Source organism: Phacochoerus africanus, chromosome 1 (genome assembly GCF_016906955.1).
Source record: "Phacochoerus africanus isolate WHEZ1 chromosome 1, ROS_Pafr_v1, whole genome shotgun sequence".
Classification (NCBI taxonomy): domain Eukaryota; kingdom Metazoa; phylum Chordata; class Mammalia; order Artiodactyla; family Suidae; genus Phacochoerus; species Phacochoerus africanus.
In genome coordinates, this window is record NC_062544.1 from 217,632,998 (window position 1) to 217,754,893 (window position 121,896).

Below are 121,896 nucleotides of genomic sequence, written 5' to 3' on the forward strand. Positions count from 1 at the left end.
TAGAAGGAAGGAAAATTTAGTTCAAACCAGAAATTACTGAAAACAGAAAGCAAACAATAGAATGATCCACAAAACCAAAACAGAGTCTTTGAAAGGCTAATAAAAAAGACAAACCTCTTACAGTCCTGATCAAAGGAGAAAACAGAGCAAGAAAAATCACAGAAGAATAATATCATTAATGAAGAGGCTGACCTAACTGTAAACCCAATATTGATTTCAAAACACACTGGAGAATAATATCAATGAATATCACCACAGCAATTCTTTTTTTTTGGGGGGGGAGGGTCTTTTTCTCCTTTTTAGGGCCGAACCTGTGGCATATGGAGGTTTCCAGGCTAGGGGTCTAGTCAGAGCTACAGCTGCCGGCCTACACCACAGCCACAGCATCGCCAGATCCCAGCTGAGTCTCTGACCTACACCACAGCTCATGGCAACAATGGATCCTTAACCCGCTGAGCAAGGCCAGGGATCGAACCCGCAACCTCATGGTTCCTGGTTGGATTCGTTTCCACTGTGCCACGACGGGAACTCCACCACAGCAATTCTAAAAGCGTAGCTGAAATGAATTTTTTTTTTTTTTGCCTTTTGTCTTTTTTGGGGCTGCTCCCGAGGGATATGGAGGTTCCCAGGCTAGGGGTCTAATCGTGGGTATAGCCGCCGGCCTACGCCAGAGCCACAGCAATGCCGGATCCTCAACCCACTGAGCAAGGCCAGGGATTGAACCCTCCTCCTCATGGTTCCCAGTCAGACTTGTTAACCACCGAGCCACGACGGGAACTCCTGAAATGAAAAATTTTTGAGAAAAAAAAAAATCAAAATTGTCTAAAGAAGCAACAGACCACCTAGATAAACCAATAATAAAAAATTGAATCTGTGATAAAAAATGGATCCCCCACAGACATAAGACCTAGATTTAAAAAATTAATTAAAATCTTTTTGAGATAATCTTGAATTACACGAAAGTTGCAAAAATAGTAGAGTTCCTGCATCTTCACCCAGCTTCCCCTACTGTTAACACTTGACATCACTCCAGTATAATTATCAAAGCGTAGAATTTAACATTGTTGCAATAACTAAAAAGCTACAGACTTATGGAGAATTGCACTAGTTTTCCCAGGAATCTCTCTCTGTCTTGGGATTCAATCCAGCAGCCCATATTGCATTTGGTAACCATATTTCCTTCCTCTCCATCAGTGGCATTTCCTCAATCTTTTCCTGTTTTTCATGACCTTGATACCTTTGAAAAGTACTGATACATTATTTGGTAAAATGTCCCTCAACTTGAATTTGATTGGTATTTTCTTGATCAGATTGAGCTTATGCATTTTGGGCAAGAATATCCCAGAAGACACGTTGGGTCTTTTTCAGGCTACTGTACACCCAGGGGTATGTGATGTCAATACGTCCTATGAGTGGCGACTTATTCCTTACTGCTGCTGGGACAACTCTGGCTCTTGAGATTGTCTTGATGGCTGCAGGAGGTGGCATTCATCACTTTCCTTTGCTCTGGAAAGAGGGAAATGCTGTGATTGCAGGAATGCCTATCTCCAGGCTCTGCCGGGACCAGAGTTCTTCTTTGTCCCAACCCTCCTTCTGTGTGAGACGTGCACGCCTGAGCCTCAGTTTCTTCTTTAGATCAGGCAGTGACTGTCATGCGCTCTTGAACTTCAGCATCCCCACTGCCCATAAAGACAGCTCTAGTTTCCACTGGGCCTGGCTTGGTGCAGAAGCTGACGCTGACTTGGCTTTTGGGAAGGCATCTTCCTGCGCCCTGCCTTTTTTCTTGGAATGTAGCCATTGCAAAAAATGCCCCATCTTTTTCCCTAATTTTCTTGCTCTAGGAGCCTATTCATTTACAACTTCTGCAGGAGTTGTGTGGTCTTATTTATAGGAACCTGTGTTCTGACCTGGGCTTGTGGGATACTAAAATTATGATATCAGTTACATGAAGTTTAAAATCTGCAAAATGACATTATGCTTGGGGTGAATATATGATTAGTAAAAGCATAAAGACTTACATGGGAACGGGGATAAACATGAAATTCAGGATGATGATGTGGAGAGTGGAGGAATGGAGGCAAGTGGGTCAGGAAGGTACATTGGGCTGTGTGCAAAAGATCTAACTGAGGAACAGACACAGTGATGATCTTCATATTTGTTTAATGCCTTTTTATAGATGTGAAATAAATTATTTTTAAAGGATAAATTTAGAGGCATGTAGTTTATTATATGACTCTACTTTTCTGGAATTTGAAGTTTTTGCAAATTAATAAAATACCGTATTTTATTTATTTATTTATTTATTTTTGGTTTTTTGCCTTTTCTTTCTTTTTCTTTCTTTCTTTTTTTTGGTCTTTTTGTCTTTTTGCCTTTTCTACCGCCACTCCCACAGCCTATGGAGGTTCCCAGGTTAGGGGTCGAATTGGAGCTGTAGCTGCTGGCCTACACCACAGCCACAGCAACTCGGGATCCGAGCTGCGTCTGTAACCTACACCACAGCTCACGGCAACGTCGGATCCTTAACCCACTGAGCAAGGCCAGGGATCGAACCCGCCACCTCATGGTTCCTAGTCGGATTCATTAACCACTGCGCCACGACAGGAACTCCTCTTTTTGCCTTTTCTAAGGCCACACCTGTGGCATATGGAGGTTCCCAGGCTAGGGGTCTAATCAGAGCTATAGCCACCAGCCTACGCTGCAGCCATAGCAACGTGGGATCTGAGCCGCGTCTGCAACCTACCCCAGAGCTCACGGCATCACCAGATCCTTAACCCACTGAGCAAGGCCAGGGATCTAACCCGAAACTGCATGGTTCTTAGTCGGATTTGTTAACCACTGAGCCATGAAGGGAACTCCAAAAAACCATATTTTAATATAAACTCTACATGCACAACTTCCCCTTTCTTGTCACCTGTGTTTTACTGCTCTTACGTATTGAAAGGAAGATGGAATTATTTCAAAAGTAGTGAACCAAGGCCTCCTCTGCTAAGAACCAAAACTTGAAATAAATTAGGTTTGGTTCAGTCTGGAGTATTAATTGGATTTAATTATTTATGAACTAAGTGTCATAAGGGTCCGTGATCCTTAAAAGAACTAATTGCATTTCAAAGGGCATTGAAAACCATATAAATGTAATAAAGTTGCATAGTCTAATTATCAACACAGTACCTGAGAGTCTATGGTGGAAGTGGCCTATTTGACATTCTAGAAATTAGCCCAGAGTTTTGTGTCAGATTTTGTACAGCTGTTTAATACCCACAGAGAAGAAATAAATATTTTACACACACACGTACCCCAACACATATTTCATAAGGATACATGCATACTTAACAACATATATCAGATGTACTGGTGGATAACTATCTGGGGGGAGTGGAGATGAATGGATAAAAATAAAATGATATAAAACTAGAAAGGGGCCCTATATGGACTGATAATAATTTGCTACAAATCAGAGAGTAAGATTAATCCAGCTGTCAGCACTTGAGAATAACTAAAAAACTCAGAACACAAGCCAAAAAAACTTTAAGGACCCTTGACCTTAAGGTGCTTATAAATTAGAGGGAAAGAAAAGATTTTGTAATATCAATGTGATAGCTTGTCAGGTGCTAAGAACCTCTGGATTCTTAGCCAAACGAATAGTATAATAATCTCTCCCTTCATGAGTTTGTTTACCCTAATGCATTAGTAATTTGGTTACCAAACATTTTTTTCCCTAAAAAGGGGAAAAGACTAGCATAGTGTTTGGTGGAAGGTACCTCACGGTATACTTCATTTTTCATGCATTCAAATTTTTGAACTATTTGCATGTGGCTACAAGGGAAAAACCAAGGCACACAGTTTAGAGAGAAGCGATGGGGAGAAAAGTGTGCCGGTGAAGGAGATGGTGGCCCTGGCATGGGTGGGCTGGAGCCCCTCTTCCAAGCTGCAGTGAAAAGCGTGTGAAAGCAAATATCCAAGTGATGCTACGTGTAACATGTAAGGACAGAGGCAGCGTGAACATCTGATCCTACTCACATCACTAAGAGCAGAACACATAAACCAAAATTATTATTCACATTTAATGTGATATGACCCCAGTCCTCTTATGGGAGAATTCGGGGGGTTCTGTGTTAAAATGTAGCTTGTTTTAGACAAGACGAGGCAGGATCAGTATGATAAAGTTCCATTTGTCACTCACTCTGGGTCCCGTATCTCAGGCTGCTCCCTGAGCAGCTCCTCTTCAAAGGGGGCCACAGGGATCTTGGTTCCTTCACCTAGAACACATGGCATCTAAGGGAAGAGAGAGCTGGAGGATCAGTACAGGATGTTTTAAAAGCCAAACTGAAGGTGGCTTCCACTGTTCCCCCTACATTTCACTGGGTAGAAGTCAGTCATAACTGCAAGGAAGGCTGGGAAAAGCAGCCCCCATGCCCCACTCCTTATTCCACCCAGCCGCATCCAAGAAACGCAAAGAGAACGCTGTGCTGCCTCTGCCAGACAACCGGGATCAGGAAAATTATTGAAGAAATCAGAAATTGCTCCGTTTTGATGCTTGTGACAATAGACAGTATGATTCTGAGTTAAGTTGATCTCAACAGCAAATCTCACAATGAAAAAAGCAAAAATCCAGCCTAATTGTCCCGTAGTTGTGCCGAAGCTCAGTAAGATGGCAGAATTTATGGTGCCCCTGATGGGACAGATCTGGCAGTAGTAAATAAAACGGTTATTCCTTAAGGTGCATTACTCTGTATCCCTCAATTTTTTTTTTTTTGAATCCAGCAAAGTAATTTCATTTAGTTGAAAAAATTCAAAATTCAAACATTTACTTGGATGTGAATTTTAAAAAGAAGAAAAGGAACACATTAATTGTATATAGCAGCAAAATTGAAAAAAAAATCACTGCCTGGCCTCCACAAAGCGTGGAGAAAAAAAAAAATAACCAGTATTAGGAATTCAAAAGTGTCCAGGAAACCAAAAGAATGCTTTTCTCAACATAATCAGCAAAAATAAACAGCCCTGTGAATTGGGGAGGTGCCCTCCTAGCCTTCCTCACAACTCACCAGCCTGCAGACAGAAGGCCTTGCCACTGAGCATGGAGGTTCTTAACCCTTTTTGGCATTATGAATCCCTTAGTACTAATACCACTGGTATTAATATCTCTAGTATTATGACTCCTATCTCTCACTTGTACTTACAGAGTTTGCCATATGCCATGTACTGTGCTCTGTACTTACACAAACTCTCTATGCTCAAGCCAACTCAGGAGGGAGAAATCATGATGTCCTTTGTGCAGAAGAAACTTAGGCATGGAGAGCTCCAGGTGACTTGATCAAGGTCGCATAACTAGTTATTTAGCAGCCTAGGGCGAGGACTGTGTGACCCAGCTGTGCCTGCTCCAGAGCTTGCTTAATCTCTTACAGCTCTGACTCACTGGCCCTCCGATAGCACATAATAGTAATTACCGATATTCTCTACTACACAGTGCTCATTATGAATGCTGCTTAACACCCAAAAATTGGAAGAAAATGAAAACCACCTGTCATTCTAGTATCACGAGGCAACAGTTTCTACTTTATTGCTGCATTTCTTTCACATCCTTTGGTCAAAAGAGAGGTGTCAGTCTTTTTTTTTTTTTTTTTTTTTTGCTTTTTAGGGCTGCACCTGCAGCATATGGAGGTTCCCAGGCTAGGGGTCCAATCAGAGCCTCAGCTGCTGGCCTACACCACAGCCACAGCAATGCCAGATCCGAGCCTCATCTGTGACCTACACCACAGCTCATGGCAATGCCGAATCCTTAACCCACTAATCGAGGCTGGGGATCAAACCCTCAACCTCATGGTTCCTAGTCGGAGTCGTTTCTGCAGAGCCATGACAGAAACCCCTTTTTCTTTTTCTTTTTCTTTTAACTGCTTTGTTGAAATATAATTCACATACCACATAATCTACCCATTTCAACCTATGGATTCAATGGTTTTTAGTACCTGCACAGAGGTGCACAATCATTACTACCAACTAATTTTAAATTATTTTTGTCTCTCCAAACAAAGCTCTACATCCATTTCTCCTCCCAGCTCTGGGCAACCACTAAAGTAATTTCTGTCCCTATAGTTTTGCATACTCCAGACATTTCATATAATATGATATCCCTTGTGACTGGCTTCTTTCACCTAACATGATGTTTCCAAAGTTCATCCATACTGTAGCATGTCAGAACTTCATTTCATTGAATACTATTCCATAGTATGTACAGGCCACATTTTGTTTATCTAGTTCATCTGTTGAAGGACATTTGGGTTGTTTGTACTGTTTGGCTATTATGTATAATGCTGCTTTGAAAACCCACATACAGGTTTTTTGGTGTGGACATAGATTTTCATTTCTCCTAAGAATGGAATTTGGGCTTGTAAAATAACTCTACATTTAATTTTTTGAGGAACCTCCAAACTATCTTTCAAAGTGCATCATATTGGATTTCCTGTTGTGGCACAGCAGAAACGAATCCCACTAGGAACCATGAGGTGTCGGCTTCGATCCCCGGCCTCGCTCAGTGGGTTAAGGATCTGGCGTTGCCGTGAGCTGTGGTGTAGGTCACAGATGTGGCTCAGATCTCGCATGGCTGTGGCTGTGGCATAGGCCGGCAGCTACAGCTCCAACTGGACCCCTGGCCTGGGAACCTCCACATGCTGCGGGTGTGGCCCTTAAAAAAAAAAAAAAAAAAAAAGCACACCGTGTTGCATTCCCACTACCATGACTGGGAGTTCCGGTTGCTCCACATCCTCACCAGTGCTTTTGGTTGTCTGTCTTTTGATTACAGTCAACCTTACAGTGTGAGGTATCTCCTTGTGGTTTTGTATTTCCCCAATAGTTAGTAAGCCTGAGGATCTTCTCATAACTTTGGAGAAATGGCTATATAAATCTTTGGTCTTTTTAAAAAAATTGGGTTATTTCTTTTTATTGTTGAGTTATAAGTGTTCCTTATACATTCTAGATATAGGTCTCATCAGATATCTGATTTGAAAATATTTTCTCCTATTCTGTGGTTCCTTTCACTTTTTTTTTTCTTTCTTTTTTTAGGGCCACACCCATGGCATATGGAGGTTCCCAGGCTAGGGGTCAAATTGGAGCTGCAGCTGCTGGCCAACGCCACAGCCACAGCAACGTGGGATCTGAGCTGCGTCTGAAATCTACACTGCAGCTCACAGCAACGCTGGATCCTTAACCCACAGAGTGAAGCCAGGGATCAAACCTGCATTCTTGTGGATCCTAGTTGGGTACGTTAACCGCTGAGCCACGAAGGGAATTCCTCTTTTCACTTTCTTAATGGTATGCTTCAAAGAACAAGTTTTTAATTTTGATGAAGTCCAACTTATTTTTTCTTTTGTTGCTTCTACTTTTGATATCATATATAAGAAGGTCAAGCCTTATTTTTAATAAAAGCATCTGTAAACAAATCAGGATATTAGGTAAAATATTTTGTATCCAGATTTTTTTTCACTTCATATTTTATCACAGGCATCGTCACCTATAATTAACCTAAAAATTTCCCCTAAATTTTACTTTAAGGTTATGCTATTTAGTTTTATCAAGGCTCTTGGAGATATGGCAGGATTGGAGAAGATGCTGGAAATCATTGCAAAAAAAATCCCAAACTAGCAAATCAAATTGTTAATACAAATATTAAATAACATTCATTTTTAAAGTAATATAGTTACATCACAAAAATATAGAAAGTAGAGAAAATTAACAAAAATATGCATTCTCTCATCACCCTAACAGCTTCATCGTTATCATTTTAATGTATTTTTTCTGGTACTTTTTAAGCATATATTTGAAGAACTGCAATCATACAGTATATACAAATTTTCATTCTGCTGTTAAAATTTAACACATCATAAGATTTCTTCCATGTTTCTCTCATCTTCATAATTCTAATTTTTACCAGCTGCAGAATATATCAAATGCATGTACTATAATTTACATAATTACCTTTTATTAGATATTAGCATTTTTTCTGGGACCTCTCCCTCCTCTTTTTTTTCCTATTATGAGTAATGCATAGATGAATGTTTTCTTGCCTATAACTCTTTCCATGCTTGGGATTATTTCCTTAGGATACATTCCTAGAATTGAGATTGCTAAATTAAAAGTTATAATTAATTTTTTTGTGTCTCAATATTATATTGTCAGGTCACCTTCCAAAAGGTTTCAGTCACTTTGAAATGCTACTGGTGATGACTGATGATGATACTGTGGGTACCATTATTTTAAAAATACCTTTTTTTTTTTTTGCTTTTTTAGGGCTGCCCCTGTGGAATATTGGAAGTTCCCAGGCTAGGGGTTGAATCAGTTGCTATAGCTGCCGGCCTACACCACAGCCACAGCAACATGAGATCCCAGCTACATCCGTGACCTACACCACAGTTCATGGCAACGCCAGATCCCTGAGTGAGGCCAGGGATAGAATCCGCATCCTCATGGATACTAGTCCGATTCATTTCCATTGCACCATGACAGGAACTCCTAGAAATATTTTGTTAATTTTAGTTTTTAAAAAAAGCTGCTGATTTTAATTTGCATTTCATTTTATTACTACTTAAGTTAAACATCCTTCATGGGTGAGATCTTCTAGTTTTATTTCAAGTTAATTATTAATGTGAGGAATACAGTCAAGATTGTCATATATTACATATTTAGCTACCTATATCTATAGATATATAAATATGAATATACATTTCAGGGGATCCACTACTTTCAAGTTTTATTTCAATGGTAAATTTATAACATTGTCTAGAGATATAACTCTGATAAATTTCTTCTGTACCTGCTGAATCAGGGTCTGTATATCAGTAAGATTTTTTTCCCCCCAAGCAGAAGGCTAAGAGTGGTGAAAAGACATTAGTTAAAAAAAAAATTCACTTAGATAATGTTACTATGTCTTGATATTGTTCATGTTAAAATTTTATAGCCAAGTTCCCATCATTTTGTAGACATCTTTTAGTATGTAATTATTTTAAATATAGCTTATTATTTTAATTATCTGCAATTTTAAGCACTTTTACATATCAATGTGTATTGGAGTAAAAAGGAACTTTCTATTTTATAATACACTTTCTATTTTTCTCTTCAAAGTAATTTTACATGTAGCAACCAAGCCCCAAGGAGTTCCTTTGGATAAGCTATGAATTTTAAAACCAACCCATTTTTATTTTATTGTGCTACAAAAAATAAATGTTAAAGGATTTTCACTTAGTGTTTCTGTGCCTTCACTAAGTACTTTGCTCTGATTATTCGCACGCTGCTTTCAGTGAACCCTAACAACTTCCATTCGACAATTCTCTTTCTTAGTGAGAAGGTAGATTCACCACATCCTAACTATCATTATTATTCCATTACCCTGGGAATCCTTGGAGACTCCAAGAATTTGTCCGGTTATTTGCAGTTATGGTCAATCATTGCCACGTGGAATTAATGCACAATTCAGTCAAGTCACGAATATCCTGATTCAGATGTCTATCTTGAAAAAAACAGAGTTAAGAAGGCATTGGGGCAATTTTCAAATATATTTTTTCTTCACTGCTTTTTAAAAGAGCCCATCAAAAGTTTAGCAAATGATACCCATTTACTTACCTCTTAACTTTGGGTTTTTTTAGAAATTTAGGAAGCTCTGAGGGTGGACACTTACTTGAATCAAAAATGAAGGCATTTCTCGGTTCCACTGCTCCTCCGTTATATTCATTACTTCCTGCGGTTGGCTCCTTCTTTCCTTCCTTCCTTCCTTTTTTCTTTCTTTTTCTTTCTTTTTTTTTGTCTTTTTGTCTTTTTAGGGCAGCACCCGTGGCATATGGAGGTTCCCAGGCTAGGAGGCTAATCAGAGCTGGAGCCGCCGGCCTACACCACAGCCACAGCAACAAGGGATTCAAGCCACATCTGCGACCTCCTCCACAGCTCACGGCAACACTGGATCCTTGACCCACTGATCGAGGCCAGGGATGGAGCCCACATCCTTATGGATGCTAGTAGGGTTCATTAACCTCTGAGCCACGACGGGAACTCTGGCTCCTTCTTTCCCTGTTACTCCTTTATCTTAATCTAATCCCCTTATGGGTCCCCATATCCTCACTTTATTCCCCCTTTCTGGCTGCCCCTCCTTTTGTCTTGCTCTTTCTTTGAACACCACCAAATATCTAGCTACATCTCTAGTTACCTCATTTTTCATAATTCCTGTTCTTTTTTATATGAATATTTGTTGTGTTAATTTCCCTAGATTATCAAAGTAATTCATACCCATTATAAAAACTGCAAAAAAAAAAACCCCCAAAAAGTAGAAAGAAATGAAAACCACCAGCTTTTCCAAGAGGAAGTCAGGTTTAATACATCACTGTATTTCCTTTGTCTTCTTTTAATTAAAAAAATTTAAATCAGGATCTTATTAGATACATTTTGTATCTAGCTTTTCTCATGTCATACTTCATCATAAGCATTTCACCTCTAATTTATCTAAAATGTGTAATACATCACTGAAAAGAAATTGGAATTATCTAGAAAAGCAAGATGAAGAAAATGAAAATCACCCAGAGATAATCACTTTTAACATTTTGATCTATTCATTTCTGGTCTTCGTTCTTATGCATACTATTACAAAAGCTGGATCATACTCTACATATATTTTGTAAAATAGTGAATTTAGTGTGAAAATTTTCAACATGTCCTCAACAAACGCACTTAGCATGTCTGGCATGTGGGACAATTCAAAGAAGGCAGAAAATCTTCATCCTCATAGGGTTTACATTCTAGTGAAGAAAGACAATAAGCAAACAAATAAGTATAGATATGATATCCGCAGGGGTAGGTGCTACGGAAAAAAAAAAAAGCGAAGCAAGGGGATGGAGACCAATGAAAAGAGAAGGGTCCCCCAAGGAAATGATATTTGAACAGACACCTAAGAAAGAAATAAAAAAATAAACAAAAATTGGACTTCCCATGTGGCTCACAACATAACTACTCGGCGTTGCTTCTACAGTGGCTGTGACTCGACCCTTAGCTCGGGAACTTCCATGTGCCGCAGGTGCGGCCACCTGTTAAAAATAAATAAATAAAAATAAATAAATAAATAAATAAATAAAATATAGTATTATTTTTCTGGATTTTATGTTATTTGTGGTGTATTTCAGCTTAGTAAGTGGTTAACTTGAGGTTTCTCCTTTTTGTTCAATGCCTCTCTACCTTTAGTCCAAATTTTGTATTCTTTTTCTTAAAGAGGGCCCCTAAAATGTAAGCACCAGTGCTCACAAATTGTGGATCTGTTGCTGGCAGATTCTTAAGGGTAGAATTGGGTTGGACATCAACCCTTAGACTCTGTTATACCGGTGGGCGGTCACTGGCTCAGCAGACTGGAAGCCCAAGCTGGCAGTAGACAAGCCCAGAAGCAGATTCACATCACATAACTCGGGGGCCGGTTGAGGATTGGGGCTCCAAGTACCTCTGAAAACAAGAGAAGGGGTTGAATACACTTAAAGCAAAAAGTTGCCTGCCCAGCCTCCACTGCCACTTCATGCAACACCTTGGCTGGTGGAGCTCGGTTTACCCCCAATTCATTCTCTGAGCTAATGCTATCAGCAATTTAACATCTTCAGACACCTCTTTTTCTTCAACACATCAAAGACTCCTGAAAATCCAGTGTCTGCTTGCATTCAGATAAGCCCTTCTATGCCTTCACGTGTTAGTTTATTTCTTGACAGAAGAATTTTGAAACCCAGACCAATTTGTTTCCACGCTGTAGAAAGCGGCAGGTTTGAAAGCAGTCAGATGATGACAGGAATTAAAGGCTGAGTCTACTGAGGTTTTAGCATCCTGTTAGAAGAGACGCTTGCCTGGCAGCTCCCCAACCGAGATGCCATGCCGAGCACTCAGTGATGTGGCTGCATTTGAAACATCAAGTTCTATATGTGCTGCTTATTTTGTGGTCTGGAAAAATAGCATAGCAGTGTTATGACTGTCACTTACCTTGCTGCCTTTGAGCATTAGAGCCAAGATATTTTAGCTTCATAGATCCTGCATTGCAATGATAATGTGGATGGATTTATATACACAGCTCCCTAGGGAATGCTTTTTAGAAACAGTTTTCAGGAGAGTTAAATGCAGCAGTAGATCATAAGCAACTTAATTACTTAATCATAATGAAAATTTACCAACGTTTTGGAGGATAATGTTGTTGGAAAGATGTCTTTTCCATGACTTTTCCATTTTGCCAGCCTTGCTTCCATATATAAGTAAGCACTGCACACTGGTAAAGACTGTGGTACTCAACCCACCATTACTGAACTTTGGCTGGACTTTAGAACAATCTGAAGGTCCTTGGAACATATCAGTGCTAAGTCCCCATCCCCAGAGACGCTGTGCAATTATCTGGGGGTGGGGTTCTCGCTCTGTTCATTTTCAAGCTTCCCAGATGGTTATGTTTAACTAGCCAGGACTGAGACCATTGCACTTGGGAAAAGATGGCCTGAAGTTGGTCTCTCCTTTTCTCAACAAGTTAAGTAGCAGAAAATCCTGGTGATTGCTGGGAATTCAGCCCCTGGGTTTACCGGTTTCCAATGACCACATGCTGGTATCCTTGCCTCCTTTTTCTTCATTAGGAGGTACATAGGGCTTGAGATAGGAGGATATCACCAGAGTAAGAGGTTCAAGAAAGATGTGTGCTCACAGCCTGGAGCCAATTACATAATGTTGATAGATGAGAAAAGAAAGTGAAACGCCACAACTTTTATTTCTGTTTACTTTGCCCAAGAGGATGATCACTGTACTAAAAAGGATAGGATGACCTTTGGTTAGGAAAACTGAGATCCAACACAGTGTAACTGAAAAAAGATGCCAAAACAGCTAGGAAAATTCTATTTTAAAAGTAATTAAAATGGGATTTTGAAAACAAAATAGGAACAGACCAATTTGTAGAATTGGGCAGAAAATATGGCATCTCAAAATATTTTGAAATTTACTACATGGTAAAAGTGACATTTCCATGGGGGAAAAGGTGAATTATTCAAAATGATGTTGAGGCAAATGGCTAGCCACTCTGAAAAACAAAAAGCTGGATTCCTACCTCATTCTATATACCAAAATAAATGAGATGTATTTTAAGATACTAGAAAAATACAAGTAAATATATATATAATCTTGGAGTGCAAGAGAATTTTCTGAACCTGTATCAATATACACACATAACTAGCACATCACATGTTTGTTTACAAATCCAAATGTAACTAGAATAATTGTGTCATGTAATTATAGTTGACCTTTAAATAACTCAGGATTTAGGGGTGCCAATCCTCCACACAGCTGAAAATAGCATATAACTTGTAGTCAGCCCTCTGTAGCCTCGGATCCTCCATACCCATGGTTCTGCATTCAGATTCAGCCAACTGTGGACCAAACTATAGCATTTATTGCTAAAAAATCCATATATAAGTGGGCCCTCAAAGTTAAAATCTGGGTTGTTAGAGTTAACTGTATATTAAAAATAAAATATGCGGAGTTCCTGTTGTGGCACAGTGGAAACAAATCTGGCTGAGAAACATGAGGTTGAGGGTTTGATCCCTGGCCTTGCTCAGTGGGTTAAGGATCTGGCATTGCTGTGAGCTCTGGTGTAGGTCGCAGATGCGGCTCTGATCTGGCGTTGCTGTGGCTGTGGTCTAGGCCAGCAGCTGTAGCTCTGATTCAACCCCTAGCCTGGGAACCTCAATGTGCCATGAGTGCAGCTTTAAAAAAAAAAAAAAAAAAATTCAAAGATCTTTAAAAATGATAACTCCCAGAGCTAGCAAAAGTTGGGGTAAACAGGTTACCTCATAAATTACTGGCAAGAGTCAATTTGACCTCTAGCCTGGGAACTTCCATATGTTACACATATGGCCCTAAAAAAGCAAATAAATAAATAAATAGATAGATAGCAAGAGTATAAATGGGTACTCTGGTGAAGGAAACTTGACAATATATATCACAGGCCTTAAAAGCAAGCATATTCTTTGACCTAGAAAGCCACTTCTGAATATGTATAAAATGTATAAAATAACAAAACCAGAGATGTTCATGCCAGCATTATTTATGATAGAGCATATATAAATGAGTTAATTATTTAATATATATAACGGCATGGATTTGTAAGTAAAGAGTGGTATTTGCATAGGATGAAGTACTACAAAGCAGTGATTCTCAACTGGGGGTAATTTTGCCCTGCCTCGAGGGAACACTTGGCAAAGTCTGGAGACAGTTTTGGTTGTCACGCTCTGCGAGGGAGGGGAGATGCTGCTGACACTTAGGCATAGATGCCAGGGAGTGTGATAAAATGCCTACAATACACAGCAAAGCTCCCTACAAAAAAAACAATTATCTGCTTCAAAATGTCAATAGTGCCAAGAAATACTGTGGAGGAACTCTGTTATATAATCTTTAAATATTATGTTAAGAAAGAATATCTTAGAGTTCCCACTATGACTCAGTGGGTTAATGAGCTGGCTTGTCTCTATGTTGTGTTACCAGTTGGATCCTCAGTCCCCCAGCAGTGGGTTAAGGATCTGGTGCTACCACAGCTGTGGCATAGGCTGCAGATGCAGCTCAGATTTGAGCCCTAGCCCGGAGAACATCCATATGCCATGGGTGCAGCTGAGAGAGGAAAAAACAACAACAACAACAAAAAGAATAGCTTATGATATAGGAAAATAATTAAACATTTTGTAAATTTTTTTTGTCTTTTTACGGCCACACCCGTGGCATATATAAGTTCCCAGGCTAGGGGTGGAATCAGAGATGCAGCTGCCGGCCTACACCACACACAGCAATGCGGGATACAAGCCGCATCTGCAGCCCACACCACAGCTCATGACAACACTGGATCCTTAACCCACTGAGCACGGCCAGGGATTGAACCCGAATCCTCATGAATACTAGTTGGGTTTGTTACCACTGAGCCATGACAGGAACTCCAATTTTGTAAGATTTTTAAAAAGCTATAAAATACTAAGAAATTTCATTGTGTGTGATAAAAAATTGGAAGACGACACATCAAAGTATTCAATAGTCATTGAGTAGCAAGCCTATATATGAGTGATTTAAATTACCTTCTGCACGCTTTTCTGCATTTTAAAGTTTCTCATGATACACGTATTATCTTGAAAATCAGTAAAGAAACATTCAATGAAAATTAACTATCAAGGGTTGGTCTTTTCTGTGAACAGTATGAAAAGTGGTTTTTGTTGACAGAAACCAAGGTATATCTTATAAGACCTAGAATGAGGGATTCATGGCCCTCTCCCTGCTGTGCTGGCCACATCTCACCTGGACTGTTGTGTTCAAAACTGAGCACCATGTTTTATCAGAAAGGTAGAAGTTGTATATTTACACTGTGCCTATTTATGCAGAGAAAAAGTGTGTGTGTGTGTATGTGTGTGTGTGTTTTCCTATTAATTGGTTCAGTGAACGCGGTGATCTCACTCTGACCCAATAAACTGAAAGTTCTCTTTTGGTAACTTGGGGTGACTTTCTAGTAAATGTCCAGTCTTTCGGAGCCCTCCTCCCTCAGGAGGTGTGGGCAAAAGATAACTTCTTCCCCAGACCCTGATAGCAAGGGAGAGGGGAGCTAGGTCCAAACCAAGTCCTACAGATCCTTGTGCCCCCTACTGGTCAAAGCTGCACCTGCAGTGACTGAGAGGCACTAGGTCCAGTTCTGAGATATTGCCACTGCCTGCTCCTGAAACTGGGCTCGTGCACCTTCCTTCCTTTTGTGGTTCTGGGAAGGCGCTCACTCCAGCTGGTGCTGTGGGCCCCTGAGGATAGCTTGGTATTTCACTGCAGTGACACCCTCTGGTAAGTGCATTAGCCAGACTCTCAGCCCACGTCTACATCTCTCTGTGAAGGCACGGGGGAACTCAGTCTTGGCCATACAGGAAGCAGGGCTGCCTTGAGAGAGTTAAACTTCAGGCCCTCTTTGTGAAACTGGGTCATTAAGTTTATATATTTAGCACATACTCTTTTTTTCCATATGTAATTTTTGGGGTGGAGAGGGAAGCATTTTTAATTTTGATGAAATTTCAAAGTTACAAAAAATCACATATGCTCTTTACCTAGATTCACCAGTTATTACATTTTCTCTTTAGCTTTATCTGTGTGTGTTTGCATACATATATATATATATTTGGAATCATTTGAAATGATGTTAAAATTCCAGAAAAAAATTTTTGACATAGATAAGATTATTCTAAAATTTATATAGAAAGGCAAAGGAGCTCCAATAGCTAAAACAATTTTGAAAAAAAAATTATGGGAAAAATCAGTTTACTTGATTTCAAGGCTTACAATATAGACGAAAGTCATTAAGACTGTAGAGTGTTGATGGAAGAACAGACATATAGATCAATGGAACAGAACAAAGGACCCAGAAATAAACCTCTCTAAGGACAACCAACTGATTTTTTACAAAAATGTAAACGCAATGCAGTGGAGGAACAACAGTCTTCAACAAATGGTGCTGGAACAACTGAACATTGATATGAAAAAAAAAAAAAAAAACCTTGACCTGAGTCTCACACCTTATACAAAAATTAACTCAAAATGGGTCAAATAGGAAAATGTAAAACTTTAAGAAAAAAAAAACAAACAGAGAAGACAATCTTTGGGACCTAGTTGAGTTCTTAGATATGACAATAAAAATATGATGCCTGAAAGAAAAAAAAATCAATATGTTGTACTTCATCAAAATTTAAAACGTTTCTCCTGTGAAAGACCCTGTTGAGAAGATGCAAAAACAAGCTATGGACTGAGGGAAAATATTTACAAGCCATGTTATCTGACAAAGGACTAGTACCTAGAATATATACAGAATTGTCAAATCTCAACAGTTACAAGAAAATAATCCAATTAGAAAATGGGCAAAAGACATGAATAGACATTTCACTGAAGAGGGCATACAGATGGCAAATAAGCACCTGAAAAAATATCTAACATCACATCATCAGGGAAAGGGACATTAGGACCAGGATGAGCTATTACCACTCACTAGTTAGAACAGCTAAAACTAAAATAATAACAACAACGGCAACAAAAACAACAGTAACAATACCAAATGTTGGTAAGAATGTAGAGAGGTAGATCTCTCATATATTATTGCTGAGAAAGTAAATGATTCAGTCACTCTGGGAAAATCTGATAGGTGCCTTAAGAGCTAAATACACATTTAACATATGACGCAGCAATCACACTCCTGAGTGTTTATCCCAGGGAAATAAATTTACATCTACAGAAAAAGCAGCTTTATAGTAATGACCCCCAACTGGAAACAACCAAGATACTCCTTAATAGGTGAGGGGTTAAACAAACTGTGGTACAACCATAATATGGCTTATACTGCTTAGCAATAAAAGGAGAGAAACATACGCGACAACACGGATGCTTTCAAGGGCATTATGCTGAGTGGCAAAAGTCAATCTCAAACGCAACAATAGATAAACTGGACTTCATCAAAAATTTTTGTACATCCAAAGGCACTAACAAGGAAGTGAAACTACAACCCACAGAAGGGCAGAAAATATTTGCCGATCATATATGTGGTAAGGTTTAATCTCCAGAATAAAGAACTCCTCCCAGGGGCCGACAAAAAACCCCCAAACAACCCATTTCAAAAAAGAACAGAGGACGTTTCTCCAAAGAAGATATAAAAATGACCAAAAAACACATGAAAAGATGTTCAACATCACTGATCATTAAGGAAATGAAAATCAAAACCACAATGAGATACCACCTCACACCCATTAAGATGTCTATTATTAAAACGTACACACATTTCTCAGTGCCATAGCCACATTTCAAATTTTCTTTTCTTTTTTTTTTGTCTTTTTGCTATTTCTTGGGCCGCTCCCTCGGCATATGCAGGTTCCCAGGCCAGGGGTCGAATTGGAGCTGTAGCCACCGGCCTACGCCAGAGCCACAGCAACGCGGGATCCGAGCCGCGTCTGCAACCTACACCACAGCTCACGGCAACGCCGGATCCTTAACCCACTGAGCAAGGGCAGGGACCGAACCCACAACCTCATGGTTCCTAGTCGGATTTGTTAACCACTGGGCCACAGCGGGAACTCCCACATTTCAAATTTTCAATAGCCATATGTGGCTAATGGCTACTGTATTGGAACAGCCCAGGTCTAAAAGAAAGGATTTGGGGGAGGTATACATTTGGTGGGATCCTAACAGTCATTTGGTTTTCACATGTAGCTTAAGGCTGATTCATTAAGCTAGCCTAAACATAATAATGGTAAACAGTAAGAGCTTACCTGCAGGGAGCTCAGTTCTCACCAGCAATGCCCAGGCACTCTCAAATTGGGAGCCTCTTGGGGGCAGGACTGGCCCCTACTTTGTTCTGTGTGATCTGAGCAAGTCACATAACCTGCTGAGCCACAGGCTTTGCCTCTGATACATAAGAGGGGCTGGTGCTTCCCAGATGAGAGTCCACATCTTCTTACGTTGGTGGAGCAAACCAGTTCCTCAACCCAGAGCATCACCTTCCTGTACCTGGCACAGAACTGTTTCTGGAAGCTAAACACCTCTGGAAAGGCAGGGAATGGTGTGAGGAAGATGAGAAGGATTCGGGCACAGCTCTAAGAGAGTTGGCCAGTTCATGGTGATGGAGAACCACTGGTGGGTGACAGGCATGGGGGTGCAGACTAAGGCAGACCAATGGGGAATGGAAACAGAAGCAGTGACTCGAAGAGGGGAAACTGAAGTGAAGTCTATGCCAAAGCCACACAAATAAAGACCAGGAATCAGTTCTCTCCTAACTCACACACTTTCCTCTTACAGAAGAATCAGCCTGCAAATGCAAGATAGGAGAATAGAGGAGATGACAGCAGGTCCTTGAGTGAGGGTTAGGGAGGCGCATACACTGAAGATCAATGAACAAAGCACTGGAATGAAACTAACCAGGGGCCTTGATCCGACCACAGCCTGCAGAGAGCTCCAGAATTGGGGCATGGAGGTGAGGAGTGGCGGCTCAGGAAGAGTGGAGGAGGGGAGCTCTGTGCACAGAGGCAGCTGCCCAGAGCTGGGATGAACCTGCCCAGGTCATGCCTGAAGTCCTGGCAAGCACCAGACATTCTGACAAAGGCCCCATGATTCACTAATCCTGCAAATAAAGATAAGTGACGAGGATGCCGTTTCCTGATGCTTTCTAGTCCTCACATAGAAGCCAACCCAGACTGTGGAACAGATGGGAAGAAACACATCACAAGTGGGCCCCACTGGTCCTCAGCCAGAAAGTGGCTTTTATCGGGTATTATTTTAAAGACGCAATTAAAAGCAACAATGTTTTTGAAGACACAAATATGTTCCTCCCACAAATTCTCCAAATGGCATTAAGGAAGCCTGTGTCCAGGTTCAATCCCTGGCCTTGCCCAGTGAGTTAAGGATCCAGCATTGCTGAAGCTGCAGTGTAGGTTGCCGTTGAGGCTTGGATCTGGTGTTCCTGTGGCTGTGGCATAGGCCAGCAGCTGCAGCTCTGATTTGAGCCCTAGCCTGGGAAGCTCCATATGCCGCAGGTGCAGCCCTAAGGAGAAAAAAAAAGAAAAGAAAAAAAAAAAGTAAGACTTTGTCCATGTGCATACTCATTCACTCAGGATGAGGCCTGGGGGCATTTAAGTAAGTGGGTGCTTTTTGGAAAAGAATGGCTGACCTGAGGGGGTGGCTTGGGAAGTTGGAACACTGCACCAAACGAGGGCTTGAAAACTTTCCATCTCACTTAAGGGAGCTGAGTGCAGAGACCACTCGTTCCTTATGCAGCTGTGACCCTCCTCTGGGCCGGGGGTGGGGGGGACACCAGCAGGAAGGTGGAGGCTTCAAGGGAGGAGCCGGTCCTGCAAGCCACTCCCAGGCAAGGCCACCAAATGTGCTCTGAACTACCCCAGGGCTAGAACTTACAACTGTCATCAAGACAGGGGAGTGAGGTGGCTCTACTCCCCAGGGAGAAGGGCACAGGGCTGGGATTATAGTCCCACAGGAAATCAGGAAGCAGGACTAATGGGGAAGATGGTCAGAGGAGAGAGACCTAACAGAGATGGGAACGCATGTGAGATTTGGAGGCTCCTCTGGTGGGGCGAGGGGATATGGTTACCAGACCCAGCATCTGCACCCTGAGAACATGCCACCACGTCCCCCACACTTTCCCTTCCAGCCACTGGGCGGAGCAAGCAGCTGCACAAAGACCCCTCCCCAACTCCACTCCAGATGCCCCTCCCAGCCTGGGCCTGGCCACCACACTCACCCCGAAAGGGGTATTTACTTTTCTTTAGGAGCTGGGAGGAAACCGAGAGAGGAAGAGAAGACAGAAGTAGTCCAAGAAAGAGACATGTAAATGCATTCCACGAAAACATACCAAAACAGAAACCGCAATGATCCAGAAAAAGCACGTGGTTCCCATCAGCTTCAGAGTCCCACTTTCCCTGATCACTTACTGTATTTCCCCTCAACATCAGTCATTGTCTTTTTTTGTCTTTTGTCTTTTCAGGGCTGCACCTGTGGCATATGGAGGTTCCCAGGCTAGGGGTCTAATTGGAGCTGTAGCTGCTGGCCTATGCCACAGCCAGAGCAACAGCTGATCCGAGCCGTGTATGCAGCCTACACTACAGGTCATGGCAACACTGGATCCCCAACCCACTGAGCAAGGCCAGGGATCAAACCTGCCAACCTCATGATTCCTAGTTGGATTCGTTTCCACTGTGCCACGATGGGAACTCCAAAATCAGTCATTTTCAAACAGGACATCGTGTGGTCCGACTCCCGTTCTGCTCTCCAGTGACCGACAGGGGCCTCCCTCTCCACCCACCTGCCCCCAGCAGCCTCTTCCTTGCAGACATGACAGCGGAGCGTGGTTCTCTGCCTCCCCACAGAGGGCATGGAAGGATGGAGAACAGCAGGCCCACCTTCCCGCACAGGCTCCGTGGAGATAACCCACACCACCAAACAACTGGTTTAATTTTATTTCAAAAGTGTACAAAACGGCCATTAGCGGCTATAAAAAACTTCGTCTTCAGAACACACGGAAATTCAAAAAGAACAAAACAGGTGTATCGTTCACAGTGTAATGGAAAAGCTTCCTCTGAGGCAGAAATTACAACTCTTCCTTCTTCTTTCCTAGTCTCTCATGGTCTCCCTCCCGGAGCGTCCGAATGAAACTGGTAAATCCCAATTCCTGTAGGGAAGGGGAAGAGAATAGAAGGAACTTGCACCCCATAAGGATGTGCACCGCTGCCCTCACTCCTCTGGACGCAGAGGGCCGGGGGTGGGGTGGGGGCAGCTGGCCACGTGGGAAGGGCCAGGCCCAGAGCCTTGCCTTCTGGGCTGAGTGTTACGGCCGTCTCTGTGCTGTCGGGGAGGCCTCTGCTGTGGCTGTGACTCTGCCCATTAGCACACGGAGCTCAGGGCAGATGAGTTCCCCTGACTCACCGTCCGATCGCTGTCATACTTTTCCGCCAGCTTCCCGTAGTGGTAGTAGTGGAACGTCGGGTAGGCCTTGACGGCCTCCTGCTGGCACAAGTCCTGGTTCTTCTCTTTGATGCAGTCAACGGCAGCGCAGGCAATCTGCAGGGTTGAAGAAAGGGAGGCGCTGTATAGGGGGTCTCCAGTCTGAGAGCTGAGGCCTGGACCCTCTGCACCCAGGCTGCAACTGGAGGCCACACCGGGTGCTTTTTGATTTCCTCCCCCAAAAGTAAGGATACGCTGAACCAAAGTATCCCTGGGCCAGCGCTCCACTGAGTCTGACGGGGCCTGCTTTCAATGCCCCAGGCAGACAGGTAAGGTCAGAGGACTTAGCTTGGAATGCCCTCAGCCTAACCTTTAAAATCAAGAGTATAACGACCGTAGGAGTTCCCATCATGGCTCAGTGGTTGACTAGTAGCCATGAGGATGCAGTTTCAATCCCTGGCCTCACTCAGTGGGTCGGGTATCCTGCAATGTTGTGAGCTGTGGTGTAGGTTGAGGACATGGCTCGGATTTGGTATTGCTGTGGCTGTGGTGCAGGCCGGCAGCTATAGCTCTGATTAGACCCCTAGCCTAGGAACCTCCAAATGCTGCAAGTGCAGCCCTAAAAAGACAAAAAAAAAAAAAAAGTATAATGACCATGAAGGAAATTATGACTTGAAAGCATCTGTAAACAGCATAGCTCTCATAATGCTTTCTGTGAGGTACTGTGGGACTCACTGATTTATCAACTTATATTTCCTGAACATCTGTTGGGGGAGGCAGTGTAGTTCCAAGGTTAAGAATAAGAGCTCTGGGGAGTTCCCGTCATGGCCCAGCGGTAACGAACTGGACTAGTATCCATGACGATACAGGTTTGATTCCTGGCCTTGCTCAGTGGGTTGAGGATCCAGCAATGCTGTGAGTTGTGTTGTAGGTCACAGACTGAGCTCAGAACCCATGTTGCTGTGGCTGTGGTATGGGCTGGCAGCTAGAATCTGATTCACCCTCTAGTTGGGAACTTCCAAATGCCTTGGGTATGGCCCTAAAAAAGCAAAAAAAAAAAAAAAAAGAGCTCTGAAGTCAAGATTGCCACATGCAAGTCTTGGTTTGGCTGCACATTAAGACTAAGGAAAACTACCTAGCTTCTTCGTGTGACAAGGTCCTTATATGTGAAAAGGTGTAATGACAATACCTAGATTATCAGGATGTTATAAAGACTTTGAGATTTCAGGTGAGGTGAAAGGGCACAGGATCCAACACATGGCTAGTGGTCAGTACATGCTAGCTGCTGTTACAGTCACTCCTACCAGCCCCGGACACAAGTTCTGTCCCCAATAGGAGCTCAGTATCTGGGCAGGGAGTGAGATAAGGAGGCAATCCCAAGGCATGACAGGAGGAGCGTGGAGGTAGCCCAGGGTGCCAGGTGGCCTGAGGAATGAATGGTGCAGAGACACTCTGCAAGGTTTGCCACCTGGGCCAATGCTTGACAGAGGAGCAGCAGATTCCAGCCAGGGGAGCACATTTCAGAGACTGGGACAGGCTTCAGCGGGACTAAAGCAAACAGCTTCTGGTCAGAGAAAGGTTTGCAGGAGTTCCCGTCATGGCGCAGCAGTTAAAAAATCTGACTAGGAACCATGAGGTTGTAGGTTCGATCCCTGGTCTTGCTCAGTGGGTTAAGGATCCAGCATTGCCATGAGCTGTGGTGTAGGTCACAGACGTGGCTCAGATCCCTTGAGTTGCTGTGGCTCTGGTGTAGGCCGGCAGCTACAGCTCTGATTCAACTCCTAGCCTGGGAACCTCCATGTGCCCGCGGGAATCGGCCCCAGAAAAGGAAAAAAGACATGAAAAAAAAAAAAAAGCAAGAAAGAGGTTCCCAAATTGGCCATGGGCCTCTTGCCCATTTAACAAATTCTGCATGCTGGGTAGTTTCTCTTTATTTATTGTTCTTTCCCAATAAGAGGGTAAAAGGCAGACAGGTGGAACTTGACTCCTGTTGAGGTCACAAAGCGGGGAAGGAGGGGAGACGGTCAATTCATGGCAACAACAGCTCACAAGCCTCATAGAAGACGGGTGGGCAGTTTCTGATGGAGAGGCACCATCACTGGAAGTCTTGCTAGGGGCCAAGTCTGTTCTAGGTGCTAGGACACTGGTAATCCTGACAAAGTCAGCCATCAAGCGACTGATATTCTCACTGCAGGAAGGCCGCTAACAGACACATAACAAGCGAGATGGCTGTAGGGTCCAGGAGATGCTCTGAAGGATGATCAGAGGGTACTTGGACAAGCCCAGAGACAGAGGAGCTGCTTTTGCCAGGATGGCCAAGGAGGCCTTTCTGAGGAGCTAACATTTGATCTGAGACCTGAAGGATGTGGAGGCAGCCAGCTGCATGAAGGCGTGAGGAAAGAGCACCCAGGTAGGACCTGCCCCAGTGCCAGGACCTGAGAGAGGAATGGCTGTGGTACCTCCGAGCGCAGGAGCCTGCTCAGGAGCCCAGATGGAACTACCATCACCCTGGAGGTTGAAAGCTGCTGGACAGCCGTGACTCACAGAGTTCTGTGGCTGCTGGTATTCACGTGTGGATGGAGCCCCCTTTCCAGGTAGGAGAGCCCTGTAGGCCACCAGCAGTCATGCTTACTGGTCACCTACCTGTGCCAGGTGAGCGGGGGCTACTGTTCCACAGCCGGAGGGCTGACAGGCAGTGAAGAGTGAGGCGTGGCCTGCACTCCTGTTACCAGCTTCTAGTCCTCCCTCACCCATCCTCACGCCCCCCTTCTGCCTCTTCAGCTATGTAACTTTCTAGATGATGAGACCGCTTCAAGCAGAGTTTGCAAACTCGCTCACACAATCTGTATCTGGCTCTCAGTCCTGTTCTATTTGGCCCGCACAGAACTTAAAAAAGAAAAAAAAAAAAAAAATTGGAATAGCTGCCAATCTAGAAAAAGAGCCAGAAGATTTTTATATAAGGTTTGGCTCTCTAGCTTCCCTTTAAAAGCCAAATTTGAGGGCACTTGCCCTGAATTCCCACAGGCAACATGTGGCTGGAGCGGAGGGGTGGCTGTCTCCTTTAGGCAAGTCCACTTGCCACTGCCCGGTCCACAGCAGGTAACCCCTGCAGGCTTCTGAGAACCCCAGCTCACCCTCTAAAGCCCTTCTGGGATTGTTTAGAAACGGGAGGCAGAGGCTCCTGTGGCCGTCCTCAGGGCTCCTTTTCTCAAGGCAGGTGCTGGGGGGCCAACTCAGAGGGCAGCCTGCACAAGGGGCAGCCTCTGCATCCAGCCCGCAGTGAGGGGCCATCGCTCCCCTGCCAGGCTGTGCAAGTGTTTGATGAGCACTGCTTCAGGCTGCTGCTCTCCCTGCATCCGCTTTAAATTATGAATTTAATTTGTATACATGCCCTGGAGCTGTGGGAAATGTAGTGTATGGTTTTATAAATCTACTAAATTAAAAATGTGTACTTATTCTGAATCCCCCTAAAATAGCTGCCAGCCACATATACCAAGTGCTACTTCTGGCTGCAAAGTCTCCTCTGCCCTCAGTTTCTAGAGAAGGGGAGGCAAGCGTGGGCCTCTCTACAGGAAGTGGCTTAGACTCTTTGGAAAGAAGGCAGCAAACAAACCTTTCCTCATCTGTCCCAATGTCACCTGTCTAAACTCCTGCCCCCATTCCACCCACTCTAGATTGGCAGTGACTCACGTACAGCACCGAACACACACTAACTTCTATTTGTTTTCAATGGTAGGTGGCTGTTGGTGCCCTGCGTGTCTTCTCGGCCCAGAACATGCCACTGGCATCTGCAACTCTTAGCCAAAAGGAGCTAGAAGTAAGGCTAGCACTGGATTGTGCCTCCTCAACCTCTGAGGGGGATGACGCTGAGGGTGGGGTGTCCAGGGACTGAGCCTAGTTACCCACCTGCTCTGGTTCCTTTCTCTATCTCTTAGCTCCTTCCTCAGATTGCCTCTCCCAAAACCCCTTCAGGTGAACCCCAGATCTTGAGTCTACTTCTGCGAGACCTCTGCCTATGCATTCGGTTCTGATGCTGCCACGAAGTGGCTGGGTGACTGAGCTAATCACTGAACCTCTCTGAGATCCAATCTCATCTGGAAAATGAAAGAGTACCATACTAGTTGATTAAGCTACCGTGAGGGCAACCTAACATAATGCTTTAAAAGTCTTAGCAGGAGAGGAGTTCTCAGGAAATATCCTTTATCTAGTCAACATTGTGAGAGGTTTCAGGCGTCAAGACTGCGGAGGGTGGGGGATTCAAGGACAAACAAGGACCCTGCCCTCAGGGAGCTCTCCTTCTGATGGAACTCAGGGACAATGCACAACACACACAAGTCAGCCTGAATTACAGTGGCCTCATGAGCAAATCACAGACGGGCTCCTGCTGCCCCAGGGCCCACCCCTGCGATGACCCTGCATCCGGCTAGGAGCTGCGCTGCACAGCTGTCCCCCTAGCCTCTAACCCCAAGCTGGGGACACCTTGAAGTGCAGTGAATGACACGCCCACTTTGCCAGCCCAGGGTGCTGACCCTGCCTGCATCTGCCAGCCTTCTACCTGAGACTTTCGTCCTCCATGGCCTCTTCCAGAATGCCTTCTGTTCCAGCACTAACAGTGTGCAGCCTTTTCTCCCTGCCTCCCAACATGTCAACTGCTAAAGTCCCCAGTAACCTCCTGGGAGGGGGTAGAGGCTCCCCAGTTAAAATATGAGCTGCCTCATGCGGCTTTATTGATTCAGTAAAATAAATCTCTGCAGGAGCTAATATTGACTTTGGCTATGAAAATGGAAGTGAACAACCAACTGCATATTGATTGGGGAAGGAACAAGGACTAGCTTCTGGGTGGAAAAAAAATTGCAATTCTGGCTCAGAGGTGGCAGAATGGGGTGGCGGGAAGAAACTGGGAATCAAGGAGAGCCAGTTCCGGCTGTCAGTGACTCCTAGGGCTCTGTGTCTTGATCCCTCTTGAGAAGGAGAGGGCCGGACTGGCCAGTGGTCCCACATACCGGCCTGTGGTCAGCAGAAGGGCCAGCTTTTAATAATCACAAATTCCTGGGGCTCTGATCTGATAGTTCTAGGATGGTGCCCAGCAATCGTGGCACCAGTATTCCAGGCTGGAGACAGAACGCTTTCCTGCTGCTGCTGAGAGCTGCCTCTAGGAGCCCCAGGCCTGCCAGCTGCCTGGGAAAGAGAAAATAGGTGTGTTCCTGAAAACGACTGCGGGTGATGCCTGGCTTGGAATGAAGGAAGCTGGAGACAGAGGGAAGAACTCTAGGAAAAGGCCAGCCCATTACTGGCCCAAGTTAAGACAATTAAGCAAAGGCATATCAGTGTTTCAGAGAAGGATGAGTCATCATGGAAATGAGAAGAGAAGGTCTGGCCCTGGGCTGCCCACTGTGGGCACAGCCAGCTTGACCTTGTTGGGATTGACCCCTTTGCTGACCTGAGCATGGAAACCTGAGCAGCCAGGGGGGCAGGGAACCCCCATGCCTATCACCTGCCTGTGTGTCCAGAACAGGGGGTGTTCTGGGTAAAGAATGATGGGAGTGACTGCCAGTCTAGAACTGGCCCCAGGGAGTAAAGCATCTCCAAATCAATCAATGCCCAGATGATGGGGGAGCCCTGCGGGTGGGGACTGGCAGCCTGGGCGGTGCTGGACCTCCCAGAGTGGGAGAAGCCACCCTGCTAAGGCCCCCAGTGGCAGAAGTGGGTGGAGTGGTGAGGGAGACAGAAGACAGGAGGGAGGCCCTTCTTGCCATGCCCCTCTCAACGCAGGCAGGCAGAGGAGAAAAATGTTTCTGGTCCTTATAGCCCCTGCTGGTGGTGAAGGGTGCCTCAAGGGCATAGGCGGGGCTTGTGGGTGACATGGGCACTTGGCGAGTTCAGGGGAGGGGCTCAGAGTCTGAGTCCCCACACATGTGCCTGTGCCCTAGTCCAGCTTCCTCTGACTGTCTCTGGACGGCTCTCATCATCCCTTCGCTGCCACTGTGTAGGGCTGATGCAAGGGGACATCTGCATCTGAACCCCGTCTGCCTGGCTGCGCCTGGTTCTGCCCGGGAAAATAAGGCAGCGAGGCAGAGATGAGCGGGACTTGGGTCTGTGTGTATGTGTGAGTGCGATTCTGGGGCCTTTTCACTGGGGAAAGTTCCTACAGTGGAACTCCAGGCTGGAAAGGGTCTTTGAGACCATTTATTTATTTATTTATTTTTTGTCTTTTTGCTATTTATTGGGCCACTCCCACGCATATGAAGGTTCCCAGGCTAGGGGTCGAATCGGAGCTGCAGCCCCCGGCCTACGCCAGAGCCACAGCAACTCGGGGTCCAAGCCGCGTCTGCAACCTACACCTCAGCTCACGGCAATGCCGGATCCTTAACCCACTGAGACAGGGCAGGAACCGAACCCGCAACCTCATGGCTCCTAGTTGGATTCGTTAACCACTGCGCCACGATGGGAACTCCCTTTGAGACCATTTAGACCAGCACCCCAACTTTATTTTTTTTTTAGGGCCACACCTGTGGCATATGGAGGTTCCCAGGCTAGGGGTCGAATCAGAGCTAAAGCTGCCCGCCTACACCACAGCCACAGCAATGCCAGATCCGAGCCGCGTCTGCAACCTACATCACAGCTCACGGCAATGCCAGATCATTAACGCACTGAGTGAGGCCAGGGATGGAACCCGCATCCTCATGGATACTAGTTGGGTTCATTACTGCTGCACCACAACGGGAACTTCAAACACCCTGACTTTAGAAGAGGGGAACTCAAGGTCTAGAGAGTTGATATGATTCCTTCCAGGTCGCATAGTTTAGCAGCGGCCAAGATGCACCAGCCTGAGATCAAGGTCTTCTGTCTGCCAGACTTGCCCTCAGCCTTGGAGTCTGCTCCAGCTTCTAAGTTGCCTTGAGGGCTGTGCCTGTGGCCCCCTCCCCACGCTCTAATTCAGTCCACAGCTCTAGCTTGTTAATTTTATGCTTCATCAGTTGGCAGCTGCAGGAGCCTTTCACTCAGGCGGGAGGAGCCTCTGAACACATGGCCTTGCTCTCCTCCACCTTGGCTGCCTCCAGCTGACTTTTGTTGGATTTTTAAAATTTTCCTTTTAATTATGCAAGTAATGCATGACTACAAATCCTACCGTAGAAAGATTTGAACACTAAAAAAATATAAACGAATGACCTCCTTACCACCCCCTCCTTCAAGGAAGGGCTGTAATGGGTCAGTGTATACCTTTTAGTTAATTCTTCCAGCATAAATGCAGCCTGCACTATCCTGTCTCGTGAAAACAATGTCCTGGTTCCCAGGAATCCCAGGTCTCGACAGAACCTATGAAGGGCACTGGTGGCCAGGCCAAGTTGGGGGCGGGACAAGAGATGAAGCGGGGTGGGGGGGGTATCCTTACCTTTCGGTCATCTTTGAAGACATCAGCAGTGGCAGTAAAGTGTGGAATGACCTTCTTGCAGTGTGGGCACCCTGAATGTGAGGGGAGGAGAGAGTGTTACATACGTGGGGGAGGCTTTGGAGCCAGCCCTGGAGAAGAGCCCCTAGAGAGGCTTTCAAGGAGTTTCCACCCGGCAGACTTGGGCTTTCATCGGCCTCCCACCCCCGGCACACCCCACCATCAGGGCTCATGGATTAACCCCACCGATCAGGCCATTGCCGTGTGTCTGCTGCAGGCACAAGGGCTCTGCAGGGGGCCTGTGTCCGCATCAGGTGCACTCCTGCCGGGGACCTTCCACCCCACAACCTCCTGTCACACCCCCACCCACAAGCCTGGGGTTCGGGGAGAGGGACACTGCAGTCTTGCTCTATAAACTCCTTGGACAGAGGGCTGCCCTCAGGGATGGGAAGAGCCTGATCCAGGGTGTAGAAGGAGCCTGGGCTTAGAAAAGGAGGACGGTGCTCAGGATTCTCTGAGCCTGTTACAAAGCCCTGTGACGACGGCAAATCTCTGCACTTCATGACTCAGAAGGTGGGACTAGGAAAGTAGGGGCCTGGGAGCAGCCACTCTGACCGATCCCCTCTGCTCATGCCTTGCTGCCAACTCCTGCATTCCCGGAGCTGGCGATCCCAGAGCCAGCAGCTAAACCAGGCCTCTGGTCCTCCTGCTGTCCTTCTACCCTCTGCTCTACGATCCACCCAAACCCTGGATCCAGGAACAGGAGATTCGAGGTCAGGCTAAGAGGAGGATGAGACGTCGGGAGCCCCTGCTGGCTTCTCAGGCTCTGGGTTGCCCACCTGGGAACAAGGACCTGTAACTCAGGAGGCCCTGGATAGGACAGCGTGTGTGGGCTGCCCTGAAGCCATCCAGCTCTGATGACAGTGTTCCAGGCATGGGGCCACTTTCTCCTCCTGTCCTGGCAAGGCCGGGGCAGCATCCACTGAGGAGGAGGCCCAGGAAGCTGCCGGTCGCTCTGGTCCAGAACCACTTTCCTGGTCCTTCCCTGAGCGCTGGCCAATCAAAACCTAAGCCCACCTCTCTCAACCGCTCTCTAGACACGGAACACTACTTCCAAGAGAGCAGAACTGCTTTGAGGGAAGAATTTCCCTGACTGAGGCAATTAATTCTGATCAAAACACAGGTGGGAGAGGCCAGATGCCCCACGGGGAGACCTGGCTCCAGCCAACTTCCGACAAACAGCCGGGCCAGGCCTCCCGGCCCTCCCACGGCCGTGGAGAAGCCAAGGCAGAGAACAGAGACAGCTTGTCTCATCTGCTCCCTCTCTTTTTAAAATAAGATAATAATGATTGGCATTTCAAAGAGTTCTGTGAAACCAAATTAAGGCTAAGCTACAACTCTAATCTGAATTTAGCACTCGAACGAGTTCCTGAGATGGGCAGGACCACCCATATGGCCTGGCTGGCAGAGTGGCCAGCTGGCCGCAAAGCAGCATGGACAGTGATGAGGAGGCGGCATAGGGGGATTTTCCCAGCATTCATCACAGGAGAAGAGGAGAGGCCTGGGCTGGTTACAGCAGACACCAGAACTGAGACAAGGCACCTCAGCACAGCCTAACTCATGCAGACGCTAATGACAACTACAAGAATACTTTACTGATTTGACCCAACAGAGGGAAGAATGTCTCAAATTCATGAAAATATCACAGTAAAGGAATGACAGTATATGGCTCTTAAAATGTTCAAAGAACCCAGTGTGCTGGTTGAGACACTCGTGAAAGTATACCCTGAGGCACCCAGAAGGCCCCGGTGAATGGCACATGCATGCCCATAAAGACATCAGGCTGGCCAGAAATAAGCTACCTCCTTTCCCCAAGTCTGGTATCACTGCTAATTTCTCCTTTGTAACCTCTCCGCTTCCTGAAAGCATAAAGGTCACTGGCGACCTAGTGCAAAGTCCTGCTACCATCAGTTTAAAGCATCTAGGTCTCAGATTAATGGTCTTCTGGTGCATCTCATTTTCTCATTATCCAAAAGAAAGAGCATGGCAGATGAATAACTAGAGGGGAGGCTGCTTTAGAAAGGGCATGAAGATGTTTCCCAGGGCGGTCAGGGGGGCAGAAGAGGCATGATTTTTTAATTTGGACTCTTTAAAAAGGCACCACCTCTGTGCAGCAGGAAACCAAAGCAGCCTCCCAGAGAGGGGAAAACGGAACAAAGACCAAGGACAGGACAGAAAATTCCAATTCTAGAGACTCAGCAAGCTGGCCTAAGAAGGGCAGTCACCATGACCGGACCCAGAGCAAAGGGGTGGGGGTGGGGGGTTGGAACAGGAGAGAACAATGAAACAGCAGGAGGAAGAGCTGTGTAGGATCTGGGGAGGTGGGATGTGAGAGACATGAAATGCAGGGGGAGGCGGGATGTGGGGAGGGAGAGAAATGGGGGCTGGCATTTGCTTTTCACTTTATACCTACTTGTATCAGGTGTGTGACCTTTCTGTAGTATTTCGAATCTTTATATATGTGTGTGTGTGTATGTATATATGTATACATTATATACTATATATATTATAAACAAGGCTATATAATTTTTATCATTGAAGAAATTTAGCAGACCTTTTTGTCTTTAGTGAGCTGTCCTTCTCCCCGCCCCTGTCCAGTCTCAGGAGCCCGGAGCAGAATTCAGGACAGGAAAGGGCGGGAAGGGAGGTGGCAGACACCAGGCACCAAGCCCTCTGCCAGAAGCTGAGTTGCTCAGTGATGGGCCCCGTGTGGACTGAGTTATGTCTCATCAGATCAGACCATGAGGCCCTTGAGGGTCTCCCAGGCCTCCTCCTCTCATGTCCTGGGCTCCAAACACCGTTCCAGCACACAGCAGTTATTTGAGGGAGGTCGGTGGCACCCTGGTAGGAGTCCCCACTGAGGTCAGAGGGGAGGGGGGACCATTTCTGGGGAAAACATTTAGTCTGGACTTCGTCATGTGTATCAACTGGCTGGCCGAGGACTCTTCTCTGGCCAGGTTGTCACCGCTGCGGGGAAAGTTCTTACCCTCTGAATCAGGATGGTGACAAAATAAAAGCACCCACCCAGACTACAGGAAGGGCTCTGTCACTAACTTGCTGCCAGGCCTTGGGCAAGTCACACATCTTGTGGGTCTCAATTCTTACCCCTAACTCTGACCAGAAGGAAGCCAACTTCTTAAAGTCCGCTCAGTCTTCCAGGCTTACTCTAAGGAAAGAGAGAAACTCTATATGGAACTGAAAGAGTGCAAGCCCACTTGCAGAAGAAAAGGCCAAACCAGAGAGAAAGGTCAGTTGCCTGAGGGTGGGGTCTGAGGCTGGGGGACAGTGGGGCCAGGAGGCCACCTGCCCAGACAGTGAGGGCACGGAAGAGACTTTACGAATTACTGACACTGGAGGGTTAGGACCAGGTTGAGCTGCCTGCTTCTCCGTGGAGTGCAGCTTTGTTATCCCCACTCTATTAGGCTAAGCTGGAACCTGGAGGCGCGCGGGGGGGGGGGGGGGGGGGGGGGGGGGAGGAGTGAGGACTGTGGGGGAGCGGTAAAGGGTGGAGAGAGAGGCTACAGGAGAGTAAGAAATTCAAGAGCCTATTCTTATGCACCAATGAACAACTTTGAAATGGGAAGACACAAAACCCAAGATCATAAATTCCCTGACTTAAGCTCTGATTAAAACAGGGTGGTGGGGGCAGCGGGATGCTGATCTAACATGACTGTACCTTTACCACAGCGTGAAGCCCATGGCTTCTGAGCCACTTGGGAAGGTCAGGGAAAGGAGGCTGGGCTGGGGGTGCTCAGACGACAAGGGAAGCAGAGGGCTAACGGGGCTGGCTGGATTTCCAGGTGCTGAGTTCCAAGGTTCCAAGATCAAGTCAGTGCCTGGAGGGATGGAGGGAGCCGAGGGGTGGAAGGATGCAGTCAGGTGGGAGGCAAGCAGCCAGGAAGATTCCAGGGACACGAGGAGACTGAATAGTTACAAGGCAGGCCCCTGCCACAGACAGAAGCAGGGGGCTTTCGGACTGATGTGAGGACAGAACCTGACAGAGTTGACGGCTGGCCCTAGATTTTGAAGGACCTCAGCCTGGAATGAAACCAAGAGCTCTGCTCACAGCACAGACAGCCCAGAGTTGCCTGCAGCTGCCCTGGACCCTGGGGGGAGCATCTCGGTTCGATCGGGCCCATCCCTCTGCCTTACCCCTTGGCCAGCGGCCCAGCTACTTACAAGGGGCATAGAACATGACCAAGGTGTGCTTCTTCCTCTTCAGGGTCTCCCGGAAGTTGTCCCCAGACAGATGCAACACGCTGGTCTGCTGCTCTTCCCAGGTGGGGTCTGGGGGTGGAGGGGCCTCGGGGCTGCAGGAATCGGGTTGGAGGGGGCATGGTCATTAGGAGAAGCTCATGCACAGGCAGGTGCTTCCACCGCCCCTCATCCCCAATCACTCAGGAGAGCACTCAAGAAAAAAATCCCTTTGCATCCTTTCTAAAACCGTTTTTTTTTTTTTTTTTTTAATTTTCCGCTGTACAGCACGGGGACCAAGTAATACATACATGTATACATACTTTTTCCTCCCATTGTTGTGTTGCGATGTAAATATCTAGACATAGTTCTCAATGCTAATCAGCAGGATCTCATTGTAAATCCATTCCAAGAGCAATAGTTTGCATCCGTTAACCCCAAACTCCCGATCCCTCCCTCTCCCATCAGGCAGCCACAAGTCTATTTTCCAAGTCCATGATTTTCTTTTCTGAGGAGATGTTCATTTGTGCTGGATATTAGACTCCAGTTATAAGTGATATCATATGGTATTTGTCTTTCTCTTTCTGACTTACTTCACTAAGTATGAGAGTCTCTAGCTCCATCCATGTTGCTGCAAGTGGCATTATGTCATTCTTTTTTATGGCTGAGTAGTATTCCATTGTGTATATGTACCACCTCTTCCGAATCCAATCATCTGTCGATGGACATTTGGGTTGTTCCCATGTCCTGGCTATTGTGAATAGTGCTGCAATGAACATGCGGGTGCATGTGTCTCTTTAAGTAGAGTTTTGTCCAGATAGATGCCCAAGAGTGGGATTGCGGGGTCATATGGAAGTTCTATGTATAGATTTCTAAGGTATCTCCAAACTGTTCTCCATAGTGGCTGTACCAGTTGACATTCCCACCAACAGTGCAGGAGGGTTCCCTTTTCTCCACACCCCCTCCAGTACTTGTTATTTGTGGACTTATCAATGACGGCCATTCTGACTGGTGTGAGGTGGTAACTCATGGTAGTTTTGATTTGCATTTCTCCAATAATCAGGGATGTTGAGCATTTTTTCATGTGCTCGTCGGCCATCTGTATATCTTCCTTAGAGAATGGTCTATTCAGATCTTTTGCCCATTTTTCCATTGTGTGGTTGGCTTTTTTGCTGTTGAGTTGTATAAGTTGCTTGTATATTCTAGAGATTAAGCCCTTGTCCACTGCATTGTTTGAAACTATTTTCTCCCATTCTATAAGTTGTCTTTTTGTCTTCTTTTTGGTTTCCTTAAAACTGAATTTAAAATCTCGCTTTAAAAAGGAACTCATGGACTTGGAGAATAGACTTGTGGCTACCAAGGGGGAGGGGGAAGGGAGTGGGATGGACGAGGAATTTGGAGTTAATAGATGCAAACTATTGCCTTTGAAATGGATAAGCAATGAGATCCTGCTGTATAGCACTGGGAACTATATCTAGTCACTTATGATGGAGCATGATAATGTGAGAAAAAACAATGTACATATGTATGTGTGAACTGGGTCACCTTGCTGTACAGTAGAAAATTGACAGAACACTGTAAACCAGCTATAATGGAAAAAAATAAAAACCATTTAAAAATAAAATAAAATAAAATAAAAATCTCAGTTTAAACATGAAGAAATCTGAACTATCAGCAAAGATTCCCTGTAAGGAGCTTATTAAGAAGCCATCCTATTGAAGTTCCCTTGTAGTCAGCAGGTTATGGATCTGGTGTTGCTGCAACTGTGGTGCTGCAGCCCGGGTTCGATCCCTAGCCCGGGAACTTCCACATGCTGCAGGTGTGGACGACAACAATAACAAAGCCGATTTATGAAGGTGTGGAAGACCTGAGCCCCTTTCCTCTCTAGGTGTGTTCTGCTGTCTCCTGGCCGTGGATAGAAACCCCGGCACTTGGGCTCCCCTCCTGCTCCTTCCTGTCTCCTCTGGGACCCTGAGGCAATCTCCGTTAGCTTCTGCTCCTGAGCCTTTGTCCCGATGGAGAGAGTGTGGGCTAAGGAGTGCGGTTGGTGTGGGGTCAAAGCCGGATAACTGACCAGCTGTGTGACCTCAGCTAAGTTACCAAAACCCTCTGAGCTTCCATTTTCTTTTCTGTTAAACGAGTACAATGATACCAACTTCCTGGGATCCTTATGAAGAGAAGAGACGGTAGGTAAAGCACGTGGTCGGTCCAGCAACTAATAGTCGCTAAGAGCCCAGCTGCTCTAATAAACAACAGGCATTTGATAAGGGTTTATAATTTTTCAGTCTTTCTGTCCACTGGTTCCCTCCACTCTGTGCCACAATAAGGCAGATCTCCAGGGTCTTTTAAAAGTCGCTGCTGCCCTTGTACCCCTTCCTACAACCACACTTCTCTCCCTTCTCTGAGAAGAGTGTCTGGGGGGTGGTCCATACCCAGTGGTTCATACCGCCCCTGCTTTCTCTCCTTCACCCCCCCGGTGGCCCCTGGCTTCTGACAGCTGGGCCTCGGGCTTCACGCCCAGTGGGTGCCGCACCATCCACCCCACGACCACTCTCACCTTCCAGAAGCCCTCCTACTGCGTGCCAGCAGAGACCCTCCCTCGCCTTTCTGACAGCCCTCTTTCTTCTGGCTCCATCTCTGTGCCCCTGCAAATCCTCAAAAGATCTCATCCATCTACGTGGCTTCCATAATCCCCTCGGCTGAGGACAACTCGAGCCCTGACCTCGCATCTAAGCCCCCTACTTTCAGCTACTTCCACCTGGAGGTTCCCCCCCTCCCCTGCTGGCACCCCAATCTCCACAAGACTTAGAACGCGCCCCACTCCTCCATATCTCCCAAATCAGCTTTCCTCTCCAACATCTTCATTTTGGTGAATGGCACCCCTGCTGTTGTGACCAAGACTGGCTTCACCCAGGCTTCTGTCTCCCCTCCTTCTTTGCCCTACAGGTCCCCTGTCCAACACCCTGGCTCTGTGGCTGACACTGCCCACCAACATTCTGTTCTGCCCTATCCCTGAATTGTGCCTCCCAGGCTGGCCTGCTGGTGGGCCCGTCTCCATCCCCCACAGCACGGCCACTGTGCCTAAGCCTGAAAATACCATCAACCTCTTCCGATACCGACTGCTCACCCTGCTGCTGGTGACCTCATCTCTCCATCTCAGGGCATCTGCTGTTTCTGCTCTGCCTGAAGGATCCTGCCAAGCTCCCCCAAGAGTTCCTCTTTTCTTTTCCCGGGCAAGGCCCTTTCACCTCTCTGAATCTAAGTTTCTTTTCTTTTTTTTTTTAATGCCCTTTTTTCGGGCATATGGTGGTTCCCAAGTTAGGGGTCCAATCTGAGCTGTAGCTGCTGGGCTATGCCACAGCCACAGCAACGCAGGATCCAAGCCACATCTGCGACCTATACCACAGCTCATGGCAATGCTGGATTCTTAACCCACTGAGCGAGGCCAGGGATTGAACCTGCATCCTTATGGATGCCAGTTAGCTTCATTAACCACTAAGCCACGATGAGAACTCCTGAATCTATGTTTCTTCATCCAGGAAACTGGAATAAAAACTCTGGCCTTGGTAGGATTTGAGGATGGAATGGGGTCACAGCTACAAAAGCCTTCTGCAAAGGCTGGGAAGGTATTAGCACTTAGGTGGTGGTACTGTCAGTTACAGCTTCACATGAGAGCTGGCATCAATAATAAACACAGCTTCTTTTCTTTGAGTATTTCCACACACCATGAACTGTGGTAAAGCACAATAATCCAATTTAATTCTGCAGACAAGTCTATGGGAAAAGTATTGTCTCCACTTTATGGATGGGAAACTGGGCCTTCACAGAGTCAAGTAAATGGCTTGGGGTCATGATCTGAATGCAGGGCTCTCAGACTCCAAAGTCTACGCTCTTATCCTAGGGCTTTTCAGGAGCTCAGCAGTGGTGACTATGGAAGGAAGGACAGAGACCCTCTGCACTTGCTATTTCTGTCCAGGCTCCTGGGCTGGGGATTAGCAACGATGAGTGCTCTTGATTCCCCTGGCTCTCTAACCACAGTGCAAGCACCAGGGACCTTGCCCAAATCTCCACCTTGTTCAGTTTTCCCCAGTGAACCAGCCCTGGCACCAGAGTGAGGCCAGAAAGACAGGTGTGAATAGCAACCTGACTTCTGCATCAGAAGCCTGAAGAGGGGAGTGCCTCATTGCTCTTAAACCCCTGCTCCTTTCAGGTCCCTAAGATAAAAGCCTGGCTACTCTTAGAATCCTCCCCCAGTGATAAGCAGGAAAAGCGGGAGGGGCTGAGACCTGGACCTCGCCAGCCCACTCACCTCTTGCCAGGGGCTTCTCCTGAACCTGGACGCAACTCTGCTCCCATTCTACCAGCTGGTGTTGCTCAAAGCCCCATGGCTGAGGGTTTCATTCACATCTGAATCAAAGCTTTAGGAACAAGAGCCAGGAATCTACACCTCAACACAGGGCTACACTATGTACATCTAAGTTTGAGGACCAATGTCCAAACAAAATAACTCCACCTGGATGCTGCTATTTTGCCCAGTTCTCTTGTCACCCTGTGACTCTAAAGTCTTGGTTCTCAAGTGGGCATCATTATGCCAAGTACCAGGGGCCCCTACAAAGGCTAGAGTATGTCTTCTCACTTTCTCTCCCCGCCCAGTGCTGAAATGAGGACGTATTCTCAAATATTCAAATTATGTGTGGACATGTGTGTGTTGTGTGTGTGTGTGTGTGTGTGTGTGTGTGTGTGTGTCAGGGGAGGGGGTAGCCAGGAGAAAGCATCTGTGTGGTGGCCCCGTTAGATACCCTCACAGGAAGGGGACATGCTAAGCCCTGCAGGTTTCAAAGCCCTCAGGGGAGGAACTACAAAGCTCCTCAGATTCTCTGCACTTGCAGGCTGCTGTGAGCTGACTTGGGGCCCCCGCCCCAAATTTCTATGTTGAAGTCCTGAGGCCAAGGACCCTAGAATGTGATGGCATTTGGAGTTAGGGTCTTGAGAGAGGTAATTAAGTTAAAATGAAGTCATTAGGGGACCCTAATGCAACCTCACTGGTGTCCTTTTAAAAGAGAAAAGCACAGACACAGAGGGGCGACCATGTGAAAACAAAGAGAGAAGAGGGTGCAGAGAGAGGCCTCAGGAAGGTGACCCTCCTGACACCTCAGACTTGGGATCTCCAGAATTGTGAAGAAATTAACTTCTGCTGTTAAGCCGCCCAGTCTGTGTTACTTATGGTGGCAGCCCCAGCACACTCACCCACAGGCTGAGGGAGCTTTTCAAATCTATTCTTAACCCCAAACCACCGCAGGCTGCCCTGTGGACATGCCTGGAGGCCCAGACCCACACAAGTCGAAGGGAATGGAACTTAGTATAGATGGTAAAACCTGGGGCTAGGACCCTGGGGAAAGGGGTCCCAAATAAAGAAACACACGGCTTCCTAGGGCTGACGAAACTGCGCCCAGAAGGGCTACCTGTGGCGGGGCTGGGTGAGGAGGACCCACAGTCAGCACACCAGAGGTGAGTCCAGGATTGAGAGGCCCAATCCGCCTTGGCTGCCGGGCCCGGAGCCAAAGTCAGCAGCTCCTAAGGTTTGCTTAGTCTCTCAAGGCCACTTCCAGGGGCCGACAGCCAGGGACAAGATGTGCTATCACGCCCATTCGACTTACTTCCGCATCCACTCAACAAAGTTCTTCTTTGTCCTAAGCGCAGGCACTGCATACTTCTCTCCATTCTTAAAATACTTGAGTGTAGGAAACTCGGAGATGTGGAATCTTTCTGCCAGGGCCTTGTGGACTGTGGCATCGACAGCTGCAAGGACACCAGAGCTCTGGGACAGGGGAGAGGCCAACCATGCACGACAGCCTCAGATACAGTGCTGGCAGCAGAGGAGCCCGAGCGCCAGCCCTCAACCCGCCCTGGGCCTGCTGGGACTTCACGGGGGGAAGGGGGGATGTCACAGATCCCGGGAACAACTAGACTGTGGCATGAACGTCATTCTCATTTGTGGGCTAAGATGAAGCCTTTCAATCTGCCCCACCCACGAGGCTGCACAGACTGCGGCTATTCCCAATAGACAGGGTTCCACAGAAAAGAGAGCCATGACCTGGAGGAAAGGTCACCTGGACAGGGGTGGGAACGTGACCCCCACAGTCTCTCTGCACCCCTCTGTCCCTGGTAGGGGTCCCACCTGTCTAAACATGTCCACTCAGGGACAGAGAAGGACTGCAAGCCTCCAGGGACCGGGAGAGCTGCTGCGGAGCTTGCATTTGGAAATCCTTGTAATGATTTATATTATTGACTAGGAGAGACCAGTAGGGGAGGTTAAGGAAAGGGAGCTTACGTCTGCTTCTCCATGGAGGACTTCTGCGGCATTCTCAAACTCTGGCTTCATTTTCTTACAGTGTCCACACCCTGTGGGAACAAATCAGGAGAAACCATTTCTATGGCACAGAGGCTCCAGCGATGTCTGCTGCTTCCATAAGACAGCTGGGTCCTACTCCCAGACCCAGGGGTACCCAGGAGAAAAGAATAGCAGCAGCTCAGAGAAAAGAAATCTTTTGCCTGATTGATCCACTGGGGTGGGTGGGTGGGTGGGGACAGAAGCAAAAAAGAAATTACTGCATTAACAGCACTGGTGATACACATATAGGTCCTGTGTGCCAGGCACTGCTCTGAGGGCTTGATATTCTCAATGACAGTATGAACTACATTATCTCAATTTTACAGGCGAGAAAACTGAGGCACCTAGAAGATGGATTGGCTGCCCAAGGCTGCAGACACAGCCACAGGTCACAGAGCTGGGCTGAAGACCCAAGCAATCTGGCTGGAAGTCATGGTCACCAGCAGCATGGGCTGCCCAGCACCATGCTATCACACCATCATCTTCAGGGCAGAAGGGGGTCTGGGTCTTGAACTGGGAATAAGAATTCAAAAATGAAATGCAAGCATTTGGGGGTGGAAAAAAAAAAATCAAGTTTCAATTGTCCCCAAAAGGGAGGAGGTATGATATGACAGGCATAGAGATCTGACTTGTCATTTCCAAATGAATGGTATTTTCTTGGGATAAAGACTGCTTGGGAGTTCCTGTTGTGGCGCAGCGGAAACGAATCCGACTAGGAACCACGAGGTTGCGGGTTCGATCCCTGGCCTCGCTCAGCAGGTCAAGGATCCATCATTGCCGTGAGCCATGGTGTAGGTCGCAGACACGGCTTGGATCTGGTGTTGCTGTACCTGTGGTGTAGGCCAGTAGCTACAGTTCCGATTCAACCCCAGCCTGGGAACCTCCATATGCCACAGGTGCAGTCCTAAAAAGACAAAAAAAAAAAAACAACAAAAAAGCTGCTTTGCCCTCCTCTTCTTACAACCATTTGAAAGCAGTAATATGTTATGAACAATAACATGTGATACGTTAAAAAGGAAACAAGCACTTCTATGTAGGTAATGACAGGACATTAGTAAAGTGCTTTCATTTTAGTAGATACAGTACTTTTTGGCATCTATACTGAAGGGGCTGTGAAGTAAGTAGGACCAGATTAGCTCAGGCTGGAGACAGCTCTAAAGGGAAACCTGGCTGGGGGGAGGAGGGGCACATAAAAAAGAGGTTAAGAGGATGGCAGGGACATTCCACCATCTCATGGGCTGTGCTACTGCTTGGGAGCTTAGAGCACCACAACACTACTACTGATGACCGGGATAAGGAAAGGCAAGAAAGGAAGACATGCGGAGACCAAGCAACATGCTACTAAAAAAATCAACAGATCAATGAAGATATCAAAGAGGATATCAGAAAATACTTCAAGACAAATGACAGTGGAAACACAACTTGCCAAAATCTACGGGATGCAGCAAAAGCAGTTCTAAGAGGTAAGTTTATAGTGATACAGGTCTACTTTAAGAAAGAAGAAAAATCTCAAATAAACAACCTAATCTACCATCTAAAAGAATTAGAAAAAGAAAAACAGGCAAAGTCCAAAGTCACTGGTCTTTAAAAGATAAATATAATGATAAATCTTTAGCCAGGCTCATCAAGAAAATAAGAGGACCCTAATAAATAAGAAATGAAAGAAAGATGAGAAATAACAACTGCTGGGGTTCCCATCCTGGTGCAACCCCTAGCCTCGGAACCTCCATATGCCATAGGCCGTGGGTGTGACCCTAAAAAGCAAAAAAAAAAAAAGATAACAAATGCTATCACATCTATACATATGTAAATAAAAAATCCTAAGAGAATACTATAGTTATAAACCAACAAACTGGACAACCCAGAAGAAATGGACAAATTTTTAGAAATATTCAAACTTCCAAGACTGAATTAAGAAGAAACAGGCATTCTGGCAGATCAATCACTAGTAGTAAAATTGAATTTTCTAAAAAAAAAAAAAAAAACTTCCAGCAAACAAAAGTCCAGGATCAGGAATTACTTAGTGGCCTCATGGTTAAGGACTTGGTGTTGTCACTGCTGTGGCTCAGCTGTGGCCTGGGAACTTCTAGATGTCCCAGGCATGGTCAAAAAACAAAACAAAACAAAACAAAAAAACAGACATCTTTTTTTTTTTTTCTAATTTGCCTTTTTAGGGTCGTACCCATGGCACATGGAGATTCTCAGGCTAAGGTTCGAATCAGAGCTACAGCTAACGGCCTATGCCACAGCCACTGCAATGCGGGATCTGAGCGGTGTCTGTGACCTACACCATAGCTCACAGCAATGCTGGATCCTTAACCCAATGAGCAAGGCTAGGGATCAAAACTGTGTCCTCATGGATACCAGTCGGGTTCATTAACCACTGAGCCACAATGGGAACTCAAAGACGTTTTTACAGGGGAATTCTACCAAACATATAAAGAAGACCTAATACCTACCCTTCTGAAACTATTCCAAAAAACCAAAGAGAATGGAACGCTCCCAACTTCTATGAAGCCACCATTACCCTGATACCAAACCACCACTACAAAAAAAGAAAATTACAGAGCAATATCTCTGATTAATATAGCTGTAAACATCCTCTACAAAGTATTAGAGCAAACCAAATTCAACCACATATAAAAAGAATCATATACCATGATCAAATGGGATTTATTTCAGAGATGCAAGGATGGTTTAATATCCAAAAATCAATCAACATGATAAAACTTATTAACAAAAAGAATAAAAATCACATGATCATCTCAACAGATGCAGAAAATACATTTCACAAAACTCAACATTCATTATAAAAATTCTCATCAAAGTTTGTGTAAAGGCCATTTATGACAAACTCACAGCCAACCTCATACTCAATGGTGAAATGCTGAAAGCCTTTCCTCTAAAATCAGGAACAAGATAAAGATACCCCATCTCACCACTTCTATTTAACACAGGATTGGAAGTCCCAGCAAGAGCAATCAAACAAGAAAAAGAAATAACAGGTATCCATTTGGAAAGGAAGTAAAACTGTTAGGACTTGCAGACAACATGATACTATATATAGAAAACCCTAGAGTCTCAACCAAAAAACTATTAGAATAAATGAATTCAGTAAAGTTGCAGGATATAAGGTGAAATACATGGAAATCTGTTGTTTTCTGTACACTAATAATGAAATATCAGAAAGAGAAAGCAAGAAAACCATCCTGCTTAAAAAAAAGAAAAAATCAAAAAGCCCCAGGTGGCTCAGCAGGTTAAGGATTTGGCATTGTCACTACCATGGCTCTGGTTACAGGTGTGGTAGGGTTCAATCCCCAGCCTGGAAATTTCCACATGCTGCAGGCATGGCCAAAAAAAAAAAAAAAAAAATTAATTAATGAAGGAGGTGAAAGGCTTATATTCTGAAAACATTGATGAAGGAATTAAAGTTGAGACAAAAAAACTGGAAAGATATCCCATATTTATGGACTGGAAGAATATTGTTAAAATGGCCATACTACTCAAAGCAATATACAGACTTAATTTAATCCCTATCAAAATATCCATGACATTTTTCATAGAACTAGAATAATTGCAAAATTTACATGGAATTTTATGCCAAAGCAATCTTGAGAACAAAGAACAAAGCTGGAGGTATTACCCTCCTTGACTTCAGACTTTACTACAAAGCTATACAGTCAAAACAGCACGGTACTGGCACAAAAACAGACATACAGATCTATGGAATAGAATAGAGAGCCCAGAAATAAACCCATGCACCTATGGCCAATTACTCTATGATACAGGAGGCAAAAATATACAATGAAGAAAAGGCAGTCTCTTCAAGTGGTGCTGTGAAACTGAATAGCTAAATGTAAAAGACTGAAATTAAAACATTTTCTCATACCATATACAAAAAATAAACTCAGAATGGACTCAAGACCTAAAGGTAATACCTGAGACCATAAAACTGCTAGAAGAGAACATATGCAAAACACTGACATAAATTGTAGCAAAATTTGTTTGGATCTATCTCCCAAGACAAAAGAAACAAAAGTAAAATAAAATAAAAAAAAAGGGACCTAATTGAACTCAAAAACATTTGTACAGCAAAGGAAACCACTGACAAAACAAAAAGACAACCTACTGAGTGGGATACAATATTTGCAAATAATATGACTGATAAGGGGCTAATATCCAAAATATACCAACAGCTCATACAACTCAGAAGCAAAAAAATAAAGAACCTGATTTTAAAATGGGCATAAGACCTGCATAGATGTTTTTCCCAAAGAAGATACACAGTCAACAGACACATGAAAACGTACTTAACAACACTAATCATCAGAGAAATGCAAGTCAAAACCACAATGAGCTATCACCTCACATCTATCAGAATGGCCCCCAAAAGTCTACAAATGACAAAATGTTGATGAGGATGTGGAGAAAAGGGAACCCTGTTACAGTGTTTTTGGGAATGTAAATTGATGGAGCCACCATTGAAAACGGTATGAAGGTCCCTCAAAAAACTAAAAATAGAACTACCATATGACCCAGAAATTCCACTCCTAGGTATATATTAAAAACAAAAAAACAAAACAATACACTAATTAGAAAGGATACATGCACCTCAATGCTCACTGCTGCATTATTTACAATTGCCAAGATATGGAAGCAACCTAAGTGTCCATCAACAGATGAATGGATAAAGATGTAGTACATATATACAATGGTATATTATTCAGCCATAGAAAATAATAACATTGTGCCATTTGTAACAATGTAGATGGACCTAGAGGGTAGTACGCTTAGTGAAACGAGCCAGAGAAAAATACTCTATGTCATCCCTTATATATGGAATCTAAAATATAAAACAAGTGAATTTATATAACAAAACAGAAACAGACTCCCATATATAGTGCACAAACCAGTGGTTACCAGTGGGGAGAAGGAAGGGGGGAGGGGCAAGATAGGGGTATGGGATGAAGAGATACAAACTACTATGAATAAAATAAATGAGCAACAAGGATATAACACAGGGAAATGTATCTATTGTTTTGTAATAGCTTTAAAGGGAGTATAATCTAGACAAATATGAATCACTGTGTTATATACCTGAAACTAATATAATACTATATAAAGCATAAATCAACTATATTTCAACTAACAAAGAATTGGACAAAAATTAAAAAGGAAAGACAGAGAGACACACAGTAATATCACTAAAAAAAGACCTTCCACACTATCGAGAAACCAGAGAGACATGGAAATAGCTTTCCTGCCTCCATCTGAGCACTTGCCTGGGACAAAAGTTCGTTTCCTTCAAGGTCATTCGTACAGAGCTCAGTTTCAGTTGCCACTGAGACACAAATAAGTCCATTCCATCCCTGCCTATTCCCAGCAACCTCAGTCCATGCTCATCTTGTTCCTCTCAGGGAGAGGGCCCCACAGTGGCTACCTAACAACCCTACCACCACCATTGATAACAGAAAATCTAAGAGTTTGAGTTCTAGGCAAGTGCTGTCAAGCCCTCCTCTGGACAGTGCTCTGGGGGAGCCAGGAGATGACTGGGGGGAGGAAACTCACTGACAGAATCCAGCCCAAGGAGTGGCTACAGTTCTCAGCTGCACCAACATGTTGGTCCTTCTCAAATGGGCCCAAGGACACCTATGGGCTTGTGGTCAGACTAGAACCCACCTGAAACCCTCATGAACTGTATGGGCATCAAGGTCATCAAGATATTGAAACAAAAGAATACTCTTTTCCAGAAATGAACATTTAGCACTATCACAACTCATTTGCACTTTCCCAACTGAGTTACAAAAGGGTTTTTGTTTTGTTTTGGTAAATTTTTTGTTTGTAACTGAAAACGTGATTTCCTTACAGAAACAGCCTTATCCACAGATTCTGTGCAGACTCTTAAGAACGACCACAAAATTCCATGTAACAGGATGTACTTGGAGCATTTAGAGCACATAGTGCTATTTATTTCACAGAGCTGTGCCCCAGATGGAAAGCACGCAGCCCAGAGTCAGCTTGGGACCCCCAGCAAGCCTATCCCTGCAGGCAGTAGCTGCTCACAACAGCAAAAGGGAGAGTATTCTCCTCAGCTCAGGGGGCACTCTGGGCCTTTTGGGGTCACCGACATTCTTGAGAATAATTTTTCTTTTTATGGCCACACCCGTGGCATATGAAAGTTCCCGGACTAGGGGTTGATTCAGAGCTACAGCTGTTGACCTATACCACAGCCAGAACAAATCGGATCCAAGCCACAGCTGCAGCCTATGCCACAGCTTGTGACAATGCTGGATCCTTAACCCACCGAGTAAGGCCAGGAATTGAACCCACATCCTCACGGACATTATGTCGGGTTCTTAACCCACTGAACCACAGCAGGAACTCCCATTCTTGAGAATTTTATGAAAGCTTCTCCCATACTAATGCATATCTACTCTACAGTTATGAATAACTTCAGCGGGATCCTATCCCCTGCCTAGCTCACAGACCCCTGACTGAGGCCAAGGCAGTCACTTTCCTGCAGAGGGAGGGGATAGAAGAACAAGGAGTTGTCCTCACAGGTGTCTATGCTCAGATATCCTTCCACACGAATCCACGTCAGGATAAATCAGATATTCTAGGGGAGATCCTACTGACTTACCATGAAACATACGAACTTTGTTTTTCATTCTCACTAAAATAAAAGGAATAAATCACTTTTCAGGGCTTAAAGACAGAAGACTCTAGGAGTTCCTGTCATTGCTCAGTGGAAATGAATCTGACTAGTATCCATGAGGATGCAGGTTTGATCCCTGGCCTTACTCAGTGGGTTAAGGATCCGGTGTTGCCGTGAGCTGTGGTGTAGGTTGCAGATGCGGCTTGGATCCTACGTTACTGTGGCTGTGGTGTAGGCCAGTGGCTGTAGCTCCGATTCAACCCCTAGCCTGAGAAGCTCCATATGCTGCTGGTGTGGCCCTAAAAAGACAAAAAAACAAACAGACAGAAGACTCTATAATTCTTAGGAAACCCCCAGGCCTGCCTCCAGTCTGAAAACAGCTCCCTGCATCTGACTCGAGGTGACCATCCATTCCCCCTGCCCCCTACCTCCCCCATTCCCAGGCTGGGCGGGGGGGCGGGGGGGGGCCTCTTCCTGCATGAAGAGACACCAAGGAAAGGAAGCTCAGAGGATCTCCTGCTGCTGATGAGTCTGCCACCCAAGAGTTCAGTCTGCCCTGGAGAGGCGGAAGTGACTGGTCTGAGTCAGAGCCACTCAGCCCAGCAGAGCACAGGGGAGGACACCTGGGCAGGCCTCAGGAGACATGGGCTCAAGGCTCCAAGTGACCTCCAGAGCGGGCAGGAGAGGCAGGAAGGGGCTGCTCCCCTGACCACCCTCTCCTCCCTCAGGATAGGAATGGTGCTGTCAGGCCAGGGCCGTGGGGGCCCAAGGTCAAGGTGGGCGGTGGGACGGTGGGGAGAGAAGGCAAAGACAAAGCTGCCTGTAGAAAACCACTACTTCTTCCCAGAATGTCCCAGGCAATGTGGCATGACCTCTGAAGATGAGAGTTCACCCTCGTACTTTTGTTAGGTTCGGCCCTTTGATGCCACTGCCTGCTGGGGAAGCAAAGAGACTCCCTATTGCCTGCCAAAGCTTCTATCAGTGGCAGGCTGGAGATAGACTCAGACAGAGAATTGCCTCACCGGGAAGAAGAGCTGTAATCGACCTGTGATGCCTGCCCACAACACAGAAGGGGCAGCTGCAGGAGATGACAGAAGGCACCAGATTCCTTAGCTTGTACTCCTGGTTCCCTCCTGAACTTGCAGCCCCAGCTCCCAGGTCTCCCAGGGAATAATAAAAGTGCTCTCTCTCCGCAGTGGCCTGCCTGAGCAGCCCCATGAGACACAGGACAGAGATCATCTGAAATGATGGCTCTGGGAGATAAAGTGATAAATCAGGGGTCCCAAGGCCACCATTAAACGAGATGGGATTAGAAGGTGGACCTTCTGTCCTCCAGCACCCAGCTCACTTCATCACAGCCCCTGCCCTGATGGACAAGGCCTCTCTACACGGAATGTCCACCTGGGCAGCGGCCCCTGCTTTGAGCCTCCAGTTCACTGGAACCCACCAAACTACCTATTTCTCGTATACTCACAGAAGATGTCTTCTTCATATATTTCTATGGCATTTCATTTTAGAGTGCCTTGTGATTGTTATATTGCTATCTTCTGATATTGAGGGGTGGCCAGGGCATCTTTCTATATCATAAATCATATTAAATTCCCTTGGTCAAAACTTTCTGATGGCTCCCATCACAGAGGCTCAAAACCCAAACTCCCTCCCACAGCCACAAGCCCCACAGCATCGGACCTTCCTACCTGCCAACCTCAGCTTAGGGCACCTCCCTTCCATCTCTACGCTGCAGCTTGTGGCCTCTTCCTGCTCTCCTATTGCACCAAGTTCATTTCTACCCTCAGGACTCACAAAATGCTATTGCCTGGAACATGACCTCCCCCAGGTCTCTGCACGGCTGACCACTTCACATCATGCAGGCTCCAGATCAAATTTCGCTTCTACAGAGAAATTCCCTGACACTTAACCCAAAGGAGCCTCAACCCATCACACTCACTTCCAATAGCCTGTTTCCCACCTGTACTCCAAATAGCTGGAATAACCTTAGTTGAACCTCCCAATCCCCCAACTGGGATGGAGGTTCCGTATGGCTTAGCGGTTGATCTCAATTACTAGCACAGCCCTGGTACCGGGGATGGCGCCCCATGCACTTTGCCAGTGAATGACTCTCAAGGCTGCACCACTGAGGTCTCCCCAAGCTTGAGGTGAACCAAATTCCTTGGGGACAAATGTCCAGCCAAATGGTTGCCATTTTGACTAAACACCTCTACTTAGTAAAATTAGCAGCTGAGCCACTTCCCAGGCACACACCACCTCACTTCCCCACCACCACTTACACACCTCCCCTGCTCCTTAGTAGGTCTGGAAAACATCTTCAGCCATCTCCAACATCTCTCGATGTTGTTCTGAAGTTTCCCACACATTCCTGAGGGTTCTCCTGATGTCGTTAAGTTTTAACTATCAGTGCCAATTCCCTCTGCACCCTGAAGGAGATGCTAAGGCCAGGCAAGAAACTTCTGTAACTAGTTTATGATGAGGTGACTGGTCGGGCCCCAAGGAGGAGAGAGGTCTGGCCGAGCAAACATCTTCCTCGGAAACTGTCCCTTGACCCTAGCCTCCTGGCCTGGTGTTCGGGCTGTGCTGGCCATGTGGGCTGCGGAAGAGCCAGAGGAGGACGGTTGGAAGCAGAAGCAAGACTCCAGCTCACTGCGTTTTACTGTCTTGATTGTGATTTGATGGGCCATTAAGTTTATTGCCAAACTTCCTTGTTGGGTTTTTATCAGCTGTGTAAATGCACTTACACTGATTTTCATGACCTGGCACAGAGGCTGCCCGTCAGCTCCTGGACCACACTCTTTGCTTGGCCTCCTGTCAACCCCAAGCCTCCAGATTCCTCTGGATTCCATTAACTTCAGTTACACCTATAATTTTATTACAGGCCAGCTCTGAAGACTTTCCTGGCTCCTGGAACCAGAATTTTCTGGGACCAGATTACTCTGGAAAGCTCCCAAGTACCCGGGACTCTTCCCGCTGCCTTGCCTGGACCTTGGCTTGGGGCACGCCAGGGTGGTGGGCTCCTAAAGATGCTAGCAGATGATGCTTTCACACTGTGACGGCCCCCCAGAGACCTCTGGGCTCTTCGGAGGCCTCGAGCTGTATACACACCAAAGCTGACAGACTCTCACAGACACCCTATGGCAGACATGCACTGATGAAAGCCTCCATCTATCACACAGCCCTCTTCTTGTGCAGAGAGAAATCTGGGATTTTTTCCCCCCTTCTGTTACATTGGTGTAAAATGTAGATAACAAGCTTTAAAGATTTTTCTTCCAGGCTTCTATTCTAAGTAAATAATCTGACATGTGGACAAATATTTATGCATGAAAATGCTCTCTACAGCATGATTTATAAGGGGGAAATACAGTAAACTATTTGAACCTTCAACCTTATGGTGCTGCTTAGGTAATTTATGGTGCCATTATATAATGGAATATTGTGTGACCACAAAAAGCATATAAAAATAAGCATTTTTAATAACGTAAGAAAAATACTTACAGGATGATGTTTAGAAAAATGTAAAGAAAAAAGCACAGAAATAAGAACTCAATGAATAAAATGAAACCCCTTCCTCCCACCTGGTTCAACAAACAAATGTAAAATCCAGATAAATTAAAAAATGAGGAGTTTCCATTGTGGCTCAGAGGTAACGAACCCAACTACTATGCATGAGGACATGGGTTCGATCCCCAGCCTTGCTCAGTGGGCTAAGGATCCTGCATTACAGTGAGCTGTGGTGTGGGTCACAGATGCGGCTCAGATCCCATGTTGCTGCAGCTGTGGTGTAGGCTGGCAGCTGCAGCTCCTATTCGACTCCTAGCCTGGGAACCTCCCTAAAAAGACCAAAAAAAACCCCCAAAAACCAAAAAACACACACACACACAAGAAAAAACCAGAAATAAGAAAAACAAAAACATTACCATACAGTACAGGACACTATTTTTATATCCTAAGGGTGTACTTCCCAAGCATCCTAGAGGTTAGGATGGGAAAAGCAGGCTTGCAGAGGGCTCAGTGGTGAGGCTGTGGCCTCTGGGACCTGGGTTTTAATCCTGGCTCTGCTTTTTTAGCTATGCGACCTTTGACATGTTTCTTGACCTCTTGGGGCCTCCCTTTCCTAACCTGTAAAATGGGGATCATCATATCTACTTCACAGGATTTGCTGTGAAGATTAAATGAGTAAACATATGGAAAGTGCTTAGAACAATGTCTGATCCACAGTAAGTACTCAAGAAACATTCTAGCTATTATCTGACTACAGAAATGTAGTGCTTTTGTACAATGAAAGGCAGCACAGAGAAAGTTAAAGCAAGTAACAGAGAACACCTGGAACCCAGAAAATAGATGACAATTAATATCCACGAGTATGGAGCTCTAGGTCAAATAGAAAAAGACAACCTGGTAGGAAAATGGGCAAAGGGTGTGAACATTTGGTTCACAGGAGAAATATGGAAGGCTGATTACCACACAAAGGGGTGCTCACTTCCCTGGAGGCCAGGGAGCTGCAGACAAGTTGCCCCTTTGCCTTGATTAACAGGAATAGAAATGGTTGACAGCATCCATGGCTGGAGAGGATGCAGGCTCTGCCATGCACTACAGGGGTGTCGTGACCTTTCTGGAGGGAAGTGGACAGCATCCATCAAGGTACAAGCACACTGACCCCAGGGTCCAGCAGCTTCCCCTCCAGGAGTCAGTCATTAGCTTTTAGACATATTTCCCGATACATATGTTTACAAATGTTCACTGCACTGTTGGATCAAAGACTAGAGAGAGATGTCTGTAACAGGAGGATGGTTTAAAATCCATGGTATAATCCCACTCCTGGGCATCTATCCAGAGAAAATCATGACTGGAAAAGACACATGTACTCCAATGTTCACTACGGCACTATTTGCAATAGCCAAGACATCAAACGATCTAAATGTCCATGGACAGAGGAAGGGATAAAGAAGATGTGGTACATATACACAATGGAATATTACTCAGCCATCAAAAGGAACGAAATAATGGCATTTTTAGCAACATGGATGGACTTAGAAATTATCATGCTAAGTGAAGTCTGTCAGACAATGAGACACCAACATCAAATGCTATCACTGACATATGGAATCTGAAAAAAAAAACACAAAGAACTTCTTTGCAGAACAGATACTGACTCACAGACTTTGAAAAAACTTGTGGTTGCCAAAGGAGATAGTTTGGGGGGGATGGGGGGATGTGCTGGGGGTGTGGGATGGAAATCCAATAAAACTGGATTGGGATGTTCAATGTACAACTATAAATGTAATAAATTCATTGAGTAATAAAAAAATAAATCAAATCCATGGTATAGGTAAATTATAAAATACTATTTGTTAGTTTAAAAGAGTGAAGTAGATTTACCTGCTAACATCTATATTTATACAAAAACTTCTTTACCAAAAGATCTACTTACTGGTAAGTGGAAAAAAAATGCAAATCATGGAAAAGGGATAGGAAATGATTCTATTTATGTAAAAGACAAAACCCCCAAACGCTGTTGTTCAGTAAAAGCACAGAAGGAGGAGAAAGCTAACCAACTGTCAGCAGCTGGGAAAGGGAGACAGGGTAGGAAGGGGACTTTCACTATTTACACTATGTCCTTATGTATCCCTTGAGCCCTGAACCACCAATAATAAGAATGCTGTTAATATTTTTCTTAAATTATCTGTGCAATTAAAAAATAAAAGTGATAGCATGAAGCAGTTTTCATGGTAAAACGGTTACACAAATCCACACAGGTGTTAGGGAAAAAAGTCAATTTAACTCTATGTTAATTTAGAAATTAAAAGTTAAAAACAAAAGGGAAAAGTAACTAGAAAGAATGAGGCCAAAATGTGGAAAGCGGTTGCCTCTGAATATTGGGGTTATAGGTCATTTTTTTCCTTAATCATTTGTATCTCTCTGTACCTTCCAGATTTTCTACAGGGACCACAAATGACTTGGGAATAAGACAAGAGATGAAGTAAGAAGCACAAGGGTCTGACAGGGATCTGCTGCAGAATCCAGAGAGGCAGCCCAGCTCCTGGAGGGCAGGCCGAGCTGTGTGGCCTCCAAGCACACGCCCGCTGCTGGTGAGCTGTGGCAAAGAGAACACCTCATCCCGGGTGGCCCGTTGCCCAGGAGAGGTGCCTGACCATCAAGGCCCTGGGAAAGGGCGGCAGGCGGGGCTCTGGTTCCCCAGCAGCTTCTACTCAGGCCCTGAATGGGGGAGGGAGGCTGCTCCTTAGGCCACCTATCCTGGGAGCCTCATTTTGTCCCTTTTACGTCCCTGTGCAAGTAACACTCAGGAGCATCATTACTGCATCATGTCCTTTCCTGGCCCAACACAGAGCTGCAGGGACATGGAGAGGGCACAGCAGGTAGATGTCACTGCAGCAATATAGACAGTGACAAGAGATGACAAGTGACAATGTACACTGACTTTTCTCATTCCGAATGCTGCAGAGAGAAACAAAAGGCACCAGAGAGCAGAGGCTGCCAGTGTCCTCTGGCCTCACTCTCCTTGGACACCACCTTGTGCTCTGTGGCTTCAGGGGGCCAGGCCTGAAGCTGCGGCCTTCCCCACCCATGCCAGGCCCTGCACCGAGCGCCAGGTGGATGGTGAAGTGGCCCATGCTCTGACCTCACACCATGGGGGTGCACATGCCCCTCTTGGAGCCCACTACTCGCACCACACCATCCTCCCAGGAGGCCTGGGATCCTGGACAGCAGGGTCTGGGGGTGTGCTGCTTGCAAATCCCCTAGCGACCTGACCGGGGCCTGGTCTGGCTCTCGCATATGTGGGGAGCCTTGAACCATGCTGGGCTGAGCTGATTTTCAATAACTTAGACACGGGGAAGACAGGTTGCAGAAGAATCTCTGTGGGATTTCTAAGGGGCTCCAGCTGGGAGGGAAAGGAGGGAAGAGGCGGAGGTGAGATTTAAGTAGCAGGAAAGCTGGGAATGAGTATAAAGAACAGGGACCAAAGGAGGTGCTTGATAATATGCACCAACCAATGGTCCGGGGGGCCTTTCCTGCCAAGAACCCAGGAGTGCGGCTCCACAGGCACCCAGGACGGTTCCAGGGCAGGGGGACTCGGAAAGAAACTAACACTAACACTGAGCACTTCCTCTGTACAGAAGCAACACTGCAAAGAGAGACCATGGCTCTTTCCAGGAGTCTGTGTCAGGAATAAGGTTCGTTTTCTTCTCTATATTTTCCTATATTATCCCTGTATAAAACACACATGCACTCCTTTTTAATTAGCCAAAAGTCATAAAGATAAATTCAGCTTTTTAATTTGAACCCCACTATTTCAGTCTGTGGGGATGTTTTACAATTGTAATGCAATTATTCAATATTTTAACTAGCTTCCTTTTTCCAATTCGAACCCTTGCAGATTTGAAAGTATGCCGTGCTTTTTATGGTTTCAACAAAACTGCTGATTAAAAACAAGTACCAGCCTCTGGAAGGACCAGGCCAGACTCATAGCTATGAGCACCAAGGGTTCCCCTCAGGGTGGCCCCACCTCATCCAGTTCTCCCCATCGCACTCAGGAAATCAGCAAGGCACTTTTTTTTTTTTTTTTTTTTGTCTTTCTGCCTTTTCTAGGGCCGCTCCCACCACATATGGAGGTTCCCAGGCTAGGGGTCTAATCGGAGCTATAGCCGCCAGCCTACACCACAGCCACAGCCACAGCAACTCGGGATCCAAGCCGCGTCTGTGACCTACACCACAGCTCATGGCAATGCCAGATCCTTAACCCACTGAGCAAGGCCAGGGATTGAACCTGCAACCTCATGGTTCCTAGTCGGATTCGTTAACCACTGCGCCACGACAGGAACTCCAGCAAGTCACTTTTAATAAAAGAAAGACACTAATCCATCAACCTAGCAATCCTATCCCGAGAAACAAAGCGTGTACATCCAGCAATCCTTAGCAGAATCTATGGTCTTCTGCATTGATAGATCCCAGCTTGTTTTCCTAAGTCTCCAAAATGGTTGTTTGTTTCTTCCTTCCTCTTTAAATTATAGTTTACACTATTGTGCCAATTCCTGCTGTACAGCAAAGTGACCCAGTCACACATATATACACATTCCCTTTCTTACATTATCTTCCATCATGGTCTATCCCAAGAGACTGGATATAGTTCCCTGTGCTGTACAGTAGGACCTCATTGCTTATCCAGTCTCAAGTGTAATAGTTTGCATCTACTATCTCCAAACTCCCAGAAAAATGGTCTGGTCTTTTTTTTAACTGAATTTTTTTTTTTTTTCTTTTTTCAGTCATATCTGTGGCATATGGAAGTTCCTGAGCTAGGGGTCAAATCAGAGCTACAGCTGCCGGCCTACACCTCAGCAACACCGGATCTGAGCCGCATCCTTGACCTACAGCATAGCTCATGGCAACACTGGATCCTTAACCCACTGAGAGAGGCCAGGGATCAAACCCACATCTTCATGGAGACTATGCTGGGTTCTTAACCTGCTGAGCCACAATGGGAACTTCTAAAACGGTCTGTTTCTTAACAGACCCTTGCCAGTCTGGGATTGGCAACTGTGATTTCCAGATTTCACTTTTTTTTTTTTTGTCTTTTTCCTATTTCTTTGGGCCGCTCCTGCGGCATATGGAGGTTCCCAGGCTAGGGGTCGAATTGGAGCTGGAGCCACTGGCCTACGCCAGAGCCAGAGCAACGCGGGATCCGAGCCGCGTCTGTGACCTACACCACAGCTCACGGCAACGCTGGATCCTTAACCCACTGAGCAAGGGCAGGGATCAAACCCGCAACCTCATGGTTCCTAGTCGGATTCGTTAACCACTACGCCACGACGGGAACCCCCAGATTTCACTTTTTATTCATTTGGAAAACCTGAGGCAGCACTGGCAGTCTCTGGCCTTTTCTCTGGGTCCCTCAAGTACCGCAAAAGTGCTTTCCTGATCAGTGTGGGTTCTTGGGAGCCCTCCAGCATGAGATGCCCAGCTGGGCAGCTAAGAGGGCTCTGCTGTCAGTTCACCCCTCCCAGGCTCCCAGTCCTCTTTGAACTATGTGCATTCTAAAGCCCATACTCCTAACTAAGGAGGACTGTGTAGAGAGATTATTTAATACAAAGCCACAACCATCAGATGGAAACTTTAACAGGCAGTTTCTCAGGGAGCTGCACCTCGGGCTTTTGCCCTGATCCCTCTCGCTCTGCCAGTGCAGCAGTATAAATACACACACACACACACACACACACACACACACACACGCACGGAGGGGGCTGTCAGACTCCTCTTCAGAGAATGCAGAGTCCCTAATAGGCAGCCACCCCCAATAGAAGCCTCAGACGTTTCCATTTGCTAAGTCTGAGATCAAACCCCCTGTCTGCATTGGGGTGGCATTCATAATACTCATTAACAAGGACTAATGGAGAAAACAAAAGCTGCCATCTGGTTTCTAGCTCTCATTCTCTAATTAAGCTCTCAACAACTTCATTTGTTCATTTTCTCATTCTCTAAGCCCTTACTCTCTGCCCACCGGTGACTTGGATCAGGGATGGAGGAACGAGGAGAGCGAGATGGTTCCGGTCCAGGAGCAAGGAGGGGGCAGGGAAGAACTCTAGAGCCAGGCTCCAGGGCACAGACCCTGCAAATGTCAGCTCCTACAACAGATGGCTCACAATCTAAGACCACAGGAAAGTACACAGACAAAAAAAAGTCCAGTTTGCCACTAGTGTTCTATAAAGAAAAGGCTTAACAAACAATTATTACACAATTCCAGTCGACTAGGTTCATGTTGTTAGGGTTCATCAAAGGGGATACATACTCTTCATGCTGGGATGCCTAAACTACAAGCACTGCTCACACCACTCCGTGCTCCTCCAGGAGCTGGTGGGCTCTCTCGATGCAGCCAGAAGCACCAACACATGGAGGTAAAGTCAAGTCCCAGGGGGTGGGAGGGAAGTGGGGGGGACTGAAAACAGTCACCAGGATCTGCCTCTACTGCTGGGGCAGCAACACAGGCAGGGCGATTTCAGCTCTAGATGCAGCCCGACTGCTGCAAGACTTGCTTCTGTCAGCAACCCTGAGGCTGGCCGGGAGAGCTCATCTCAGCAGGCAGTCACCACGGCCAGGGATGGACACCCTCACTGACTGAGGCCCTCGCAGGGCTGGGGCCAACGTGCTCCTAGGGCCCTCTCTGTCATTGCCCTTAATAAGGTAGCTCTCGAAACTTAGTTTTTTGGGTCACTTTCCTAGAAATTCAGAAGGAGAAAAGCCACAGGGAATACTTTTCCTTTGGATTCTCTTAAAAATTTGGAACTTAAAAGAAAGAAGGACTTGGGGAAATCCCCAGTAGGGATCTGTTTATGGACAGTTCCTAACTTATAACCAAACCCCTGTGATACTGCAGGGGAGGGCAAGGGCGGGCAGGCCAGGGGTCGGCCGTACAGGACCCACAGAGCAGAGCCATTTCTCTGTGTGACAGGCTCCTGGTCTGAAAAATGGGGCTAATCATATTTGCTTTGCAGCACTGTGGGTAAAATAAAAAGAGATGACCCCGTGAGCAGTCACTTTGTCCCCATAAAGTAATATGTAACAGACAATATAAGGACCTTTATGACTCAGACGAGGAATAAAATATTCTCATCACTGAAGATGCCTCTATGGACTGGGTGACAATGACACTGATCCATATAGTTATTTCTTGCTTTTTTCCTCTTCTACAATCTCTCATCCACCATCACTGGGCCAAAGAGCTAGCGAGAAGCTATAGGAGAAGAGCACCCCACCCACATGCATCCTGTCCCAAGGTGCTGGGGACCTGCTTTCTTCACCCACTGGGATGGGCCTGCCTTTCCCAGGAGCTGCTCTCAGGAACTCTTTGCCCTGGGGCTGTCATTGCTTTGCTCACCTTTCCAGAAGCAGCCTTCTCCCTCTTTGAAACAAATTGCAATCAATTTTCCATTCTCCATGGGAATGGGGAGGGCGCTAGCCTAGAAAAAATCCTGAGCTACAGGGCTTCCAGCCAATACTGCAAACACGCTTTACAGCACTCACATATTTGCCTTCCTTGACCCACTACAGCCACTTTAGGCTGTGGGAGACACCAGGTTAAGCAGAATGAAGGCATGCTACATGCTGTGGGGTCTGAGGTTCCAGCACCAGCCTCACTGTGCCTTCTCAGCTGCTGGGTATGACACAGGCCCTCTCAGGGCCTCAGCTTCCCCATCTGTAAGTTGAGGAGTGATTGCTGCTGTTCTAGGTAGTATCTAAGGGCCTTTCCAGTCCCAATTCCTCCAATTCTGGGAAATCTATTTACATTTCCCGACTCATGTTGACTTGGAGGACGAGAATTGGTCCTCCAGGCTGAGGTGGGGGACACATGGGGCCTGACCAGGACTTTTGTGTTGTTCCCATGGTGATACGGGGCAGTGGCACCGTGAGGGCGGGGCTGCGCCGGGCACAGAGGAGGCGGCGCTAAGCAGTGCCCAGGACTCTATCCCAGAGCGGTGCCCGCCCTGTGCCGCGGAAGGGGAGGTTGTGGCAGGGCAGGGAGCAAGGTCCCACTCACATGGGGCGTGGAACATGACGAGCACAGAGGAGTGTTCCTTCACAAACTGGTCAAAGTCTTCATCGGTCAGGTGATAAACGGAGCCGCCCTCATCTGCCCAGGGAGTCTCGGGGACCTGGGGCTGTGGCGGCTGCGGACTGGAAGACCAAAAACAGGCAGAGCTCAGAGCAAGGCCCAGGGCCTGCGCAGCCCTCACCCCCACTGGCTTGCACTCCTGCTTCAGGGGCTCACCACGACCCCCCATGGAGGAGCAGAGGGGGAGGGTCGGCCCTGCTCACCTCCTCTGTCCCCCTAGAGCCCAGAGGTGCTCAGCTGATATCCCATGGCAAACAGTGGCTTTCAGCTCCTAAGCAGATGGAGAAACCTCACCTCCTTCCAGGAACCTGGGGGTTCCTTAGTGTCTCAAGTGCTTTCAAACTTTCAATCAACAGGCAAGAAGAAAGAGCAAAGAGTGAACTTTGGCAAAGCTAACTGTTGTGCTGAGTTAGCTCCCCCACAGGGCTGGGTGGGGAGGGGGTGGGAGCAGGGAAAGGGGACAAGAGGGGAGAGGTGGTAGGCGAGGAGGAAAGAGAGAGCAGGTGTTTGAGAAAGACCAAATCTGGCCCAGGAAGGGGCGACGGAGGGGGGTTTGGGGAGCTCACTAACCAGCAGGGATAAGGAAGAGCGGGGGCCCAGGGAACAAGGTTGGGGGTACCCAACTAGGACAGCATCCAGGTGACATCACAAACCCTTCCTGGAGACCAGGAACAAAGTCATCTAGTTCTCAGGCATTCCCGTTGTGGCTCATCAATAACAAAGCCAACTAGTAACCACGAGGACGTGGGTTCAATCTCTGGCCTCACTCAGTGGGTTAAGGATCCAGCATTGCCATGAGCTGTGGTGTAGGTCACAGACGCAGCTTGAATCCAGCGTTGCTGTGGCTGTGGTGTAGGCCAGAGGCTACAGGTCCGATTCAAACCCTAGGACTCTGGGAACCTCCATATGCCCTGGATGCAGCCCTAAAAAGACCAAAAAAAAAAAAAAATTATCTAGTTCTCCAGAGGCAGAGTGTTGGAGCAGAGAGGGTTGGGCTTGGAAGCCAGTGCATATCCCTACTCCAGTACTGAGAGCTGCAAAACCTCAGGCCAGTGCCTAGCCTCCCTGGAGCCTGCCTCCACCTGGGACAACAATGTGCTAACATCAGTGTCACCAACTGTTATGACAGGGGAGGCAGCTGCCCCCTCTTGCTCTGAAGTTAAGGACAAGACTGCTGGTGACACAGGCCCCCTGATGCTTTACTGCCATGAACACCTTTGCCAGAGCACCTTAATTGCTGCTTTGGAAAAAACTTTTAGGATGACAAATGTCAAAAGACAACCATTGTTTCCTGCCTTTGAGAGCCTACAGCAGAAAAAAGTGTGAAGTTCTAACAGCCACGGTTGAGAATTCATGACAGCGATGCGGCCCACACAGTGGAATCCACCGCCCTCCCAGGTCGCCAGCACAATGAAACCTGCCACCCCTACCCCACGGCAGAGCCTGGATCTGACATCACCTTCGGAAGCCCTCTCTGGAGCTACTGACAAAGCCTCACTGGTGGCCTCAGCCACCCTGGTCTCAAGCAACGAGAAGTGGCAGGGAGAGGGTGAACCATTCTCAGCCCATGCACGTCCAAGGTCAGTTGGGGCTGGGAGCAAAATCAAGCTTCAGAACGAGTCACCAGCCAGACAACAGGCCCAGATCAACACCAGGAAACCTAGATTCCCATGCCTGGACTCAAACACCTATCCCTGCAAGCACCACCAATTCTACTTCAAGGAATTGATCTTTCCAGTACACCTGGACACAGGCAAAATCATGTACATTCCAAAGTATTCACTGCAGGTGATTTGACTCAGCAAAGACGAGAACTCAGTGTCTGTTGGTAGGTGAACTGCTTAGGTAAACCGCTGTCCATCCACGCAAGGGAGGGCTGAGCGGGCTCAAGAAGGACAAGGAGGCTCCCTGTGGTGTGTCTAAGTGTAGACTGCTGGGTTGTACCCAACAGGCTGTATTGTGCTAACTTCTGCATAAAATAAAGATTAAAAAATACTTATTCACATTGGCTTATATCCATACAAGGAAGGTAATTAAAGTTTGTTACCTCTGGGGGTAGGAGGGAGAAAAGGATGGAGGAAAGAGGTAAAAGCAAGACTTCAGTATATAATTTTTAACTATCTTTTAAAAAATTATTTTAATTATGTGAATGGAATCTGGCCTAAAATTAACCTAAGTTTTAAAAATCCAGCAAGAGTATACACACAGGATGGAGAAGCCACAGCTTAGCAGCAGGACAGTCATATGAACGTACCAGGAAACTTCTAGTTAAACATGGAGGAGGACACACTCCATTTCCACCAAAATAACAGTCTAGAGTTTAAAAAAAAAAAAAAGTATGAACCCGCAGGAGCAAAAAAAGAACAGGAAAGATGATGATGGCGAAGAGAGAAAAAGAGGTCAGTGCAATTTTAGAAGCTAGAAAACTGACTTAGCAAAAAACTTCTGCCTTTCTTAAAGGGTATCTTGGAAACCTGAGGTACTGGGTGCTGAAGTGGGAAGGTGTGCAAGAATCACCCCCATGTGCAAAGGCCCCGGAGGACCAGGAGGAAGCCCTTAAGGCAGGGTTGGCCTGGGGCTGAAAACGGAAGGCCCTCAGATCCTGTCCATCTCTCCAGCAGCCAGGGGGGCGCCCCTCTCCCACCCACGGGATAATAGGAAGCTTACTTTCTAGAGGGGCGTGCAGAGCTGGGCAAAACAGTAAGAGGGCACTACTACTAAATTGTGCTTTTTTCCCTTCTTTTTAGAGCCGCACCTACGGCATATGGAGGTTCCCAGGCTAAGGGTCGTATCAAAGCTACAGCTGCCAGCCTACACCACAGCCACAGCAACGCGGGGATCCAAGTCACATCACATCTTCAATCAACACCAATGCTCATGACGATGCCGGATCCTTTAACCCACTGAACAAGGCCAGGGATCGAACCTGCATCCTCATGTATTCTAGTCAGATTCTTAACCCGCTGAGCCACGGTGGGAACTCTGAAATTGTGCTTTGTCTCTCTCCTTAAAGACTGGGGCTGTCTCTCATCTCTCTACCTCCTGCGCCTAACACAAAGCAGATACCCAATGAACACTTTTTAAATCAATAGGGAATGAGAGAGAATGGTTAAAGGAACTGGAGGTGTCCAATCTGGAGAAGAGGAGCTGTGGGAAACACAATAGTTGTCTCCAAACACTTCAGACTGCATTGGGAAAAGAAATTTTATGGCTCCATAAAGAAGAACCAACATCAAGCAGAAGCTCCAGAGAAAGAAACATCAGCTCAATAGAAGCAAGAACCTTTTATCTACAGCAGATGAAAGGAAGAGAGCCAGACCGGGAATCAGAAGACCTGGCTTTGAGTCCTGTTTCCTCCACTTCCCAGCTCTAGGGGCTTAGGCAGCCGACTTTACTTAAAATATCCACAAGACAGAGTATTTTGTAGGCCTTTCTTCATCAGCCTTGAAGGTACAGCTAGACAGATAATGGATATGAGATATTTTGTAAATGTATATCATCCACATGTTCCTAGGTATATTCATAGGGATCGAGTGACTACATCTGTCCTAGAGGTAATGCAACAATGAAAAAACTGCTGGGGGCAGGCTCACTGACTTTCACATTCCCTTCCAATCCTGCGACTCTGATTTCCCAGGCCCTCCAGGACTGGGAAGTTCACACAAAGTAGGTCCTTGCCTGAGGCAGGTGCATGTGCCACAGATGAGAAGATGCAACTCTAAGCATGACAAGTCAAGAACACTTTGTGTTTGTTTTCAGTTTGCTTCCGGTTAGTATAAAAATAGCACAGAAATGCATAGCCAGGTCAAAATGGATTGCCACTTCTATACACTCTAGCTGCCGAGCCCAACGCAGCAGCATGAAATCTGCAGAGACAGCGGCCTGAGGAATGCAGAGTTGCCAGGAGCACAAAAGGGCACAACCGCCAGGATCACTACATCTATCCCAGTGCCCTGGGGCGTTTTGACACCAGGGACACCCTGCTGGCCCACTTGCCAGAGCCACGTGTCAGAGGGCAGGATCTAACCTCTCCTTTCCCCAGTTTTGAAAAGTCATCTGGAGAACCAGCAAGGCTGGATTCACCCTTGTCCTTTCACACGCAGCCTCCATAAGCCATGAGAAGCCAACAGAGAGGCCCAGGGAAGAAGCACAGGCAGCAGGAAAGGGGGGATCACTGACACCCACCCACCATGATTTGGGGGAACCTGGTAAAGACTTCAAACACCTGGCCCTGGGAAAAGACACACACAGAGCTGGGTATATGTTAAGAGGGAATCTAGAAAGGGAGTTGCCAAAACTTTACAACACATCATCCTTGGATAGTTGGGGAAGGGAGATGCCTGTCCCTTGGTAAGTACTTAAGTTTTTCAGTAATAATAGAGCTCACTGAAAGTCAGAGAAGACTTAAAAAATTAAGCTAGCTGGCGGCAGAGAGACACTGCTAGATCTCAATGTGGTGTGAGAGGAGGCAGCTCACCGGTGGCCCTTTGACAAGTCCCCTCGCTGCCCTCACTGTGCTAGGGGAGTGGGCTGCAGTCATGCCTTTGGAGGAGCTGCCCCTGTGTGCAGACCCCTGACCCAGAGACCACAGGTGGTTGGGGGCTCGGGAGGTGCAGCCCAGGGGGACCTAAGTGCTGCCTTCCCTTTCCCAGAGGAGGTAACCCACCAACTCAGCCTGGAGCTGGAGACCTAGGGTGAATCAAAAGCTGCTAACAAGGGCTTCTTCCCACAGAGGGTGGAGGAAAGAAGGTGGAGGTGGGAAGTGGGGAGGTGCCAGCCCAGGACAGGGATCTGGAGGCAGCCCTGGAGTGGGAGGGGGTATGCAGGACAGAGTCTGGTGGAGGAGAGGGGTGGGGGATGGAGAGGCTGGCTCCACTGGGGAGATAATAACCTGTCTCAGAAACTCCACCGACCTGCTCGCCGGGTCTAGGGTTAGCAAGCAATTTGAACACTTTCTAAAAAAATATAATAAACCTTATTCTTCTGAGAAGATATGAGTGTATTCTGAAACCAGAAAAGGTTAGAGAGGGGGGCGGGAAGCAGACAGATTTTATGCTTTGGTGACAAATGAGATTGCCATTTGTTGACACCTTCTCTCAAAGCAGAGCGAGATATGTCTGGCTAGAGAGGAGAGGACGTGCTCATTATCAAATGAAAGAGGAAAACAGGAGTGTGAAGGTTCGGGTTAAGACAACGAGTGCAGGATAATGCGGAGCTGCCTTCCTGGACCAGGGCTAGAAATGAGTTAACAGATGGAGACAGAGATGCGAAAATGCTTCCAAGAAATAAAAGATGCCATGCAAACATGGTCCTGTGTTGTGTTTTATCTCCTGGGCACCCATGGACAGAAGATTGAGAGTTTTAGCCTTTACAATCGAACAGTTTGTTTCTTGCGGGTTTGGGGGTTTTGTTTTTCCTTTTCCGGGGGAGGGTACAAAATTTATCTCCTGTTCTCATTCTGAAACGATAGATTTTCAACCTTCATGTCTTTGAAGAACTAATTCTTTAATCCTGTGCCCCTGTGGTAATGATGGCAATACATATCCATGGGGCCAGCACCTGGGGGCACGGCAGGGGCTCCGGTCAGAACTAGGGGGTTTGCTGCCTGGGGCCAGCCCTGAACCAGCTGCTCGTCAGCTGCGGAAGCGTGGGCGAGCTGCTTCATCACTTGGCTCAGTTATCTCATTCATGAAATAAGGGAAATAATGTCTTCCTTAAAGGCCTCTTCTGGAGATTCTCGAGAATCCACAATAAAGTACTTAGAGCAGGTCAGCCACAAAGTGGAGTCCCCAAAATGCCAGCTGCTATTATTCTAAGGACTGTGCATAAATAACCACACACGGGCAGTGACAAGCAAGTGCCGGACTGGTGACAGGCAGAGCCCAGGGCAGCTGAGTGCTCTGGGCATGAGTGCTTCCGGCCATGGAGCAGGGGTGCGGGAGACAGACTGCCTGTCCTACGCACATGTGAGGGTCACCCCAAAGTCACTCTCCTAGCATGGTGGGGGCTCCAGGTGCAGGTGGTTTGGGTTCTAAGGATCTAATCACATTGGAAAACAGGATCACAGGTTGCCACGAGGCAGGGTCTGCGGGGAGGCCTGGTGAACAGCAAAGCACTCTGCAAATCTGAAGTATTTGGACACTTCTTAGCTTCACAACACCTAATACGGCTGGTTATGTTTGAAATAAGCGTTTGGCTGACAGCTCTATTTTCAAAGAGACCCGCAGTGGAACCTCCCTCAAACCTGATATCCTGGGTGAGAAACACTTCTATCCGTAGGTAGAGAGTAAAGGGAAAAAAATCTACCTGAAATACAGTCATCACGGCCAGTCACACAAAATCCTCCTGACCCCCACATCCTATACTCACAGACCCCCTCGCCCCTGCTACCTAGAAGACACCCACTGTGAGGGAAGCACAGGGGTCCCTTCCTTCCTCCTTCTCCTCCCCACCCCCAGCCAGAGCCCTGTGACCAGGACCAGCCTGGGGCCCAGCAGACGCCCCTCCCTCTGGACACCCCGCCCCCGCCCAGGCAAACACCAACTTACTTCTTCAGCCACTCCACGATGTCCTCGGCTGTGGACCCATAGCTGTCGTACTGGAACAGAAACCGTCCTTTCCTGTGAAAGGTGGGGAGACGACCTGGGCTCAGCCAGGGAGGCAGACGCCATCGTGGAGGGCAGCGAGCAGCCGTGGGGGTGCGGGGGACTTACTCAAAATAGCAGATGGTTGGGTAGCCACGTACACCGTACTCCTCCTTGATGTTTTCAAATTCCGAGGAGTAGACGTTCATCCCGGCCAGCACCTAGGCGCGAAGGCAGAGCAGACCTGTCACCCTCCTCCCGCAGACACCCTCACCTCGTCCACGTGCTGCCTGCCCAGCTGTCCCACCAGATAGGGTGACTGGGACGAAGCCTTGCAGACGGACGCGCAGCCCAGGGCAGCGGGGAAGCAAGGCAAGCCGAGCCAGCCAGGAGTGAGGCCAGCACTCTGGAAGAGGCAGGCATTGGGCCCAAGGGTGCCCCCTGCACGGGCGTTCCCTCCCACCTGCCCTGCGGGAAGAACCATCCCGGAGCAAAACATCGCTCTCTGAGAGTTGCGGAACCCTGGCCTTGATACCAAGTTCAACTGGGTCCTAGAGTCAGGCCACTGCCTCCCACGTCCATACTATGCCTTTCCTCTGCCCTAGCAACTAAGGTCATACTCTTTTCCCAGGTTATGGAATCGCCAGTCAGCCACTCCATGGCATCCTCAGCTACCTTCCCGGATCGCTCAGTCTGCCCTCCGGCTTCACAGGCAACATTCTGAGACCTCTAAGCTTTGTGTGTGTCCAAGGAGAGCGTGTGGTTCTCATGACCATCTACCTGCCTAAGTGTCCTTCTTCCGGGCCCCATCAGGCCTCCTGCTGGTGACCATCACCTCTGAAATCTGAGCATGTTCTGGTTGCAGGGGTCCACAGATGAAGGGGAGAGGAGAACTTTAGTAGCTGAGTACTATGACAAGGCTAAGTACTAAGGACAACCCAGAATGAGTCCCCTAGAACTCCTTTCCTGAAGCAGGAACTTTTTTTCTCTGGGGCAGGATCAGGTGCCCAGAAAGAGGACTTTGACTCTGTTGTCAGAAGAGAACACGGTGTGGCCAGATGCAGGAAGACTGTTCCACAAAGTGGGGGGTGGGGGGGGGGGGGAGCCAGGAGAGGGAGCTCAAAAGTGCCAGCAGCAGTTACAGAAGCTGGGAGAAGAGACCAGGAAGCGGAATTTTGCTGAACAATACATAAGGTGGCACAGGGAGAGAAAAGAGGAACTAGAAGTCTCGGTGGGCAATGAACTTGACTCAGAAGATGGCTTTGGAATTCCCATCACAGCTCAGTGGTTAACGAATCTGACTAGAAACCACAAAGTTGCGAGTTCAATCCCTGGCCTTGCTCAGTGGGTTAAGGATCTGGCATTGCCATGAGCTGTGGTGTAGGTCACAGACACAGCTCGGATCCCGTGTTGGTGTGGCTGTGGTGTAGGCCAGTGGCTACAGCTCCGATTCAACCCCTAGCCTGGGAACCTCCATATGCCACAGGTATGGCCCTAGAAAAGTCAAAAAGACAAAAAAAAAAAAAAAAGATGGATTCCACTTGGTAGTCACATAACCTTGGGCAGATCACTCACCTTCCCCAAGGTTCCTTGTGTGGAAGATACGGGTGATGAGACTATCACAAGGCTCTTAATAGACAACCCCTGTCAGAGGTTCTAGCATAAAACTGGTGATCAAATTCTTTATTTCCTACAAAATCCTGGCTGATGGGAGCCAGCTGTGCCTCTGGCCAATCCATCCCTAGGGGCATCTAGACTGTCTCTTCAACCTGTTTAAGTACCCAGCACAGTGCCTGGCATACACAGGGCCTGGCAGGCACACAATAAATGCTTGCTAAATCCGATTTTTTTTTTTCCCTCCCGGCCCATTCTGGATGCTACTAGGAATAGAGGGAAAATAAGCCTGAGACAAAACCTACTAGAAGCCTTGGAACCTTCTACAAGCCCTTCTGCTCATTTCCCCAGACTGATTCAGCAGCCTGTTCCAGTAATAATTGTCTACTTGAAAGTTCTTTTTTTATGTCTAATTGATCTCCCCAGTGTCAGTGCACATTCACTACAAGATTAATCTTCCACATCCTCCTCTTTCATTACATCACTTCCGTGCGTAAAACCTTTCAATTCCACTGAATGCAGGCTAAAGCCTAACTGCACACTCAAAGACCATATGGTCCCTATCTCATTGTTGAATTCTTCTTGCCTACAAAACCCTTAATTGTACACCTGCTAGGGTCTAGATTTTTTATTCTCCTAGGAATGAGATGGTCTGAGATTTTGACACAGGGAGGAAGCTGCACCATTTACTGTCTGAGGCCCCTTGCAGGGGAACATCCACAGTAGCTAGGAGCTTGGGCTCGGGGGTCCAGATGCTAGACTTGGCGCCTAACTCCCCTATCAGCAGCTGCTTTCCTTGAACAAGTCGCAGTTGCCTCTGTGCCTCAGTTTCCCCATCTGCAGCCCCCTCCTCTGGTTGCTGTGATTAAATGAGGTAGTACAAGTATCTACAATCCTCAAAACGTGTTGGTCATTTTCACTAATGCCACCAAGAGGCTCTGCAAACCTGCTCACATTCCCAGAACCCACGCTGTGCTCTCCCGGCCCGCATCTTACAGTCCCCATTGCTCAAGATGCCCACGTGCCCTCTCTTTGCTACCACCCAACACTCATCCATCCTTTAAGGCAAATCAAACCCCACCCTCCCTCGGCAGCCTTTCCAAACCACCTTTGCTTATGATGAACTCTGGGTCCTCTGAGTTTCTGTAGCTCTTTTCACTACTTTGGGGGCATTTACTAGTTAATGAGATTAACTATTTTTTGAACAACTACTTACAAACACTTTCTGGAGTATGTGAATCTGAATGAGACAAAACTAGTCTCCACCTAAGGAGGGGTCAGGGCCACAGTGCCTGCCACTGAGCCGTGTGTGCCTGAGACTGGTGAGCTGGCCTGGCACAAGCTTCCTCATGTGCAGCCCGTGCTGTGATGGGAACCATCACGGAAACGCCACAAGCAGGAGTGTGTGAGCTGGCGGTCCCCAAGGGAACGACTTCCACAGACATTCTAGGAAGAGAAAACGGAAGCAAGACAAAGCAGGATGCAGTTCAAAAAGTGGGGACCATTTTGGGTAGACTGCAGGGCACAGAGGAAGGAGCAGGGACAGAAGGCTGAGCGAGGTCAGAGGTGGCTATGGACCAGGCTTTAATGCCTAAGAACCAGGACTTCATTCGAGAGGTGCCGGAGAGCTTTGGGGGGTTCCCAGCTGCATTTGGTGAATTACAGTGGCCAGGTGGTAAGGTGCAAGTTGTGGGTTAGGGAGACAGGTGTGCACTCTTTGGCAACCACCCCCTGGAGAGCAGGGGAACAATGGAGGATGACGGCCTGGCAAAAAGGCACACTGGCAGAGCAGCCCATGGTGCTCAGGAGGCGTCATGAAGGAAAATGGGCCGTCTGCCAGACAGAGAGACAGTGAATTTCATTTTAGACATCCTGCATTTGAGACCCAGGGAGAAAAATGCAGACCAAGATGTCAAACAAGAAGTCTGACACGTGGCAATGGAGCTCAGAGACGCAGGCTCCGTGGAGCTGCTTTCTGTTGAAGCTACAGATGTAGATAAAAACCACTAAGGGATGGACCATGCGGGACTAGGAGAGCACAGTGCTCTCCTTGCTCCAAAGTGTTAATAAGAAAAGAACTGGAAAGTAGAGCCTTGGGTGCGCCCCCTTTAGTAAGTGGAAGGAGCAGTGAGCACAGAGCAGGGGGAGCGGGTGGAGTGTCAACCATCTGTATCTGTGAAGCATCTGCAGGTTACAGAGCTGTCTCCATGCACCAGCCTGTTCACTCTTCCAACAACTCAGGAGGTGGGCCGGCTTTGGCGTTCTCGCCTCCGTTTTATGGGGGCGGGAAACGGAGGCTCCACGGTTATTTGCTCAAGATCTGCCAGGTGGATAGTGACAGCCAGCGCTGGAGTCTGATCTGTACAAATCTGTCACCAAGACTGACCCATTCCACTGTTCACACCCAGATGGCCCATCATGGCCAAGGTTAATAAAAGACACAGTGTGGATGTCGGTAACTGGCAAGGCTGGGAAGGAGAGGCAGACGGGGAGGGGCTGGTCCTGACCGCTGCTCTTCGGGAGCAGCGGCAGCTGATGATGAGGATGTCAATGAGCAGGAGTAGATGGGCCAGATGCCGATGATTCACCAGACATCAGTGATAGCAAAAAAAAAAAAAAAAGAGGGAGATCTGAGCTTGGAAAATGGCAAAAGTCGTGCATCCCTGACCCAGCCTGGCTGCCGTCTGAATGACATCACCAGGTTGGACACCTCCCAAGAAATCTGCAGAGGAGAAAGGTTTCTGACCCCTGCCATGGACACGGCCGCCAGAAAGGACTCAAAGATGACAGAGATGAAGAGGAGTGAATCCTCCCTCATTTCAGCAGTAGGGAGGGAGTGAGCTTTTGATTTCTGGAGACTAGCAGCCCATCTCTGCCCTGTGTGTGAGGACAGAAAGGAACCTACACCTCTGGCTGCCCTACTCCTGGGGAGCTGTGGTTGCACCCTGAGCCCTGGCCACCAGAAGTAGGTGGTGTGCATGGTGGCCAGGTCACGGAGCTGGGAAAGGGTGAGAACTTTTCCAAAGTGTTTTCCTAAGAAAGTAAGAGAAAAACAGAACAAAACAAACCCCAAGTGGGAAAATACAGAAGCAAGGAGGCGCTCTCTCTTTTTTCTTTTTTGTCTTTTTAAGGCTATACCTATGACTTATGGAGGTTCCCAGGCTAGGGAGCAAAATCGGAGCTACAGCTGCTGGCCTACGCCACAGCCATAGCCAACACTTGATCCCTAACCTACTGAGCGAGGCCAGGGATCGAACCCACATCCTCATGGATACTAGTTGGATTCGTTTCTGCAGAGCCACAATGGGAACTCCAAGGAGGAGTTCTCTTGTGGTGCAGTGGGTTAAGGATCCAGTGTTGTCACTGCAGTGGTCTGAATCACAGCTGTGGCGTAGGTTCGATCGCTGGCCCAGGAACTTCCAAATGCTGCAGGTGTGCCCCCCGCCCCGCCCCACCCCACCCCCAAAAAAGAAAAAAGAAAATACAGACACAAAGAAGTAGATGAGTTCACATAACACAGATGCCTTAGGCCAAGGTAACTAACACCCAGCCAAAGCTGGGCTTGATGGCCAAGATCTCTGGGTACCTGGACAATTCCACTGACTTTTCTAAAACGTTGTCTAGGGAACCAGGAGGGTCACCTCTTATGTTTCTTGACCTGGGCTTAGGCAGGAAAAGCAGGCACTGGGTTTTCTGTTTTTTTGGAAGCAGGTGCCCTTAACAAGTAACCTTCAGGGCTAACCTTGCCAAGGGGCCTTGTGCGAACCCGGGGCCAGGGAAGAAGGTCCTTGTCCCACAAATGTCCTTCCTACTTTGCTCTGTCCTTAGTAACTAAAGCTCTGGATCCCTTTAAAAAGGGAAGCATGGTTTTTACTGACAACATAGAGCTTAAAATAAAGCATACCCAGGTGGTGTGGGAAGCCACACACTCATGCATTCACACGTCAGCATGTGTTGGGTACCTACTCTGAGCCTGGCCCATGCTCTGCGCTGAAGAAACGGACATGAATCAAACAAAGCCGCTGTGCTCAAGTTGCTCACATCTCAGTGAGACGCTCTGATCATAGTTAGTATAAACTGGGGGACAAAGTCACCCAGAACAAAGGCAAAGACGAGCAGACACGACCACGCACGGCAGGATCAGCCTCTGGAGGAATGCGGAATTTGGCAGGTGGAGGCGGCATTGGCCGAGAATCTTCCAGAAGGTGATGTAACCTGCTTTGATGGGCTGGCCAGCTGTCACCTGATAGGGGCTGAGACTCCTTCTGCCATTGCACCACAGTGTTTGGATGGTGAGCTGAGTACTTATCTAAGTGTATGCTGGTGCAGTTGGAGAACTCTGGGTAATTAAATCTTTTCTCCGGGTGAAATAATCTTAAAACATGGTATCTACTGAGGCCCCAAAATGTGAAGTGAAACTTCCCCAGAGTGAGGTATGTGTGCCCCACGGCCAAACGTCTCTAGGCAAGTTTGCTAAAAATTCATTAGTGAGAAAGAAGCAGGACCCTGGTGTTGCCCCAGAAAAGAGGTCAGAAGAGAGAAAGCACCTGGTTCTTTGCAACCCAATCCTGGCACCGGCTGGCAGGGCTGTCGCCATGCTTGGGTGCTGCCATTTCTTAAATTCAGCTTGAACCCATCACCAACTTAATCTGATGCATAAAGATCATGATGCAATTTGAAGATCTCAGGACTCTCTTAGTGGGACTTTGGCCAGCCCCACTGGCATGGCTCCTCCCGATGACTTTCATGAAAGGCATATGATTTTTCCACACTCTCTAGAGGAGCAAGCAGTTATTTTTCTGGTGCCACCAAAAAGAAAAAGCAAAAAACAAAACAAAAAACCAAACACCCACAACCAAACAAAACCCGCCAAACCCCTGTGGTTCAGGGTTTTAAGTGCAAACATGGACAGACCTATGGCACAGAAGAGCCTGGCAGGGCAGGGGAGACACAGGACCAGGACCAGGACCAGAACAATCAGTGACCAATGTTCAGCCCTGATGAGGTCTGACTGCCTGGCCTCCCCTCCTCCCACGGAGCATCCTCAGTGCTCTACTCTGAAGGCCCGCTTCCTCAGTGGCTTCCCTTCCCCTCCTGTCTCCTAAAAGTGGGCATCCCTGAGACAGCCTTGTCTCCCGTCCGGCCCCGCGCATGCTCTCCTTCAGAGAACCTGTGTGCTCAGGTCTCTGGCTCCCCACCTGGACCCCTCTCTTTTGCTGGGGTTCCAATGTTCCTCCTGCCCTACTGAGCCCTGCCAGCCTGGCAGGAGGCTGCCTCATGGACCTGTTTGGGCTTTGGGCTCACCACCGGAGTCACCGTGCCCCTTTTTCTGCCACTGGGCTCCTCGACATTGGAAGCCTCACCTGCCGTAGAGCCCAGCCCCCTCACTCTGGAGCCCTGATGGTCTGTGGCGGGCCCCTAGTCTTCCGGCAGCACCATGTGCGCTTCTTGCTGGCTCCCTAGCTATTCCATCAGGGGCCTTTGACAGGTGCCAAATACTCCAGGTCCCAGCAATTCTGGGGAGTTCTCAACATCTGAGGACAGGTCTCCGAATCACAAGCCAGGGGCAGCAGGGGTAACATTAATAGAATAAGTCCTTCTCATGATTTCAAAACCTGCCTTCTCCCCAGCCTGTGCACCCCTCCTCTGCCATCTCCCCAAGTGAGAGGGGGAAGTCCAGAGTCAGCAGCTAGCCCCGCCTGGCTCATGGCGCCTCACTTACAAACTGGCCTCGCAGCTGAGTTGCAGCCTTCTGGAAATGCGGCATTATCCTCTTGCACACGCTGCACCCTAGTCACCGGCAGGAGAAAAACCAAAGGGTTACAATGCGCCCTGTGCTCCACCCTCTCTTCCCTCAGGCTGACTCTGCCAGCCAGCATTTATCCCGCCTCCAGAGGCAGGAGCGCCCCAGGCTCTGGGAACACAGCAGCGGAGGCAGAGGCCCTCGCCCCCACGACCCCCAAGAGCTTACAATCTCCACCGCAGGAAAGACCCAGCCCAGCAGTCACTCCATAAACGTGAGACTGACAAGCAAACCTGATGCAGCTGGGGGAGGGCAAAGCACTGGATAATTGAGAGCTGATGATGAGTTCCCCAGGAATTCAGGGAGCCCGAGCAGGTGCCAGGAAAGCACACCCTTCAGGCACAGTGAAAAGCCTGCCCTCGCTGCCCAGCCAGGGGCTGCAGAAGAACCTGAGTCAAACGCTCTTAGGAGAAAAAATGTGCAACCAAAAATACAGTGGTTTTGGGGACTTCATGGCTCTTTTCCTTCATTAGCAAGGATAATCACGCTATGACGAGAAGCAGCCGAGCCGGCCAGGATCAGACCCTGGTCCTCATCCTCCCCTGACAGGCTGGACAGCCCCGCACAGGCCACCTCCTCTCTCTGGGCTGCTGCCCCTTCCTGGGGTTTGGGCCAGATGACCTCAGGCCCCTTCCAGCTCGGAGGCCAGGGCTGATGTCTTTGGCTCAAGCTTCTCTGGGGTCCTGAGGTCCACAACGGTCACACTCCTGCCCTGGCAAAGCCCCCAAGCCTGGGGGGTTCAGGGCCAAGATAACCAGCCTCCAAACACCCACTACTACTTTAGAGAGACTGAGTTCAACCCACCCCTCCCCTTCCACCAGAACAAGCCACACATAAGCACTGTCCCCACAGGAGACACAGGCACCCGTCCTCAGACAGGAGGAATTCTGACATGCAAGGCCCTTACACTGTCTGACAGCCGCTATGCTGCAAATCAGGCTTTGAGAGGCTTCTGAAGGCCACGGACATCAACGCTGCCTGGAACCTTGCATCAGGCTGGATGTCACCTCAATACGGCAGAGTGGGGCCAGGGCCACGCAGCCGCAGGCTGACAAGCTCTAATCCACGTTTAGCTAATGCTTTGGAGCACAGATCAGAGAGGTGCTCTCACCCACTGGGCCAGATACAGACACTGGAGAGCCGAGCAGGTCAAGACTCCCCACGGCCCACCTGAACCACCCAGCACCAAGTCAACTGGACAAGATGTGATGTAGGATTTTGACATCAACTCTCAACATGCCCACAGCCCCCTCCTCGACATCCCTGCCTGCCAGACAGATGGACACACACACACACAAGCACATTAAGCCTGGACTTCAGTTGATGCCACGAGTTCGTTCTCAGACTTGGGGTGTCTGTGAGGTCAGCCTGCAGCATGATCCCATAGCTCTGCTCTCAGGGGACAAGAGGCACTTCTCCCGGGTAGCTGCCCACAGCATGATCCCCACAAGCACTGGGAAAGAAAGACTATGATACCTGACAGGGGCTTTGTTCCCACTGCAGGAATTTGGGGAGGAAAGTGGAAACAGAGACAGTGATGCCAATTCCCGGGATGCCCAAGCTCCACGAAGTGGATGCCGCACGGTAGGGATGGGAGGCTGCGGGGCAGAGACAGAGGAAGGAGCTCGGCTGTGTTGAGAACGAGACCCAGGTCTGCATCACCCCTTGGCCACCTCTGCCTGTGTGACCTGGGCTGGTGATATGAGCACTTTGAGCCTCAGCTTTCCCATCTGTGAGGTGGAGGCAGCACCTGCCCTGCAGGCTGAGGGCCAGAGCCAACACCTGAGAGGCCGGGCAGAACCAGGCACCAGCGGGGAAGCCTCTGTCAACCCAAGGCCTGAGAGTCTGCCTCCCAGGCCATGGTGGGGAAACACCTGCATGGGGACGGGGATGTCAGAGGGGAAGATGAGGGGGGCACACCTGAATCCCCTCACCTACTTTCAGGCAGTGGCTTGATGAGATGGGGGAGTCTGACACCCACTGGGTCACAGGCAGCAGTCAGCTCATCACCTGTCCTTGCAGGTGTGGCCTCTCTCCTCCAGCTCTGCCTGTCGTCTCATTAATATAGTCAATAAACATTTCCTGAGTCATTTGAACGTCCTGGGGACTCAGATTTCTTGTCACAACTAAAGGCTCCCACTGCCTTTGGGATCATTCACCCCCATGGTAATCAAAGGATCAGAGTCCTGAAAGCCTCCCAGTTAGGGAACTGGTGTTTCCCAGGAATAAGCTGAATTATAAGGACATGAGGGCTTGAATGGACTAATATAATAAAAGCACAAGTTTGATTCATTAAAAACAACAACTCAGTCTGGGGATACCTGGGAGCCAGGAGGCCATCCAATCTGACCCCTTAGAGGTGTAGACTTAACAGCTCCCAGTTTTCTCTTTCCCTCCCCTCTACTGCTCTGTGACACCTACAAGGAACCTAGCTTCTCCCGTCCCAGCTTTCTAGCCTATAAAGATGATAATCCTGCTCACGGCTCTATGATGACTAGAATGGCAGCCTAGGGAGTCAGGGGCGGGGAGGATGTGTGTGACACACACACTCAGGTGCACACTGCTAGGGAACCTCTCTCTGTAAGTGATTACCCAGTGTCATCACACTGAAACCTGCAAGGTTATACCATGATCCTGCCTTGTGACATGTACTGTGTACCGACATCCACCCCGTCTTAGTCTCATTCAACCACTATGTTGAGACCTGAAGGTTCTGAGATAAACCAAAGGAGGCCTGTCCTCAGGGGGGTGTGCAACAGGACGATTCCTGAAGCAATTCACAGCTGGGCAGGTACTATGACCTCTCCAAGGAGAAATAAAAAAGGGTGAAACCAAACAGTGACCTTTAATGGAGAGAATGAGCTGGGTTAAGGTGCAGACTGCCTGGGCAGAGCCAGCTCTAACAGGAAGTGGGACACCAGGGCCTCTTTCCATAGGCAGACACACCCCTGAGGCAGTGAGGTGCTGGGGGGAGGTGGGGGGGGCAGGGGTCACGAGCAATCAACACAGGCTGGGGAGAGGCTGCTGTCACAGTGAACAAGCCACAGGCCCCACTTTGGCAGAACCTCCAGAATCCCAGAGAAGGGCAACCAGCTTAGGGAGGCATGGTCACCAGGGTTGAGAAGGAAGGGGACTTTATTGGGAGAACTCAGAAAAGGGGGATTAGGAGTTCCCGTCATGGCTCAGCAGTAACAATGACTACTATCCGTGAGGACATGGGCTCCATCCCTGACCTCTCTCAGTGGGTTAAGGATCTGGCACTGCCATGGGCTGTGGTGTAGGTCACAGACATGGTTCGGATCTGGCGTTGCTGTGGCTGTTGTGTAGGCTGGCAGCTATAGCTCTAATTGGATCTCTAGTCTGGGAACTTCCATATGCCAAGGGTGCGGCCCTAAAAAGATGAAAAAAAAAGAAAAGGGGGATTGGAAGAAAGCTTTCAAGAATAAATAGTACCCTGGGGACACAGCCTGTGCTACCCCCTCAAGCCACAGACACACCTGGGCACACCCACCTTCCATCACACACAGCCCCTCTCACTCTGGCCTTTGATCCTCTGGCTTCCTGAAGGCTCTCGTGTTTTATTTTGTTTGGTTGGTTCCTTTTTTTTTTTTAGGGCCACACCCTGTGGCATATGGAGGTTCCTAGGCTAGGGGTGGAATCGGAGCTGCAGCTGCCGGCCTACATCACAGCCACAGAAATGTGGGATCCCTGACTCACTGAGCAAGGTCAGGGATTGAACCCACATCCTGATGGATACCAGTTGGATTCGTTTCTGTTGTGCCACAATGGGAACTCCTCCTAAAGGCACATGCAGTTCACAGAGATACAGCTCTAAGGGCCATTCACAGGCTCTAATTCGAGGTTTTTCAATCTGTGGCTGGGGACCAGTTAAACTTCAGGGGTGGCTCAGACAGGGGAATATCTGTGGCTTTGAGGACATACTAACAACTACTCAGCTCCACAGCTGCAGCTTGAAAGCAGCCACAGACATCATGTAAATGAATAGATGTGGCTGTGTTCCAACAAAAATTAATTTACCAAAAAAAAAAAAAAAAAAAAGGGCAGCGAGCCCAACAGGCCATGATTTGCTGACCCTTTATTAGAGGGTGAGGAAATAGTAGGAAAAACCAATTAATTTTTAAATAAAACAGAATAAAAAAGAAAGTATCAGTGTGCATTGCATCCAGCAGAGTGGATGGCAAGTAGTAAGGGTAAACGTGGTTTTATGAAACTTTCAGCTTCGTTATATATAGTGTATGTACACTTACAGTACAGGGTTGCAATGTAAAATATGTCTAATATTACAACATGCAGCCAAAAAATTTGAAAGCCACTGCTCTGATTCAAGCCCTTCCTGCTTTTACAGAAATGGAAAAGGAGGCACAGAGTGGCAAAGGACTCGCCCAAGGTCACCCAGCTTGCTGGTGGCACAGCTGGAACCAGAACCCGGGTCTTCTGGTTGTCATCTTAGTGATCCTTCTGGTGTTCCTACAGCCCCTTGCCTCCTACGGAGACGGAACCCCCATACTGGGCCCTTTCTCCCAGGTCCTGATGCCCTCAACTCTCCCAGTAAAGAGGCACACAGGAGCCAGAGGTGGGTGAGCAGCTGCCCTGAGGCTCCAGGCTCACAGGAGGCAGAGGGCGGGTAGGGTGGAGGTGCCTGGAGCAGAGACCCATGTTGCCACTGGGTGATGAGAGCAGTAGGACATGATGCCAGTGAGAGAAAAACAGACGTGGACGGTGGGAGGGGCAGAGCCAGATGCAGAGAGGCGCAGGCAGAGAGATGGAGTGAGTACCATGTTGGGTATTCTGAGTGAGAAACCCGGGGCTACTTCCCAGTCGCCCTGGTGACCCCAGCAACCCCACCCAGTCTAAATGTCTCACTCAAGCCCGAGGAAGAAAGTCACTCACAGGAAGCATAAAACATCATGAGGATCGGCTTCTCTTCCTTCTTCAGGAGCCGTCTGAAGTCCTGAGATACAGAGAACACAGCAGGTTACAGATCACGCACAACATCCCTGGGGACCCACTGGAGGGAGGACAAGGCGGGCACTTAGGAAATCCCATGGTCTGACTTGGGGGCTGGGGGCGCAGTGCAGAGTCCTGGCCCAGCAGGAGCTGAAAGACCTTCAGAGACCATCTATTCTAGCCATGTTGCAGGTTACAGATGGGGAAACAGAGGGGACAAATGGCGACGTGGTGGGATGAAGCAAGCAGGCCTAGGCCACCAGCCTCACTTTGAGCTCCAGCTGAACAGTTAAAGGACTGGGAGGAGCTGTGTCCCATGAGGCTGTCTCATGGGATCTTGGCACGGTCCTGCTGTGGTGGGTGCTTGTTTTCAAGGAAGCCCGACCCGACCAGATGGGGATCTGCTCGTCCCCTAACAAGGGGTTAACCCATCCCCCAGGAATCTTCCCTGGACCAGCCTCTCCATCATCCAGGGCCCCAGGAGAACATGCTGTACCCGGGAGCATAAGGATGAGATGAACCCCGGCCCCAGGAGGCTACAGACAAATGGAGCATGTGTACCTGTAAACCCTGAGAACAGCACCTGGCTTGTGATCAGGCAATGTATAATTATTTGTTAAATGAATACAATAAATGCAAAAAGACAAATGGTCACAGCAGTGCTAATGGAGGGAGAGACTTCATGCAAAGCAGGGGAGGAGACTTTTCTTCCAACCAGAGTCAATGATGTTCAGGAAAAAGCAGATCCATCAAGGACTGTGGAGCAGCACCATGACAGAGCATATTTTGATTAAAATAAGCTCCTCTAACCAGTTTCCATGGAAGAAAATTAGAGGTTTTCCTTTTTTTGAATAATAAGGAAAATAAGAGGACATTTCAAAAATGCAGCTCTCTGGCAGCAACAAGGCATTAGGTAAACAGATGATGGTACCTCCTGCACAATGGAACACTACTGCACTGTTAAGACCGGTGAAGAAGAATATTTAATGTCACAATAAGAAGTGTGTGTTACATTAAGTGCGGGAGGGGGGCAAGTTAAGAAAACAGCATATAAAATATAATGACACTTTTGTGAGTAAAAATATTTATGTGTGCATTATGTTGAAAGCCTGAAAAGCTACAGAAAATACTGGCAGTGGGTATCTCTCAGTGGGAGGAATGGGATGATATATACTTTTTTATAGTTAAGCTGTGTTTTCTAAGTTTTCAACAATGAATATATATTACTTATAATTTTTTGGTCATATGAAAAAAGATTACGGGAGTTCCCATTGTGGTGCAGCGGAAATGAATCAGACTAGTAACCATGAGATTGCGAGTTTGATCCCTGGCCTCACTCAGTGGGTTAAGGATCTGGCGTTGCCGTGAGCTGTGGTGTAGGCTGCAGACATGGCTTGGATCCTGTGCTGTGGCCAGCAGCTGCAGCTCTGCTTCGACCCCTTGCCTGGGAACCTCCGAAGGCATGAGTGTGGCCCTAAAAAGCAAAAAGATTTCTAGTTACAAAAGAGCAATTTTTAGGAGTTTCAGGACATGAAGGTTTTAGGGGAGGGAGGTGTTAGGCAATCGCCTTCCAGAGAGGCTGAAAACATGTTATTATTACAAAATCTATCCTGGAGAAACAATCGGTTTAGGTTGTTTGTCTTTTGATGGCTCTAGCACTGGTGCCCGCATTGCCTGACACCTGCCCCTCATCCTCTCCCCAAGAAGCCTTTTCAAATGGCTTCATCATCTAGCTGATGACACTGGCATGTCTATCCCAGTGATATTGATGCCCAGCCCCTTAATTCGAAAGGCTCACTTAAACAGGCCATGATCCCTCTGCCAGAAAGTATAAATGGCATCATTTTCTTCTGATCTAACAAGCATTAAGAGTCAATAATTTTAATGAGAAGGGAGAGGAGGCAGAGGAAGATAAAAGGCACATTTTTTTTTGTTATCAAGATAAAAACAAACCAAAAAAAAGAGAGAAAAGAACATTTTCCTTCCATTTACAAAAAAGCACTGCCTGCCTCACAGACCACTTGAAATGTGACAGAGTTCCTGCCCACCCCAATGTGGAGGGACAGACAAGGCACACATCTGCATGTGATACAAACACAGGCGCCCACGGACAAAAGTGCATAATCCGTCAGGCAGGACAGGCTTCTAAACAAGGAGGGTCAAGGTTGTCCAAAGGCTGGACATCAGAAACACACTTCCACCCCCACCCCCCTGCCCTAGCCGGATCCAGAAACTGAAGTAAATCACCTGTGCCAAGTTAATACAGTGACTCAGAATTGTAGAGACCTGACCAATGTTTCTGGAAATCTGACCCAAACCTCTCAGGTTATTCTTAAAACAAAAACCAAAAACCCACTTTAAAAAAAAAAAAAAAAGAAGAAGAAGAAAAAAAAAGGGAGTTCCTATTGTTGCATGGCGGAAACATAATCCAACTAGTATCCATGAGGACTCGTGTTCAATCCCTGGCCTTGCTCAGTGGGTCAAGGAAAAAGCAAAAAAAAAAAAAAAAAAACAAAAAACAAACCAAAAAAAACCCCCAAAAACCCTCAAAGGCAATCCTAGCAACAATCAGATAACATAATAAGGAGAAAACAGTTAAAATCGATATTCCTATAAAGAAAGTCTAAACCTGTTAAAATACATGATATAAGGCGGTGAAGAGCAGAGGAAGAGCTTGAGCAGCCTATAATCTCCTGCCGGTTCCGTCCTGGAACTGGGAAGGGGTATCAAATGTTAGGGCCCCGGCCCAGGTCCCCTGGCAGTCCCAGAGTACCCCCACTTCTCAGTTCCCTAAGCATCTCTCCTGGGAGACCCTGGCTAGGGGGAGGCTCCCAGAGCCCAGGAATTGATAAGGGAAAATTACCTTTTCACTGTCAATGTGGACAACATCTTTGGCTCCAGGATCTTCCTCCCACAGTGGGGGTCCTTTTGGATCCTTCAAAAAGGCCACTATGGACTGAGGAAAAGAAGAGAGAAGGGAAAACTCATTTTAGCCTGGAAGAGAGGGAGGTGGGAGAATCGGGAACCTGCCCCATTTCTTACCTGGAGACCCACGTCCCTGGAACCAGGTGTATGTAACCTAAGGGCCAACATTTGGGGACGTGCCATCTCATCACCCACTGACAGCACTGCTAAGGACTCTAAAAATACACCCCACCAGGAATTTCCAGCCACATGACACCTAACGCTGGCCTGCTGATCCATACCTACTGTGCTTCTTAATGAACAAGAGAGAGAAAGCCTGAGATAGTTGGTTTATTCAAAAAAGAGGCACATGCTTCTAGTAAATCTTATCTGCTCCTCAAAGTCTCTCTGCTTGATTTGAATAAAGGTCTCCAGTCCCATGCAAAGCAGATGCCTCCGGTTCACAGGTAGCCACTAAAACCATCAAATAGCACAAGCTACTAATCACCCTTGCTTGGTATTTCAAGAGCTAAACTGGTTGGGAAGTGCATAAATCCTGATCATCCTCTGTGGGGCACAGGGGCGAGGCCCCCAGGGCAGGGTGCTCATCAACGTGGCCCCCTGGTCCCTGGACTTCTCTCCTTGAAGACCTCCTTCTAGATGGACAAAGACCCTGGGATAAAGGGCTCAACTAGCCTTTGTCATGTGGACTAGTGACTTAACCTCTGCTGCTTCGGGTAGGACACACACAGGGCGGGAACAGGGAGCACGTCCCTCCGCCCCACCCCACTTCACTGGGCCAGGACAAATGAGCATTCCTTTTCCTCTCGGCCACCTGGGAAATGGTGCTCAAAGTCTCTGGAAGCCAGAAAGCGACACCAGAAACCAGCTGGAGCCTCCATCTCTCCAACCCTGGGAGGGAGCTGCTGGCCTCCATGTCAACAGACAGAGTCCACAGTATCCGCCAACTGGATGCAAGATTCTGCTACTTCTGCCCACTCTGACCGAGCTCCAGTGAGCAGATGATGAACTGGGTGTGCCAGGGGAGGGAGGAAGGTCTGCGGCGAGAAAGGAAACACCCTCTTAGCGAGGTTGCGCATTCAGCCCACCCACGGGTCACACACAGAGGACCTCAGAGAGGCTTGCTATTTCTAGAAATTCCTGTTTGGAAAGAGCTACTATGGGAGAGTGGGCGACAGCCAGGACTGTGCAGGATTTCATTCAGGTAATGCTCCCTGTTGGTACAAACAGAGCTGTGAAATGCCTGCTGGCAAGAGAAGAGGGCCGTTTCCACCAGGCAAAGGCAGACTGGCCTTTTCTTAGCCCCGTGCCAAAGCTTCCCTGTGACAATACAAGCTGAAGCAGAACCAGCAGGGCTGTCCAGAAAGCCACTCACCCCCAGCCACAGAGGCACTGGCGGACCAGCCACATGAGAAAGCTGCTTATGGGTGCCCACCTGCCTGCTGTTTCAGGACACATGGCCGTGCAGGGATCCTCAATTTAGGGTGCACAGTGGACCCCAGGAGTCTGGGCAGCCCCAGACTCATAGGGCTCACTCCCTCCACTGCCTACACAAGAACTGTTTGGGAGCAGGCCCATGGCTTTCAGGAGATTCTCAGTGGGAACAGGAACTCAAAATAGGTAATTACCGCTCTTGGGGCTCCTGTCCCAACCCAGCACGAGCCCAGTTAAAGGGTTAGCACCCCCACCCCTGCCTTGGCATCAAGGAAAAAGGACGGGTGGGAATGGAAAAAGGGAGGAAATCACCTCTTTGAACGAAACAATTGAAACCTTCATGAGAGCAATCTTTTGCTTTGCAGATGACAATTGCTCCTAGTTGAAGCTGGATAATCCAGCCATTGGTTCTTTCTCTCCACATCAGTCTAACTACTGACTGTGGGTGGGAGGGTCTGCAGGAGGAGCGCCTGGGACCTGCCCTCAGCCGTCCCTGGGGTGCACGGACTCCCAGGGAAATGGCCCAACAACCTGCAGCTGGGTCTTCATGGCTGGGATGCCACAGCCACAGGCTTTGGGAGAAGGTCACAGGGGGCCGTCTGAATTTTGCCTTCTGGCCACCTGTGGTCCTCACCACTCATGCACAGTAAGGATTCTGCCGGCGAGTCCGCTGACAAGCAAAACGCCGCTCATACAGGAAGACCCTCTCTTTAGAGTTTCCTGCTCTTAATCCTCACTTATGTGGCCTCTGGACTCCAGGGCCTCCGCCCTAGTCCCTCTCACCAGGTCCCCACTGAGCCATACAGGGTGACAGCCACAACAGCCAGACCCTGAGCCTGAGACCATGCGCCCACCCTGCCCAGGGGCTCCTCTCTTTCTGGAGATAGAGGATCAGGAAAAACATGACAAGAAAATCAAGTGGTGATCAAGAGAGGCTTTGGTCTCAGCCGCTCCCCCAAGAAGCAGGAGCCATGAGGCAGTCATGGGGACCTCGGCCTCCGCCCTCCACCCGGAGACCCCAGGGACTCTCCTTGTCCTTTATAGCCCCTTGGGCTTGGGGGACCCTGGGACCAAGGACGCCTTCTCTCCACCCAAGACCCTGATCCTGCACGATGCTCAACCCACTTCTCCAGCTTGTTGATGCATAAATTACAGGAAGGTTGGGAGCGAGCAGATGCCCCTCACTTGGTCTCTGTAAGGAGACGGACAGAGGCGAGGACTCGGCCTCCCCCACCCAGGTGAGCTCAGACCACCTGGGCTCCTTTTGTGCTACTACGCTTCTAAGCAGCTGCTCTGCCCTGCTCCACAAGCCCAGGACAGACTCCTCCAAGGGCCAGCTAACTCTAAACCGAACACAACCTCCAAACAGAAACCAAAAAGCCTTGCTACCTCTTTCCATCAGCATCTTCCCCCACCCCATCCAGCTAAGTCTTCTTCCTGGGGAGCATGTGTTCCCTTCAACGACTTCAGCTGATGACTTAACACAGCGTAAGGGGGGTTAAGTAACTCTAGTTGGTAGAATTTTCTCTAAGCATCTAAGTGGGTGTTAAGATGATGAGTCATCACGCTGAGTCTGTATAAGGCAAAAGCTGTGGCAACTTAAAAAAGAACAAGTGTTAGCGGAGAAACAAGAAATGACCAGGGAGATAAGGGGGGAGAAAGGCAGAGGGAGAGTGATACTGACAGCTGCACAGACAGATGGACAGACAGGAAAGAATGGAAGGAAACAGATGGAAAGAGAGAGACACAGAGAGAGGAGCGCACGGTCCAACACAGTCTGGGAAGCAGGAGTCAGAGAGGGTGGGCTCAGCATGTGCTGAGTACAGCAGAGACACATGGCTGCGGCCAGGGAGGAGTGATGGACCAGAGGCAGAAGGAGGCTGATTTGAGGAAGGGGATGCGCCTGTTGAAGGAGGAGAATCCAAAGGCAGCGGAAAGACTCAAGGCTGGGGGTGGAGGGGGTGGGGGCTGCTTTGTGATAACAGGATGGCACCTTCAGGTCACAGGATCTCCATGCTGATTTTCACCGATGCTTTTCCATCTCCTGAACTGGATTTGTAGCAGGGAGCATCTATCTCAGTGATCTTGGCATCTCATCCATAACGAGCTGCATCAGCCCCAGAGGTGTTGCCCTGCCTGGGTCCTGCATGCTGTGCTAACCTGGGCACCGCCAGCCCCCTCCGGCCTGTGGGAGACCCTGTGAAGGCTCTGAAGCCACACTGAAGGGAGCTCAAACCTTGGCGGTTGCAGGGATAGGGTGATGCCACGTGCCTCACTGGACAGCTGCCCTCAGAGGCACAATCTGTCTACAAGGCGGGTTATCCCCACTGGTTTAACAGTGACAACTTTTCCAGACGTTCTGCTGATCTGTGCTCTAGAGAAGAGACTCCCGCCCCAGGTCATCTGGAAGGGCACCTCTACTCTCTGCCCTTCCTCCTGTGCTAAGAACGAGGAGGCAAATTTACCTTAAATGTCACAGCTCGGTTATATTCAGTATGAAATGCACCATCCCTGTCAAATGAGGAGAAAAAGGTGTTAACTTTAGGAATGGTTGTGAAGACACTTACCTTTAGTTTCCTGCAGCATTTAATAAGATTCAGCTATTGAACACAGTTCAAGATTTTTTTTTAAGCAATAATTGTAAACACTGGGGGGAAAAAATCATTCTGAAATAAAATTAATCTCACTAAAAATCGCTGTTCGCAGAGAATACCAATGAAAGCTTTCAGCATTTGCTTGGAAATTAGAAATGCCCACGTGTACTTACTGGTAATGGAATAATTCAACCTTTTTGTCCTTTGCGCTCAGGTCAACTTTCATCTTCTTACACAATTTCCTACTCTCTGCGTCCCTGAAAGACACAAATGTGGGGACCACCTGGTACCTGCAGACCTCACAAAGGTGGCGACAGGGTAAAATCTGCTGGTGGCCAAAGAATAAAGTGGGTATCTTAGAATTCTCAATACAGGAGAGGTCGTCACTATACACGGGTTCTCAGAAAACTGGAGGAAGGAGAGAAACCACGAGGTTATGGACTGATCTGGGAAGAGGGGCAAGTAGGTGGGAAGGTTGTATCACTACCTGGAAGGAGTAACGGGATGGGTCCAGACTAGGGGAAAAAAAAAAAAAACCGAAAGCTTAGGGGGCGCATGGCCCATTCTAAGAAGAAAAACAAACTCAGGACAGTGGTTCCTAGTCCTGGCTGCTCTTTAGAATCACCTGAGGAAGTTTTTTTTTTTAAAAAAATACTGATTCCCTGGCCCACCCCAGATCATGACTCCAGAAGCTCTGCCTGCGGCCCCGGCAAGTTTTCATTTTTTAAACCTCTGATGTGTGTCACATGCCACCAGGGTGGGAGGGAATGTCCTACGATATTGCAGAGGTTATGAAATCTGACCGGGAAGTGACAAAAGCCAAGGGAGAAAGGGAAGGGTTCAGAGACGCGCTAGCGCCTGCACTGTCAGACCCCCGCAACTCTTCTAATGAGAAACGTATGCCGGATGCCCTTCTCTGCTTACCAAGTGCTCACGCACGCCCTCCTCTAATCCTGGCTCCCTTTCCGTTAGACCAGGGACCTCAGAACGTGGGCTCTCGACCAGCAGCAGCAGCACAAGCCCAGCAGCAGCACAACCCGGGATCCTGTGACAAGTGCAAAGTCTCAGCCCCATCCCAGACCTAGTCAATCAAAATTCCTAGCGGGTTCTCGAGTCAACTGTGTTTTAAGGAGCCATCAGGGTGATTCTGAGGCCTGCCACTGTCCTGGGCTCTTCCTCCTTCCCCTGACCTCTCTCCCACTATCACGAGGTTCAGCTTTCCAGCCCCCTCGGAGACCTTACCTGCTCTCACCCGCTCAGCCAAGTCTGCCCAACAGCCAGCCGGGGCAGCCCGCTACTTCACCCGCAGGGCCCTGCTCTGTACTCCACAGCCCTCCCGCCACATCCCAACAGACTCAGTGATGGCATCTCGGTCCCCCGATCCCCACCGGTCCCCACTGACTACCCCTCATGGGAAGCCTTGCTCTGCCAGGTAAGACAGCCACCTGACGGAAGCACCATCAACTCCCACCTGTTTCCCTACCTCGCCACCTTCCACAGCCATCAGCCTCACACGGCTGTGCACCCGCCCCAAAGCAGATGGACTCATTAAACCATTCAGCTCAACTCCAAAAGCCACACTCCTCAATGGACAAGCAAAATGATGGGACCTCATTTTAAGTGTAAAGATGCAATTTGCAATTCAAGAAGCATATCTCTCAGGACTGGTATATGTGGGCGGGAAGGGGGAGTGTCGGGTGTTTTCAGGCTCCCCCCCAACCCCAGGCCTAGAGCTTTCCCTCCTCATGTAGTCCTACAGATGACAGCCATCAGAGCAGCCACTGCAGCTTCCACCTCATGGCCTAGCCAACAGGGGACTCGAGAATTGCAGGATGAACTCAGGCAGGAAAAGGGTAGTGACATGGCCCTGGCTGGCCCCCCAAAGTGGGAAGGGCCTTCTAAGATAAGGAGACCAGAGAGCTGGGATAAGCTGGGGTGCAAAGGGGATCCAGAAGGGCCAAGGGCATGCATCAGGAGGCACTGGAAAGGCAGCCCACATGCCAGGTGGATCAACGCTTACCCTAAAGCCCTGTGGGGATGCCAGGCACCCCTACTGATGACGGCCACTGCAGTTTGGGTCTTCCCTGTCCCGCAGGTGCTCTGTGGTGAAGTCACACTGACAGGCAGCAGGTCTGTGTGACAACTGTGTCTGAGGTGCCCTTTCCCTGCCCCAGGAGAGACGGGAGGGCTCAACTGGGACGTTTACAACCATTCCCTTGGCACTCTGCCTGTCGGCTTGGTTCTGCTGTGAGCAACTACTGCCATGACCACCTCCTGTCCACCCAAATGTGACAACATATAGCAGCTGGGACAGGAGCCAGCTCCGGGTGCCCGCGGCCTCCCTTGCCCATGCTGACATCCAGCGGGCATGCCCAAACGGCAAGGAAGCCCCATGCTGGCTCTCTCCTCCCTCGAGCCTGGCTGGCAGCCTCCTCCTGTGACTTCGCAAAGCAGAGAGGAGTGCACACGGCCCAGGCATTGCAACCCCAATTCCTTCCCCCCGCCGGCTTGCAGGGAGCCCACTCCTTGGGAAAGCCTCACTGTCCTGGTGAGCTCAGGCCAGACTTAGGACCAACACCGGGCTGGGTGGAGCAGGGAGGGCCAGGTGCCTCCCCAAGGGCCAGGCATGCCCAGCCCTGCCCACAGCCTCTGGCTCCACAGCAGTTCATCTCCCTCCCTGCCACAGGATTCCCTGTGGCAGATTCTGTCAACCCTCTTCTGTCCTCAGTCCTTAGGTTATGGGACATCCGGGAGGATTTTCTCCTCTTCCCCGCCCCCACCCCTGCTCCCACATGCATATGAATGCTGCACAAATTCTCAGAGGGGTCAGCGGGGAGCCGGCTTCTTGTCCTCTCTGAGCACCTGTGACACAGACCTCAGAGCCTCAGCCACCCTCCTCCTGCACAGCCACATGCCCTGCCCCAATTTCTCTCCACACCTGACCACCATGTCCACTGACTATTGCCCCCATTCGAAAGGTTTGCTCCACCAAGGTGAGGGCTTTGTTTGGTTCACAGCTGGTTCCCCAGGGTTACAATGGCTGCTGGCACATAGCAGCCACTCTATAAATAGCCTGGCGAGTGAGTGAGTGAGTGATGCTGGCTTGTTGCGCTGGGACAAGGCGCTCACTGCTGGCTCTCTGGGCTCTGCCTACTGAGCTCCAGGAACCCTGCCAGGGGACAATTCCTCACGGTGCTCTCAGATCAGCCCCACCTCCCTCCTATGATTCTGCCCTTCAGAGTGTGTGTGTGTGTGTGTGTGTGTGTGTGCACACGTGTGAGTGTGCGTGTGTATGTGCACTCATACCCACTAATTGTGCAGTATAGATGATAAAAGCCCAAAGAGTTCAAGAAGGGGGGAGAAATTACCCAAGCTCAGGGACTTAAAAGGATCCAGGTTGATAGATGAAGCACAATTAATTGATCTACTGGCTCCCTCCCCTCCCTGGCCAGGGACGGGGGCCCTGGGGTGAAGGAGACCAAGGCAGAGAGCAGGGAAATGAGCTGCTTTGCTGGGATGAAGTGAGGGGCAGCCAGAGAGTGGACTGGCCAGGGAGACGCCCTCACTTGTCACTCCCCTGACCGTCCTGCGGGAACCAGCCTTCTCTGCTGGGGAGGCTGGAGCCCCCCTGCCCTCTGCCCATCACCTGCTGCATTCCCCCCACCCTAGCTCTCCTCTACAAAGAATGTGGAAGAAGATCGGTGCAGCCTGGACACACCTCCCTCCCCACACTGGCCCAGACAGACCCGTACACTGGGCGTTTTCATGTGACTTTGTTGTGGGTGGCTGGCTAGCAGTGCGGAGCAGCTGCAGGTACGTGGTGCTGTGTTTACTAGATCTTCACGTTCTGCGACGATCACTCCAAGGACTGGCAACCCACACTGCCGGCAGTCAGACCCAGGGATGGAAGGGGGGAGGGGTGGTGAGAGCGAGAAGAAAGAGAAGAAATAAGGTGCTGAAGGCTCAGGAAGGGGAGGTGCATGATTTTCCAAGCAGCCCAAGTGGCAAACCCTCCCTGGAGTCACTGCTAGCTGGATCGACTGATGGCTCCTAGATCTGGCGCTGTCACTAGCCAGCCTGTGACCTCTGGCGGGGCCCTGGTTTCTGCAGCTGTAAAATGCAGGAGTTGTCTACATGAGCTGGGTGGAGCTTTCTATTCCCCTAGAGGGTCATGTATTGCTAACACATCAAGGCAGGCTGCATTTGCAGGGGTGCTGTGTCTCTCCCAGAATTGGGGCTGGCTCCCTGACAGATGAACCAGGAGCCAGAAGCCCGGACGGGTGGTAGAGAATCACAAAGATCTGAACCTCGTCTTCTCTCTCTTAGCCCACCAGCCAGATCCAGCTCAGCCCGGCAGCCTCCTGCAGTGCGTGGAAAGCAGATGACTCTGAGGGCCAGAGGCAAGGCCCCCAACCTGTCTTGGCCACTGTGTGCCCTTGGCTATCCCAGCCTTCCTAAGGTCCATTTCCCCATCAAGGAAGGGAACATCTTTCTTCCACCTGCCGGGTCTAACACAGGGAGTCTGAGCAAAAGGACCTATGACCCAAGAGAAGGTAGGAGAGAAAAGGTGAGACGTGCCCCCGTTACAGAGACGCAAAGAAAACGCAAGATGAGGCACAAGAAACACCATCAGAGTGACTGCGAGGTGCCAGATACTGAGGACTATATGCAAGGATGTGGCTGAGGACAGAGGCAAGAGCCAGAGAACAGGCCTGATGTAGCGGGGCCTTCACCATGGCCGGGCCTTGTCGGCGGGTCACTATCCCTGCTGAGGAAGGGACTCCCAAGACACGGATCCTCCCAGGGGTGGCTGTTCCCCTTGGCGCCAACCTCAAGAAGGCACATGATCAAGTATGAATTACGCAGCACAATTCACAGACGTGATGGGACTACGAGAAAGAGGAGTGTGCCTTTTGTGCTCCACCTGTCTCCCCAGCCCCGCAGTTCTGGGGGGAACACGGTACCCTCCTTCAAGTGCACGGCAGCATGCCACAAGGTGTCTGAAGCTGTTATAGGCTTCAAGTCCCCTTCAAGGAGATTAAACTCCAAAGGTCTGGCTGTGTCTCTTTGTAATGCCCCTTCCCCCACCTTGAGCAACCTGGGGGCTCACTCCCTACTAGGGAAGAAATGTCACGCATTCCTCAGCCCGCCTCTATATAATCTGTTCCCCATGCAAATAAGGTATCCAGCACGGGGATACAAAGGCGACTGTAAAGTGGGGCAGGCCCTCTTTTTACACGCGTGTGGGAGCTCTCTCTCTGACAACGTACTTTCACTTTAATAAATTTGTAAAAACACCCACCACTTCAATGACTTGCTAGAGTGGGGCGGGGACTGAGGAAACTGCAATTCTATCATTCTGGAACAAATTCTAACAAAGCCGTGTCACAATGTACTTGCTCTGGAAGCCTACCTTATCCCAAGGTAAGTAACTTCAACATGTTTACGTGTAGGAGTTCCCAGTGTGGCACAACAGAATCAGTGGCGTCTTGGGAGCACTGGGACGCAGGTTCGATTCCCGCCCCTGCACAGTGGGTGAAGGATCCAGCATTGCGGCAGCTCAGTCGCAACTGCGGCTGGGATCTGATCTCTGGCCCGGGAACTCCACATGCCTCAGGGTGGCCAAAAAGAAAAAATTTTTTAAATGCTTACATATAAAGGAGCAAGTGCTGGGAGGTCCTGTTGTCATGGCTCAGTGGTAACAAACCCAACTAGTATCCATGAGGACGATCCCTGGCCTTGCCCAGTGGTTTAAGGATCCGGCATTGCTGTGAGCTGTGGTGTAGGATGGAGGCCAGTCGGATCCCGTGTTGCAGCTCTGATTCGACCCCTTGCTTGGGAACCTCCATCTGCGGCAGGTGTGGCCCTAAAAGTAAATAAATAAATAAGTAAATAAAAGAGCAAATACGAAGTTCAGGTAATTTGCGGAAGAAGACACAGGCTTCAAAATGCATTATGCTTGCCCAGCAGGCCTCACATCTTGGGTCTGCAAGTAGCACTGCTCCAGGAGAAAGAGAGAAGATGGGAGAATGAGGGGGAAGAGGGAAAACGTGGTTGGGTAATGACCCTAAACCCTCAGGAAAAGAAAGCAGTGAGGGCCCCATAGGGCAGTCTCAGCCCAGTGAGATTCAGCCTCCAATTAGCATACCAGGCCCAGCTCCTGCCTGCTGGCTGCCACCCCGCCGCCCAGACAGCAGCCCTCCACGCCAAAGCCGAGCCGATGCCAGGCTGCAGGGCCCGCAGGGAATACCAACTCCCTCACACACAACCCACTTAAGAGCAGGACAACTACCACCAGCCAACCTGAGCGTGGGTGCTGAGGTCTGAGCCAGGAGGTAGAGTGAGGGGAAGGGAGAGCTGACAGGGCCCGGGACAGAAGCCAGACACCCTACAGACACGGCCCAGCAACAAGCTACAGTCCTGGACCTGGGAGAAAACCTGTGGGGGCGGGGGGGACCCTGCAGGCACACAGGCAGGGGTAGGGAGGAAAAGGCCAGAAAAGCAAGTAAAAGAGAAGAATATCCACACAGAGGGGAGAGGAGGAAAAAGACCGAAAGAATGGGGTAGGCATGGGCCCAAGAAGGGAAGAGGCAACAGAAACTACCAAGGGAGGCATTCTCATCATGGCTCAGAGGTAACAAAGCTGACTAGGATTCACAAGGATGTGGGTTGGATCCCTGGCCTTGTTCAGTGGGTCAGGGATCTGGCGCTGCTGGGAGCTGTGGTAGGTCACAGATGCGGCTTTGATCCCACGTTGCTGTGGCTGTGGCTGTGACTGTGGCCGGCAGCTGTGGCTCTGGTTCAACCACTAGCCAGGCAACTTCCATATGCTGTGGGTGTGGCCCTGAAAAGACAAAAAAAAAAAAGCAAAAAGCAAAACAAAACAAAAAAACTATCAAGGGAGCAGGAACAAAGCAGGAGAGAAGCTAACAATGCGGGATGGGAGCGATTTAAGAGGCAAACACCCAGGATGGGAAGAGAAACACAAAGAGGGCAAGACACACCCTCCAACGGGTGTACCTTGCACACACACTGCACGCTGAGCCTGGTAGCTTTCAGGATGTCAGGCTGTGTAGGGATGAGAGCAACTTGCAAGACTCAACTCCATGTTTCACACGAGAGTAAAGCCCAGAGAGGCAACAACTTACCATAGGTTCCACAGCTATTTGCTGTCAGAGCCTAAACTCAAAGCCAGGCCTCCTGACCTATAGGTTTAAAGGGCAATGCAAAGCACCCTGTCACTGGGCTGATGCTCACACCCGAGACTTTCTTTAGGGGTGTCCTCATAACGTTTGAGGGATCCTTACCCAAGAAAAAGCCCCTGAGGACAAATGTACCATCCCCCCCCCACCGCTGCCTGCCCCCCAGCCTCTTGCTGGAATGCCCTGAACAATATGGCGCAGATGAAAACGTGCAAGAGCAGAATGGGGTCTCACATTTAAATTCTATTCCAGAAAGAACCTTCATTTACCTGATCCTCACCACAGACCCAGAAAGAAGGCAAAAGTGTATTATTGTTCCATTTTACAGATGTGGAAAGATTCAGGGTACCCAACTGATCCAGGGTCATGGGGCTTGTAGTCAGCAAAGCTGACCCCTCAACCCGGGCCTGTTACTTCACACACCCGTCAAGACACCTCACACCAGAGCACTGACTTCTCTCCCTCCGATGCCCCTGGTTCCCTCACTCCCTCTTAAGGGGGGAAAGAGAGGGGCCATCACCCCACCCCAAGCCCTAGCATCCCTATTCCTGCCTCCACGCCTTCACTGACAGGGCAGGAAGCAGAGGTGGGGAACTTAGCAGAGCCCATGTGAGGCAGGTGGGCTCTGACCACCTGCTGTTCCCCTACTTGCTCCCCTGCAGACAGTGCTCGCAGGAGGGCTTCTGACCATTCCTCTGTCCATCCCAGGGCATCTCATTCAGACTCATAAGGGTGGACTGAGAGCATTTAGGATGACACTGAGAGCTGTCATCACAGGGTCCCGAGCAACATAGTGAGTTTCCCGAATGACGACGGGACTATTCAGAAGTCTCAGAGCAGGAGTGGCTGAGAAGGGCAGAACCAGCTCACGTCCTTGGGGATCTCCTAGTGTCACAGTGACTGTCACCCAGGGTGGCCTGCATGGACCAGAGCCCCAAGTTCCACCCTTCTCCTGTTCTGGGAAGATTCAGCTGCACCCTGACTCTGATTTCAAACTCGGACTCAGATATTCCGGCTTCCGATATGATTCATTAGAGCTCCATAATCCAGTACTTACCTAAACTTGAAAACACTATTTAATATTTCAGTTGATTCTTCCTCATAGAGGCATAAATTGAGTAGCAATTATGTGAACAGTCAATCCTTTTGTCTTAAGGTTACCTCTTTTAAGCTCTAAAGCAGATTTTCACTTTAGCACATCAGAAGTCACAGGATCATTTCTCCCATTGGCGCTTTTATTTTATTTTATTTTTTAATTTAATTTTATTTTTTTTTGTCTTTTTGCTATTTCTTGGGCTGCTTCTGCAGCATATGGAGGTTCCCAGGCTAGAGGTCTAATCAGAGCTGTAGCTGCCAGCCTATGCCAGAGCCACAGCAACGCCGGATCCAAGCCACGTCTGCAACCTACACCACAGCTCACGGCAACGCTGGATCCTTAACCCACTGAGCAAGGCCAGGGATCGAACCCGCAACCTCATGGTTCCTAGTCGGATTCGTTAACCACTGCGCCACGACGGGAACTCCGATTTTATTTTTTTATTTATTTTTTTGTCTTTTTGCCTTTTCTAGGGCCACTCCTGCGGCATATGGAGGTTCCCAGGCTAGGGGTCCAATCGGAGCTGTAGCCGCCGGCCTACGCCAGAGCCACAGCAAAGTGGGATCCGAGCCGTATCTGCAACCCACACCACAGTTCACGGCAACGCCAGATCCTTAACCCACTGAACAAGGCCAGGGATCGAACCCGCACCCTCATCGTTCCTAGTCATATTCGTTAAGCACTGTGCCACGACGAGAACTCCTCCTGTTGGCGCTTTTATTGATTCCAGACATCATGTCTCCAGATGAGTTCCGAATTCCACTCTCCTCTGTCTTCACACACTAACCCTGGCCCCATTCAGTCCTGCCTGTCCAGGGAGTAGGGCAGGACTGTTGCCTCTGTGCCCATCAGCCAGACGACTCAGAGGCCCACCCATGGGGAGCTGCCTGCACAGAAAGCCTAGGCACTTTCAAGACCTGGTCCTCTGAGGTCTTTGCCCTGAACTTGAACTCTACGTCCTCTGCGACACTTTTCTCAAGCTTTCCTGGCAGTGTGAAGTGACTGTCATCAGCCGGCGCCATGTCTGCCTCCTTCCTGCACACCAAACTCCTTGAGGACACTGTTAGCCACATTATACTTGAAGCACAGAGTTAGCACTTAGGAATGTTTGCTGAAGGGACTCCGGGGGATGAAGCATCTACACAAAGCTCTCCTGCCCACTTCTGCCACCTACGAGCCTGATGAGAGCCCTCTGTGACACTCAATGGGCTTGGCAGGACTCATGGCACCCTCAGGGATGGAGATTCCTGGACACGGAGACATCTTGTCCCCCCACTAGGTTCTGTGCCTTTGCTAGTCACACAGAGCACTCCTGGCAAAATACAGGAGACAGAGACATACCTGGAAGACATGAACACTTCAGACCAACTAAGAACGAGAGGAAACCAATGACAATGATCTTGCCAAAATGTCTAGTGAGCCGTCTCTTCCATAAAGCTGGTGTTTGAATCACTCGGGAGGCGTGAGGCCAGACAGGCACACATGTGTGCGCACAGCCCCTACAGCAAACACCTCTTGGCTACGACTCCTTCTCCTGGCCTCATTCAGTGCTTGGTCAAAATATGAATCTCCTTCAGTTCCCTCCAATCATGGGCAGGACCAGCTCGAGGCTATCAGTTTATAACTCAGTGTGTCCCAGAAGTTCACATGCAAAACAGCCATTTAGAACTCAGATAGAAGAGGGAGTGGAGTGGAGCCCATAAAAGCCTACTGAACCCACAGGGTAGTATCAGGGCTTATGACTTGGGCAAGGACAGTGACATTAAAGGTTACGAAGACCTTTATGAGCTGTGTGGGAAAAGAACTGACTTTTTTCCCGGCAGAGCCCCACCCCTTCCCGTACCAACAAGACCGCAATGCTGCCTAAGCTCTTCTTCCCTCATCTTCCCAAACCCACAGTCCCGATAAACCCCAAGTCCAGGTGAGGAGTGGCCAGCCCCAGTGGCTCTGGAAACACCTGCTGTCCTCAGTCAGAAGGACGTGCAAGTACTGGTATCCATCAAGTGCAGCCGGTGCTCCACAAACATGCAAAGAATAAACCTCTTCCTCCCGACCTTTTCCATATGTCTCACTATCTGTGTGTCTTTTCTCTGTTTTTGCCGATCTGTGCCCAACTGGGAGCTAATTATATGACAAGAGATGTGTGTATATAAATCCCAGCAGCAAAAATACTGAACACACAGCGATGTGACAATGATTCCTAATGACTGAATGGAAAGGGAAGCTGAGCACACCCTGGACTCAAGACTCCCAAGCGCAAAAGGATCAGAGGAATTCCAGCAAGAGGTCCCTTCACCACGCTCAGAAGCAGCTCTCCCTCCTGGGGGCCGGCAGCACTCATTCGGCCTCCTCAACACGGACAAGGACGCCTCTGGGAGGAGCAAGGTGAGGCAGGAGGAGAAGGAGCTCACAGCATTGTCACCAGGACAGTGACCAGGGGTGGGGACGCAGGCCAGAGTGGGGAGCTGGAAGGGCTGAGCACCTGCCCAGGACTGCCACATCTAACGGAGCCACCTCGGGAGCCAAGGCAACAATCAGGTGGGCCAGCTGATGCCACCACTTGCGCACTGCAGACGCCCCACAAGCAAGCCCACCAAGGCCCCCTCTGCCACCCACTGGGAAGACAAATCGAGTGACAAATGACAACAGAGGAAAAAGTAAAAGCACAAAGAAGGCAGAAGAGGGGTGGGCTGAAACAGGAGCAGGCACCACCGTGGCCCTCTGCCAGCCCACAGCGGTCCTGCAGCGCTGCGCTCCATCATCTTCCGCAGCCACCCCCTCTCCCAGAGCATGAATCAGGAACACTTCCCACCCCATGCACCAGAGCCCACCCCCCGCCCTCCAGCCACCATGCTCCCGGTGCCCGGGACATACCCACAGTCCACCCAGCAGATGGTGCCTTGTCCCTTCACTGCCTGGGCCACAGTAGACAATAACCTGAGATGACTTTCAGCTGCAGCCTCTGTAAGAGAAACAGAAAATTAAACGTCTGTACCCAAGCACACCAGGGCCGACCCTGCCATCTTTCCTCAGGGGCAAGGAAGGTCAGAGACCAGTCCTGGAGGTGAGGTCCCGGTTCGTGAGAACACCATGCCCGGGAGCAAGAGCTCATGAGAACAGCCCAGCTGTTCTCGGAAAGCCCTGTTCCTGCCATCCTCACACACACAGAATCCCTCACCCCTCCCTCAAGCCGCAACTCATGCCTCACTCTTCCAAGAATCTCTGCGCCGGATCCTCAACAACCAGGAGCATCTCTGACTCATTACCTTTCTGGGACACATTTTGAAAAATCTATAACCAAACAATTACAATGTTATAACGAAAACAGGGAACGAGTCTGCTGATTCCACACACTGGCCTGTCCTGGCCTCACCTGGGAGCTGACAAGGGCGGGAACCAGAGCCTTTCTTCACTCGTGCGTCATGCACTCACCTGGGGGCTTGGTAAAACGGAATGATTTTTTTTTTTTTTTTTTTGCTTTTTAGGGCCGAGGTGCAGCATATGAGGTTCCAGGCTAGGGGTCAAATTGGAGCTACAGCTGCCGGCCTACACCACAGCCATAGCAATGCCAGATTCTTAACCCACTGAGCGAGGCCAGGGATCAAACCTGCAACCTCATGGTTCCCAGTCAGATTCATTTCCACTGCACCACGCCAGGAACTCCTAAAATGTGATGATTAAATGAATTTTACATGTGACACTGCTCTCTGACAGACTGATGCTGAGTGTGCCCAAGTCATTTTCACAGCCCACTTCCCCAGAAGCCACAGAGGAAGAGGCAGTACCCCAGGGGTCAGCTGCAGGACCATGAGCTATGCCTCAGGGACCGGCGGGAGGAACATGAGAAAGGAAGAGGTGTTGGGGCAAAGGCCCTGGAAACTACTGTAAGAGGGCAGGTTCTTGGAGACGGAGCCTCTGTGGCCTGATTTCCACACTGCCAGCCTGCAGCGGGCCACTGCAGAGTGGCCGTGGCCAGGCTGCCGCCTTCCCCCACCAGAAACCACACGATACATTCCAAGGCCAGGCAGGAACGATATCTGAATTATTTGGCTCCTCAGATCTCCTTTTCTAGTGTGGATAATGGAAGCTGTTTGTGAACACAAAGCATGCTGAGCCTTTCATGGAACGAGCAGAAAGCATCCTTCAAGAGCTGTGCACAGAGCCACCCACAGGAGGCCCTCCCAGGAATCACGCCTCCAAGGCCAGAAGGAGGAGGGGGCACAACCGAGGTGGGAAAGGCCAGCCTCCACCCTTCAGATGGGGCTCTGGGAGGTAGGGGGAGGAAACTAAAGCAGAGCCTTATGAAGCCCCCTCCCTAACCCTGCCTTTCAGCCGTGGAAGAGGAGGCACTGGTGGAGGGAGGGAGGGAGGGGAGAGAATCCAGTTACTGCGCTATTCCCAAAGCCACTGGGGGTCACCAGGCTCAGGGGCAGGCCTGGGCAGGGGGCAGGAAGGTCATGTCTTCACCTGGATCCTCACCCAGCGGTCCAAATCAGGGAGGAGGTGGGTACATGGGGAGCACTGGGAGCTCCACTGACAAGAGGCAGAGAAGGAGGAAGCTGGGCCAGGGCAGGAGACAGGAGGGCTCCCAGCCCGCCGCCTGCCACGCAAGCCCGTGTCAGGACACCTAGCCTTCTCCTCTCTACTTCCCCTAACCAGCTCCTGGTGGCTGGGCCTCGCATCATTGCAGAATTACCATGTTCCTGCTTGCCGGAGAAAGCGAGGTGGAGGTGGCAGGGGGACTAGCTCTCCATGCAGTGGCTGGTAGACCTCAGACCAGGCAGCTATTCTCCCTTTTGCATCAATTTCCTCCCTAAACTGGACATTACCTGACACCCTGCACTGTCTCCCTTACAGAAAAGCAGCAAATGAGAGTGTATTGCTGAAGTTCCTTGCAGGGCCCTTCTAGGATGAATGAGCTTAGAGGAGGGGATCCAGCCATGAAGAGACCGAGTGTATTCCCGGTGGGACCAATGATTGCCCAGCTTCTGGAGCATCTGTGACAGCTGAGCCACGCTTGTTCAGGGCCCTAGACCTCAGGCCTCAGAAGCAACTCTGCTTTCCCCTGCCTCGGTTTACTCCGCTTTCCAACAGCAAAGGAGTGCTAGGCACACACTGGGTTCCCAACAATGACCCAGGAGTGTGTGCCAGGCCCTGAAGTGGGCAAAGGGCAGCACGTGCCCGGGTGCTTGGAGGATGCAGGCTTCAGGAGGGACACACGCCCAAAACATCCATCAGCCCCCAGTGCCAATGAGTGTCGAGGATCAGCTGCCAGGGAGAGCTGTGCCTGGAACCCGCCCAGCCAATGGCTACTGCTTCTCCGGGGCACAGGAAACTTGGCATCCTCAGGAGCAGCGAAAACACTTAACTCCGCTGGAACGGCATCAACAGTCAGATGTTCTAAGTTACGGCCAAGAGTTGAACAAACCTCTCCCTCCTCAATGCCCTTACCAGCCTCAAGGTCAGAAGAGGCAAACCGCTGCTCCCACCCCCACTGAAGCTGCCCTGTCCTGTGCGTGGAGCCCACTTCAAATTATCTCTTGCTCTGACCCCAGAGTGGGACAGCAGGGGCTGTGCAGGGCCAGGGCTGCCAGCCTGGGTGTGTGCCCCCAAACCTGGGACCCATGCAGCTGGCTACATGCGGGCCCAGTCGATTCATCACCAGCTCCGGTGAAGTGTGCCCTGGCCGGCTGGCCATGCCACCCAGGAAGCCAGGTGCTCACTGTCCCCTGTCATTCTTTACACAGTCCTCTCCCCCCTGAGGTACTGAGGGGTTCCAGGGGGCTTTTCCTAAGAAACCCTGGTCAAAGGGAACTGAGACCTCCCCCCTGGGGATCCAAAAACAGCAGAACTAACACTCCTCTGTGCCTTGGCCCCCACTTCTGAGGAAAGCCGAGAAACCATATGTCCCTCGGGCCCTGCCTGAGCGGTTGTTCGCCCTGGGGTCTCTGCCTCCCACCTCTGCCCCGGCTCCGTCCCCGCCAGCCCTGCTCCCTGACAACGGCCCCGAGGCCAGGACGGGCACTCACCAGATTTGGAATAAAGCACCAGTACGTTATTCCGGGTCCTGAGAAGTTTTTTCAAGTCCTTGGGGTCGGAGATTTTTTCGATGAGCGAGGAGACCTTTGTGGAGGACAGCCACGCCGGCAGGACCACCTGAGGATCAAGGGGGTAAGGACCATGAGTCCCAGGTCCCCGGCGGGACTCAGAAAGAAGGGCACGCCCATCCTTCTCACAACTCTACACCTGCCTGTCACTTCGTCCCCTGGGCCTCTTCCTGGCCCACTGCCAGTCTCCAGCTCACCCTGCCCTTCATCACTCTGCGAGGCCACACGGACTGCACTGGTACACAAACCCCGCTGCATGGATATACTTGCCACCCTTTCAATCAAGACCTCTCTGGGACAGAGCTCTCTTGTGGCGCAGTGGGTTAAGGATTTGGCATTGTCACTACAGCAGCGCTCGTCACTCCTGAGGCACAGGTTTGATCCCTGGCCCAGGAACTTTCATATGCCACGTATGGGGCCCAAAAAAAAAAAAAAAAAAACCCTCTCAGAGAAGGCAAGGTCTGTACCTTACACTGCACCCAAATGCCACATACGGGAGCAACGTGGTGAAAACTTCACCCCACCTAGAAGCACCCAAGCCCCAAATCCACAGAGAAGTATGATCACCTCTTAAGATGATCTCATTTAGGATGGGAATGGTTGGTTTTCCACTTTCCTCACTTAGCCAATGATCTTGGGAGACCAGCCAGCAGGAAACAAGACAATTCTCCCACAGAAAACCCTGAACGCCTTAAGCCCTGGAGGTACCAGGCACCTCCGCAGGTATGAGAGGTGGGCTGGAAGCAGAGGCGGGGGAGGGAAGGTTATTAAAGGTACGAATGGAGAGCAGTCACACAGCAGATTCCATCACCCAGCCCGCACAGCTGGCCAAAGGAAAACACTCCCTAGCCGTTACCAGCCAGAGAGATCGAATAAGAAAAGCTCTGCCAGGAGACACCAGGCAGAGGTGGGAGGGAGTATGGACAAAATGACTTGAGTCACCCATCCCCTGTAAGACCCTGCCCCCAGCATCTCTCTTCCCTTTCCCAGAATGTTGCCAGTCTAACTCCCCCAAGCAAGAGATAAGAGAATTCTTGGGAGTTCCCGTTGTGACTCAGCGGTAATGAACCCGACTAGAGTCATGAGGACTTGGATTCGATCCCTGGCCTTGCTCAGTGGGTCAAGGATCTGGCATTGCCATGAGCTACAGTGTTGGTCACAGACAACAGCTCAGATCCCGCATGGCTGTGGCTGTAGCTGTGGCTGTGGCCAGAAGCTGCGGCTCCGATTGGACTCCTAGCCTGGGAACTTCCATGTGCTGCAGGTGTAGCTCTAAAAAAAAAAAAAAAAAAAAAGGAGAAAAATTAATCCATTAAGAGCAAAATTAAAGGAACTACAAAAAAAGAAAGAAGGAAACAGAGGAAAAGAAATTATCAAGGAAATAATTCAAGAAAGTATCTCAGGGAGCTCCCGATGTGGTGCAACAGAAACGAATCAGACTAGCAACCATGAGGTTGCAGGTTCAATCCCTGGCATTGCTACGTGGGTTAAGAATCTGGTATTACCATGAGCTGTGATGTGGGTCACAGGTGTGGCTTGGATCCCTCATTGCTGTGCCTCACAGCTGTAACTCTGATTGGACTCCTAGCCTGGGAACCTCCATGTACCAAGGGTGCAGCCCTAAAAAATAGTTTAAAAAAAAAAAAAAGTATCTCAGAACTGAAGGATGTGCATTTCCAGGTGAGAGGGCCCAGCATCATGAATTTTAAAAAGACTCTCAACAAGGAATTCCCGTCGTGGCTCAGTGGTTAACGAATCCGACTAGGAACCATGAGGTTGTGGGTTCGATCCCTGGCCTCCCTCAGTGGGTTAAGGATCTGGCGGTGCCGTGAGCTGTGGTGGAGGTTGCAGATGTGGCTTAGATCCCACATTGCTGTGGCTCTGGAGTAGGCTGGTGGCTACAGCTCCAATTGGACCCCTAGCTGGGAACCTCCATATGCCACAGGAATGGCCCAAGAAAAGGCAAAAAAAAAAAAAAGACTCGCAACAAAGTACATCACTGAAAATTTTTACAACACTGCTGACAAGGAGGAGATTCTGAAAGTTTCAACAAGAAAACAAAACAAAACACCACATATAAAAGATCAGGGGTCAGAAATTGCATAAGACTGCTCATCAGCACACCAAAAGATAACAAAAGCATTGCCTTCACAATTCTCAAGCAACGTAATTTCCAACTGGAATTCTATAATCAGCTAAACTACCTATCAATGGTGAGCAGAGATGTACCCAAGCAGACTCAAGATCTCAGATGTGAGGAGTTCCTGTTGTGTCTCAGTGGTTAACGAATCTGACTAGGTACCATGAGGTTGCAGGTTCAATCCCTGGCCTTCCCCAGTGGGTTAAGGATCCGGCGTTGCCGTGAGCTGTGGTGTAGGTCACAGACACAGCTCGGATCCCACGTTGCTGTGGTCCTGGCGTAAGCTGGCAGCTACAGCTCTGATTAGACCCCTAGCCTGGGAACCTCCATATGCCGCAAGTGCGGCCCTATAAATCAAAAAATAAAAAAATAAAAAGATCTCAGATGTGAGAATTTTACCACCAATATACTCTTTCTCAGGATGCTATTGCAACTCATACTCCATCAAAACAAGAAATAAATAAAAAATGAGAAAGCTATGGACCCTAGGAAACAAAGGGTCTAAAAGAAGAGAGAGGCAAAGAAGATGATGGTGACGAGAAATCCCAGAATCCTACAGAGCAGCCAGCCCAGGATGGAACAAGGAGAGAGGATTACGGAGGAATGTGGTCAATAAAAAGAGGCAACGACAGATGATTCATTGTGCTCGATCATACCGATCAGGTAAATAATCTGACCAAAGTCACGCAGTTAAGAAGAAGCAGCGTCTGGATCTGAACTCCAGTCTCTCTAGTTGACCCCAGGCCCTCTCAGGCCACTGCCTCTTTGTAGCCAGAAGTCTTGCATTGAGTCTGAGCTCCACCACTCAATAGCTAAGATGCCCAGGCAACACCACCCAACCTTCTAGATGCTTGGTGCTTCGCATCTGATGTGGAGCTAATGATACTCCGCCTCGTGGGACGGCTGTGAGGATGAAATGGGATAACTTATTGAACATGCTTTATAAATCATAAAGCGCACTAGCGGTATCAGTTACCGTAATCTATAATACCAATTTCCATCTCAGCAGAGTGGAAGACACAAATGTGGCCATAGTCTAGTGTTTCTAAATATAATCTGCCATTGGAATGAAATGGTGCCTTCTCTCCAGGGTAAAAACCCTCAGGAGGAGGAGGGGAGGGATGAGTTCTCCCTTATTTCCATCCCCCCCCCCCCGCAATGCTCAGGGACCCCTTGCCCTCAGGCAGGGACCTTGAGAGCTCACCAGAAAAAAAGTTCATTCCCCCTTATTATTACAGGTTATTCCACTGCTCCCAGAGAGCCAATGGACTTCAGATTAAAAAGTCCATAGCTCAATGCACACGATTAAAGGGAAAAGAGAAAAGAATCTGTGGGGAAAAACATGTTGACGCTGCTGGTTTTAATTCTCAAATAACCTGGTCAGTCAGGAAAAACAACTGCCCTTGCTCAGTGCCTCAGGACTCGGACCCAGAGACCAGCCATCCTGAGACTGGCAGGCACCTGCGCTTCTCCACTGGGGAAAAGGAAAGGGGAAAGGAGGGTGGACCCAGTGCCCACCTGCCTGGGCAGCATGGCAGTGTGCAGCTGGGCTAAGTGTCTACAGCAGATACCACAAGAGCACCAAGTCTCAAGGCGTAGCCAGCCACAGCTTCCTTCCTAAAAAGCCCAGCGAATCCCTCAGGTCATCTAACCAGTGGCCACCCACCGAGCAAACAAACCACTTTCCAGCCAGCTACCAAGGCCTCTGAGGCAGTGTTTACCCTCGCAGAGCAGCGAATGTCAGCTCTACCAGAAATACCCTGCTGCTGGGCTTAACCTCAGCGTTCTCTGTGGCCGGCCTGGTCAAGAACCCTTTATGGATGGTCCATGTTCTTTCCGCTTGCTCCAGCCCTACCCCAAACTCCCTAGACCAGGAGCACATAGCCCCTTGAAAGCCCTGAGGAAATGCCTGTCCAGCATAATAATAAACATGAGAAACAAACTGGTTGCCACACTGAACCTTTGCAGAGGTCTCCCCCGCAGGGAGCATGTTCCAAGGTGAGTCCACGGCAGCTCTCGGGAGACCCAGAAGGGACCGTGGAAGCCAGACAGACCCAAGGCAGTCAGGGAGGGCCTGGGCTGGAGAGTGGTGGGAGAGGGCAGGTGGGGCCGGGCTGGGATGGGGTGTGGGGTCCTCAAAGCCTAGCTCAGGAACCCCATCTGGCTAGGATCTCAGACTGAGGAGTCGCCAAGAGGCTGGAGGGGATCTGCTCAGTGGCTGCCCAAGCGGAGAAAAATGGGTCAATTCAAGCGCCTCAAGGGAAAAACAACATAATTCAGTGACGATTCATATGTAAGCAAGGAAAGAAGAGAGAAGAGGCTAAAATGACCTCAAGGATTCTGCGCTCCGAAATGGAACAAGAGCCAGCCAAAACTGGAAGAATGGGGAAGCAGCAGCAGAAGAGGGTTTTTTGTCTTATGTTGAGAAAGGTGATGATAAGCTTAGGCACAGACCTGTGAACAAGTAGACGCCCCTCTGCAGACATCCTCCAGGCTGGAGGGTGAGCCACAAGGTCAAAGAAGTCTCGGGGTCAGAGTGCAGAGGGAGAAGTCAGGAAACCCCTCAACTGAGTAGGAGGAAGGACCGAGAGAAAGGCTGGGCAGGAGGTAGGACGTACCATGTCAACGCAGACAGGGAGGAGACACACAGAAAATCAGGTGATGGAGCTGCAGGCAAAGGCCAGGGCCAAGTGCCCAGGGAGAACTTCCTGGTGAGGGGTGGGCGGTCAGAAGCCAGGCTGCACAGGGAAGCACAGCCCAGGCAGGAGGAGCACAGGGTCAGGAGAAGAATGGGCTGCCTCCACTGAAGATAGGCACTGGTGGGCATGGGAGAGGCAGGATTTGCTGGGAGAGAATTTGAAAATTTGAGAACAAGAAGAAAACCGTTGGGACAGGTAGATCTGGAGGGACCCAGAGGACTTGGTGTGCAAAGAGCTAAGATGCTCAGCTGAACATCTCTGAGGGTGAAAGACCCCTGTGTATGGCCTCAGAGACACCCCTGCCTTAGCAAGCAACCACGGTAGCCGTCGGGAAGTGGCCCTTTCCTGCCTCCCCTAAACCCAAGGGGACTCTCCTCCAGCCACTTAACATTCTCCTTTCTCCTCCACTCCTGTCTCTTTTAACCTTTCCAGCGAGCATGCGCCTGCCTTTTCTTAAGGTGCAGCTCCACTGAGCCCTGGGTTGCCTTGCCAAGAGCCTTCCTGCTGACTTCATAAGTCACAAGCCACAAACCTTGCTAAACAACAAAAATTAAGGCAACAATAACAACGTTAATGATGCATAAACACTCTGCTTTGTCAAGTGGGGGGGGGGGGGTCGTTGGTGGGGAGATAGGGCAATGGCTTGAGAAGGGAGCCAGCCATGAAACTGTTCCTGGGTTTGGTAGGCTCCTGACATTCTAAGTCTTTTGACTTGGAGGTAGAGGAAGGAAAAAAACAGAAAAAATCCCCTTTGTTCACCAGGCAAACTCCTCTGACTTTCCCCCAATCACTGCTATCTTTTTGTTCCCAAACCCCCAGCCTTAACAGTATTTATATCAGGGCTGAACAAGGATGGCTGCCTTCCTGTGCTGGGGAATACAGGCCCCCAAAGTCAGGTCGTGCTTGCATGGCTCAGTGCGCCCCCATCAGAGTACCAGTCCCCCCAGCCCCCAACCTATCACAACACAACACCCCCCTCAGAACACCAGGCCCCTCCATCAGAATGGCAGCCCCCACCCCACCCCAAGCCCCTTCCCCCATCAGAGTACAAGGTGCTCTGGGAGAAGCACCCAGGGTGCCCGGCAGATTCCTCGCCCCCAACCTCCACTATGGCTGGAGGCAATGGGGGACACTGGGCTCTCCCCTCCCCTTCCAGACTCCCTGCAGTGCTCTCCTAACAGGTGTCTGGCCATCTCAGGGCCAGCCAGACAAACCACCCTCCAGCCCAGAAGCTCACTCTCATCTCCTCCCTTTGTAGTTTTCCTACCCCTCTGCTTCTGGGGACAGAGGGACCAGGGGTCAAACCCAGGCACCGTCATCGATAGCATGATGATCGCAGGCGAGCGTCATTTCCCCACCTGTGAAGTGGAGAAGTTCATCCTGATACCTGCCTTGTGGGGTTGGCTGAAGATTAAATGAGGGGGAGAAGTACATAGAGAACCTAACATAATGCTTGGCACACGGAAGTACATAACAATTATCATTAATCTGCATTAACACTATTAGCAAGACAAGCCATAGATACAGCAAGGACACCAGTAAACAGGCACCACCTTTTCCTCTCTAGGGCCTTGCCTGCAATTAAACAAAACAGCATGTCCAGGCAGGAAGAAACGTGCATGTACACACATCCAGCATCAGAACCTAGGATAAGCACCCATCCGCACAGCGACCCAGACCAACAGGCCATGCAGCACACGGAGGATGGTCCTCCCAGCTTTTGTGCCCATTTGCCCCTCACAATAACCTGATGAGTGGGCACTAGCCTCATCCTACAGATTAGGAACCTGAGGCTCAGAGAGGTTCACTTAGTTACCAAGGTCACACAGCAGGTCAAATCGCAGAGCTAGGTCTAGTGCTTGGGCCTCCCAGGTTCTGGCCAGAGGTGGCCTGCTTTCCTCCACCTCACAAGCTCCCTGGACAAGTTCCAGGGCTCACAGTAACCCAAGTGGACTACCTTGGAAGGAACACCTCCTTCCAGGCCAGGCCTGTCAAAGCAGCCAGAAAAAGCCCACATCTGCCAGAATGCCCTGGCAAGGAGGGTCCCAGCAGGGATTTACACTAACCCTCTGCTTCCTGTAAGCCCAGAGCACCCTGTTGTTGGCCACCTGTCCCAGGGTCCCAGGGCAAGTAGCCCAGAGCTGCTGTTAATGAGAGGTGTGTGCAGGGGTCCAGGCTCCTCTCGGCCTTGCTCTCACTCGTTCTAACACACCACACGCCCAGGCTCCTCTGGCTTCACTTAACCTCAACCACCATCACCACCAGGCTGGACATGAAGAGTCCTACAATTCTGGAAAATAGCAGGGAGAACAGTCCTTGCCCCATTACACCCTCAGCTTTAAAAAGCTCTGGATTTCTGGGGTGCGTGCCAGCACCTTCACATTCTCTATAGCCAGGAGGCTGTCTGTTGTTACAGACTTGCTCTTCAATGCAGATCATGAAGCCAGAGGTATTCAATTATGTAAAAGCAACTTGCTAAAGGAAGAAGAGTAGAGGACGGAAGTTTAACATTTAGAAAAGGGGTGGAGATGGGACTTGACCTTTTTTTGCTCTGTCACCTGAAAAAGTTGGGAGTTGTGAAGAAACTGGTTTAATTTAGTGTAGCCCACATTTTGCTCAAAATAGTTTTGAAATGTCAGAATCTAAGTCTAGACTCGTAGGAAGCTGGTGGTAAAGGGATCCAGGAACAAGGTTAAAAACTGATGACCTGAACCCAAGGGCAGAGAACTTCAGCTGGCTGAGTATTTGAGAGCTGGAGATTTGCTTGAGAGTCAGAAGGCTGGGGAGTTCCTGTCTTGGCGCAGTGGTTAACGAGTCTGACTAGGAGCCATGAGGTTGTAGGTTCAATCCCGGGCCTTGCTCAGTGGGTTAAGTATCTGGCGTTGCCATGAGCTGTGGTGCAGGTCACAGACGCGGCTTGGATCCTACGTTGCTGTGGCTCTGGCGTAGGCCTACGTTGCTGTGGCTCTGGCGTAGGCCTACGTTGCTGTGGCTCTGGCGTAGGCCAGCAGCAACAGCTCTGATTCGACCCCTATCCTGGGAACCTCCATATGCCTCGGGAACGGCCCCAGAAAAGGCAAAAAAAAAAAAAAGTCAGAGGGCTGGGAGTTCCCTAGTGGCCTGGTGGTTAAGGATTCAGCATTGTCACTGCTGTGGATTGGGTTCAATCCCTGGCCCAGAGAACTTCCACAAGCTGCAGGTGCACGCCCCCAAAAAAAGGAAAAAAGAAAGAAACAACAGAGTCAGGATCCAAGTTTTGTGCTGGCTTTGATATCTACCAGCTATGTGACCTTGGACAAGCCATTTTCCTTCTCTACATCTTTCTCTGTAAAAATGAAGGGGTTGAAAGTGATTTCCAAAGTCCTTTCCAATTGTGAGACTGTGCAAAGCTATTCTCATGACCACTACCATAGAAGTACTGTGAGGTAATTACACCTTGTGAAGAAACCAAAACCACTGAATTGCTTGGCCTGTGGCCATTCACATTAAAAGTCAAACCCCTGAGTCTTCCTTGCAGCAAGTGTGGCCATAAGGCAAAAATCCGGCCTCTGAAATAGCAAGTGTTATGTGGCAACTTTTAGCAAGTGTCCCTAATAGACACATGGTACGAGTCTTCTTAGACCCTTCCTCCTTCCTGCTGGCAAGAATGTGGAAAGATGGCTGGAACTTAAGCAGCCACCTTGCAACAATGAGGTGGAAGGACTTGCTAAAGATGTGGAGTACCAACACAGAAGGTACCTGGGTCCCTGATACCACAGAGCGACATAATGGGCCTGAACACCCCCTCTTCCAGGCTTCCATGTGAGTAAAATAAACAATCTCTTTAAGGCAATACCACTCTGGGTTTTCTGGCACACATGCAAATAGATCTTGAGTGCCTGTTTTCTTTAACTAGAAAAAAATATTAACATCTGCTCCAGTTGGAGTATCTCAAAGCATCTTTCTTCACATTCCATCTCCAGCTTCCAGGTAGCCCTCCAGAGCCAAACCCACAATCTCCTGAGGCTGCTCAATACAGTGGAGCCCAGAAGGCTGTGGAAACTAAACATGTTAATACACAGAAGTCCATGTCCTACCATTTCATCTTAGATGGCTCCAGTCATAAGAAAGTTCAAATTCCTCCCCATCCCAAGCCATTCTGCCAGCCTATCATACTCTGAAGAAAACAAACAAATTCCCTCTTAGGATTTGGCAGATGAAACTCCCAGATTCCTCATGTGCCCCCACATCTCTCACTGTCCTGAATGATCTTCCCCAGACACAGCCATGCTCATGATTCCCAGAGCTATGCCAGTGCCAGGAGCAGGGTGTCAGGGCCTGAAGAGGGTAATAATAACAGTGCTATATTACACTATAATTTATTTTTGGAAATAAATACCTAAAGTTTCATAATTCCAAATGAGGCAGAATAATAATTCCAGTAGTCAGTGTGGGAACATGAGCTTTGATATATTCCCTGATTAATGTCCATGGTTTAAGTTTTTTTGTTTTTTTTGGTCTTTTTGCCACCTCTTGGGCTGCTCCCTCGGCATATGGAGGTTCCCAGGCTAGGGGTTGAATCAGAGCTGTAGCCACCGGCCTATGCCACAGCCACAGCAACATAGGATCCGAGCCTCTACACCACAGCTCACAGCCATGCCGGATCCTAAACCCACTGAGCAAGGCCAGGGATCGAACCTGCAACCTCATGGTTCCTAGTCGGCTTGGTTAACCACTGAGCCACGACGGGAACTCCATGGTTTAAGATTTGTAAAAACTAATCAAGACAAAGAGGCCTTGCTTGTTTGAAGATGAACTATTGTAAGTACATTTGTTTTACATCAACGTAGGTATTAACCTCTGACCTATACATCTGACTGTCAGCAAAAGAATGTAAAGAATGGTGACTCTTAAGTTTAGGAGAAAGAAGAGCAAAAGGACCATAAAACTTACGGAGCACCCCCTAACTCTAAAGTCCCTCTTGAGTCAGGCCCCATAGGGGTAAACTGTACAAGGCCAATGGGAAAAAGAACTGATATCTGGACCCCACATTGGTACCCCTGTCTTTAAGAGAGAAAAACCTCCATCGAACAACAGAAAGGGGCACTCTTCCTCCCCCTTCCAGTGTGTGTGCTGGGAGCTATTTGCTTTCCTGTAATAGACTTTGCCTGCTTGCTGACTGTGTGTTCTCGAAGTTCATTCTTTGGCTCCGTGAACAAGAACCCGGATTCCGGTAACACAACACAGAAAAGTAATCTCAACACAAATCTTGACTGTTGGATCACAGTTCAGAAAAAAAAAAAAAAAAAAAGAAGAAGAAGAAGCTGAGAAACACCATTAGTAAATCTCTTAAAATATGGCACCCAAATGTCATACAATGTTGGCAAAAGTCTAAACCAGTGCAATTCTTTTGGAAAGCTATTTGACACAATTAAGCAAGTATCTTCAAAGTATTTATGCTCCTTGACTTGGTAATTCCACTTTTGGGAATGTGTCCCGAGGAAACGAGCAGATACTGACATATGACTCATACAGTCCTACTCATAAGAGTCAAAAATTGTCAACAACCTAAATATCCAACAGCAGGGGAATGGCTACTTAGAGCAAACCATGAGACAGAATAAAACAGGAATTTAAATGATGTTTCCAAAGACTGTACAATGAGAAAATATTTGTTTTAATGTTAGGTTTTTAAAAATAGAATTCGAAATGTCCCTGATTTGATCACAACTATATACAAAATTATGCTCAGAAAATGGCTGGAAGAAAAAATGCACCAAAGTAAGGCTTTGTCCTTAGATAGATTTTATTTTTTCCCTTTGTTTATTTTTCTAACTCGCCATAATAGGCATGCCCAACTATTTAAAGAAAAAGAAAAAAACGCCATTAATTGGCTATCGTCATGGAAATAATTGACAATTTCAAAGTATTTCCCCATGAGAAAACATAACTTTATAGTGGAGAAACCTGACAACACCCCCCCCCCCAAACACACACACTCAGGAACCAATGTTAACACCACCAGCAATGGGTCAAATCAACATGTCTCCTGATACATGGCCCTGAAGGGAATCATCATCCAAAACCAAACTGAGGGACATTTTTCCAAATTGTCAAGGTCCCAAAAGACAAATCTGAGAAACTGGCCCACATTACAGGAGATTAAATAGATATGACAATTCAATTCAACATGTGATTCTAGATGGAGTCCTAAGCCAAATTACCTTCCTGCTTTTGACCATTGTACTCTGGTTATGTAAGAGAAATGTCCTTGCCTTTTAGGAAATACTAAAGTATTTATGGGGCAAAGGAGGAGCACACCTGTAAACATTATATATGCAAAGGAAGAGTATGAAAAAACAAATGTGATAAAATGTTAATATTTGCGGAATCTGGGTGAATAACAGATGGAAATCCTCTGTATCCTTCTTGCAGCTCTTCTATAAGTCTGTTTCAAAACTGGAGTTAGGGGAAGAAGACCTAAAATAAGAGAGAAAAAAAAGAGATGCCTGGAACACAACCAAATGCTGGCCGCCCCCACCTCCTTCCACAGGCCTCCCGATACCCTCAGCCATCCAACCAGTGCTCCTTGGCCCTTTCCCAAGTAGAAGCAGTGCTTATCTGCCCTTCCTCACTCCCAGCTGTCTGCTCCTCTGCTCACCCAACATTGTGTAGCTTTTTATGAAAACTATTATACAGAATCTGCAAAGAACTTTGCATGCAACACATACCGACAATGGCTTTGATGAGAGAGCAAGAGAACATTAATTTTTAAATATAGGTAATTTATGCCCCTTCAATGGGCAAATTTTAAGCATCTGTCACCAGTCACCATGGCTAAATACCACTCTTCACAAGGAGTCAAGGCCAAACCTCAAACCAAGCTTGAAGAGTTCACTACTAATACTTTCCAATGTTCAAATGTCTACCACCCAGCAGCCTTTGAAGTAAAAATGAGCACTGGGAGCTCCTGGATGGTAAGGGGGGTGGGGAAGGGGGGGCATGTGGGGCAGAGGGGGGATGGGGTGTGTGTGTGAGTGTGAGAGAGAGAGAGAGACAGCCTGGCCATATGGGTGTGTGTGCACGTGTCACAGAGAGCCTGGAGCCTGGCCCTGGGATGTGGACCCCTGATCAGCTGCAGCTGAGGAGCTAAATATGCTTAAGAAAGAGAGAGAAGTAGCAAAGCCCTTAGCCTGGGACACAGCCCCAAAAGAGGATACTTTAATCCCAACATTGAGTGCCTAGGAACAAGGCCATGATAATAACAGCTACAAGTAGAGAGGGCTTGTTGTGTGACCAGGAGCCAGCTACGAAGCTATGTGACAATTCATTTATCTCAGCCAGTGAACTGGGTAGCTACTCTCCTTACACCTATTCTATAGATAAGGAAGCTGAGACAAGGAAGAGTTAGAAACTTGCTCCATGTGGTACATCAAGTAGGTGGGAGAGAGCTGTGCTATGACTCGGACCCAAGTCTGACAGACTCAGACCAGGGCTGAAGCGCAAAGACGGATTCCTAAAGCCACATACCTCACTGCTTGCTCCTATAAATGCAAAGCCAGCTGCATGGCTTATATTTTGCTTCCTTTAAAAACCACACCTTGGTGTTCTCGTCATGACGTAGTGGAATGGAATCTGAGTAGGAACCGTAAGGTTGCAGGTTCGATCCCTGGCCTCAATCAGTGGGTTAAGGATCCGGCACTGCCTTGAGTTGTGGTGTAGGTCACAGACATGGCTCAGATCCGAGTGGCTGTGGTACAGGCTGGCAGCTGCAGCTCCGGTGACCCCTAACCTGGGAACTTCCATATACCATGGGTGCGACTCTAAAAAGCAAAAAAAAAATTAGAAAAAAAAAACAACAACACATCTTATACATGGGCTACACAAACTTTCCACAACACAAACTCAGCTATCAACTAGGGCCAATGTCAGGGGCAGGACAACTGATCCATGAGCTTATCAAAACAGGTTCTCTTATCCCAAAATTGCAACTGCAGTGCATTTAACCAAGACTTAAGTCTCTAAAGCTTTTAATGTGGAAAACCTTTTCCAGAGCCAAGAGGGCTCTGGGCTGCTGCCAGGTCTGCTAATGAGGAAGAGCTGGTGGAGGGGACAGAGAATTAGGCAGCGGGGTGGGGGGGAGGAAGAGCAGGTGAATTCCCACTCCGGAAACCCAACCTTGCCTCAAAGCTCCATTAATTGATAAGAAAATAACAATTCAAGTGATCATGACCCATGGGCTATATCCGAGCTCTGACACACAGTATCTCATTCAATCCCTTGAAGCCGAGAGTCTAAACCAGTTGTGTAACACCCCTCAGGCCTTAACCCAAGAGCAGAGTCATGGTGGGTTACCACCAGCACTTTTTAAAGCAAACATTAAATAAGAAGAGTTCCCGTCATGGCTCAGTGGTTAATGAACCCGACTATCCATGAGGATGAAGGTTCAATTGCTGGCCTTGCTTAGCAGCTTGGGGAGCCTAGCCTGGGAACCTCCATATGCCTCAGGTGTGGCCCTAAAAAGATAACAAAATAAAAATAAACATTAAATAGGAAACCTCAGTGTGTACCATAGGTAGCAAGACTATGTATTTGGGGAAAGGTGTATGTGTGCATGCTCATGTGTGTACACACTTGGTTATAATGTAAAATGCATAATTGTTCCTGCAGGAATTGCAGTAGTGTGGGAAGTGGCACCATCCCCACTTCAGGACTGTGAAAACTGAGGTTCAAAGAAGTTAAGGACCTCGACTTGGGTGAAGCCTAAAATGGCAGAGCCAGGCCTCCAAGGTCTCTGGGCACAGATTAGATGCTCTTCTCTTTGTCAATGTGCCTGTTTCCCACGGGTGTCCCTCAAGTTCTATCCAGTCCCCAGAGCTCCACCCAGAACAAGCCCTGAGAGGCCAGCAGGCCTGTTCTCCCCTCCAGTCTAGCTACAGCACGCAACCAACCAGAAAGAGCTTCAGTGACAGCCTGAGCCATCTTTCCTCTGCTACCTGCTTGCACACAATTCCCTAAACACCTTCAGAGAAAAGCAAAAAACGGCACATGCTCCAGCCAGGGGATGCTTCACAGTTGTCACTGGTGTCTGTGGTTTGTGACACGGGCAGAACCCTGGCTAGCAAAATACTATCCACCACATAAAACCAATGTTGTCTTATAAATGTGTGGTTTGTAGCTGGAAATAAAGATTCCTGGGCTCTACCCTTGAAGAAAATCATCTCATGGATCGGGAGAGACCAGGAGTCCATTTTTACACATAGTCTCTCTTAAGGCAGTTTGGCTCCATAGGCAGGTTGGAAGGCCATTAATCCATCTTTTAAAAACACCCTCTCTGGACCTCAGCCACTCCCCTCTCCTTCACAGTCAGAATTTTCCATCTCCCTCCTGCCCTCCTATCCACTCCTCAGGCCTCTCAGAGCTGCCCCCACTCCTCCAAGAGTCTCTCGGTGGAGGTTCAACAATGAACTTCACGTGGGAAACCAGACAGGGAGCTCCCCTTCTCATTTTTTCTCATTATCTTTCTCAAACCCAGATGGCACACTCTCAGTCTCCCTCTACCTCTTTGGCCACCCGTTCTATCTTTTTTGAAAATCCTCCTCCGCCATCCCATAAATGCTGAAGCTCTTTGGGTTCCCTCAGTCCACCTTCTCCTCCCACCCCACACTCTCATTGCACTCCCTCCACCTGAGCAGCACCCCTAAATTAACATCCCCGGGCCCAGATCCCCCTTCTGAGGGCCACACCTTCCCATCCTGCTGGCCTAGTAACTCTTAAACTAGGATCAGGTATAATTCTCAAATGTTAAAAACCTAATTCTCGTACAAATAGAGATTGAACATATTTCAAAGTGTTCTTAACTCTTTCATAAGGGACCCATTAAAATGACAAAGCCAGGTCAGAAGAGAATACGTGGAAAAAGAGTTCTCTTCCTGGCTCAGTGGTTAAACCCAGACCAACTAGCATCCATGAGGATGCAGGCTTCATCCCTGGCCTCGCTCCCAGCATTGCTGTGGGTGTGGGGTGGGGCAGCAGCTACAGCTCTGATTTGCCACCTAGCCTGGGAGCTTCCATGTGCCACGGGTATGGCCCTAAAAAGCAGAAAAATAATAAATAATAAAAATAAATAAAAAATAAAATAAAAAGATTTTTTAAATGTTATAGGAGTGCCCATTGTGGCTCAACAGGTTAAGGACCTGACATTGTCTTTGTGAGGATGCAGGTTCAATCCCTGGCCTCACTCAGTGGGTTAAGGATCTGGCGTTGTTGTGAGCTGCGGCATAGGTTGCAGATGTGGCTCAGATCTGGTATTGCAGTGGCTGTGGTGTTGGCTGCAAACTCAGCTCAGATCTGGAGTTGCTATGGCTGTGGCGTAGGCAGGCAACTGCAGCTCCAATTCAACCCCTACCCTGGGAACTTCCATATTCCTCAGGTATGGCCCTATAAAGAAAAAAACAAACAAAAAAAACAAAACTAAGTTGTAAGACACTTGCATGTGGGTCTCCCTTCTCTACCAAACAGAAATCATCTGCATCCTTTCTGACTTTACAGAGTTCTGCTTCTGAGAAATAACAAGCAAAGCAACACTCCCTAGAGCATGGGACGCTCCTGGGTGGGCTTCCTAGACAGTGGTCCGATGCAACATTAGAAAGCTACTAAATCATCTTTTATTTCCAAGGTTTTGGAATTTTTTTTTTTTGGAATTTTTCTTACACTGGGGTCTATGAATGTGGATGGGGAAACGCATCTTTATTTGCATTAATCTCTAACTGAAATTTAGCCTTCCCTTCATTATGAATGTAGGTAACCAATTATGGTAGTGCTGGCAGTGCCTGTGACTTTGCCAACAGAAATCACACTTTCTCACGTCACACGATGATTTGCTGAGATAACCTGAAACACTGTCTATGCTCATCACCACTTAAAGAAGTCATCAAATCTGCCACTAGATCTTCTGACATGATATATTAAAAATATAAATACTATTGTATAATTTGTGACAATATTTCGGTATCTGTATTTCAATATCACTGGTTCCCTTTGTAATCCTATGCGTTCTGTTTTATACATTTAAAAACATTATTCTAAGAAAGGGTCCATAAGTCTTCAGAAAGGTCTTTCCTGACTTCTTGCAGTAAACTGGGGGGCCCCTGTCACATTCTCTTACATTTCACACTTCTTTCCAGTACTTACTACCTGAATTAAATAATAAATTTGAGGCTCTCCCTCTCGGCAATGGGGGGGAACGGATGGCATCCATCAAAAGATTATGTCCCCAAAACCTTGGCACAGTATGTATGGCTCATAAAAGACTCTCAAGAAGTGGAGTTCCCGTCGTGGCGCAGTGGTTAACGAATCCGACTAGGAACCATGAGGTTGCGGGTTCGGTCCCTGCCCTTGCTCAGTGGGTTAACGATCCGGCGTTGCTGTGAGCTGTGGTGTAGGTTGCAGACGCGGCTCGGATCCCGCGTTGCTGTGGCTCTGGCGTAGGCCGGTGGCTACAGCTCCGATTCAACCCCTAGCCTGGGAACCTCCATATGCTGCGGGAGTGGCCCAAGAAATAGCAACAACAACAAAAAAGACAAAAGACAAAAAAAAAAAAAAGAAAGAAAAAGAAAGAAAGAAAGGAAGGAAGGAAGGAAAGAAAAAAGATCTGTGGAACAAATGAACACAGAGACGGTGACATGTGTATCCATGATCCTTTGAAATGAGAGGCATGTAGAATACTCTGCCCGGGAGCCAGCCAGGTCAGACCCCTTGATGACAGCAAACCAGCTTGTTCCTCAGGATCCTGCCCTACTTGGCCCAACAACAGAGCTTTCCAGCCGAGGCCTTTTCGTGGCTCAGAAGCTAGACCACCTTTAGGTTTAAGCCCCAGGGTAGGGCCCTGGACCTACTAGATCTCCATTAGTACCTTCCAAGGCAAGGATTACAGGATCTGGTTATGAAATAAAGACATCTGCTTGTGCTAAGGGATTTGAGGAATGGGGGGATTCCTTGGGGCGATGGATTCTCTACCCCTGTCCCAACCAGTTGTGAGGAATGGGAAATTCTGAAGCCAGGCACAGGCCACCATCAGGCCATTTGGGAACAGAGAGCACATCCATCTAGGGGCTCAGTAGGACCTCGAGGAATACAAAGATGCAAAAAGGCTATTTATTCTAACTCCACCCTCCCTCTGAGTGTTTAACACCCCACCACCTGACCGTGAATTAGTTAAAGCTAATTATTTAGAAGTAGTTGTTGGCACTCCTGCTGTGGTACAGTGCATTAATGATCCAGCTTATCTCTATGGCGTTGCCAGCTGGATCCCCAGCCTGGCACAGTGGGTGAAGGATCTAGCATTGCTGGAACTTCCATATGCTGCAGGTGCGGCCGAAAAAAGGAGCGGAAAAAAAAAAAGCGGTCATCCAGTGGTGTTTGGAAAGAGGCCCTGTTGGACATAGGTGGTCAGGGGAACAGCTATCTAGAGCTCTGCAGGGAGGGTAATGAGAAAGCTGGTCAGTGAGGGCCTGGCTATAGCCCCTCCTCTCGTACTCAGGCCATCGTCAGGGTTACAGAGCAAGCTTCAGAGACCGCCATGCCCCCAGGTAAGTGGCTGGTGCTGCTATTTCAGCAACCAGCCCCTGTCAAGGAGGCTGCTCAAACTTTCAGGTGCCCTTGGTTCCAGACCATACCCATCAATGGTCTCTCTTCCTGCTCTCTGTCCACCCACCCATCTCTCTCTCTCGAGCTAAGAGTACTCAACCAGCTTATCTCACCCACTTCATGTGGGACTCAAAACTGCAGACTCGAAATATGTGGAAATGCTGTGCAAACTCTAAAGCCCTCTACAAAGGTACCAGGTGTCTGATAATTCTTGCTGACAGACTGAATGAGTGGCCAGGGGCTTAGGTCACTGCTGCAGGATGGGCCCAGCAGTGGCTGAGCACATCGCTTCTTCCCTCTCCCACTGAGACCTGGGACGCCGGTTCCCCCGGGGGGTGGGGGAGGAAGGCAGAAGCAAATAAACCATCCACGTCCGATGATGAAGGAGAACTTGGGCTCTCCTACACCCCATGTGTCACTGTCTGGCCCACTGTCACTTAGATAGCTTCCAAAACCTACCACAACCACCAAAGGCGACACAGAACAAAACCATAGCTGGGGCAAACCCTCCAGGGAGTCAGTGTGGTTGGTGTCTCCATTCTGGAGAGAGGATCCACTATCAGAAGAAAGGGGAAACACAGGGCGCTTAAATTCTTAACTCCTCTGAACACACACACCCACAAATAGGCAAAGGCTCTGCTGCGGCCCAGCGCAGAGGGGCAAAGAGTGATGGGGAGCTCAACTCCAAGGAACTGTGCCAGGGAGATGCCAAGCAGCACAGCCCCCCCCCCATCTGCATCTCACAGCCTCCACGCACACTCCTCTGGCCCTTGACTGGCTTCGGGCACCCCTTCTTCAACAACCTGAGGTCACGGCTGTGGCTCCCATTTATTGGGCTGGCCCATGTGCCATGTACTGTGCGGGCTGCTTCCTGCAGTGTTTCTGATCCTTTCGACTCTGCAAGATGGATATTATCACCACCACTGACAAACAAGAAAACTGGTAGGGCCCAAGGCCACACAGCTCCTGAGTGTCTCCCTGGCTAAAAGCCCATGTTCTTTCCACGACCTCACAATGGACTTCATCTGCAGACAACAGAGAAGAAAATAAAAGGAAGAAAGTGTTGTTTGGGGAAAATGAATTCAGTCTCTCCCACTCCAACCCAGTGCCACACTGTGGCCTGACTGCTCTTGTTATTAAAAGGGCAGCTTCTATCATGTCTCTCCACTGCCTACAGAATCGGTCCCCAAAGCTTTGCCAGGCATTTAAGAGTTTTCATGGTCCACTTTTCCAACCTGATTTCCCCAGTCCCAGACTCAAATCCTTCCTTCCGCCCAGTCTGGCCCATCACTCCTCATGGCCCATGTTTCTGTCTTGGATTCGCTACCTATAACACTAATTCCTTCAAGCAAACATAGACTGGGGGTGACTGTGTGCCAGGTCTGGGCTAGATACTGGGACAGGGAGGGTCCCCACCATCACAGAGTCTGCCCTCCTTGTTTTTGTTTTTTTTGTTTTTTTGTTTTTGTCTTTTTGCCTTTTTCTAAGGGCTGCTCCCCCCGTGGCACATGGAGGTTCCCAGGCTAGGGGTCAAATCGGAGCTGTAGCCGCTGGCCTACACCACAGCCACAGCAACTCAGGATCTGAGCCGCGTCTGTGACCTACACCACAGCTCACGGCAATGCCAGATCCTTAACCCACTGAGCAAGACCAGGGATCGAACCCGCAACTTCATGGTTCCTAGTCGAATTCATTAATCACTGTGCCACGACAGGAACTCTGAGTCTGCCCTCCTTGTGAGGCGTGAGCTGGGGCCCTTCTCTGGTTGCTCGGTGCCCCAGAGCCTGACCCTCACCCAAATCTGCTGCACCATGTCTGCCACTCCTACAGTACTCAGCCATTCCCCAAGTTATGTGCCAGTTCTGTCTTCCAAACTTCCTCTGTAATGCATGTATTTCTGTTGGAAAAGTGCACTCCGGGTTCCAAACAGCATTATAAATGGCAATTAGGCCTCCAGGCCAGCCCACAAAAGCCTATTAAATATATAATGGTATAGAACCTAAATACATGTACATTAAAAGCTCTGCAGGAGACAGCAAGGCAAACATCTGCTGCTTCCTGCACCTCTGCCCATTGTCCCACCAGGTTCTGAGCTTCACGCTACCCTCAGGGGCAGAGGCCCGAGCTGTGGCTTGGGAGGAGGGAAACAGGTGGGGGCTGGGATGACAGAGATGCTGACTGTCATTCAGGAGCCTGGCTCTCATCCCAGCTCTGCCTTTACAAACTGGGTGCCCTGGAGTGGGCGAGTCGCTTCCGTCTTGAAGCCTCACTTTTCCCTTATAAGAGAGCTGAGTTAGGTCAGTAACTTCTGATGCTCACACACTGGTGCAATATATTTTTAAACAAAAATTTTAAATATGTGTTTAAAAACACTGTGTATTTTACATGTAAATAAACTGTATCAATTAAAGGCATTTTTTAAAAATCACAATATACTACCACTGCTTTCATTTTTTTTTTCAAAAGGACACTATAAACCACTGTCCCCCACACACCCCTTCAAAATGTTAGAGAAATGAAGTTCTTAAACTGAAAATATTTGGAATCATGAAGAAATGTCATTCACTATTGCTATTTTTCCAAGTTGTCTGTGAACCAGTGAAAACATCGTCACAGCCCAGATGACGATGGGCTCCAGTCCTTGGCCGGATGCTGGAACCTTCGAGCCGGGTGATGTCAAATCCTCTCCAGCTCTGACACCGCTCTGACATTCTGAGCACTGGATGGAAACTAATGACAACACAGCGGATGACTCTGGGGAAGGGTCAGCTGCCAGGAGATACTGAGTAGGACAGCAGGAAGGAGCAGACAGCCCCAGGGGTTGGGACAGGACAGCCTGGCCTCCCCAGCCCCAGGCCCTGAGGGCAGAGACACCTAGCCTGGAAGGGCTGGAACCTACCTGTCCCAAGTGTTGACTGCAGCTCCTTCTACCCCAGAAGAGTGTGGAAGGGTGGGAGGCCCCAAAATAAACTTTTCAAAAAGTTCGTTTCCTCACTTTTCTAATCAGAAATGAATTGCATTCATATAGAAAACTTGGGAAATACAAAATAAAAAAAAAAGCAAAAAGTAAGCAAAAGTCACCCCAACTCCACCTTCCAAAACAATCACTGTTAACATTTTTTGATCCATTGCTAATCCCTCAAACATGTACATGGCCATCTTCAGCCACCCTGGAATTCCCTTTTGTATTCTGCTTTTCTCCTTAATTATCCCACTCAAGTACTTTCCCATGTCTTTAGATATTCTTCACAAGCCATCATAAAATATTTTCATAATAAATCCAGCATTCTAGTAAATTCAACTATTCCTTATAAACATCACTTTCCATGGTATAGACAAAAGTCATTCAAACATGCTGCTACTGTTAAGCATTTAAGCCATCCCATATTTTTGCTATTGCAAAAAATGCGAAGGGTACACCCACCTGTCCATGAATCTCTGTAGACCCCTTTATGCTCCTTTCTATCCCTTGGGTCACAGCCCCGCACTCTGCACATAGCAGCCCTCAGTAAATACTGAGTGAACCAAGAAACCCAATTCACTCCCAGGACCTGGGAAGCCTTTATCAGATAGACATAGAGTTTAAGTTTACAGAAGCCCAGCCTGGTGTCCACCTGCCACTCACCACTGCCACTACACCTCAGGCTCATACCTGCTAAGCCAACCTTGGGCCTGGGGAAAGGAGAAAATATCAAGCCTTGCTAAGGACTCCCAGGTTCCAGTGCCCTAAGCAAACGGACCTGCTCTCCACACCGCCCGGTGGAGGGCACCAGCAACCTCAACTGCCTAGCGGACCCACACTCACCCTGCTCAACTGCTCAACCCACCCCTCAGGAAAGTCATGGCTGGACCTCCCTCTAAGTTAAAGACAGCTCCCCTTCACTGGAGCTCCCAGCGCTTCAGCACTGGCTGTTCTGTCTTTATTTACTCACAAGACTGACTCCCACGCCCAATACAAGGCAACACCAGCGGGCAGGAACAATGTGTGTTTTGCTCTCCACCCAAAAATCCAACCCGGTGCCAGCCAAACAATGCAGTTGATAAATAAATGTTTGCTGAATGAAACTTCTTTCAGCTCAGATTCCCACGCATTTTATTTCCACAGCAGGGAAAGGGAGGAGAACAAGAGAGGAAAGTAGGAACAGCCCAAGAGCAAAGACCTGATAGGGACAGTCCTGGCCATGGCCCTTCTGCACAGTCCTGCAGTCCTGCCTGGCCAAATGGCTCCAGGGAAGAGAATGCAAACAGACCATCAAAGACACCTAGATTCAGGGGAGTGATACCACTCTATTCCACCCTACTTGTCTCCAGGAGGGAGAATGGCCAGATCTAGGGGGGGCAAGGAGCTTCCTTTCCTATCCACTTCCTGACAACCAGAAAATACACGGCCTCTCCTCACTGGTGATCCCAAAGGGGCAGGGTATTGAGAGACTGAAGGGTTTAAAGCAACTCAATTTACACTCCAGTTTTTCTCTTCACGTTTTGTACAGCATCTTGCTACACCTCCCAAAATTAAAACAAGATAAAAAACTGGAACATCTACGTTGGAGAGAGTGCCAGCAGCAGGAAGTTCCCTGAAACTTCAGGGGAAAAGGAACCAAGATTGTCCTATAATAAGGGAGACCAGAAGTTACAGGAGAGGTGAGGAAGGAGGCCATATTATCCCATCAACACCCACAGCAACACCAAGACCAAACCTGGGGGCCTGGGTGTTGTAGACACACACATTCCGACCTCTCTCAAGGATGCTCTGGCGGCAGCAGTGCAGGGAACTCCTCGGGAGAGCCCACGCTCCCATCACCCCGGCCCCACCCCGTCTCTACTCTAACATGGATTTGCAGTTTACAGAGCTTCCTCCTCTGATTGCTCATTTGACCCTCCTGACAACCTCTGGGGCAGTGGTGGGGAATATCTAAAGCGTTCCCATTTCATAGATGAGAAAACTAAGTCAAGTGCATTAGACGATACGCCAAATCACAATACAGAAAGTGGCTCCCCCAGACCTTCGCGCTAGCCTCAGCTGGGTGAAGGAGCAGAACTCCCGGCGACCCCACCCAGACCCCACCCAGCCTGGCCTGCGGGGGCCCACGTGGTGACTGGCAGTTTACCGGCTGCCCAGGGCCTAAACCAAGAACTAGGTGGCCTTAAAAGAAGGTTTAAGGCGGTGCAGGTGGCAAGCACCCTTTCCCATCCCGTACTCACACAGGTGCAGGGCCCGGAGTGTGGGGCGCGGCGTCTCCGCAAGCCGCCGGCGTCCGGCCCTAGCCAACTGTCAACCTCTGACCTGCGCCCCCTCAAAGTTGTACGTGCAGCACCAGCACCTCCCGAGCTCCCCCGACACACACCCCGGCTTCCCCCCGCGGCTCCCTACGACCTTCGCGCCCCAGAGCACTCTGCTGGGAGGGCACCGGGGCCGCCTCCCTGCCTCCCCCACAGCCACCGGGTCCCCGCCTGCCTGGCGCGCACGCCCCCGCCCAAGCGCCCCAAAGCACCTATCTCCCCGTACATCCCGGGAGGGCCGGGAGCAGGGAGCGCGGACCCGCACTCCGGGCGCACGTGCAGTCCCGGCCCGGACCCCAGCGCCACAGCTCACCCAGACCGCCAGCAGCAGCAACCACGCCGGCCCGACCCGCGCCATCCCCGCCGCCGCTGACCACGGTCGGCTCCGGTCCCCTCTCCGGCTCCCGCGACCACAGCACCGCCGGGTGCAGCAGCCACCACCACTTCCCAGCCGCTCCCCGCCTCCGAGTTCCCGGTGCCACGTCTGCCAAAGCATGCGCACCACGCTGGGAGAGGCGGCGGGGAGAAGTGCGTGCTGGGAGTTGTAGTTTTCAGCTAGCGGAGCAGGGGCGTGGGCTTCGCCCCCAGGCCACCTAGAAGCCAGAGTGAAGTGCGATGTGGTCAAGGTCAGCGAGTAAGGAAAGGCAATTAATTTGGGGGACTTACTGTGTACCTGGAACTTTAGAAAATAGTTCTCCTTCAGCCTAGAAAGGTTAGTTTTATTTTTCCCACTCTGAGGATGAGGAGGCTACCTAGAGAATTTAAGTAATTTGACCCAGATCACACAGCCTGCAAAGGTCAGAAAGCAGATTAGTGGTTGCCTGGGGCTGGGGGAGAAAGGAATGGGGAGTGACTGATAACGGGTACAGAATCTCCTTTGAGGGTGATGAAGATATGTTGGAAAGAGACAGAAGTGATGGTCGCACAAATTGTGAATGTACTAAATGCCATTGAATTGTACACTTTAAAAATGATAACTTTTTCTTTTTGTCTTTTTAGGGCTGAGCCTGCAGCATATGGA

At 48.7% G+C, this 121,896-nt stretch overlaps 1 protein-coding gene across 2 annotated transcripts; it reads right to left on the reverse strand.

Moving 5' to 3' along the window:
* Positions 1–20,977: 20,977 nt before the first annotated feature.
* Positions 20,978–121,357, reverse strand: PDIA5 (protein disulfide isomerase family A member 5). 2 transcript variants are annotated; one of them, XM_047790715.1, is made up of 17 exons: positions 121,189–121,357; positions 98,052–98,178; positions 94,897–94,984; positions 83,898–83,981; positions 83,596–83,641; positions 79,635–79,727; positions 76,715–76,775; positions 71,723–71,790; positions 64,516–64,607; positions 64,351–64,422; positions 57,728–57,864; positions 39,453–39,523; positions 38,779–38,939; positions 33,107–33,237; positions 28,871–28,941; positions 21,460–21,594; positions 20,978–21,205 (listed from the first exon to the last, which is right to left on the reverse strand). In XM_047790715.1, exons 1-17 carry the CDS (start codon positions 121,231–121,233, stop codon positions 21,125–21,127), a joined length of 1,563 nt encoding a protein of 520 aa, XP_047646671.1. In that variant the 5' UTR covers positions 121,234–121,357; the 3' UTR covers positions 20,978–21,124. The 2 variants fall into 2 exon arrangements, with proteins under 2 accessions (XP_047646671.1, XP_047646681.1); XM_047790725.1 differs by lacking the exons at positions 94,897–94,984; positions 98,052–98,178; positions 121,189–121,357 and adding an exon at positions 84,649–84,714.
* Positions 121,358–121,896: the final 539 nt, after the last annotated feature.

Coding starts and splice junctions, on each gene's coding strand:
- PDIA5 (XM_047790715.1), bottom strand. CDS start 121,233: ATGGCGCGGGTCGGGCCGGCGTGGTTGCTGCTGCTGGCGGTCTGG. Junction 94,985..98,051: donor GGTGCTTTATTCCAAATCTG/GTGAGTGCCCGT, acceptor TTTCTCTTACAG/AGGCTGCAGCTGAAAGTCAT. Junction 64,423..64,515: donor CCAACCATCTGCTATTTTGA/GTAAGTCCCCCG, acceptor CACCTTTCACAG/GAAAGGACGGTTTCTGTTCC.